Source organism: Coregonus clupeaformis, chromosome 20, assembly GCF_020615455.1.
Source record: "Coregonus clupeaformis isolate EN_2021a chromosome 20, ASM2061545v1, whole genome shotgun sequence".
NCBI lineage: Eukaryota > Metazoa > Chordata > Actinopteri > Salmoniformes > Salmonidae > Coregonus > Coregonus clupeaformis.
In genome coordinates, this window is record NC_059211.1 from 19,165,787 (window position 1) to 19,273,127 (window position 107,341).

General features: G+C 43.8%; 2 protein-coding genes, 1 long non-coding RNA gene and 1 pseudogene across 3 annotated transcripts; 2 read left to right on the forward strand and 2 right to left on the reverse strand.

Moving 5' to 3' along the window:
- Positions 1-27,159: 27,159 nt before the first annotated feature.
- Positions 27,160-32,601, forward strand: LOC121533639 (annotated as a pseudogene).
- A 15,700-nt stretch (positions 32,602-48,301) lies between these two features.
- LOC121532920 (tyrosine-protein kinase JAK2-like) lies at positions 48,302-77,564 on the reverse strand. Its single transcript, XM_041838711.1, has 14 exons — positions 77,559-77,564; positions 77,350-77,495; positions 76,922-77,234; positions 76,697-76,819; positions 69,083-69,221; positions 68,709-68,860; positions 68,213-68,363; positions 67,615-67,748; positions 60,357-60,546; positions 59,638-59,762; positions 59,357-59,529; positions 49,598-49,715; positions 49,244-49,357; positions 48,302-48,683 (listed from the first exon to the last, which is right to left on the reverse strand). The coding sequence occupies exons 1-14, from the start codon at positions 77,562-77,564 to the stop codon at positions 48,564-48,566; spliced, it is 2,004 nt and encodes a 667-aa protein (XP_041694645.1). The 3' UTR covers positions 48,302-48,563.
- A 234-nt stretch (positions 77,565-77,798) lies between these two features.
- LOC121532739 lies at positions 77,799-79,621 on the reverse strand. The gene is made up of 5 exons (XR_005994378.1): positions 79,541-79,621; positions 79,108-79,163; positions 78,725-78,931; positions 78,213-78,330; positions 77,799-77,961 (listed from the first exon to the last, which is right to left on the reverse strand). It is a non-coding gene; the product is annotated as an uncharacterized LOC121532739 (long non-coding RNA).
- Positions 79,622-91,499: 11,878 nt separating this feature from the next.
- Positions 91,500-101,627, forward strand: LOC121533637 (coiled-coil domain-containing protein 124). Its single transcript, XM_041839760.1, has 5 exons — positions 91,500-91,604; positions 96,064-96,247; positions 96,452-96,659; positions 96,764-96,869; positions 100,571-101,627. Exons 2-5 carry the CDS (start codon positions 96,089-96,091, stop codon positions 100,770-100,772), a joined length of 675 nt encoding a protein of 224 aa, XP_041695694.1. The 5' UTR covers positions 91,500-91,604; positions 96,064-96,088; the 3' UTR covers positions 100,773-101,627.
- Positions 101,628-107,341: the final 5,714 nt, after the last annotated feature.

The following is a 107,341-nucleotide window of genomic DNA, read 5'->3' on the forward strand; positions in this document are numbered from 1 at the left end:
GTACATTTGGATGATCCAGAAGAGGATTGGGAGAATGTCATATGGTCAGATGAAACCAAAATAGAACTTTTTGGTAAAAACTCAACTCGTCGTGTTTGGAGGACAAAGAATGCTGAGTTGCATCCAAAGAACACCATACCTACTGTGAAGCATGGGGGTGGAAACATCATGCTTTGGGGCTGTTTTTCTGCAAAGGGACCAGGACGACTGATCCGTGTAAAGGAAAGAATGAATGGGGCCATGTATCGTGAGATTTTGAGTGAAAACCTCCTTCCATCAGCAAGGGCATTGAAGATGAAACGTGGCTGGGTCTTTCAGCATGACAATGATCCCAAACACACCGCCCGGGCAACGAAGGAGTGGCTTCGTAAGAAGCATTTCAAGGTCAAACTGCACCAAATGTCTTAGATGTATAATTGCGCGTCTAAGATCTCCTCAGCAAAAATGTCAAAATTAATGACAGATTTCAGGAGTTATGTTAGATTAACTCTGACTATTTTGAGAAAGTGTATACTGGCTACAGCGTCTCAAAATGGTGGTACTATTGCTGCTTTTTTCTCATTTTTCAAGCGAAGGTCGGTTCGCCTTAGCCGAGTTCGGCTAGTCGCCAGCCGAACTGCAGCATGCTGATGCCTTTAGTGTGTGTGTGTGTTTGTTTGTTGCGCACGTGTCACATGCGTGTGTGAGTGGGTGAGATATCTACCGTGTCTACACTACAGATACACTGTCTTTCAGCTTGCTTGACACGCCCTCGCAGGATTGGACCTCTAGGAAGTGGACAACACATTTGTATCACCTATGATATGTTTATGAATATTCATATGTGGCAGTATAAAAGTCTCAGAGTTAGAGCAGAGAGACTCTGCAGACACAACACTGAGACGCTCATCAGTCAGCTGAGTAAGACAAAGACTTTCTTTGTGTATAGCTTCGGTTTAAAGGTCCTATAGTACGGTGGTGTATTGCTGCCACTCAGATTTTTTTTTAAATATCATTATTACGAGATAAGATCACGTTATTACGAAATAATTAAATAACTCCTTATAACGAAATAATCCATTATCTCGTTATTACGAGAAAGATAATGTTACAACAACGATCACGTTATAACGAGAAAGATATCGCTATAACGAGAAAGATGTCATTACTACGAAGTAATCCAGTTGCGCGTAATTATGAGAAATAGCCTTTATTATGCTGAAACGTGAGCCTACTTGGCAAGCTTGGCTTCCTCTCATGCACAGGTTGACATTATGGCCGGTTTGCTTGAGTTGATCAACTTTTATTTTCTTCTCCATTTGAGGCATTGGGAGATATTAATGTCATTGAGGAATATAGATGGTGTTGTCATTAGTTTACGTACATTGCGTTCTCTATGGCTCTACAGCAGACGGAAAAAACTATTGGACCGCCTTGACATAGCGTTATTCCTTCTTGATCAACTGTGCCGGCATTGGGAAGCTTCATGGATACAAATTAATGCATCTTAAATGCTTCTAATCAGGATATGTGGTGACCCAAAACACAGTCACTTCATATTCTAGACCCCCATGGACTGCGCATTTGGTCGGAAGTCTTTGGGAACGAGATTGGCTAGCTACCTTACCTTCACAACCAAGAGGTCATAGAGGAACAGCTTAGGTAAGTGTCCTTTTCGTCGTGGAATTTCACATTTGGAAGGTGCATTGAAACAATTAACTAGCATTATTATATCACTTCTAGCACAACCAACTAGTTAGCTAGCAAGCTATATCTGAATGATACACTGAAATTAGCTACTCTCGAGGGGATCACTATGGTTGCTAGGTATGGCTATTCTCAAGAACAAGCTAGCCCCTATCTGAGAAGCATGTCCAACTGATTGAGCGTACGCAATGAGCACTGATTTAATCAAAGTGCATTACAGTGGATGGAAATACAACGACATTGCAAAGGAGTCAAATAATTTGTAGGAAAACCTTTAGTCATCATTTTGATGTCACCAGATTGACTTTAGATGCAGTTTAATGTTAGCTAGCTATGATTGAGGCAAGACCAACTCAGATTTTAACTAGCCAGCCAGCCAGCCTGTCTTACTGTCTGTCTTGGAGTTCCAGGTGTGGCTGGAGGAGTGGTGGTGGCCACTGGAGGGCACATGTAGGAGTTCATCATCATGAATTAATCCATAACATCTGATACAAGTATCCTATATTCGGTACTACTGCAGTACTAGGTAGTACATGTACATATGTATTTAATATTTAATTAATGTAAAGAGCCCACTTTGACCCAAGAGAACAATCCAAACTAAGAATTTGCATAAGGTAAGATCATAATGAATACTAGTGTCACGATCGTTAGACGGAGTAGACCAATGCGCAGCGTTAGTTGCAAACATACTTAAACTTTATTATCTTTAGTGATAATATACACAACAAAACAACAAACGAAACGTGCAGTCCTACGGTTTACACATCCAACACGGAAACAAACCAAACGGAAACAAGATCCCACAAACACAAAGGGAAAACAGACTGTTTAAATATGGTTCCCAATCAGAGACAACCAGCCACAGCTGACACTCGTTGCCTCTGATTGAGAACCACACTGGCCAACATAGAAATATAACACATAGACCTACAACACAGAACTAGAACACATAGAATCTACACACCCTGGCTCAACATATAGAGTCCCCAGAGCCAGGGTGTGACAGTACCCCCCCCCAAAGGCGCGGACTGCGACCGCGCCTCAACATAGACAAACCAGGGGAGGGCTGGGTGGGCATTCCTCCTCGGAGGCGGTTCCGGCTCCGGGCTTGACCACCACCCTCCAATAATCCCCCCGTAGCGCCCCTGGTCCGGTCCCGCTGGCTGGAGCTGGACATCGTAGGAGCGGATTGCTTCAGCTCCGGTGTGGAGCAGCTGACCGGTACCTGACCAGGCACCGGTGACCCAGGCATGGGTTGTGCCGGACTGACGACACACACCCCTGGCTTGGTGCGTGGAGCAGGAACGGGCCGGACCGGACTGACGATGCGCACCCCTGGCTTTGTGCGTGGAGCAGCAACGGGCCGGACCGGGCTGACGATGCGCACCCCTGGCTTGGTGCGTGGAGCAGGAACGGGCCGGACCGGGCTGACGATGCGCACCCCTGGCTTGGTGCGTGGAGCAGCAACGGGCCGGACCGGGCTGACGATGCGCACCCCTGGCTTGGTGCGTGGAGCAGGAACGGGCCGGGCCGGGCTGGCGACGCGCACCATTACCTTGGTGCGTGGAGCAGGAACAGGCCAGGCCGGGCTGGCGACGCGCACCGTAGACTTGGTGCGAGTGGCAGGAACATGCCGGGCCGGGCTGGCGACGCGCACCGTAGGCTTGGTGCGTGGAGCAGGAACAGGCCGGGCCGGGCTGGCGACGCGCACCATCCACTTAGTGCGGGAAGCAGGAACGGCCCGGACCGGACTAGTGACGCACACCACTTGCTTGGTGTGAGGAGCGGGACTGGGTTTCGTCATAACCCTCCGCTCCCTCAGCTGCCTACCGAGTTCCTCTCGCCGTGCCTCAATTCTCACCTTCTCCCTTATCGCCTCCAATAGCTCCACCCTCTGCACCACTAACTCCTGCTCCCTCTGCGCCAATAGCCCCCTTAACCTGGTGGCCTCCTCACCTAACCTCCTACTACGCCCTGTAGCTGCCTCCTGCTGCCCCGTCGCCCATGCCGTATGCCCCCCCCTACATTTTTTTTGGGGTTGCCTCTCGTCCGTCCGACGACGACACTGTTGACGCCGTTGCTCCTCTCTCCGTCGCGCCTCTACCGTCTCACTCCATGGACGGCGATCCATCCCGGCCTGGATTTCCTCCCAGGTCCAGGACCCCTGCCCGTCCAATATTTGCTCCCACATCCAGGCTGCCTGCTCCTGGACACGCTGCTTGGTCCTGGTATGGTGGGATCTTCTGTCACGATCGTTAGACGGAGTAGACCAATGCGCAGCGTTAGTTGCAAACATACTTAAACTTTATTATCTTTAGTGATAATATACACAACAAAACAACAAACGAAACGTGCAGTCCTACGGTTTACACATCCAACACGGAAACAAACCAAACGGAAACAAGATCCCACAAACACAAAGGGAAAACAGACTGTTTAAATATGGTTCCCAATCAGAGACAACCAGCCACAGCTGACACTCGTTGCCTCTGATTGAGAACCACACTGGCCAACATAGAAATATAACACATAGACCTACAACACAGAACTAGAACACATAGAATCTACACACCCTGGCTCAACATATAGAGTCCCCAGAGCCAGGGTGTGACAACTAGTATATTAATACTAGGACAGAATGGACCTGAACCTGAACTCCCTCATCCTTTCTACAACTTCAGATTGACCCCCTGGTCTATGATTACTAGATGGGGGTGAGTGGACATACAGATCTGGGACTAGCCTAGCAACAGCAGCTCTTCTCAAGTATTGGCAAGGATTTATTTGACATCCAATCACCATGACATGCTTTATTCTGCATTCACCACTTCTATTGCCCCTTGGTGCAGTCTGCTGTTGACATCAAAACTATGAAATAACACATATGGAATCATGTAATAACCAAAAAAGCCAAGAGTGTGCAAAGCTGTCATCAAGGCAAAGGGTGGCTATTTGAAGAATCTCCAATATAAAATATATTTTGATTTGTTTAACACTTTTTTGGTTACTACATGATTCCATATGTGTTATTTCATAGTTTTGATGTCTTCACTATTATTCTACAATGTAGAAAATAGTAAAAATAAAAAATAAAACTTGAATGAGTAGGTGTTCTAAAACTTTTGACCGGTAGTGTATATTTATAGCCCCCGACTAGGTGGAGTTCCCCTCCTTGCAGTGGCGGCTCCTGAAAAAATTCTCAGGGGGGGCAATTTTTCTGATGATTTAGGTGACCTACACACATTTTTAAAAAGATATGTCCAGCAACAACATGAAGACAGGGGCAGCATATAAGTCAATACCAGAAGCATTTATTGACTGATCTCAAAAGTGTTGGCTTACAAAATCAAAATAAGTTATCACAGTAAAAATAATCAAGGGTGTTCTTTCACATTCCTCAACACTGCATAAACAATATGCATTTCCATAAACAAATGAAATATCAGCTGAAAATACAGCATCTTGGTATTTGTTCAGATTGCAGGATCAACAAGAGCTTTTACCACATTTTTTTGCCTCATGGTTGAATTGGAAATATGTGCACCTGAGCATAATTCACAACAAGCAAGCAGGAGCTTTTGATAGAGGCTACTGAAAACATTGATGCAAGTTATTGGTAATAAGACATTTTTATAGACTTCCATATTCTGCCCTCTTGTATAGATTTGTGAAAATGAACAGTGATAGACATTTTGCCTGAAAACAGAATTTGAAAGTAATTTCTAGAAAAGGTAAACACAGCTATCTGTATGGCTTTGTAAAAATGAACAACCATATTCTGGCCAATTGTATAGATTTGTAAAAATGAACATGAACAGATTATTTTTTAAAAACTTTTTTTAAATGAAAAATAACTATTTTAAACAACATCAACTGTGAACTGATTTGGGCGTGTGTGTGTTAAAGAGACAGACAGGGAGGGACAAAGAGAGAGAGAGGCTACATTACTTGTACTGAAACTGTTCTCTTCTCTGTTTCAATACAGCAAAGCGTTCAATGACTTTCTCATTGAAATCAGGCATGCTGAGGACTAGTTCCCTCTCCATGGAAAGCATGGCCAGTGCATTCAGACGTTCCTGGCCCATTGAATTTCGCAGGAATGTCTTAACTCGTGTCAAAGTTGAGAAACATCTCTCAGCTTCAGCTGTTGTCATGGGAGTAGTTATGAGGATGTTCAACAGAGTCACAGTCTCAGAGAACGTCTCCTAGAGGTTGTAGCTCATGAGAACCTGGTACAGTGCCAGTGCACCACAGCATCCCTTGAATTCAGGATTCTCATAGATCAGAGATAGTTCTGTCTTGAGCTTTGCCTTGCTCAGCATGGGGTATGCATTCACAGTGGCATTCAGAGCCTCATCAGGAAATGAATGGCAGTACCTTTCAAACATGTCTGCTTGCAGTAAGGTAGCACTCACAAGGTGGCCAGAGAAAGAGAACCTTTCTTTGGTGTGATCCAGGATGGTGTTGCAGACCTCTTCAGACAGCCTCTGCTTCTCCTCTTCTCTCAAAGCTGTTCTGGGTCTTTTGGCTCCTGTTGCTTCTTGCAGCTGCTGTTGAGAGGAGTCCCTGAAGGCAAACAGACCAATGTGTTTGTTGGCTTTGTACAGTACTGTTGTCTATGTGATGCACAGGTATATGCAATGTATCCATGTATAGTACAAATACTTCAGTTCCACTTAAAATGGGCAGGGATGCATAAAGTCTTTAGTGTTTAAGTTAGCCTTTGTGTCTCACATAGCCTGGATGTTCAGCACAGTATACAGTGGTGCTCATAAGCTTATGATCCCATGCTAAAGTTGACTAAAAAGAGGAATAAAAAAGAAAAGAAAATTGGTGTCCTTAAAGGTTGGATTTTCCAACTTTTTTAATTAAGTCATTAAGATCAATTTCCAAAAGATGATTTTATTTTATTTTTGTATTCCTCTTTTTAGTCAACTTTAGAATGTGTTCATACACTTATGAGCACCACTGTACAGTACACATAGTATATAAAATAAGCTAGATTACACCACTGGCCATATATAATGAGAATAATGTAATTTCAAACACAAATGCAGTCTCCTTTCATGCATACATTTTCAAATAAAGCTCTGCTTTGAGAAAGATCGAATGATATTGTTTAATCTTACCTTATGGCCTGCACACTGCTTGTGAAGCTGTCGAGGGCACATTTGATAAAGACAGCATCGATGTCCTTCTTCTGTAGCTTCTGGTACAGAATGTCGACGTGGGGCATGATTTTGTGAAAAAGCCGCAGGAAAAAAATAAAATCTTCATCATGTAGCATCCTCACGTAGCCAGATGCCTCTCTTACGGTGGGCTGGTCAAATGAACCCAATGAACCCGTCCGAATGGCTTCAAAACATTCTATGAGGTCGTCTCGATTCTCGTAGACAGTGTTCACGACTCTGCTTAGTAGAAACCTGTTGAATTATTAAATTTGGTCTGGGAGGTCCTAATTGTTTCGTTGCCAATTTATCTTGATTTGTTCGCCGACAAAAAGGAACTTCTTTCAAAGAGACAATCGAGTTGCACTGAAGGCTAGCCATTTTGACAGTAGTAGTGAATTGATTGATGAGGCTACCCGCTCTTTTCTTAGTTACGTTCATGGTTATGTTACGTGTGACGAAAGCGTAAGTGCAAGCCCTCAGAAACCCATAGAGATTGTATTGAAAGCTCTGATATTTGAAAAAAAATTGATTTTACATTAGAGGCTATGAGAGACTTCTGGGCGATTTTCAACCTGACTGAAATCGCCCCAAAACGGGCGGGGACATTTGAAGCACGACTTTAGCCTGATTGGACATTCAGTGGCAGATCAGACGTCTAGATTAGAACACTGATAACTACTGTTGCCGTGATATAATTGATTAGAAAAAAAAACCTTCCTTTTCCCGTTTGGCAGTGCGTCGCCCATATCGCCCTAATGAACACACCGCCCCTGCCTCCTTGTATGTCTAAGATGTTGCTGGACAGAAACTAGGTCTGTTTGTTGGTTATCATGGCCCAGCCTGAGTCCAGAACATTTATGGGCAGGGAGATGTTTGTGTGAGAGATAAGGCTACAGTTAGAAGGTCGTTGGGGTGGGCCCCTCTGGCTCCCTTCCCACATCGATGTTGAGTTCCACCACCACTTCTCCTTACCCGAGTTCCACAGAAACGAACTTGGCTTAACAGAAACCGCGACCCGATTCTTGCTCTTTTGCCTACTTCCTTAAAATCGTAATATACAGCATACACTTCCTGCATTTCCCCTTGTCACTACAAAAAGATACATAAGCTCTTAACTCATAACAAGATTACTACTACTACTGTGCTGATTATTCAATTAAAATGGGCTCAAGTCAAATGGTTTCCATCAAACTCAAACAACATTGAAATTGCATCAATTATATCTTTTTTTTTTAAATCTCCTGTTTGGCATGTCTCTTGTGATGTGGTTCATAGCAGCACTGATGGATGTGTTGACTTGACAACTGCGTTATAGATTTGATTAACCCTTCCCCCCCCCTTTTATTCCATGCTGGCTGAAGACCTAGCTAGCCAGAACTAGCTAACACCAAACACAGATGAAGGGGGAAACATATAAGTACCTTTACCATAGATGAATAGCGTAAACTTCTAATTATATTACAGTCAAATGTTGGCACCAGTAGAGTAGCTATCTTGCTATATACTGTAAACCACACCCAGCTGCAAACACTCCTTCTCCGATATTGGTTACAAGGCAGTACTTATTTAAATTAGGTACGAGAATATCATGTTACCATTGGTGTATTCAAATTATTATTGTTTATTCATTACAAAACCCTTTGATGTTGCCAACTATTTTAATGATTACTTCATTGACAAAGTGGGCAAACTTAGGCAGAAAATGCCAACAACGAACAGTGAGTCGTCGTATTCATGCATAAAAAAACAAATAATGAAAGAAAAGCATTGCAAGTTTGAATTTAGTAAAGTTAATGTGGGAGAGGTGGGGAAATGATTTTTATCGATCAATAATGACAAACCTCATGGCTTTGACAACTTAGATGGAAAGCTACTGAGGATGGTAGCTGACTTTATAGCCACTCCTATCTGTCATATCTTTAATCTGAGCCTAGAGGAAAGTATTTGTCCTCAGGCCTGGAGGGAAGCCAAAGTAATTCCGCTACCCAAGAGTGGTAAAGCGGCCTTTACTGGTTCTAACAGCAGACCTATCAGCTTGCTGCCAGCTCTTAGCAAACTGTTGGAAAAAATTTGTGTTTGACATACAATGCTATTTCTCTGTAAACAAATGAACAACCTACTTTCAGCATGCTTATAGAGAAGGGCACTCAACATGTATTGCACTGACACAAATGACTGATGATTGTTTGAAAGAAATTGATAAGAACAGTGTGGGAGCTGTACTGTTAGATTTCAGTGCAGCCTTTGATATTATTGACCAGGGGCGGTGTGTTCATTAGGGCGATATGGGCGACGCACTGCCAAACGGGAAAAGGAAGTTTTTTTTTTCTAATCAATTATATCACGGCAACAGTAGTTATCAGTGTTCTAATCTAGACGTCTGATCTGCCACTGAATGTCCAATCAGGCTAAAGTCGTGCTTCAAATGTCCCCGCCCGTTTTGGGGCGATTTCAGTCAGGTTGAAAATCGCCCAGAAGTCTCTCATAGCCTCTAATGTCAAATCAATTTTTTTCAAATATCAGAGCTTTCAATACAATCTCTATGGGTTTCTGAGGGCTTGCACTTACGCGCTTTCGTCATACGTAACATAACCATGAACGTAACTAAGAAAAAGAGCGGGTAGCCTCATCAATCAATTCACTACTACTGTCAAAATGGCTAGCCTTCAGTGCAACTTCGATTGTCTCTTTGAAAGAAGTTCCTTTTGTCGGCCGAACAAATCAAGATAAATTGGCAACGAAACAATTAGGACCTCCCAGACCAAATTTAATAATTCAACAGGTTTCTACTAAGCAGAGTCGTGAACACTGTCTACGAGAATCGAGACGACCTCATAGAATGTTTTGAAGCCATTCGGACGGGTTCATTGGGTTCATTTGACCAGCCCACCGTGAGAGAGGCATCTGGCTACGTGAGGATGCTACATGATGAAGATTTTATAATTTTCCTGCGGCTTTTTCACAAAATCATGCCCCACGTCGACATTCTGTACCAGAAGCTACAGAAGAAGGACATCGATGCTGTCTTTATCAAACGTGCCCTCGACAGCTTCACAAGCAGTGTGCAGGCCATAAGGTAAGATTAAACAATATCATTCGATCTTTCTCAAAGCAGAGCTTTATTTGAAAATGTATGCATGAAAGGAGACTGCATTTGTGTTTGAAATTACATTATTCTCATTATATAGGCCAGTGGTGTAATCTAGCTTATTTTATATACTATGTGTACTGTACAGTGGTGCTCATAAGTGTATGAACACATTCTAAAGTTGACTAAAAAGAGGAATACAAAAATAAAATAAAATCATCTTTTGGAAATTGATCTTAATGACTTAATTAAAAAAGTTGGAAAATCCAACCTTTAAGGACACCAATTTTCTTTTTCTTTTTTATTCCTCTTTTAGTCAACTTTAGCATGGGATCATAAGCTTATGAGCACCACTGTATACTGTGCTGAACATCCAGGCTATGTGAGACACAAAGGCTAACTTAAACACTAAAGACTTTATGCATCCCTGCCCATTTTAAGTGGAACTGAAGTATTTGTACTATACATGGATACATTGCATATACCTGTGCATCACATAGACAACAGTACTGTACAAAGCCAACAAACACATTGGTCTGTTTGCCTTCAGGGACTCCTCTCAACAGCAGCTGCAAGAAGCAACAGGAGCCAAAAGACCCAGAACAGCTTTGAGAGAAGAGGAGAAGCAGAGGCTGTCTGAAGAGGTCTGCAACACCATCCTGGATCACACCAAAGAAAGGTTCTCTTTCTCTGGCCACCTTGTGAGTGCTACCTTACTGCAAGCAGACATGTTTGAAAGGTACTGCCATTCATTTCCTGATGAGGCTCTGAATGCCACTGTGAATGCATACCCCATGCTGAGCAAGGCAAAGCTCAAGACAGAACTATCTCTGATCTATGAGAATCCTGAATTCAAGGGATGCTGTGGTGCACTGGCACTGTACCAGGTTCTCATGAGCTACAACCTCTAGGGGAGACGTTCTCTGAGACTGTGACTCCTGTTGAACATCCTCAACTACTCCCATGACAACAGCTGAAGCTGAGAGATGTTTCTCAACTTTGACACGAGTTAAGACATTCCTGCGAAATTCAATGGGCCAGGAACGTCTGAATGCACTGGCCATGCTTTCCATGGAGAGGGAACTAGTCCTCAGCATGCCTGATTTCAATGAGAAAGTCATTGAACGCTTTGCTGTATTGAAACAGAGAAGAGAACAGTTTCAGTACAAGTAATGTAGCCTCTCTCTCTCTTTGTCCCTCCCTGTCTGTCTCTTTAACACACACACGCCCAAATCAGTTCACAGTTGATGTTGTTTAAAATAGTTATTTTTCATTTTAAAAAGTTTTTAAAAAATAATCTGTTCATGTTCATTTTTACAAATCTATACAATTGGCCAGAATATGGTTGTTCATATTTACAAATCTATACAATTGGCCAGAATATGGTTGTTCATTTTTACAAAGCCATACAGATAGCTGTGTTTACCTTTTCTAGAAATTACTTTCAAATTCTGTTTTCAGGCAAAATGTCTATCACTGTTCATTTTCACAAATCTATACAAGAGGGCAGAATATGGAAGTCTATAAAAATGTCTTATTACCAATAACTTGCATCAATGTTTTCAGTAGCCTCTATCAAAAGCTCCTGCTTGCTTGTTGTGAATTATGCTCAGGTGCACATATTTCCAATTCAACCATGAGGCAAAAAAATGTGGTAAAAGCTCTTGTTGATCCTGCAATCTGAACAAATACCAAGATGCTGTATTTTCAGCTGATATTTCATTTGTTTATGGAAATGCATATTGTTTATGCAGTGTTGAGGAATGTGAAAGAACACCCTTGATTATTTTTACTGTGATAACTTATTTTGATTTTGTAAGCCAACACTTTTGAGATCAGTCAATAAATGCTTCTGGTATTGACTTATATGCTGCCCCTGTCTTCATGTTGTTGCTGGACATATCTTTTTAAAAATGTGTGTAGGTCACCTAAATCATCAGAAAAATTGCCCCCCCTGAGAATTTTTTCAGGAGCCGCCACTGTTATTGACCATAACCTGTTGTTGAAAAAACTTACCCTATCGTTCAAAAGAAAAATACATATCTCAGACTGCCCATCTTAATCTTTTATTTTTATTGGAGAGTCTGAGATATGGCTTTTTCTTTGCAACTCTGCCTAGAAGGTCAGCATCCCGGAGTCGTCTCTTCACTGTTGACGTTGAGACTGGTGTTTTGCGGGTACTATTTAATGAAGCTGCCAGTTGAGGACCTGTGAGGTGTCTGTTTCTCAAACTAGACACTCTAATGTATTTGTCCTCTTGCTCAGTTGTGCACTGGGGCCTCCCACTCCTCTTTCTATTCTGGTTAGAGACAGTTTGCGCTGTTCTGTGAAGGAAGTAGTACACAGCGTTGTACGAGATCTTCAGTTTCTTGGCAATTTCTCACATGGAATAGCCTTCATTTCTCAGAACAAGAATAGACTGACGAGTTTCAGAAGAAAGTGCTTTGTTTCTGGCCATTTTGAGCCTGTAATCAAACCCACAATTGCTGATGCTCCAGATACTCAACTAGTCTCAAGAAGGCCAGTTTTACTGCTTCTTTAATCAGCACAACAGTTTTCAGCTGTGCTAACATAATTGCAAAAGGGTTTTCTAATGATCAATTAGCCTTTTAAAAATGATAAACTTGGATTAGCAAACACAACGTGCCATTGGAACACAGGACTGATGGTTGCTGATAATAGGCCTCTGTACGCCTATGTAGATATGCCATTAAAAATCAGCTGTTTCCCGCTACAATAGCCATTTACAACATTAACAATGTCTACACTGTATTTCTGATCAATTTGATGTTATTTTAATGGACAAAAAAAAATTGTTTTCTTTCGAAAACAAGGAAATGTCTAAGTGACCCCAAACTTTTGAACAGTAGTGTATGTGTTATGGCTTTTCAACCTCTGCCATATCGTGGATTCAGAGCTATCTATCTAATAGAACTCAAAGGGTTTTCTTTAATGGAAGCTTCTCTAATGTCAACCATGTAAAGTGTGGTGTACCGCAGGGCAGCTCTCTAGGCCCTCTACTCTTTTCTATTTTTACCAATGACCTGCCACTGGCATTAAACAAAGCATTTGTGTCCATGTATGCTGATGATTCAACCATGTACGCATCAGCAACCACAGCTAATGAAGTCACTGAAACCCTTAACAAAAGAGTTGCAGTCTGTTTTGGAATGGGTGGCCAGTAATAAACTGGTCCTGAACATCTCTAAAACTAAGAGCATTGTATTTGGTACAAATCATTCCCTAAGTTCTAGACAGCTGAATCTGGTAAATATATGGTGTGGCTGTTGAACAAGTTGAGGAGACTAAATTACTTGGTGTTACCTTAGATTGTAAACTGTCATGGTCAAAACATATAGATTCAATGGTTGTAAAGATGGGATAGCAATCTGTCCGTAATAAAGAGATGCTCTGCTTTTTTGACACCACACTCCAAAAAGCAAGTCCTGCAGGCTCTAGTTTTGTCTTATCTTGATTATTGTCCAGTCGTGGTGGACGAGTGCTGCAAGGAAATACCTAGTTAAGCTGCAGCTGGCCCAGAACAGAGCTGCATGTCTTGCTCTTCATTGTAATCAGAGGCTGATTTAAATACTATGCATGCCAGTCTCTCTTGGCTAAGAGTTGAGGAGAGACTGACTGCACTTCTTCTTTTTATAAGAAACGTTAATGTGTTGAAAATCCCAAATTGTTTGCATAGTCAACTTACACACACACACTTACCCCCACCAGACATGCCACCAGGGGTCTTTTAACAGTTCCCAAATCCAGAACAAATTCAAGAAAGTGTAAAGTTTTATATAGGGCCATTATTGCATGGAACTCTGTTCCATTTCATATTGCTCAAATGAACAGCAAACCTGGTTTCACAGATAATGGCACAATGCCTCTCCCCTATTTGACCTAGATCGTTTGTGTGCATGTATTGATATGTAGGCTATGTGTGCCTTTAAAAAAAATTTAGTCCTGTCCTTGAGCTGTTCTTGTCTATTAATGTTCTGTATTATGTCATGTTTCATGTTTTGTGTGGACCCCATGAAGAGTAGCTGCTGCTTTTGCAACAGCTAATGGGGATCCTAATAAAATACAAAATATTAGGCTACAACACATAACACCTTAATTTATAACAAACACAACACAATACATGTTATATTAATAAAACACAAAATGCTTTTATTTATAACAATAAACACAACACAATACAACATTCCCTCACTGAAAATACAAGATATTCAGTGGAATGTTTACATCTTTGTGTATGAACTTCCACTGAAACAAGGAACTTACACAAGTAGGAGTTGGTGTACTACGAGTTGGTGTACTTAATGTTAAATGGGTACACTGCAACAGGTTAACCCATCTCCTAAACAAATGGGTCTTCACATCACATTAGATGTGTTGTACACTAGAGGAACAAAGGCCATCTGCCAGGCTCTCCATATGGAAACAATCATAAGCACCAGCTACAGCCCCTAAGCCAGAGCCAGGTAGGTGTAGTTTACCAGGGGCCTGGTAGGGGTTCCAACACCACGGTTCACCAGTCCCCACGTTGACCGTGGAACTAACCCTTCCTCCCCACTACAGTCACCACCAGCCACAGCGGTGAGTATAACGGTCAGAAAGCCAGGGACAGGGTCACAGGGAGGGACCATTGGTGCTCGCCAAGTTCCTGGGAGCCAGGCCTCAATAACCAAAGAATATTCAAAATCATTTCAGTCACAGCATTTGACTTAAGGATTATTAGGCTAGTAAAACATATTTTGCTGTTGTCCATTTGACTGAAATTCAGGTCCAAACTAATTTGAAGCCTGCTGAAGCTTTAACTACCGTGATTTCAGGTGGGGGCTTGTAATCCTGGGGCACAGTTACTGGTGTTGCTACACTGGTGTTAATACTGAATTATGACTGTATATCCAGTTGTGCTAGGGTGGTGTCCACATAACATAGTATACATCTCTGCTGTGGTATTCCGCAAGGCAGCTGCCTAGACCCACTCCTTTACTTTTGTAATAATGATTTACCATCTGTAATTGAAAAAGCAAACCTGGTTACGTATATTCCACATATTGTATACAGTGCATTCGGAAAGTATTCAGACCCCTTGACTTTTTCCACATTTTGTTACGTTACAGCCCTATGCTAAAATGGATTAAATGAACTTTTATTTTTATTTAAAAAATAAATAAAAATCTCATCAAGCTACACACAATACCCCATAATGACAAAGCAGAAACAGGTTTTTAGAAATTGCTATCCTGGTCTGATCATATCAACATCATTGTTATGAAAATGGGAGAAGGTATTGCTGTGACAAGAAAATACTCAGAGTATGTGACATCCTCCAGTCTTTGTCTGGTGATTCAATCTTTGGTTCTGTCACACCTAAAGTATTGTCCAGTCATATCAGCATCTACAGAAAAAAAAAGATTTAAAAAAAGTTCAGATAGCTCAAAAAACAGAGCTGCCAGACTAGCTCTTCATTGCTCTGCCCGTAGAATTATCAACCAAATGCACCATAACTTCTCATGGCTTTCTGTTGAAAGTAAATTATTTTCCAGTCTTTAAATTTTCTCAGAAAAGGAATCCTGTCCAGGAAAAATAATTAGACATAATCACCAAACCTGACACGCAAGTTTTAAGCGTCTGATACCACCCAGAACTAGGACAAATCAAAAAATCAACAGTTATACAGTGCCTTCGGAAAGTATTCAGACCCCTTGACTTATTCCACATTTTGTTACTTTACAGCCTTATTCTAAAATTGATTAAATAAATAAAAATCCTCAGCAATCTACACACAATACCCCATAATGACAGGCTTTTAGAAATTTTTGCACATTTATTAAAAATTAAAAATCTGAAATACCTTATGTACATAAGTATTCAGACCTTTTGCTTTGAGACTCGAAATTGAGCTCAGGTACATCCTGTTTCCATTTATCATCCTTGAGATATTTCTACAACTTGATTGGAGTCCACCTGTGGTATATTCAATTGATTGGACATGATTTGGAAAGGCACACACCTGTCTATATAAGGTCCCACAGTTGACAGTGCATGTCAGAGCAAAAACCAAGCCATGAGGTCGAAGGAATTGGCCGTAGAACTCTGAGACAGGATTGTGTCGAGGCACAGATCTGAGGAAGGGTACCAAAAAATGTCTGCAGCATTGAAGGTCCCCAAGAACACAGTAGCATCCATCATTCTTAAATGGAAGAAGTTTGGAACCACCAAGACTCTTCCTAGAGCTGGCCGCTCGGCTAAACTAAGCAATCGGGGGAGAAGGGCCTTGGTCAGGAAGGTGACCAAGAACCTGATGGTCAGTCTGACAGAACTCTAGAGTTCCTCTGTGAAGATGGGAGAACCTTCCAGAAGGACAACCATCTCTGCAGCACTCCACCAATCAGGCCTTTATGGTAGAGTGGCCAGACGGAAGCCACTCCTCAGTAAAAGGCACATGACAGCCCGCTTGGAGTTTGCCAAAAGGCACCTAAAGACTCTCAGACCATGAGAAACAAGATTCTCTGGTCTGATGAAACCAAGATTGAACTATTTGGCCTGAATGCCAAGCGTCACTTCTAGAGGAAACCTGGCACCATCCCTACGGTGAAGCATGGTGGTGGCAGCATCATGCTGTGGGGAGGTTTTTCAGCGGCAGGGACTGTGAGACTAGTCAGGATCAAAGGAAAGATGAACGGAGCAAAGTACAGAGAGATCCTTGTTGAAAACCTGATCCAGAGCGTTCAGGACCTCAGACTGGGGCGAAGTTTCACCTTCCAACAGGACAACAACCCTAAGCACACAGCCAAGACAATGCAGGAGTGGTTTTCGGGACAAGTCTCTGAATGTCCTTGAGTGGCCTAGCCAGAGACCGGACTTGAACCTGATCGAACATCTCTGGAGTGACCTGAAAATAGCTGTTCAGCAACACTCCCCATCCAACCTGATAGAGCTTGAGAGGATCTGCAGAGAAGAATAGGAGAAACCCCCCAAATACAGTTGTGCCAAGCTTGTAGCATCATACCCAAGAAGACTCAAGGCTGTAATCGCTGCCAAAGGTGCTTCAACAAAGTACTGAGTAAAGGGTCCAAATACTTATGTAAATGTGATATTTCAGTTTTACATTTTTAATAAATTAGCAAAAAGTTCTAAACTCTTGTTTTTGCTTTATCATTATTGGGTATTGTGTGTAGATTGATGAGAATATATATATATATTGTTTAATCAATTTTAGAATAAGGCTGTAACGTAACAAAATGTGGAAAAAGTCAAGGGGTCTGAATACTTTCCGAAAGCACTGTACAGAGCCATCACTGAATGGAATCTTTACCACCTCATATTTACCAAGTGAAAAGTCAATTCACATTCAAGAAAACATTAAAAGTACATCTAATGAGATTGACCATGTAACTGGACAAATACCAATTCCTGAATATGCTTTTTGACTGTTAAATATTAACTTTCAGAAATGTTTTATGTCTACCTGTTACTGTTGTTTAAATGTAAATTAAAAAGGTTTTTAAAGGTATGGAAATTGTAAAGTCCTTTGGATGTAATGTATTTTTCGTTATGTGTTGGACCCCAGAAAAACTAGCTGTCATGGCATGAGCTAATGGGGATACTACTAAAATCAAAAGACATCATCATCATCTGAGCTGCTGTCATTGGTGCAGATGGGTTGTCTTCTGGGTCCAGGTCCTCTTCCTCCTTTAGGTCCAGGTCCCCCTCCTGTAGGTCGATGTGTCTGAGGTAGGTCTGTCTGACTCTGGACTGGTGACATCTGAGGTCTGCGAGTCTCCTTAGCAACACTGCTTGGAGTCCCTCCCTCCCCTATTCAGAGAGGTTCTATCGTTACCTTTAATTTGGACTATAGCACAATACCTATTGTAAAGGTTTTGAATACACAACATTGGTACCTATATTACTAATGAATGTGTACTGTATTTATATTAATTTAAGACAATGTAGAAGAGGAACTTTTCTGATCTAAGTGAGAAAAGAACCACAATTGTTAATGGTGATAAAATAAAAAGTGATGCTCTGTGAAACTGCCACGTCCTTTTGGGTTATTACAACAACTAAGGAAGGTCAAATGACAAGGAAGACTGTTTATTTGCTTTGACATTACTCCTCAAGCTGTACAGTGGCACTATCTTGCCGATTCTAGACTGCTTTTTTGAAACCTATGTATGCTATGACTATGCTATCAGATTAATGACTATGTTACTAATAAAATGTGAAGAAATATTTTACACCTATGATTGATGTACACTTACAGACCCACTCTTCCAATGTCCTGTGTCATGTCCTTCAACTCTTCTCCACAATGTCTCAGGAACTCCCAGTGTTGCCTCAACTCCTGTATCAGGACGACCTCTTCCTCCTCCGGTCTCCTGATCGCCATGACCTTCTCAAAGTCTTTTTTTTCAACAGGCTCTGAAGCACAAAATGTTCATAACGTTACTGAGGACACTGTTTGAACTTTTATGTGATAATCAAGGGATTGAAAATGTAGTGCAGAAATGTTTTACATACCATGGGTGGTGACTTGCCAAGGGAAAATGTAATCCGGTTGGAAGATGACCTCCACTGAGCCAACCATCTCAGAGGGATGGACGAGGGAGTCATACTTGAGGATATTGTTGCTCAGCTTTGTTTTCTCCTCCCTGATTTTGTTACGGGCCTTGTTGGTGTCTGATTAAATTACCATAACACTTAAAAAAATGTATTCTAAATGTTTAAAAAAAATATATATATATATATATAAAAACAGAGCAGTTTAAAAAATGTTAAACTTTAAATCAGTGATAATATACATGCATGCATACTGGTATTTACAATCGCCATGATGGTGTGTTGTGAAACATCATTTTAAAATGCAAGATACCTGTTGGTCTGTACAGGCGATGTGTTTGCTGTTTTATGCTCGTAGACAGCTCCTCCATTTGGTGTTTCAACAAATGTAGCTCACTGTCTTCCATTGGTTCTGTTAAGGAAAATACTAAACCAAATTGACAGCATTAGAGGTGACGTCCTCACATTTGTCAACGGCAAATCTACAGAGGTTCTACAGAACTAGGATTAATCATCATGCACATTTCATTTGATCCTATATTAGGTCTGTCCGTAATGCCCAGCAATGAAAGTAAATTGTCATAAGTCTGGAGAGCAACACCATTTAACATTTGTATGGAGTTGTAAAAAACATACCACTACTTGCCCACTCCTGGACATCAGTGACTCACTGCTGTACCACGTCATCATTCACAGACAGTTGGTTCTTCAGAACTTCCAGACTCTCCTTCTCATTCTGAAGTTTTTGCTTGGTCTATGAGAAGGACAAACAAAATAAGAAAATAATCTGAGGAAATGTGGTATGATGTGTAATCTTGTTAGCAGACAGTATCTTACAAATTACCATTAAACTCATTGCAAAGCCAACAATACATGTTGTCACTAATTAGACAGCAGTAGTGAAATCACCACTGTTTGCTTAAGCTATCTTTCAAGGTTACCTTGCGGAATCGTTTGCTCAGGTAAGCACTCATATTTTCAACCTTGTTGTTCCAGCCCATGCTGAGGAGCGTGAGTGTGTCTGCTCTAAAATAATAAAATAAGGACATGCACTTGTAGGGCTGGATTCTCAACTGACGCTGAATGGACGTAAGTACAAATGCAGACATTTTGGCAACTTCGGAAACGGTAATGGGTGAAATTCTAACTGCGCTGGTCCAGTGTGCTGCTGAAGAAGTCACATTTACAGAGACAAGTGCAATTTTCAGTAAAACAGAATGCAAACCAGTCATTAATCTGTCATCAAATCCAGCATACATAGCTGACAGAAGTGCTAGGACAGGTTTATTTCAGCTTTAAATGTATCCTATAGCCTTACCGAAAGCCACATACACAAGCACACCCAATCAAACATTAACATTTATTGTGACATATACTGTATTTGGTGCAAATAGCTTTCTTCGAGATGAAGGCATTTGCCTGTTCAACTTCCTCCACAAGTGCACAGGCTGCACTCTTCTGGTTGCCCCCTCCCCATTTTATCTATTTATTGGGTGATCTTCTTACTAAGAAACAATGTACTTATGACACAATGATTACAATGTACTTATGCCACAATGATTCACTACTAACTAATGGGATTGAAAATACTTGTATAATACCTCACACTCCATGAGCTTTGGCATGAAGCACAGAGAGGAAGGGCTTCATCTCTAGTAAGTCCTCCAGCTCAGGTCAGGCTCTGCAGACCTTCTGTAAGGTTTTGTATCTTCAACCTGTTTTTACTTATTTTTACCTCACCCTGTTCTAGTTGGTGGAAGAGACATAACAATAAATAATATACAATGACATCTGTCAATACCATTTCCTCTGTGGTGAAAAGGAATTTAAGACATGAAAGCGTGATGATAATAATTGTGTGTAAATGTTTTACAATAGTGTATGAGAAATTATTTTGCCTTTTTCATATGTAGCAGATATAGACTGAACATGTGTAAAAGGACTTGAACATGAGTTGGAAGGTTATTAAACTGTGACCTGTTCAAGACAAAATGAAAGCTCTTTGAAGCTGTACTGTGGTTTCTTGTAGTGGGTTCTTGTAGTTTCCTGTAGTGAACCAAATGTGCAGTTATGAATATAACTACTGTTCCCTGAAGGAGGGAACGAAGTAGAACATACACATTATTATGAACATGCCAGAGGATATATCCACTGGACTTGGGGCTCTGCTGGGAGTTTACCTCATTTAGATTTTTTGATTCTGCTTTGCCACTAAAATCATAATAAACACTGAGAACAAAAATATTGTGTTATTGTTGTTATTGTTATGCGTATTATTAATAATTTAGTAATAATAATAGGGGAGGGGGGATAGTTCAAAAATTAACCCCAAAAGGTTCTTCAAGGATCCATTAAAAGGGGTTATTTGAAGAACAAACCTCCAAACGAGCTTCAATGCCATACAACACTCCTTCAGTAGCCTCCAACTGCTCTTAAACACTAGTAAAACTAAATGCATGCTTTTCAATCGAACGCTGCTAGCACCCGCCCACCCGACTAGAATCACCACTCTCGACGGGTCTGACCTAGAGTATGTGGACAACTACAAATACCTAGGTGTCTGGTTAGACTGTAAACTCTCCTTCCAGACTCACATAAAGAATCTCCAATCCAAAGTTAAATCTAGAATCGGCTTCCTATTTCGCAACAAAGCCTCCTTCACTCATGCTGCCAAACATGCCCTCGTAAAACTGACTATCCTACCGATCCTTGACTTCGGCGATGTCATTTACAAAATAGCCTCCAACACTCTACTCAGCAAATTGGATGTAGTCTATCACAGTGCCATCCGTTTTGTCTCCAAAGCCCCATACACTACCCACCACTGTGACCTGTACGCTCTTGTTGGCTGGTCCTCACTACATGTTCGTCGTCAAACCCACTGGCTCCAGGCCATCTATAAATCACTGCTAGGCAAATCCCCGCCTTATCTTAGCTCATTGGTCACCATAGCAGTACCCACCCGTAGTCTGCGCTCCAGCAGGTATATCTCACTGGTCATTCCCAAAGCCAACACCTCCTTTGGCCGCCATTCCTTCCAGTTCTCTGCTGCCAATGACTGGAACGAATTGCAAAAATCTCTGAAGCTGGAGACTCTTATCTCCCTCACTAACTTTAAGCATCAGTTGTCAGAGCACCTTACCGATCACTGCACCTGTACACAGCCCATCTGAAATTAGCCCACCCAACTACCTCATCCCTATATTGTAATTATTTTGCACTATAGCCTATTTATTGCCTTACCTCCATAACTTGCTACATTTGCACACACTGTATATATATTTTCTGTTGTATTTTTGACTTTGTTTTTTTACCCCATATGTAACTCTGTGTTGTTTTTATTGCACTGCTTTGCTTTATCCTGGCCAGGTCGCAGTTGTAAATGAGAACCTGTTCTCAACTGGCTTACCTGGTTAAATAAAGGTGAAATAAAATAAAAATAAATTTAAAAAAAGGGTTCTTCGAAGAACTTATAGGGGTTCCCCCCACAGTTTCAATTTGAAGAACCCCCTAAAGGATACTCCAGGAACCTTTTCTTTTTAGAGTGTATGACCGCTATTCCATTGGTAGCCTATGTAATGTAACCGAAGGTAACGTAATATATCATACCAAACAGGTCAAAGCATACTGGTGCAAAGGTGCAATCAAGACGTAGGATACTATACGTCCTACAATTCGTACTATATTGTACGACGCTATTACATTGGGGAGCTTAATGTAATGTAACTAAATCATACATTACATATCATACTAAATTGTCTCGGATTTACGAAAATAATCATACGAAATGCTCTGAGACCAGGTTGCAACCAATCAATGGGTATATACAGCACAGTAGAGGCTGCTGTTTGGAAGAAGGCTCATAATAATGGGTGGAACAGAGCAAATGGAATGGCATCAAACACACGGAAACCATTTGTTTGTATTTGTTACCGTTCCACTTATTCCACTCAGGCCATTACCACGAGCCCATCCTCCCCAATTAAGGTGGCACCAACCTCCTGTGATACAGTACATTTTACATTTACATTTTAGTCATTTAGCAGACGCTCTTATCCAGAGCGACTTACAGGAGCAATTAGGGTTAAGTGCCTTGCTCAAGGGCACATTAACGTCATTTAGCAGACGCTCTTAGCCAGAGCGACTCACAAATTGGTGCGTTCACCCTATAGCCAGTGGGACAACCACTTTACAATTGGGGGGGTAGAAGGATTCCTTTATCCTATCCCAGGTATTCCTTAAAGAGGTGGGGGTTTCAAATGTCTCCGGAAGGTGGTGAGTGACTCCGCTGTCCTGGCGTCGTGAGGGAGCTTGTTCCACCATTGGGGTGCCAGAGCAGCGAACAGTTTTGACTGGGCTGAGCGGGAACTATGCTTCCGCAGAGGAAGGGAGCCAGCAGGCTAGAGGTGGATGAGCGCAATGCCCTCTGTTTGGGTGTAGGGACTGATCAGAGCCTGAAGGTACAGAGGTGCCGCTCCCCTCACTGCTCCATAGGCAAGCACCATGGTCTTGTAGCGGATGCGAGCTTCAACTGGAAGCCAGTGGAGTGTGCGGAGGAGGGGGGTGACGTGGAGAGAACTTGGGAAGGTTGAACACCAGACGGCTGCGGCATTCTGGATGAGTTGTAGGGGTTTAATGGCACAGGCAGGGAGGCCAGCCAACAGCGAGTTGCAGTAGTCCAGACGGAGATGACAAGTGCCTGGATTAGGACCTGTGCCGCTTCCTGTGTAAGGCAGGGTCGTACTCTCCCGAATGTTGTAGAGCATGAACCTGCAGGAGCGGGGTCACCGCCTTGATGTTGGCGGAGAACGACAGGGTGTTGTCCAGGGTCACGCCTAGGCTCTTCGCACTCTGGGAGGAGGACACAGCGGAGTTGTCAACCGTGATGGCGAGATCATGGAACGGGCAGTCCTTCCCCGGGAGGAAGAGCAGCTCCGTCTTGCCAGGGTTCAGCTTGAGGTGGTGATCCGTCATCCATACTGATATGTCTGCCAGACATGCAGAGATGCGATCGCCACCTGGTTATCAGAAGGGGGAAAGGAGAAGATTAGTTGTGTATCGTCAGCGTAGCAATGATAGGAGAGACTCATGTGAGGATATGACAGAGCCAAGTGACTTGGTGTATAGGGAGAAAAGGGAGAGGGCCTAGAACTGAGCCTTGGGGACACCAGTGGTGAGAGCACGTGGTGCGGAGACAGCTTCTCGCCACGCCACCTTGGTAGGAGCGACCGGTCAGGTAGGACGCAATCCAGGAGTGAGCCGCGCCGGAGATGCCCAGCTCGGAGAGGGTGGAGAGGAGGATCTGATGGTTCACAGTATCAAAGGCAGCAGACAGGTCTAGAAGGACAAGAGCAGAGGAGAGAGAGTTAGCTTTAGCAGTGCGGAGAGTCTCCGTGACACAGAGAAGAAAGCAGTCTCAGTTGAATGACCAGTCCTGAAACCTGATTGGTTTGGATCAAGAAGGTCATTCTGAGAGAGATAGCAAGAGAGTTGGCTAAAGACGGGCACGCTCAATAGTTTTGGAAAGAAAGAAAGAAGGGATACTGGTCTGTAGTTGTTGACATCAGTGGGGTCGAGTGTTGGTTTTTTGAGAAGGGGAGCAACTCTCGCTCTCTTGAAGACGGAAGGGACATGGCCAGCGGTCAAGGATGAGTTGATCAAGCGAGGTGAGGTAGGGGAGAAGGTCACCGGAGATGGTCTGGAGAAGGGAGGAGGGGATGGGGTCAAGCGGGAGGGTTGTTGGGCGGCCTGCAGTCACAAGTCGCAGGGATTTTATCTGGAGAGAGAGGGGAGAAAGAAGTCAAAGCATAGGGTAGGGCAGTGTGAGCAGGACCAGCAGTGTCATTAGACTTAACAAACGAGGATCGGATGTCGTCAACCTTCTTTTCAAAGTGGTTGACCGAAGTCATCCACAGAGAGAGAGGGGGGGGGATTCAGGAGGGAGGGAAAATGTGGCAAAGAGCTTCCCTAGGGTTAGAGGCAGATGCTTGGAATTTAGAGTGGTAGAAGGTGGCCTTAGCAGCAGAAACAGATGAAGAAAATGTAGAGAGGAGGGAGTGAAAAGATGCCAGGTCGGCAGGGAGTTTAGTTTTCTTCCATTTCCGCTCCGCTGCCCGGAGCTCTGTTCTGTGAGCTCGCAGTGAGTCATCAAGCCACGGAGCTGGAGGAGAGGACCGAGCCGGCCGGGAGGATAGGGGACACAGAGAGTCAAAGGATGCAGAAAGGGGAGGAGAGGAGGGTTGAGGAGGCAGAATCAGGAGATTGGAGGGAGAAGGATTGAGCAGAGGGAAGAGATGATAGGATGGAAGAGGAGAGAGTAGTGGGAGAGAGAGAGCGAAGGTTGCGGCGATGGCGCATTACCATCTGTGTAGGGGCAGAGTGAGTAGTGGCTGGGAGGAGACGAGAGAGAAAAGGAAACAAAGTAGTGGTCGGAGACATGGAGGGGAGTTGCAGTGAGATTAGTAGAGGAGCAGCATCTAGTGAAGATGAGGTCAAGCGTATTGCCTGCCTTGTGAGTAGGGGGGACGGTGAGAGGGTGAGGTCAAAAGAGGAGAGGAGTGGAAAGAAGGAGGCAGAGAGAAATGAGTCAAATGTGGACATAGGGAGGTTGAAATCCCCCAAAACTGTGAGGGGTGAGCCATCCTCAGGAAAGGAACTTATCAAGGCGTCAAGCTCATTGGATGAACTCTCCAAGGGAACCTGGAGGGCGATAGATGACAAGGATATTAAGCTTAAATGGGCTAGTGACTGTGACAGCATGGAATTCAAATGAGGAGATAGACAGATGGGTTAGGGAAAAATTGAGAATGTCCACTTGGGAGAGATGAGGATTCCTGTACCACCACCCCCTCTGACCAGATGCTCTCGGGGTGTGCGAGAACACATGGTCAGACGAGGAGAGAGCAGTAGGAGTAGCAGTGTTTTCAGTGGTGATCCATGTTTCCCGTCAGCGCCAGGAAGTCGAGGGACTGGAGGTTGGCATAGGCTGGATGAAGTCAGCTTTGTTGGCAGCAGAACGGCAGTTCCAGAGGCTGCCTGCGACCTGAACTCCAGGTGAGGGGTGCGTGCAGGGACCACCAGGTTAAGAGAGGCAGCAGCCGCGGCAGGTGTGGTGCGTTTGTGTAGCCTGTGCAGAGAGGAGAGAACAGGGATAGGCAGAGGCATAGTTGACAGGCTGTAGCAAATGGCTACAAAAATGCAGAGGAGATCGAATGAAATGAGCTAACATCTGGGAGAGGAGAGAGAGCAGGGCCTCCCTCACCAAAAACTTCTACCTCAGAAACTAAAATTGTTTCACTGAACCACCCGAACAAAAAACTCTCCCAACTTCCACCTTTAGAAATCAGAATTGTTGTGAACCACAGCGGTTCAATGTTTAAAGGAATAGACTCAACCCACTTTATTCAGCTAGCTAACTATGACACCATAGCTAACTAGCATGCTAGCATCCAATAACACACAGTTTAACACACAGTTTAGCACCAACACTTGAGTCACAACAAACCACCAATAGTGTGTTAACTCGCTAACTAGCATGCTAGCATCCAGTAACACACAGTTTAGCACAAAACACTTGGTCACAACAAACCACCAATAGTGTGATAACACACTAAACAGATCATTCGTGGTCTGTGTCAAGTTCCTTTCATGACGCAGCAATGATTAAACGTTGGCTAGCTAGGACAAGTATATTGTATTTAGCTACTACAGTACAGTTAGCTGGACGTGTTGGGTAGCTAGCAATGGCCACTGTGTTGACTTTGTTTGAAGAACGGCTAGCTAGCTAGTATAATTAATTTAAAAGTTTTTTAAAAATGTATGTACCAATCGCAGATTGCCCATTAATGAATACATTACATTTCTCTTAGCCTGTGATTCGTGGTAGGTTTGTGGTGACGCAAGGCGATATGCAGGAACATAAAATGTAATAGGTGCGCTGTTCGAGAAGGATGCAACGTTTGCAATGTTCAGATATAAATAAGCTATGTAGAACAAACATGCATCACTGCATTTGCACTGCAAAATTGTCAAAGACTCCAGCCACCCTAGTCATAGACTGTCTCTCTGCTACCCCAACGGCAAGCGGTACCGGAGTGCCAAGTCTAGGTCCAAAAGACTTCTCAACAGCTTCTACCCCCAAGCCATAAGACTCCTGAACAGCTAATCCATGGCCACCTGGACTATTTGCACTGCCCCCCACCCCATCCTTTTACGCTGCTGCTACTCTGTTCAATTATTTATGCATAGTCACTTTAACTCTACCCACATGTACATATTACCTCAACTACCTCCAACTAGCCGGTGCCCCGCACATTGACTCTGTAACGGTACCCCCCTGTATATATAGCCTCCTACTGTCACTTTATTTTACTTCTGCTCTTTTTTTTCTCAACACTTTTTTTGTTGTTGTTTTATTTTTACTTTTTTTGTTAAAAATAAATGCACTGTTGGTTAAGGGCTGTAAGTAAGCATTTCACTGTAATGTCTGCACCTGTTGTATTCGGCGCATGTGACCAATTTTTTTTGATTTGATTTGATTTGATTTGACATGTAGAATAAGGAATCACATCGGCTCTATTTGTGGTATTTCTATCTGCAACGTTCGAGAACGTTTTCATACTGAACATGGCCCTGGTGGGTAACGCCCAGCGCTAAGGCCCAATAGTATTTATAATTTACAGAGGGAGCGAAGGCAACTCCAGACGTTCTGTCAATAGGACGGAGGGGGGAAAAGGTAAGAGACACCGTGCCGTGCATTGTAAATATGGAGACATGCTTTTCTATGGCAATGAATTAGTTGTATAAATTCACCATACTACAAATACATATAGGTTACTATATTGGTTTGTTTGTAGGCATATCCTATATGAATATAATCACTAAAAAGTAATTATTTGTGCCAGCTCAATATTATTCATGCGAACAAACAAAAAACTGCTTTTGGATGATCCAATACAATTAGAATAAAGTCGTGCAGATCGATAGGCTAAGCTACCCAGAGAGAAGTTAAGGAACTATATGCATGCCTAACAGCGCAATACCTGCTAGTATAGAGGATATTTGTTTAATTACTGTGACAGAGGTAAATGTGGTTATTATAATAAATTGTTAGCCTATAAATTCACTGTTGGATAACATTTATTAAAATAGCCAATTCTGTGGTGCTGGTTTTATAACGGGCATACTTTCAGTTTGCACACGACTGACTGGGGGACACGCCTTTCCTCTTATTGTCAATAAATGAAAGAAATTCACCAACACTGGAACACTGTCACACTCAAATTGGTTAGTAGCTTAATATGTATATCTCATCATTGTAATTCTACAAGCACTTGAACAGTGGGTGTGTGGACATAGTTTGTCTGTCAACAGGGGCAGAGTGGGACCAGAAATCTGCTCTGGCATTTCTAACATACCGGCCCATTTCTTTCCTTGAAGCCCCCTCAACAGACAATTTTTTCCCTCAAGGCCCCCACACTGGCCCATTTTATTCCTTGAGGCCCCCATTACTAACCAGATAATTAAAATTTTAGACAGGCCCACTAAGATAAAAATGGACCAGCCCATATGACATTTGCCCGAAAAGCCAGATGGCCAGTCAACCCCTGTTTGTCAACATCTAGTCTTGGAAATCCCAGACCTTATGGGAAACAGCACTATGTAGGCCTATGCATGTATGCAGCACTGTGCATGTCAGAATATTGTTAATGTGGGAGGCAACCCGTCTTCCTAGGAAGACTAGTCAACATCCAGTATTTTCTGTACCCGCACCCCAAATGTAGTGCATTTGGTAAATTTCCTGGTGACACTATAATTTGTATTTGTATTTAATCTTTATGTAACCAGGAAGAAACCCATTGAGACACAGGGTTTATTTTGCAAGGGAGACCTGGCCAAGAAAGCAGCAGCAGTCAATAAACATACAAGTGACTTTTCATAGCAGGTTAGGAATGCATTTTTGCTAACCCTAACCCTATAACACTTTTCCTAACCTTTACCTAATTCTCATAACCTGCTACGTTAATTATCCTAACCTGCTGCATAAGTTCTGCTAACCTGCTCTGAAAAAGTCGTAGCTGTATCGAAGTGGCGTGTTTTTAGGGAATCTCGGTTGTTTTGACAGTGCCGAAGGTGGAACTGTGTTAGAGCTGTCAAATCCACAAGCGGCTCCTGGCATTAGGTCTATACCTAAAGCGGACATTGCCTTTGGCTGCATGGAGTCAAATTAAGAGAAATCCCATTCAACCTTGTTTACAAGTTTCAACACTTGAATGTGAGATGTAATGTAATCTACACCTCGATTAGGCTGACAGAAATCCTAATTATTTCGTTAAACTATTTTCAATTTGAGCGTCATTATTTATAGCCTACACGTTCTCGTGAATGGGACGGGTGTGGCTTTCTGTGACAATGATCAAGAGCAGCCGCTCACCGATTTGACAGCTCCAACGCAGTTAGGTTACACAAACTTCCGACACCGCCAAAATGTCAGCTATGTAGCTGTCGGCTATTGCCGGTTAACACTTGATCTGACTGAATCTAGGCCTAAGGGGCACAAGTACATCTAGGTGAAGCGTATTTTGCAGACTGTTCCATGCTTCCGGTGCCCAATAGGAAAAGGCAGTCTTTCCTCACTCTGTAACACCCCTGGGGACTTTTAGTAGCAACCACCTAGTAGACTGTGTCTAGTAATTACTAGTTGTGAAGGAGAGCAGGCTACCAAGGTAGAGGGGGAGTTTAGTTTACCCAGAAGGGTTTTGTAGATTAACCACAGAGAATGATAGAGGCCTTAGTGGCCAAAAGGCTATTTTAGCATGGGCAGCACCATTGAGGGCTTCACACCATGCTTCCGCTATTTTAAAGTAGTCAACATAGTCAACTGGGTGGGGATTCCTATTGGTTGTAGCCTCAATGGCACTACCCATGCTGTCACAGACGCTATAATAGCACAGATATAAAGATGAGTCCTCTATTGATCTCTATGAGATGAACCACCATTTGATGCAAGGTGCAATGGTAGGTTAGCATTTATAACAAAACGCAAATATACATGATAAACAGTCTCTTTAACACAGAAGAGGCTGCATGCATATACAATAAGTCACCATAATCAATTACAGAAAGAAAAGTGTCTTGAACAAGCTTCTTTCTAGCCTCAAACGGGAAACCTTGTTACGCAAATAAAAACCCAACTATAAGCACCTTTCTGAAATTGCTCTATGGCATTGGCATTGTTAAGTAAAAAAGGTTATCTATTTTCCTTGATGGTTTTTCCAGTTGTTTGAGAAATTGCTCATTCACTTTGTGCAAAGCATGTCTTGATGAATGTCCAGAACTGTTGGCTTGTTCCACTTATTTTCACCAGACATGACACAGTTTGATGAGTTTCCACCCTATTGCCTTGCATTTCCATTACTGCAGTCCAATGATGCAATTGAGAAAACTACTACCTAATACTGATTTTACACTTGATCTCATTTTAGTTGGAATTTCATTATTGTCACACCCCTGCCTAACCCCCGAAGTACGTAATTGTCCAAAGGTTGAAATGATTTGAATCAATGGTACTCTTCTACATCATAGAGATAGATTGTATTGTTTTTATGGTTTACATTTTCAATGGTAATTTCAAAATGTCATTATGATAGCACAATACTGAATTAATGAAGATCTTGTGTTTTTATGGACAAATATGAATGACCCAAGCAAATGTCTTTATTTCAAATTGAATACTATTTTCCTCAGTAATGACTGTCTCAGTCATCTTATGCTTGTCATACTGTAGGAAGCACGTTGTTCAACAATTTTTCTGCAGACATATTTTGGGAATGCAACTGCAACTGAGTTTTTCCACTTTACTAGTGAAATAGTCATTGAAATGATTAGCAATATCGAAAGGTTTTGTTATAAATTACCCATACATTTCAATAAACGATGGACATTAATTGGGTTTGACATAATTTATGGTACTCCAAAGTATTTTTCCAATGTGTGTTATGTTATTTATCTTGGTTTGGTAATATAATTTCTTATTTTTGTTAAGTTCAGTCACAAAATGTCTCAATTTACAGTATGTCAACCAATCAGCTGAGCAGAGGTTAATACTGTGTCATCTAAAATAGTTGTTCTTTGTACGGGGACAGTAAACACATCAGTGTGTCATACACATGTATTTATGGCTCATTTTAAAATAAAGTATTGTTTTTTCTCATTACAGAGCAACAAAGATGGGAAGGTCTTCTTGTTTGCGTGAGGCAACAGCTTTACTTGTGATAGGCATTCTGTGCTTGGTCATAATTTTTAGTAAAGAGGACATTCCTCCTGATGATCCCTCTAACCATGTCCACATAAACAGAATGGAATCAACCTATCAAAACAGACCTCAGAAACCAACCAGTGAGAGCGCAGGTGTTTTCACCTGGGGCCATTGTGAACGGAATGAGTCTGCGGCCAATGTGTCAGGGTTTTCCTCTCTGCCTGGTCACATCCAAGACTTCCTCTTCTATCGTCACTGCCGCCACTTCCCGATGCTGCTGGATGTACCTGATAAATGTGGAGGCCCTCACAAGTCTGCTGATGTCTTCCTTCTGCTTGTCATAAAAAGCTCACCTGTGAATTACGACCACCGTGAGGTACTACGGAAAACCTGGGCCAAGGAGAGACTGCAAAATGGAATGTGGATCCGCAGGATATTTCTCTCTGGAACAACAGGCACAAGCTTTGAGAAGCGCAAACTAAACAAGCTTCTACGACTGGAGAACCGTGAGCATAATGATATCTTGCAGTGGGACTTCAACGACTCCTTCTTCAACCTCACCCTGAAGCAAATCTTGTTCTTAGAGTGGATGGATAAGAACTGGGAGCAAATACTATGTCCCAGTCCAGGTTCAAGAGTCAGACTCATATCCCCCTTACTGTGGTGGAGGGGGCTTCCTGCTCTCTGGATACACAGCTATAGTCATTTACAAAATGTCCCATACCATTCCCATTTTGCCAATTGACGATGTCTACATGGGAATGTGTTTGGAAAAGGCTGGTCTTAGGCCAGAGTCCCATTTTGGTGTCAGAACTGCTGGACTGCATGTCCCCTCCCAGAAAGTGGACGCTTACAACCCTTGTTATTACAGGGAAATCATTTTAGTACACAGATTTCTGCCCCATCAGATATATATTATGTGGCATGGAATACATGAACCTAACTTGAAATGTGGAAATTTGCAAGGTTCACTATAACCCTTGAAATCAGTTCCCTGCTCAGGTTTATTTTTCCAGTCTTTTTTGATAAGCTAATACTGAGGTGTGATCTCTCAAAGCAGGTTTTATTCCTGCTGTATACCTGCAGCTGTTTGGACAATGCCGGATCTATTGACATATGCCAGGTTACTGTGAAATTTGACAGCTGGCATTGTTATTAATGTAAATGATTGACAACACATTATTGATTTATAATTTTCCCCAAAAAAGGGGTAGACGTGTATACCTGTCACGATGCATCCCTTTTATTTATTATACTTTAAAGGGCAATTGATGTCCATTTTGTTTCACTCTTTCTTTCCACTGCCGTCTGCTTTTTTGTTTTTGACCTTTTATCTGAACACTTTGCCTAGTGTAAACCACAGTGCCTCTGGAAGACCTTACCACCCACTAAGCTCAGAACAAATCTGAAGATCAGATAGCAAACTGTTGTGGTTGACTGCAAAATAGCAATATGTTAGACAGGGCATTCTTTGTCTTTAGGCAGTCTCTGTTTGTTCTTTGTAAATGTTTTCTTGAAAATGTTCTCTTTTTAAATTAATAATCAGAGGATGAATACCTGTGTGTCTTTCTGTGAATCTAATGCTGACTGCATGTTTATAGAATATAATTTTATATCCATTTGTGTAACAATGTTGTTGCAAATTGCATGTGTGATTTATTTATTTTTAATCACACACTCACATTCTCTCACACACACACACACACACACACTTTTCAGGCTACTTGATGAGCTTCCCTGGTGTTTTCCAGAACTTTCCAATTATGAAATGATGATGCATTTCAGTCACTTACTGATGCAAATACCCTATAAATTGTTACACCTTTCCCGTTTTTCAAGTCATTTGACATCTTTTCTTATTAGCCTTATAAACATAGAAACAATGTTTAAAAATGCCATAACTGTTTCTGTAGCAATATACTTGATCTTAAACCACTATTGTTTGTTAGTGTCAGAGTAAAATGTCATTTCGGTAATTTGTGTGGTATTAAAAAAGATCTGTCTAATGTCTCCAGTCATGTAAAACTACGTACAATTGCATGAAATAATTTGATAAAAAGGCCATTCTTTCCCAGACCCGCTAATAATAGATGCATGCAATGCTTTATTATAAAGGTGATTTTTGGGGGGTTTCCAGGTTCCCACTTCATTGATATTGCAATCTAACCATGACAGAATCAGATCAGTGATTAAAAGAAGGTAGGCACAGTAGCACAATCATTCATTGATGCTGTTTTGAAAGGACACTAACTATTCAATGACATTGAGTTACCACTGAACATGTATCTAACTTGAATATTTTCCTTATGTTCATTTTCAACAAATTGGTTTATTTGAATGGATTAGGGACGTATACAAATTAACATTCGAAACAGGTATTCAATACAATGCATCATAGTTTAAGCAAGTTTTCAACGCTATTGATAGAGGAATTATGATTATGACTAAAATTGTTACCCCCAATACTGATGATGACTGTGTGAACTGTGTTAGGGTTATCATTATAAACCCACTAACAGAGGGGGGGAGTTAGAAACTGCTGAGACAAACATTCCAGGATGAAGGGGACTGAGAAACTGGTTAAAGGCCTCCTAAAGGTGGGCGGAGCAAAGTGCCTTTGTGTGAAGTGGTATAAAAGCTGTATATGTGTTTTTTGGCGGCAGAGCTCTCCATGATTAAACATACAGATCATTCTTGCTGGTTGTGGACCTTTGTTTAATTCATGATTAAACCAGAGCCTTACACCCTCTGGGAATTATTCAGAGCATTAAGTTTGATTAATTAGAGATAGAAATTCTCGTGACAGCTATTTGTGATACAATTTGCAGATTTTCCATGGCCACCCATGACTGGTTCTTGGTCCTCCCTACACCCCCTCCCCCATTAAAACATTTATAGAAATGCCCCTGCACCTTATCACCTTCTTTATGTATTGAAGTAGAGAGGTATTGTTGTTAAAATAACTGTTTCAAAAGCCACATTTATACAGTGCCTTCGGAAAGTATTCAGACCCCTTGACTTTTTGAACATTTTGTTACGTTACAGCCTTATTCTAAAATTGATTAAATTGTTTTTTTCCCCTCATCAATTTACACATTAGAGGCTGCTGCTGCCTATTGAAATCACTGGCCACTTTAAGAATGTTTACATATCTTACACTACTCATCTCGTATGTATATACTGTATTCTATTCTGTAATATTCTACTGTATCTTAGTCCATGCCGCTCTGTCATTGCTTGTCCATATATGTATATATTCTTAAATTCCATTCCTTACTAGATTTGTGTGTATTGGATGTTGTAAAATTGTTAGACATTACTTGTTAGATATTACTGCACTCACTGTCGGAGCTAGAAGCAAAAGCATTTCGCTACACCCGCAATAACATCTGCTAAACACGTGTATGTGACAAATACAATTTGATTTGATTTGAATACCCCATAATGACAAAGCAAAAACAGTTTTTTTGACATTTTTGCTGAAATATTACATTTACATAAGTATTCAGACCTTTTACTCAGTACTTGAAGCACCTTTGGCAGCAATTACAGCATTGAGTCTTCTTGGGTATGACACTACAAGCTTGGTACACCTGTATTTGGGGAGTTTCTCCCATTCTTCTCTGCAGATCCTCTCAAGCTCTGTAAGGTTGGATGGGGAGCGTTGCAGCACAGCTATTTTCAGGTCTCTCCAGAGATGTTCGATCGGGTTCAAGTCCGGGCTTGTCGGGACTTGTCCCGAAGCCACTCCTGCGTTGTCTTGGCTGTGTGCTTAGGGTTGTTGTCCTGATGGAAGGTGAAACTTGGCCCCAGTCTGAGGTCCTGAGCGCTCTGGAGCAGGTTTTCATCAAGGATCTCTCTGTACTTTGCTCCGTTCATCCTGACTAGTCTCCCAGTCCCTGCCACTGAAAAACATCCCCAAAGCATGATGCTGCCACAACCATGCTTCACCGTAGGGATGGTACCAGGTTTCCTCCATACGTGACGCTTGGCATTCAGGCCAAAGAGTTCAATCTTGGTTTCATCAGACCAGAGAATCTTGTTTCTCATGGTCTGAGAGTCTTTAGGTGCCTTTTGGAAAACTCCAAGTGGGCTGTCATGTGCCTTTTACTGAGGAGTGGCTTCCGTCTGGTCACTCTACCATACAGGCCTGATTGGTGGAGTGCTGCAGAGATGGTTTTCCTTCTGGAAGTTTCTCCCATCTTCACAGAAGCACTCTAGAGCTCTGTCAGAGTGACCATTGGGTTCTTGGTCACCTCCCTGACCAAGGCCCTTCTCCCCCGATTGCTCAGTTTGGCCGGGCGGCCAGCTCTAGGAAGTGTCTTGGTGGTTCCAAACTTCTTCCATTTCAGAATGATGTAGGACACCGTGTTCTTGGGGACCTTCAATGCTGCAGACACAATCCTGTCTCGGAGCTCTACGGACAATTCTTTCAACCTCATGGCTTGGTTTTTGCTCTGACATGCACTGACATGGGACCTTATATAGACAGTTGTGTGCCTTTCCAAATCATGTCCAATCAACTGAATTTATGACAGGTGGACTCCAATCAAGTTGTAGAAACATTTCAAGGAGTATCAATGGAAACAGGATGCACCTGAGCTCAATTTTGAGTCTCATAGCAAAGGGTCTGAATACTTATGTAAATAAGGTATTTCTGTTGTCTATTTTTTATAAATTTGCAGAAAATTATAAAAACCTGTTTTCACTTTGTCATTATGAGGTATTGTGTGTAGATTGCTGAGGAATTGTTTTTATTTAATCCATTTTAGAATAAGGCTGTAACGTAACAAAATGTGGAAAAAGTCAAGGGGTCTGAATACTTTCCGAAGGCACTGTACCTGATGCAAACATGTGTCCTTTGTCCTTATCTTTTCCAAATTCTGTCTAACTTAGGTGTTTTGAGCAAAAGTGTCATTATTTTGCCAATAATGGGGGCCTCGAGGAAAAAATGGTCCGGTGTTGGGCCTCGAGGAAAATCATGGGCCTGTGTCGGGCTTCAAGGAAAAAAATTATCCGTTGTGTTAGAATTGCCAGGGCCGATTTTATGGTCCCAGTCTGCCCCTGGGTCAGGAAGATCAGATCACAATCAGATCACAATGCTATTTTAATCATCTACACCAGTCAAAGAATGTGGGCACAGTCAGAAAATAGACAAGATCAGGACAAAGGATGCATGTTAGCACCAGGTATAAATGGGGCTTAAGTCACCTTAAGTCATAAAATCTTCAGCTACAGATGTAGGATCTTAATTTGATCCAGTTTGCTACAGTAGAAAAATAATCCTGTAGCAACAGGAAATGTGAATTATTATGTGGAGTATAATTAATTGACATTTTTGTAGGGGTTGTTACATTTTTCGTAAGGAAAATCAAGTCTGAAATTTCACAGTGGAAATTACAAACTCCAGGAGCCTTTTTAAACCTCAAATACACTACAAGTTTTAAATTTCCTGCATTGCAGGAAAGTTCTCCTGCAACAGGGTGATCAAATTAAGATCCTACATTTGTACTCTGTCTGTTATACATTTTATTTTATTTACTTGACATAAAGGGCAAAATTGTTGCCTGAGGTGGGGATTCAATCTGAGGCACGTTATAGAGTAGGCCTACTGTCGACAATTAGCCTTTTAAAGGCAATGTTCCCGTGTTTTAATGAAACCAATGAACGTGTTCACAATCACTCTGAGCCAGTTGCACAAAGTACAACTAAGTAATTTGTGTCTATTTCACAATAAGCTGTGATAGTGTGTTGCTCTACTACTAGGATATCTATCCAAATTCTATTTTTGTAACTCTACAGCCTATACCCAGGCTGTGTTTTATGAAGAAATTCTAGCAAGTCCTTTGGTTTAATACCAGAGCATGTCATCATTGGCTAGATTAAATGTATGTTTGTTTAAGGATTAATTAAGTCAGCATGCACTGTAGGTGACGTCATATCTGTCTGCTTTCATCGTGAGCTGTAATGTTGACATATTCAAGGAAGAGGCATTTTCCAGTATAAGGAGTACCCTGCCCATCAAGTCATTCCTGATGAGGCATAGGTTTCTGCTGCTGCGAATGTCTTCGCTGGCACTCCCCTTACACGATTTGCCACCCTGTAAAGTGTAAGGGATCGGGGGTTGGCTGGGTCTAGACAGAGTCTGACACTTCCCCGATCTACAGAGAGGGGGAGTCATCAGACTCGATCTGGTTCACCTGAGTTCTGAGCACACCTGTCCGTAATTAGGGTAGGATATAAGGTGTGCTCAGAGGTTCAGTCGGTGCGAGGTATTGTTCCTTTGTGACTTGCTAAGCGTTTTGTTCCGAGAGAGAGAGAGAGAGAGAGAGAGAGAGAGAGAGAGAGAGAGAGAGAGAGAGAGAGAGAGAGAGAGAGAGAGAGAGAGAGAGAGAGAGAGAGAGAGAGAGAGAGAGAGAGAGAGAGAGAGAGAGAGAGAGAGAGAGAGAGAGAGAGAGAGAGAGAGAGAGAGTTTGTTGTTTTGATTAACCGTGTATCCGACCTGTGCCTTGTTTGACTCCCCGAATTGCTTAATCCTCTGCTTGTCTACCCCAGTGATTACCGTGCTCTGATCCTGTGCCTGTGCCCTCGACTACGACTAAGCCCGCTCCTTTGGTACCTCTGCCTGTCTATGCCTTGCCCGGTTTTGACCACAGCCCGCCCGACCACGATTAAGCTATACACCTGTCTGTACTCTAATAAAGCATCGCTATTCTGCGATTGGATCTTACCACTCTGTCCGAGTATTCATTACAGAATACCTCGCCCTTACCATGGATCCAGCGGAATTACAGAGGCGATGGGAGATACAGGAGAAACGGATGGATGAACTCCTACAGCTACTCCACGCTGGTGCGGCTGAAGGCACCACACCGAGCACGGTCAGTCCTCGTCATGCACCTCCGATTTCTCTACCTACAAGGTACGACGGGGAACCTGGCAAATGTCAGGGGTTTCTACTCCAGATGTCCCTGTATCTGTCATATAATCGTACTATGTTTTTCCGATGACCGTAGCAGGGTGGATTTCATGATTTCTCTGCTAACGGGAAGAGCACTGGATTGGGCTACTGCGCTTTGGGCAGCTGAGGTCCCCGAGCTGAATGCGGAAGTTCAGTTCAAGAGACTGTTTCAAGAGGTGTTCGACCACCCAGTATCTGGGCGTAGTGTGGGAGACCAACTGTGCGAACTTCAGCAGGGCCGTCGCACAGTAGCCGACTACGCTTTAGAGTTCCGTACTATAGCAGCCGGTAGCGGATGGAGCGAGACTGCTTTGCTCACAGTTTTCCGAAGAGGGCTGCGCAAAGACGTACAGACTGAGTTGGCTTGTCGAGGAGATATCACTGCGCTACATGAGTTTATCAAAATAGCCATCGCTATTGATAATCTTATAGTGCAACACAAGGCATCCACTGTTCGGGGAGCCCTCGATCACTGGTCCTATGCAATCGACAGAGCGGAGGAGAGAATCTGAGGAGGAACCTATGCAACTGGGACGGTCACCTCTACAAGGGTCGGTGAGACAACAACGTCGGCAAGACGGACTATGCCTGTATTGTGGTCAGTCGGGTCATTTCGTTCGTCAATGTCCGGTACGACCTAACCATACCCCAGGATATCGCCTCGGAACTGCCAAACCGGTGAGTGAGACTCCCGTTTTGAACATTACATCTAGACAAATGAATGTACCGGTTACCTTATCTGTCGGAGAGAAAGTGCGCAGGTTGGAAGGACTTATTGATTCCGGAGCGGCGGCCAGCTTTCTGGATATGGGTCTTGCTGAGGAGTTGGGGGTTCAACTTATCCCAATTCAACCTCCCCTGCGAGTCAACACGCTAGACGGTGAGCCCATGGGCACTGGGTTCATTACGCACCGTACCGGGGAGATCAAGTTACAAGTGGGCTCTCTGCACCATGAGAACATCATTCTGTTCGTCATCTCCGCTCCACGGGAGCCGCTAGTCCTCGGCCACCCCTGGCTCGTTACCCATGATCCGGTCATCTCCTGGAAATCTGGCGATATCACGGCTTGGAGTGAGGTATGTAGGCTTGGAGTGAGGTATGTAGGGCTGAGTGCCTCATTTTACCTTGCAAAACGTCTACTGTGGAGGATGCGAAGGGTGCGGTGTCTACTGTTGTTCCTACAGAGTACCAGGATTACGCGCCGGTGTTCTCCAAGGAGAGGGCTACCGTGTTACCACCGCATCGGGCCTGGGATTGTGCAATTGATCTGCTATCCGGGGCTACACCTCCTCGCGGACGAATCTACCCTTTGTCACAGCCGGAACGGGAATCAATGAGCAAGTATATTGATGAGGCACTTCAGCAAGGGGCCATTCGCCCATCTACGTCTCCAGCGGCATCCAGTTTTTTCTTTGTTAAGAAAAAGGATGGCGGACTGCGTCCTTGTATAGACTATCGAGGTTTGAACGATATCACCATTAAAAATCGTTACCCCCTTCCTTTGATTCCAGCAGCCCTCGAGCAGGTGGGGCAGGCCTCCATCTACAGTAAACTGGACCTCAGGAGTGCGTACAATCTGGTGCGCATTAGAGAGGGGGATGAATGGAAGACCGCCTTCATCACCCATCGAGGACATTATGAATATTGTGTCATGCCCTATGGACTTACTAACGCGCCCTCGGTGTTCCAGGCGTTCATGAATGACATTTTTATGGACTTGATTGATCGTTTCGTCATAGTGTACATTGATGACATCCTAATTTACTCTAACTCTCTGAGTGAACATGTGTCCCATGTACGACAGGTTCTGGACCGACTCCGCCAACACTCTCTGTTCGTGAAGGCCGAGAAGAGTGAGTTCCATGTCACGACGATTTCCTTCCTTGGGGCCATACTCACTCCCGACGGGGTAAGACTGGATGAATCCAAGGTACAAGCTGTACGAGACTGGCCTCAACCCCAGACGGTGAAAGAGCTTCAGAGATTCTTGGGGTTTGCCAATTACTATAGACGGTTCGTGCGTAATTTCAACACCACCACTGCTCCCCTGTCGGCGATGACCAGCCACAAGGGGCGTGGTCTGAAATGGACGGAGGGGGCAGTGCGGGCTTTTGAGACATTGAAACAACGATTTACCACTGTCCCCATTTTATGTCAGCCGGATCCTACCTTGCCGTTCATCGTGGAGGTGGACGCCTCGGAGGTTGGAGTTGGAGCCGTGCTATCCCAGCACCAAGGTGAGCCTCCCAAATCACGACCCTGTGCTTTTTTTTCGAAGAAGCTGAATCCGGCCGAGCAGAACTACGACGTGGGAAATCGTGAATTACTGGCGGTGAAGTTAGCGCTGGAGGAGTGGAGACATTGGCTGGAGGGAGCAGCTCATCCGTTCCAAGTGCTTACGGACCACCGCAATCTGGAGTATCTTCACAGTGCTAAACGACTGAACTCCCGACAGGCAAGGTGGTCTTTGTTCTTCAACCGTTTTCAATTCACTGTCTCTTATATTCCCAGGTCCAAGAATTGTAAGGCGGACGCGCTTTCCCGACGGTTCGAGCGCGCGGACAGACCGGTTGAACCAGAACCTATCCTCCCCATGAGTTGCCGTGCTGGTCCTGTGAGGTGGGCTATCGATGACACGATTCAGGAGAGCCTACAAGCGGAACCAGCCCCTCCAGAAACCCTGGTGTCGAAGGTGTTTGTACCAGCTCCGCTTCGACCTCAACTGATGGAATGGTGCCACACGTCGCTAGGATCTGGTCATCCCGGAATCACTCGAACTATCCGACTCATCAGTCGAAAATACTGGTGGGATTCCCTCACCGATGACGTCCGAGACTACGTATTATCCTGCCCAGTATGTGCTCAGTCCAAGGCGCCTCGAGCACTACCGGAGGGTAAGCTGATGCCATTGCCAACTCCTCAACGACCCTGGTCGCACATTGCGATGGACTTTGTTACCAACCTACCAGAATCAGAGGGCCATACTGTAATTCTCGTGGTCATCGATCGATTCTCAAAGATGTGTCGGTTAGTACCCATGACCCGTTTACCTAACGCCACTCAGATGGCGGAGACTATATTTAACCAGGTGTTCCGGCAGTTTGGTGTTCCAGAGGATATTGTTTCCGACCGGGGACCCCAGTTCGTATCCCGGGTTTGGAAGGCCTTCTGCGAACGCTTGGGCATCTCGGTGAGCCTCACCTCCGGATATCATCCCCAGGCCAATGGGCAGACAGAACGGCTCAACCAGGAAATTGGGAAGTATCTACGGCAACAATGTTCGCGGCAGCCGCAAGAGTGGAGCCGATTCCTGCCTTGGGTAGAGTATGCTCAGAACTCACTCATTCACACCTCCCTACGTCTAACGCCCTTTCAGTGTGTTCTAGGGTATCAACCACCCCTGTTCCCGTGGGATACCGCACCCGGGATGGTACCGGCGGTGGACGAGTGGTTCCGTCGGAGTGCGCAGGTCTGGGAGACGGCCCATCAACATCTCAGTCAAGCCTCACAGCAGCAAAAGACCTATGCCGACCGACGCCGGAGACCTACTTCCACTTATCAAACCAGGCAACGAGTGTGGCTGTCTACCCGAGACCTGCGGTTCCGACGGAGCTGCAAGAAGCTCCAACCCAGGTACATTGGTCCCTTCAAAGTACAGAGACGTATTAACCCTGTCACCTACCGTCTGTTACTCCCTCGACAATACAGAATAAACCCAACGTTCCACGTCTCCCTGTTGAAACCTGTCCATTATAGCCCGATGTATCCACCCATCGCTCAACAACCTACTACACCACCTTTGGAGGATGAACAGGACACCACCTATACAGTCCATGAGATACTGGAGTCAAGACGGAGACGAGGGGGCATCGAATATCTCGTGGACTGGGAGGGATATGGACCGGAGGAACGGTCCTGGGTTCCTGCTAAGGACATACTAGACCCCGCTCTCAAGGCCACTTTCCACGCTGAACACCCAGATCATCCCGGACCCCTACCCAGAGGAAGACCACCCGGTAGAGGTAGAAGGCCGTCAGGAGCCGGCCCTGGGGAGGGGGATACTGTAAGGGATCGGGGGTTGGCTGGGTCTAGACAGAGTCTGACACTTCCCCGATCTACAGAGAGGGGGAGTCATCAGACTTCGATCTGGTTCACCTGAGTTCTGAGCACACCTGTCCGTAATTAGGGTAGGATATAAGGTGTGCTCAGAGGTTCAGTCGGTCGCAGGTATTGTTCCTTTGTGACTTGCTAAGCGTTTTGTTCCGAGAGAGAGAGAGGTTTGTTGTTTTGATTAACCGTGTATCCGACCTGTGCCTTGTTTGACTCCCCGAATTGCTTAATCCTCTGCTTGTCTACCCCAGTGATTACCGTGCTCTGATCCTGTGCCTGTGCCCTCGACTACGACTAAGCCCGCTCCTTTGGTACCTCTGCCTGTCTATGCCTTGCCCGGTTTTGACCACAGCCCGCCCGACCACGATTAAGCTATACCCTTGTCTGTACTCTAAGAAAGCATCGCTATTCTGCGATTGGATCTTACCACTCTGTCCGAGTATTCATTACATAAAGAAGTGGGTCTTTTTAAAGCTTTGTGTGCTAACAACTGAGATACAGTGGGGAGAACAAGTATTTGATACACTGCCGATTTTGTAGGTTTTCCTACTTACAAAGCATGTAGAGATCTGTAATTTTTATCATAGGTACACTTCAACTGTGAGAGACGGAATCTAAAAAAATCCAGAAAATCACATTGTATGATTTTTAAGTAATTAATTTGCATTTTATTGCATGACATAAGTATTTGATACATCAGAAAAGCAGAACTTAATATTTGGTACAGAAACCTTTGTTTGCAATTACAGAGATCATAAATTTTCTGTAGGTCTTGACCAGGTTTGCACACACTGCAGCAGAGATTTTGGCCCACTCCTCCATACAGACCTTCTCCAGATCCTTCAGGTTTCAGGGCTGTCGCTGGGCAATACGGACTTTCAGCTACCTCCAAAGATTTTCTATTGGGTTCAGGTCTGGAGACTGGCTAGGCCACTCCAGGACCTTGAGATGCTTCTTATGGAGCCACTCCTTAGTTGCCCTGGCTGTGTGTTTCGGGTCGTTGTCATGCCGGAAGACCCAGCCACGACCCATCTTCAATGCTCTTACTGAGGGAAGGAGGTTGTTGGCCAAGTTCTCGCGATACATGGCCCCATCCATCCTCCCCTCAATACGGTGCAGTCGTCCTGTCCCCTTTGCAGAAAAGCATCCCAAAAGAATGATGTTTCCACCTCCATGCTTCACGGTTGGGATGGTGTTCTTGTGGTTGTACTCATCCTTCTTCTTCCTCCAAACACGGTGAGTGGAGTTTAGACCAAAAAGCTATATTTTTGTCTCATCAGACCACATGACCTTCTCCCATTCCTCCTCTGGATCATCCAGATGGTCATTGGCAAACTTCAGACGGGCTTTGACATGCGCTGGCTTGAGCAGGGGGACCTTGCGTGTGCTGCAGGATTTTAATCCATGACGGCGTAGTGTGTTACTAATGGTTTTCTTTGAGACTGTGGTCCCAGCTCTCTTCAGGTCATTGACCAGGTCCTGCTGTGTAGTTCTGGGCTGATCCCTCACCTTCCTCATGATCATTGATGCCCCATGAGGTGAGATCTTGCATGGAGCCCCAGACCAAGGGTGATTGACCGTTATCTTTAAGTTCTTCCATTTTCTAATAATTGCGCCAACAGTTGTTGCCTTCTCACCAAGCTGCTTGCTTGTCCTGTAGCCCATCCCAGCCTTGTGCAGGTCTACAAGTTTATCCCTGATGTCCTTACACAGCTCTCTGGTCTTGGCCATTGTGGAGAGGTTGGAGTCTGTTTGATTGAGTGTGTGGACAGGTGTCTTTTATACAGGTAACGAGTTCAAACAGGTGCAGTTAATACAGGTAATGAGTGGAGAACAGGAGGGCTTCTTAAAGAAAAACGAACAGGTCTGTGAGAGCCGGAATTCTTACTTGTTGGTAGGTGATCAAATACTTATGTCATGCAATAAAATGCAAATTAATTACTTAAAAATCATACAATGTGATTTTCTGGATTTTTGTTTTAGATTCCGTCTCTCACAGTTAAAGTGTACCTATGATAAAAATTACAGACCTCTACATGCTTTGTAAGTAGGAAAACCTGTAAAATCGGCAGTGTATCAAATACTTGTTCTCCCCACTGTATGTCGGCTTAAGCACACATCCTGGTTTGGTGACATTGAAAAGTTGCTACACAAGGTGATAATGCATTGTATTGCCACACTGGGGTAGAGTTCAAATTTTTAATAAATACAATAAACAAAAAGTACTTGTGTACAGTATGTTCATATTTTGATTTGGGAAAGTGGCAGCAAAGAGCAACCTTCCACACCTGTTGTCAACGTTCAGGTTCTTTTTCAGGTATCCAATCAGATTGCCCCGAATCTGCGATTTGGTCAAGACCTCATAAATATCTTGTCACACTATACCCACAAAATTGTTTTGACAACGCTGTTAACAACCTGGAAAAACAGCCCACTGTAAATTGTTACATATCCCTGAAGATCATTAATCTAAACCCTAACAGCTATTCAAAATGTACAGACAGTGTAACTCTGCACCTCTCTAATACCTAACCATTCATGTTTGCTCAAGACAAGGAAAAAAAGTTCACTCTACCTGAAGATGAAAATGGAGCCGGATGGGATGGCTGCTGTTTTATGGACTCTTAACCAACCGCGCTATTTTGTGTTTTTTCGCATTGTTTGTAACTTATTTTGTACATAATGTTGCTGCTACCGTCTCTTATGACCGAAAAGAGCTTCTGGACATCAGAACTGCGATTACTCACCTTGAACTGGACTAATAATTTTTCTTTAATGAGTCGGACGAGATGGATTTCCTCCAGACATCCGACAGGGCCCTCATTCCCGTCATTCGCAGTAGAAAGAAAATGAGATATCGCGGAAGGAGATCGGGGTGCTTGGTAAGGAGTCGGCGACGATTGGCTAATCTGCCTTTGCCATCGATACTATTGGCCAATTTACAATCGCTTGATAATAAAGTGGACGAACTACAGGCACGAATATCCATTAAAGACTGTAATATCTTATGTTTCACTGAGTCGTTGCTGAACGAAGACATTAATAACATACAACTGGTGGGTTATACACTGTATCGGCAGGATAGAGCAGCAGCCTCTGGTAAGACAAGGGGTGGCGGTCTATGTATATTTGTAAACAACAGCTGGTGCACGATATCTAAAGAAGTCTTGAGGTTTTGCTCGCCTGAGGTAGAGTATGTTATGATAAGCTGTAAACCACACTATCTACCAAGAGAGTTTTCATCTATATTCTTCGTAGCTGTCTATTTACCATCACAAACCGATGCTGGCACTAAGACCGCAGTCAATGAACTGTATACGGCCATAAGCAAACAGGAGAACGCTCTTCCAAAGGAGGCGCTCCTAGTGGCCGGGGACTTTAATGCAGGGAAACTTAAATCCGTTTTACCTCATTTCTACCAGCATGTTAAATTTGCAACCAGAGGGAAAAAAAACTCTAGACCACTTTTACTCCATACACAGAGACACGTACAAAGCTCTCTGTCGCCCTCCATTTGGAAAATCTGACCACAATTCTATCCTCCTGATTCCTGCTTACAAGCAAAAACTAAAGCAGGAAGCACCAGTGACTCGGTCAATAAAAAAGTGGTCAGATGAAGCAGATGCTAAGCTACAGGACTGTTTTGCAAGCACAGACTGGAATATGTTCCGGGATTCTTCCGATGGCATTGATGAGTACATCACATCAGTCACTGGCTTCATCAATAAGTGCATCGATGACGTCGTCCCCACAGTGACTGTACGTATATACCCCAACCAGAAGCCATGGATTACAGACAACTTCCGCACTGAGCTAAAGGGTAGAGCTGCCGCTTTCAAGGAGCAGGACTCTAACCCGGAAGCTTATAAGAAATCCCGCTACGCCCCCCGACGAACCATCAAACAGGCAAAGCGTCAATACAGGACTAAGATAGAATCGTACTACACTGGCTCCGACGCTCGTCGGATGTGGCAGGGGTTGCAAACTATTACAGACTACAAAGGGAAGCACAGCCGCGAGCTGCCCAGTGACACGAGCCTACCAGATGTGCTAAATTACTTCTTTGCTCGCTTCGAGGCAAGTAACACTGAAACACGCATGAGACGACTGTGTGATCATGCTCTCCATAGTCAATGTGAGTAAGACCTTTAAACAGGTCAACATTCACAAGGCCGCAGGGCCAGACGGATTACCAGGACGTGTACTTCGAGCATGCGCTGACCAACTGGCAAGTGTCTTCACTGACATTTTCAACCTCTCCCTGTCTGAGTCTGTAATACCAACATGTTTCAAGCAGACCACCATAGTCCCTGTGCCCAAGAACTCTAAAGTAACCTGCCTACATGACTACCGACCCGTAGCACTCACGTCTGTAGCCATGAAGTGCTTTGAAAGGCTGGTCATGGCTCACATCAACACCATTATCCCAGAAACCCTAGACCCACTCCAATTTGCATACCGCCCCAACAGATCCACAGATGATGCAATCCCTATTGCGCTCCACACTGCCCTTTCCCACCTGGACAAAAGGAACACCTATGTGAGAATGCTATTAATTGACTACAGCTCAGCGTTCAACACCATACTACCCTCAAAGCTCATCACTAAGCTAAGGACCCTGGGACTAAACACCTCCCTCTGCAACTGGATCCTGGACTTCCTGACGGGCCGCCCCAGGTGTTAAGGGTAGGTAACAACACATCCGCCACGCTGATCCTCAACACGGTGGCCCCTCAGGGGTGCGTGCTCAGTCCCCTTCTGTACTCCCTATTCACTCATGACTGCATGGCCAGGCACGACTCCAACACCATCATTAAGTTTGCCGATGACACAACAGTGGTAGGCCTGATCACCGACAACGACGAGACAGCCTATAGGGAGGAGGTCAGAGACCTGGCCCTCAACGTGATCAAGACAAAGGAGGTGATTGTGAACTACAGGAAAAAGAAGAGGACCGAGCACGCCCCAATTCTCATCGACGGGGCTGTAGTGGAGCAGGTTGAGAGTTTCAAGTTCCTTGGTGTCCACATCACCAACAAACTAACATGGTCCAAGCACACCAAGACAGTCGTGAAGAGGGCACGACAAAACCTATTCCCCCTAAGGAGACTGAAAAGATTTGGCATGGGTCCTCATATCCTCCAAAGGTTCTACAGCTGCACCATCAAGAGCACCCTGACTGGTTGCATCACTGCCTGGTATGGCAACTGCTCGGCCTCTGACCGCAAGGCACTACAGAGGGTAGTGCGTACGGCCCAGTACATCACTGGGGCCAAGCTTCCTGCCATCCAGGACCTCTATACCAGGTGGTGTCAGAGGAAGGTCCTAAAAATTGTCAAAGACTCCAGCCACCCTAGTCATAGACTGTTCTCTCTGCTACCGCACGGCAAGCGGTACCGGAGCGCCAAGTCTAGGTCCAAGAGGCTTCTAAACAGCTTCTACCCCCAAGCCATAAGACTCCTGAACATTTAATCATATGGCTACCCAGACTATTTGTATTGCCCAATTAGGGGAGGGGTTAGGGGAACGTTTGGACACACCTACTCATTCAAGGGTTTTTCTTCATTTTTTACTATTTTATACATTTTAGAATAATAGTGAAGATATCAAAATGATGAAAAAAAACACATATGGAATCATGTAGTGAACAAAACAGTGTTAAACAAATCAAAATATATTTTATATTTGAGATTCTTCAAAATAACCATCCTTTGCCTTGATGACAGCTTTGCACACTCTTGGCATTCTCTCAACCAGCTTCACCTGGAATGCTTTTCCAACAGATGTGTCTGTTACTTGAACTCTGTGAAGCATTTAGTTGGGCTGCAATCTGAGGTGCAGTTAACTCTAATGAACTTATCCTCTGCAGCAGAGGTAACTCTGGGTCTTCCTTTCCTGTGGCAGCCCTCATGAGAGCCAGTTTCATCATAGCGTTTGATGGTTTTTGCGACTGCACTTGAAGAAACTTTCAAAGTTCTTGAAATGTTCCGTATTGACTGACTTTCTTGTCTTAAAGTAATGATGAACTGTCGTTTCTCTTTGCTTATTTGAGCTGCTCTTGCCATAATATGGACTTGGTCTTTTACCAAATAGGGCTATCTTCTGTATACCACCACTAACTTGTCACAACACAACTGATTGGCTCAAACGCATTAAGAAGGAAAGAAATTCAAATAAACTTTTAAGAAGGCACACCTGTTAATTGAAATGCATTCCAGGTGACTACCTCATGAAGCTGGTTGAGAGAATGCCAAGAATGTGCAAGGCTGTCATCAAGGCAAAGGGTGGCTACTTTGAAGAATCTCAAATATAAAATATATTTTGATTTGTTTAACACTTTTTTGGTTACTACATTCCATATGTGTTATTTGATAGTTTTGATGTCTTCACTATTATTCTACAATGTAGAAAATAGTAAAAAATAAAGAAAAACCCTTGAATGAGTAGTTGTGTCCAAACCTTTGACTGGTACTGTATGTATTTTGTATGTAGGGATTTTGTATGACCGTATGTTGTATGCAGCTCCCACTTGGAAAAGAGACCTGGGCGTAATGTTTAAAAAAGTAAAACTGAAGATGACAAGCTTTTATAAGGTTGAGGATTGTCTATTTGAGGGCCTTTGTGTGCTTAGGCACTCAAATTACATCATGATTGATTCTCAAAAGGTTTCTTTCGTCGAACCCTCCGTTGTCTAATAGGGTTGACCTCAGTTGTTTTCATCCTTTTGAACCTTCTCTCTCATCCTGGATGCTGGTCTCAATCTGATCTCCAAGGGTGGAGAAAGTTGGCCGTTCCTCAGCGCAGTATGCCCAGCACCTCATCATCATACTATAAACCTGACAAATAAAACAAAATAAGGTTACAAAAAAAAGCAAAATAATCACTTTCAAACCTGAGGCATCCCTATGTCTATTCCTGTAAAGATGCATCACAGGATAAATATTCATTTATTTCTCTCAAAGTGTAACTTAGTGCACTCCTCTCCACGTATTTAAAAGCATTGGGTAGTTGTAAGCATGGACTAGTTATAGGGAACACGTGCATACCTTAGTGGTGTGTATTGTTATCATGGAAATAAGAAAACAGCTAATAATTGTACTTTGGTAACAATAAACCATTTATATAGTGTTAACCAGTTTTAGTGCAACTATACACAACATTCGGGAGAAAGGACAGATAATTGGTATGCAGGTAGAAAAGCATTCCTTTTGCATTGTCAGCATGTTCCGTTAATCATGTAATTTGTACTATGTGAAACTGGAGGTGAAATTGGATACTCCGGTTTACATTTTACCTTCTCTCCCACTGTGCAAAAACAATCTTTTCAGTCCTACCCTTGGAAATGGATATTATTTGTGATCGAACTGGCCCTACGGCTGTGGAAGGTGTGTCTTACCCTGGAAAGGCAGTATGGTGGGGCAGGCAATCTCCAGTTGTCCTTCAGGATATCAACCAGATGCATTGAAATGGAGGGACCCTGCATGTCATTGCCAATCTCCTGCATGTATAACTTTAGATGTGGACAAGCGGATGGGAGAAAATATGTCAGAATCAAATTCGGCATTTATGGACAGGTAATGCCTGTTTCCTTCCATCTTAATAATTGAGTTGAAATCATTCACAAAAAAATACATATTTTGTATGAATTTAAAGTAATGTAAATGTGGGTGGACTAGAGAGAGCTCAACCTGACAAACATGTTTAATGAGGCCAGTAAAACAATTTATTAAGGCTTGGTTTAGCCACTTACCCTCTTTGGGTTGCTGTTGTGCTCACAATAGGAGAAGAGCTCATGAAGGACGACTCCAAAACTCCAGACATCTGACTTGTGGGAGAATTTGGACTCTGTGATGGATTCTGGGGCATACCTGGGTGTGAAGAGGACATTGGAGCCTTAGAAGACAACTCGCTTTAGAGCTAATTTCCGTAGAAAATGCAGATGCTATCAGCAACACATCAAAGTGAATTTGCCCTTGATTCTTTTCGAACCAGGTGCGTGAACAGAAATGTGCACATACTAATATCATTTTCACACTACTGTGCTGACCCTAACCATACTGTACTTTCACTTTGTTCCAGCAGCATTGATGGATGTGTATCCTGGCTAGCGCAGTACAGTTCGGCTTGGATCAGTAGTGTGAAAAGGTGACAAGTGTCTCAGGAAGAACACTGAAGTAGATCATGTCATTTCCACACAAGTTCAAAGTAAGGGCTGGATTCTATCAGATTCGGGCTAGGCGACATCCGCATAGCGGTTGTTTTGACGGTGTCGGAGGTGGAACTGTGTTAGAGCTGTCAAATCCACAAGTGGCTCCTCGCGTTACCTTATCGCGGACACTGCCATTGGATGCAACAAAACCACATCCGACTTTATATCCGTCAAATCCCATGCAGCCGGGTTACAAGTTCAAACACTCTAATGTGTGATGTTCAATAGACGGGTTGATTGTTTAGCAACAAAACCGACGCGTGTGCAACTATGGGGCAAACAGACGGGGTTCGCTTAGATTGTTGATAACATGTAAACTATATTCCGTCTCCAATGTTTATTGAAAACAAATAAAGTTGCACAATGAGCACTTGTCTCAAATACTTAATTACAGTTGTTTGTTAGAAAGCTAGCTAGCCACATTTTTTGCCATATTAGCATTGACTTGACATCAGTCAAAACACCGCAAAACAGGACATGGTATCAAGAACAAGATCAAACGAGCTGAAACTAGCCACTTAGGGAGCGGTCGAAATGTATTGTTACATGGAGGAAGATGGAGGAGGGTCTTGCTTTTTCAAATTCAGTCAGGGGGGAGGGTTTAGTATTTTTTTATTTGGTCCAGGGGAGGGTCATGTAATTTCTAATTAGTTGCTTATTTCACTGATTGCACAAAACATTAAGGACACTTGCTCTTTCCATGACATAGACTAACCAGGTGAATCCAGCTGAAAGCTATGATCCCTTATTGATGTAACTTGTTAAATCCACTTCAATCAGTGTAGCTGAAGGGGGGAGACAGGTTAAAACTCCTAGAGTTGATGTCCGCACCCCCGCGAAAATCTAATTTATATAATTTTAAAATCCCCATAAAAATCGGTCAATTTAAGCTAGAGATAGCTGTTGTTTTGCATTGGATGTGTCTCAATGCCCCGAATCCATGCATGATGCACTTCCGCAACTGCTATGAAAGTGACAGAGCTAGAGCGGTATTTGTCAGACCATGAGACATCCCGAAAATCGGTCGTCTCACAAAATTGTCTGTAGCGTCCGAACGGTTTGGCCTACAAACTATTATTACTATTACGATGGCGTTCTCTGTTTTGTCCCCACAAGCGTCTTGGGACTTGTCTGAAGTTGGTACAATCGATCTGCCAACTTCTGTCTGTAGCGTCCGAACAGTTTGGGCTACACACTAATATGACACTATGACACCTCTGTTGAAAGGTGGGACTCTCACGAACACGTACACATTGGTTGTTTTGCTCTAGGACCCCCACAGGCCTCACAAGGCTGAAGGTCCCCCGGTACCAGTTAAAAAAATTAATGGAAGTATATATGGAGACAGTTTAGTGCCAAAAATAGGGGGTTAAATACATGTTTCCTGATCTTTCTTATATCTCTCAGATATAGGACAGACACTTCTGAACAAACTTCCTTTCGATTTTTGGGGGGGACTATCTGTTATTCAATGCGTTTGTATGTGCTAATAGCTGTAAGGCCAAACTTAAAATTCAAAATCAAATGGCCAAATGATCCTTGGTATGGCCTTTTTAAAACAATTCCATATACAGTGGCAAGAAAAAGTATGTGAACCCTTTGGAATTACCTGGATTTCTGCATAAATTGGTAATAAAATGTGATCTGATCTTCATCTAAGTCACAACAATAGACCATCACAGTGTGCTTAAACTAATAACACAAATTGACGTAAATTATTGTATTTTTCTTGTCTATATTGAATACATCATTTAAACATTCACAGTGTAGGTTGGAAAAGGTATGTGAACCCCTAGGCTACTGACTTCTCCAAAAGCTAATTTGAGTCAGGAGTCCGCTAACCTGGAGTCCAATCAATGAGACGGATTGGAGATGTTGGTTAGAGCTGCCCTGCCCTATAAAAAACACTCACAAAATTTGAGTTTGCTATTCACAAGAAGCATTGCCTGATGTGAACCATGCCTACAACAAAAGAGATCTCAGAAGACCTAAGATTAAGAATTGTTGACTTGCATAAAGCTGGAAAGGGTTACAAAAGTATCTCTAAAAGCCTTGATGTTCATCAGTCCACAAATTGTCTATAAATGGAGAAAGTTCAGCACTGTTGCTGCTCTCCCTAGGAGTGGCCATCCTGCAAAGATGACTGCAAGAGCACAGCTCAGAATGCTCAATGAGGTTAAGAAGAATCCTAGCGTGTCAGCTAAAGACTTACAGAAATTTCTGGAACATGCTAACATCTCTGTTGACGAGTCTATGATACATAAAACACTAAACAAGAATGGTGTTCATGGGACGACACCACTGAAGAAGCCACTGCTGTCCAAAAAAAACATTGCTGCAAGTCTGAAGTTCGCAAAAGAGCACCTGGATGTTCTGTGGACAGATTAAACTAAAGTTGAGTTGTTTGGAAGGAACACACAACACTATGTGTGGAGAAAAAAAGGCACAGCACACCAACATCAAAACCTCATCCCAACTGTAAAATATGGTGGAGGGAGCATCATGGTTTGGGGCTGCTTTGCTGCCTCAGGGCCTGGACAGCTTGCGATCATCGACGGAAAAATGAATTCCCAAGTTTATCAAGACATTTTGCAGGAGAATGTAAGGCTATACTGTCTGCCAATTGAAGCTCAACAGAAATTGGGAGATGCAACAGGACAACGACCCAAAACACAGAAGCAAATCAACAACAGAATGGCTTCAACAGAAGAAAATACGCCTTCTGGAGTGGCCCAGTCAGAGTCCTGACCTCAACCCGATTGAGATGCTGTGGCATGACCTCAAGAGAGCGGTTCACACCAGACATCCCAAGAATATTGCTGAACTGAAACAGTTTTGTAAAGAGGAATGGTCCAAAATTCTTCCTGACCGTTGTGCAGGTCTGATCCGCAACTACAGAAAACGTTTGGTTGAGGTTTTTGCTGCCAAAGGAGGGTCAACCAGTTATTAAATCCAAAGGTTCACATACATTTCCCACCCTGCACTGTGAATGTCTACACGGTGTGTTCAATAAAGACATGAAAACGTATAATTGTTTGTGTATTATTAGTTTAAGCAGACTGTGTTTGTCTATTGTTGTGACTTAGATGAAGATCAGATCAAATTTTATGACCAATTTATGCAGAAATCCAGGTAATTCCAAAGGGTTCACATACTTTCTCTTGCCACTGTAGCTTAGTAGAACCCCCCCTCCTCCCCCAGCTTAGACAGGGCTTAGTCTGTAGAGGGTTAAATATGTTTTTTTACTTGAGACAATTGAGACATAGATTGTGTACAGTGGGGGAAAAAAGTATTTAGTCAGCCACCAATTGTGCAAGTTCTCCCACTTAAAAAGATGAGAGAGGCCTGTAATTTTCACCATAGGTACACGTCAACTATGACAGACAAAATGAGATTTTTTTTCTCCAGAAAATCACATTGTAGGATTTTTTATGAATTTATTTGAAAATAAGTATTTGGTCAATAACAAAAGTTTCTCAATACTTTGTTATATACCCTTTGTTGGCAATGACACAGGTCAAACGTTTTCTGTAAGTCTTCACAAGGTTTTCACACACTTTTGCTGGTATTTTGGCCCATTCCTCCATGCAGATCTCCTCTAGAGCAGTGATGTTTTGGGGCTGTCGCTGGGCAACACAGACTTTCAACTCCCTCCAAAGATTTTCTATGGGGTTGAGATCTGGAGACTGGCTAGGCCACTCCAGGACCTTGAAATGCTTCTTACGAAGCCACTCCTTCGTTGCCCGGGCGGTGTGTTTGGGATCATTGTCATGCTGAAAGACCCAGCCACGTTTCATCTTCAATGCCCTTGCTGATGGAAGGAGGTTTTCACTCAAAATCTCACGATACATGGCCCCATTCATTCTTTCCTTTACACGGATCAGTCGTCCTGGTCCCTTTGCAGAAAAACAGCCCCAAAGCATGACGTTTCCACCCCCATGCTTCACAGTAGGTATGGTGTTCTTTGGATGCAACTCAGCATTCTTTGTCCTCCAAACACGAAGAGTTGAGTTTTTACCAAAAAGTTATATTTTGGTTTCATCTGACCATATGACATTCTCCCAATCCTCTTCTGGATCATCCAAATGCACTCTAGCAAACTTCAGACGGGCCTGGACATGTACTGGCTTAAGCAGGGGGGACACGTCTGGCACTGCAGGATTTGAGACCCTGGCGGCGTAGTGTGTTACTGATGGTAGGCTTTGTTACTTTGGTCCCAGCTCTCTGCAGGTCATTCACTAGGTCCCCCCGTGTGGTTCTGGGATTTTTGCTCACCGTTCTTGTGATCATTTTGACCCCACGGGGTGAGATCTTGCGTGGAGCCCCAGATCGAGGGAGATTATCAGTGGTCTTGTATGTCTTCCATTTCCTAATAATTGCTCCCACAGTTGATTTCTTCAAACCAAGCTGCTTACCTATTGCATATTCAGTCTTCCCAGCCTGGTGCAGGTCTACAATTTTGTTTCTGGTGTCCTTTGACAGCTCTTTGGTCTTGGCCATAGTGGAGTTTGGAGTGTGACTGTTTGAGGTTGTGGACAGGTGTCTTTTATACTGATAACAAGTTCAAACAGGTGCCATTAATACAGGTAACGAGTGGAGGACAGAGGAGCCTCTTAAAGAAGAAGTTACAGGTCTGTGAGAGCCAGAAATCTTGCTTGTTTGTAGGTGACCAAATACTTATTTTCCACCATAATTTGAAAATAAATTCATTAAAAATCCTACAATGTGATTTTATGGATTTTATTTCCTCAATTTGTCTGTCATAGTTGACATGTACCTATGAGGAAAATTACAGGCCTCTCTCATATTTTTAAGTGGGAGAACTTGCACAATTGGTGGCTGACTAAATACTTTTTTCCCCCACTGTATGTGTGCCATTCAGAGGGTGAATGGGCAAGACAAAATATTGAAGTGCCTTTGAACGGGGTATGGTAGTAGGTTTGTGTCAAGAACTGCAACGCTGATGGGTTTTTCACACTCAACAGTTTCCCGTGTGTATCAAGAATGGTCCACCACCCAAAGGACATCCAGCCAACTTGACACAACTGTGGGAAGCATTGGAGTCAACATGGGCCAGCATCCCAAAGAATTGAGGCTGTTCTGAGGGCAAAAGGGGGCTGCAACTCAATTTTAGGAAGGTGTCCAATATTAGGAAGGTGTCTCGATGTGTGCCCGATGCTGCCCCTCATCTCTGATTCTCTGCTTGGCGCGCAATATCAAGTGCGCCTAGTTTGGTCTCAATCAAATGATCCATAGCCTATATTATAGGCAATAGGCCTAGGCTATGCGAAGAGCATGCTCATGTAACCGGTGTGAAATGGCTAGCTAGTTAGCGGTGCGCGCTAGTAGCATTTCAATCGGTGACGTCACTCGCTCTGACACCTTGAAGTAGTTGTTTCCCTTGCTCTGCAAGGGCAGCGGCTTTTGTGGAGCGACGGGTAACGGTGCTTCGAGGGTGACTGTTGTCGATGTGTGCAGAGGGTCCCTGGTTCGAGCCCAGGAAGGGGCGAGGAGAGGGACGGAAGCAACATTGTTACATTGATGCTGTTGACCCGGATCACTGGTTGCTGCGGAAAAAGGAGGAGGTCAAAGGGGGGTGAGTGTAACCGGTGTGAAATAATAATAATATGCCATTTAGCAGACGCTTTTATCCAAAGCGACTTACAGTCATGCGTGCATACATTTTTTTTTGTTGTGTATGGGTGGTCCCGGGGATCGAACCCACTACCTTGGCGTTACAAGCGCCGTGCTCTACCAGCTGAGCTACAGAGGACCACAGAAATGGCTAGCTAGTTAGCGGTGCGCGCTAGTAGCATTTCAATCGGTGACGTCACTCGCTCTGAGACCTTGAAGTAGTTGTTTCCCTTGGCTTTTGTGGAGCGACGGGTAACGGTGCTTCGAGGGTGACTGTTGTCGATGTGTGCAGAGGGTCCCTGGTTCAAGCCCAGGTAGGGGCAAGGAGAGGGACGGAAGCAAAACTGTTACACTCAGTGAAGCAAGAAAATTGACTTCCTGTCAAAATGCAATATTTGTGCGCGCGGACTATGCCTACTGATGTTCTGTTCAGTTCGAGAGGGAGAGCGCTGAAACATGAGGAGGACTGGAGGTAAGCTTGCTACTGCTATAATTGATTTTAATAAAAACAATATGTTTCATTGCCCATAATGAAGCTATTTATTATAGAGTTATTGACCTCACATTAAGCCATATTCTAGGAATTTACATAACTTACATTACTATAGACCCTTTTCCAGTACACAACACACTGACTACACCTACAGATGCGCGCAACACTTGTTGGATGTAAGAAAGCCATCGCCATTTGCGCCCATTCAACAGCCTAGATTAAAGTTTTTATTACTTCTAAACCAAATAACTTTTTAGGGTTCTCATACGCTTACAATTATGTTTTGATTCTTGCTTGAACAGTCGCTAAGATTATATTCAGAGGTTGCGCTACAACCATAGCCGAGGAGACAAAAAAAGTACTTAGTTTGGGAAGTATGGTAATGTGTGATTCTGTCACTATCAATTGAAATTCAACATTTCAACAGGCTATTAAACAACATACTAACTCTAAATCCGTCAGGAGCAAGCCAGGTAGCCTAAGAAGGAACCAAAAAATATTATTTAGGCTATATTATTATTATTTCAAGGCTATAGCCTGCCATTTTAAGAAATCAATTGTGAAGCATTTGTAACAGCTACAGGCTGGCAGGAGCGCTCAGCATATCAACAACACATCAACAACAGCACTTCAACAACATGCCTATGCATTTCACATTTAGGCTGTATACATTTTTTAAATATATTATTTACTTAAAATTAAATAATTAAATGAAAAATGCCTTATTAGTCTATACAGTCATTCTACAGTGCCTTTTAATTCATATTTAGAAACATGATTTTGGCCAGTCTTTGGTTTGAGGATCATGCGGTGAGCTATGCCTAGTTTGTTAATTTAGCCTAGCAGATGCTGTTATATTCCCATGCCCTAATCACAGTCAACACAGATCTATTTTGTAACAAAAATATTATGGAATAAAATAGAATAAATTAGAAAATGATAGTTTCCCAAATGAAAAAAGTGCATATAGGCCTAGTTGATGATTTGCGGCTACTGTGTTTCTCGAATTCATTGATGGATCGAAAACATCTCCATTGCTGCAGCATGCGCTCATTTGCTGTCATGCTCTGTTGTGGAAATAAAAAAGATTCTGCTCATCTCCAGTCATCTAAAATGACGTAGAATTCTCGGACCGCAAATAAGATGCTAGATTCATGCAGTGCTTTTATTATAATGGAGATCTTTTCACTCTTGTCCGCGGTGGTCTGTGAATCCACAACCTTCTGGCTACTTTGCCATGCAATGCTAACAAAACAAAGAACAGTTTCTAAAACGGTATATCTAAGGCTCTGGTCTGTCCTAAGAGTAAGGCTAAACGGTAGGCATGTTCTCTGCTATCCACTTTGTTTTAATTATTATTTTGGGTATAGGGTAGCGTCACTTGTTTTTTTTTCAAGTGTTCAGGGAGGGTCAGGTGAAAATATATTTTACTGAAGAGAGGGCCATCCATTTTTATTTCAGAGAGGTCCAATTTTCTCCAGGTATCCCTCATTATAAATAACGAACAGTCCCTTACGATTCACCACATGGCAGTTTCTTGTCATTGTTGCTAGCTATATGGCCATCCAGAACCATAACAACACACAGTGAAAACAGGTTTTTAGACATTTTTGCAAATGTATACAAAATAGAAGACAGAAATACCTTATTTACATAAGTATTCATACCCTTTGCTATGAGACTCGAAATTGAGCTCAGGTCAATCTGGTTTACATTGATCATCCTTGAGATGTTTTTACAACTTGATTGGAGTCCACCTGTGGTATATTAAATTGATTGGACATGATTTGGAAAGGCACACACCTGTCTATATAAGATCCCACGGTTGACAGTGCATGTCAGAGCAAAAACCAAGCCATGCAGTCGAAGGAATTGTCCGTAGAGCTCCTTGACAGGATTGTGTCGAGGCACAGATCTGGGAAGGGTACCAAAACATTTCTGCAGCATTGAAAATCCCCAAGAACACAGTGGCCTCCATCATTCTTAAATAGAAGAAGTTTGGAACCACCAAGACTCTTCCTAGAGCTGGCCGCCCAGCCAAACTGAGCAATCGGGGAAGAAAGGCCTTGGTCAGGGAGGTGACCAAGAACCCAATGGTCACTCTGACAGAGCTCCAGAGTTCCTCTGTGGAGATGGGAGAACCTTCCAGAAGGTCAACCATCTCTGCAGCACTCCACCAATCAGGCCTTTATGGTAGAGTGACCAGATGGAAGACCTCCTCAGTAAAAGGCACATGACAGCCCGCTTGGAGTTTGCCAAAGGCACCTAAAGGACTCTCAGACCATGAGAAACAAGATTATCTGGTCTGATGAAACAAAAATTGAACTCTTTGGCCTGAATGCCAAGCGTCACGTCTGGAAAAAACCTGGCACCATCCCTACAGTGAAGAATGGGGGTGGCAGCATCATGCTGTGGGGATGTTTTTCAGCAGCAGGGACTGGGAGACTTGAGGGAAAGATTGAGGGAAAGATGAACGGAGCAAAGTACAGAGAGATCCTTGATGAAAACCTGCTCCAAAGCGCTCAGGACCTCAGACTGGAGCGAAGGTTCACCTTCCAACAGGACAATGACCCTAAGCACACAGCTAAGACAACGCAGGAGTGGCTTCGGGACAGGTCTCTGAATGTCCTTGAGTGGCCCACCAGAGCCTGGACACCAGAGCCCGCACATCTCTGGAGAGACCTTAAAATAGCTGTGAAGCGACGCTCCCAATCCAACCTGACAAAGCTTGAGAGTTTCTGCAGAGAAGAATGGGAGAAACTCCCCAAATACAGGTGTGCCAAGCTTGTAGCGTCATACTCAAGAAGACTTGAGGCTGTAATCGCTGCCAAAGGTGCTTCAACAAAGTACGGAGTAAAGGGTCTGAATACTTATGTAAATGGGATATTTCAGTGTTTTATTTTTAATACATCTGCAAAAATTTCTAAAAACCTGTTTTTGCTTTTTCATTATGGGGTATTATGTGTAGATTGATGAGGGGGGGGAAACAATTTAATACATTTTTTAATAAGGCTGTAACGTAACAAAATGTGGAAAAAGTCAAGGGGTCTGAATAGTTTCCGAATGCACTGTAAGAGCAGCTGCTCACCGATTTGTCAGATAACACAGTTACACCTCCACCACTGCCGATCGGATTGACTCGAGGCCTAAATTCCAAATGCAGTGGCAGTTACCAGAAAATTGGGCTTTCTCCAGGATGTGTTACTCTGTAGTACTCCTTGTCAAAGGGAATGATCTTGGTCAAGCCAAAATCAGCTATTTTGACCAGTGTGTCACTTGCAACCAGAATGTTCCTCGCAGCTAGATCCCGGTGTACGTAACGCATGCTCTGCAAGTACTCCAATCCCTAAGTGTGCAAAACAACACAAATTAGGTTTTTCCCCTATACAATGTCTAGAGATAGACAATCTTGCATGGAATTGCCAGAATTTTGTGATTAGAATTGGGCTCGTACTTTACAGATTTGAGAGGCAAAGAGCAACATCCGCCTGCTGTTGACGTGCTGCCGGTTCTTCTCCAGGTATCCAATCAGACTGCCATAGGGCAAATACTCCATCACCAGGCTCATGCTTAGGCGACCTACCCGAAATGTGGATGAACATGCAGAGCAGAGAGTTAACACAAACATTCCTTCCTTGAAACAGATATCATTTGCATATAGGCTGAAGGTTCTTCCTTCTACTACAGTACCTAATCATTTACATGTTTGTCCAAGACTATGAAGAGAAAGTCCTTTCTATAAAGAAAGAAGTTCCCTCTGGGAGAAATAAATATTTATATTCTATTCAGTGTGTTGACTAAGTACAAATAACAGAGAGGGTCAATTGAAGAACCTAATAAAGATATGGTTTACAAAGACAGTTTTTAGATGGCCTAAAGCTTTCAAAGGATGGTATTTCAGCTATGATTATGAAGATGACAAAGATTTCAGCCCATTTTATGGTCCACTGACTGTTGTATGGTCCACTGAATATTGCATGGTCCATTGACATTGACTGAAAAGGATACCGGAAAGCCCCAACAAACTTAAAATATCACTTTGTCTGGATACACTTGATGATAGAACGGGTATGTTTGCCATGATATCAACTGTGGTACGGCTGCAAACCACCTCGATTTCATACAGCCTAATAAATGGGGTCATGGTGTAAAAATGAAGTTGTATGTTTTTACCCATGCTGTAGCAGACACCCCTGTATTTGACGATGTAGTCACAATGCAGGGAGCGAATGGTGTTGATCTCCTTTTGAAAATCGTCCAGGTTTGACTGCTTGTTGGGCTGTAGCTTCTTCACAGCAATCAGCTCGCCTGTGTTGTCCCCCAGAGGATCATATCGGCACAGCTCAACACTGCCAAAGTTCCCCTACAAACAATGAGCACAAAACATTATGAACACCTGCTCTTTCCATGACACAGACTGACCAGGTGAATTCAGGTAAAAGCTATGATCCCTTATTGATGTCACTTGTTAAATCCACTTCAATCACTGTAGATGAAGGGGACGATACAGGTTAAAGAAGGATGTTTAAGCCTTGAGACAATTGAGACATGGATTGTGTATGTGTGCCATTCAGAGGGTGAATGGGCAAGACAAAATATTTAAGTGCCTATGGTAGTAGGTGCCAGGCGCACCGGTTTGTGTCAACAACTGCAACGCTGCTGGATTTTTCACGCTCAACAGTTTCCCGTGTGTATCAAGAATGGTCCACCACCCAAAGGACATCCAGCCAAATTGACACAACTGTGGAAAGCATTGGAGTCAACATGGGCCAGCATCCCTGTGGAACGCTTTCGACACCTTGTAGAGACCATGTCCCGACGAATTGAGGCTGAACTGAGGGCAAAATAGGGGGGGTGCAACTCAATATTAGGAAGGTGTTCTTCATGTTTTGTTCACTTACTGTATATTTAACATGTACTGTAATATACAACAGGGTCGGGGTGTTTGCATTTTAACCTAGTCAATTCTGGGATTGAGTTGTAAATTAAATGAATTTGATGTATTGAAAACTGTCAGAATTGAAAGTAATAGACACCTATCCAATTCCTGAATTAAAGTTATGTTGAAATAATATGTCTAAAATGTTTTGTTCAGAATATAGTGTGGATTGCAGTAGGATAGGAGAACACTGCCCAGCTAGGACATAACGTTCTTAGAACCATATGTTTCTTGGAGCTTGATGGAAGCTTGGTTTTCCTATTGTTATTTTGCATACAACATTCCAACAAAGTTCAGGAATGGTGCAGGATACCCAGCTAGCACATAACGTTCTGAAAACCATATGTTTCTTAGGTGGGAATGTCAGTACTTCAGTATATTCTGAAAGTATTCAGACCCCTTGACTTTTTCCACATTTTGTTACGTTACAGCCTTTCTTTTTTATCCCTCATCCATCTACACACCATACCCCATAATGACAACGCAAAAACACATTTTTTGAATTTTTTGAAAGTGTATTAAAAATTAAAAACGGAAATATAACATTTACATAAGTATTCAGACCCTTTACTCAGTACTTAGTTGAAGCATCTTCGGCAGCAATTACAGCCTCGAATCTTCTTGGGTGAGACACTACAAGCATGACACCTGTTGGTATGTAATGGCGCCGGAGGGGATGGCAAATTTTTCTTTAATGAGTCGAACGAGAGGGATTTGCTCCAGACACCCGACAGGGCCCTCATTCCAGTCATTCGCAGTAGAAAGAAAATGAGATATCGCGGAAGGAGATCAAGCTGCCTGGTAAGGAGCCGGCGACGAGTGGCTATTCTGCCTTTACCATCGATACTATTGGCCAACGTACAATCGCTTGATAATAAAGTGGATGAACTACAAGCACGTATGTCCTACCAATGGGACTTTAAAAACTGTAATATCTTATGTTTCAACGAGTCGTGGCTGAACGACGACATGAATAACATACAGCTGGCGGGTTATACACTGTATCAGCAGGATAGAACAGCAGCCTCTGGTAAGACAAGGGGTGGCGGTCTATGTATATTTGTAAACAACAGCTGGTGCACGATATCTAAGGAAGTCTCAAGGTTTTTCTCGCCTGAGGTAGAGTATCTCATGATAAGCTGTAGACCACTCTATCTACCAAGAGAGTTTTCATCTATATTATTCGTAGCTGTCTATTTTCCACCACAAACCAATGCTGGCATTAAGACCGCACTCAATGAACTGTATACGGCCATAAGCAAACAGGAAAACGCTCATCCAGAGGCGGCGCTCGTAGTGGCCGAGGACTTTAATGCAGGGAAACTTAAATCCGTTTTACGTAATTTCTACCAGCATGTTAAATGTGCAATCAGAGGGAAAAAAACTCTAGACCACATTTACTCCACACACAGAGACGCGTACAAAGCTCTCCCTCGTCCTTCATTTGGCAAATCTAACCGTAATTCTATCCTCCTGATTCCTGCTTTCAAGCAAAAACTAAAGCAGGAAGCACCAGTGACTCGGTCAATAAAAACGTGGTCAGATGAAGCAGATGCTAAGCTACAGGACTGGTTTGCTAGCACAGACTGGAATATGTTCCAGGATTCTTCCGATGGCATTGATGAGTACACCACATAAGTTACTGGCTTCATCAATAAGTGCATCAATGACGTCGTCCCCACAGTGACTGTATGTACATACCCCAACCAGAATCCATGGATTACAGGCAACATCCCCACTGAGCTAAAGGGTAGAGCTGCCACTTTCAAGGAGCAGGACTCTAACCCAGAAGTTTATAAGAAATCCCGCTATGCCCTCCGACGAACCATCAAACAGGCAAAGCATCAATACAGGACTAAGAGCGAATCGTACTACACCGGCTCCGAGCTCGTCGGATGTGGCAGGGCTTGCAAACTAATACAGACAACAAAGGGAAGCACAGCCGCGAGCTGCCCAGTGACACGAGCCTACCAGACGAGCTAAATTACTTCTATGCTCGCTTCGAGGCAAGTAACACTGAAACACGCATGAGAGCACCAGCTGTTCTAGACGACTGTGTGATCACGCTCTCCATAGCCGATGTGAGTAAGACCTTTAAACAGGTCAACATTCACAAGGCCGCAGGGCCAGACGGATTACCAGGACGTGTACTCCGAGCATGCGCTGACCAACTGGCAAGTGTCTTCACTGACATTTTCAACCTCTCCCTGTCTGAGTCTGTAATACCAACATGTTTCAAGCAGACCACCATAGTCCCTGTGCCCAAGAACACTAAGGTAACCTCCCTAAATGACTACCGACCCGTAGCACTCACGTCTGTAGCCATGAAGTCCTTTGAAAGGCTGGTCATGGCTCACATCAACACCATTATCCCAGAAATCCTAGACCCACTCCAATTTGCATACCGCCCCAACAGATCCACAGATGATGCAATCTCTATTGCGTTCCACACTGCCCTTTCACACCTGGACAAAAGGAACACCTATGTGAGAATGTTATTCATTGACTACAGCTCAGCGTTCAACACCATAGTGCCTTCAAAGCTTATCACTAAGCTAAGGACCCTGGGACTAAACACCTCCCTCTGCAACTGGATCCTGGACTTCCTGACGGGCCGCCCCCAGATGGTAAGGGGTAGGTAACAACACATCAGCCACACTGATCCTCAACACGGGGACCCCTCAGGGGTGCGTACTCAGTCCCCTCCTGTACTCCCTGTTCCCTCATGACTGCATGGCCAGGCACGATTGCAACACCATCATTATGTTTGCCGATGACACAACAATGGTAGGCCTGATCACTGACAACGACGAGACAGCCTATAGGGAGGAGGTCAGAGACCTGGCCATGTGGTGCCAGGACAACAACCTCTCTCTCAACGTGATCAAGACAAAGGAGATGATTGTGGACTACAGGAAAAAGAACGCCCCCATTCTCATCGACAGGGCTGTAGTGGAGCAGGTTGAGAGCCTCAAGTTCCTTGGTGTCCACTATCATTTGTTTTTCAACAGGACAATGACCCTAAACACACCTCCAGGCTGTGTAAGGGCTATTTGACCAAGAAGGAGAGTGATGGAGTGCTGCATCAGATGACCTGGCCTCCACAATCACCTGTCCTCAACCCAATTGAGATGGTTTGGGATGAGTTGGACCGCAGAGTGAAGGAAAAGCAGCCAACAAGAGCTCAGCATTTGTGGGAACTCCTTCAAGACTGTTGGAAAAGCATTCCTCATGAAGCTGGTTGAGAGAATGCAAAGAGTGTGCAAAGCTGTCATCAAAGCAAAGGGTGGCTATTTTGAAGAATATAAAATATAAAATATATTTTGAATTGTTTAACACTTTTTTGGTTACTACATGATTTCATATGTGTTATTTCATAGTTTCGATGTCTTCACTATTATTCTACAATGTAGAAAATAGTAAAAATAAAGAAAAACCATGGAATGAGTAGGTGTGTCCAAACTTTTGACTGGTATTGTATATATATACAGTGGGGAAAAAAGTATTTAGTCAGCCACCAATTGTGCAAGGTCTCCCACTTAAAAAGAGGAGAGAGGCCTGTAATTTTCATCATAGGTACACGTCAACTATGACAGACAAAATGAGAGAAAAAAATCCAGAAAATCACATTGTAGGATTTTTAATGAATTTATTTGCAAATTATGGTGGAAAATAAGTATTTGGTCAATAACAAAAGTTTCTCAATACTTTGTTATATACCCTTTGTTGGCAATGACACAGGTCAAACGTTTTCTGTAAGTCTTCACAAGGTTTTCACACACTGTTTCTGGTATTTTGGCCCATTCCTCCATGCAGATCTCCTCTAGAGCAGTGATGTTTTGGGGCTGTCGCTGGGCAACACAGACTTTCAACTCCCTCCAAAGATTTTCTATGGGGTTGAGATCTGGAGACTGGCTAGGCCACTCCAGGACCTTGAAATGCTTCTTACGAAGCCACTCCTTCGTTGCCCGGGCGGTGTGTTTGGGATCATTGTCATGCTGAAAGACCCAGCCACATTTCATCTTCAATGCCCTTGCTGATGGAAGGAGGTTTTCACTCAAAATCTCACGATACATGGCCCCATTCATTCTTTCCTTTACACGGATCAGTCGTCCTGGTCCCTTTGCAGAAAAACAGCCCCAAAGCATGATGTTTCCACCCCCATGCTTCACAGTAGGTATGGTGTTCTTTGGATGCAACTCAGCATTCTTTGTCCTCCAAACACAAAGAGTTGAGTTTTTACCAAAAAGTTATATTTTGGTTTCATCTGACCATATGACATTCTCCCAATCCTCTTCTGGATCATCCAAATGCACTCTAGCAAACTTCAGACGGGCCTGGACATGTACTGGCTTAAGCAGGGGGACATGTCTGGCACTGCAGGATTTGAGACCCTGGCGGCGTAGTGTGTTACTGATGGTAGGCTTTGTTACTTTGGTCCCGGCTCTCTGCAGGTCATTCACTAGGTCCCCCCGTGTGGTTCTGGGATTTTTGCTCACCGTTCTTGTGATCATTTTGACCCCACGGGGTGAGATCTTGCGTGGAGCCCCAGATCGAGGGAGATTATCAGTGGTCTTGTATGTCTTCCATTTCCTAATAATTGCTCCCACAGTTGATTTCTTCAAACCAAGCTGCTTACCTATTGCAAATTCAGTCTTCCCAGCCTGGTGCAGGTCTACAATTTTGTTTCTGGTGTCCTTTGACAGCTCTTTGGTCTTGGCCATAGTGGAGTTTGGAGTGTGACTGTTTGAGGTTGTGGACAGGTGTCTTTTATACTGATAACAAGTTCAAACAGGTGCCATTAATACAGGTAACGAGTGGAGGACAGAGGTGCCTCTTAAAGAAGAAGTTACAGGTCTGTGAGAGCCAGAAATCTTGCTTGTTTGTAGGTGACCAAATACTTATTTTCCACCATAATTTGCAAATAAATTCATTAAAAATCCTACAATGTGATTTTCTGGATATTTTTTCTCAATTTGTCTGTCATAGTTGACGTGTACCTATGATGAAAATTACAGGCCTCTCTCATCTTTTTAAGTGGGAGAACTTGCACAATTGGTGGCTGACTAAATACTTTTTTCCCCCACTGTATAATAACCATCATATCGAAGTAAACTTCGAGTCACGTGATGACATGGTGTGTGGTTCTCCCACTACGACTCGGGAAACTATGCAGTTTATTAGGCTACAGATGAAATAAATTATGATGAACTTTACAGGGTGGTGAAAGTGCACGGTATGAGCTTGACGCTCCTTTCCAATAAATGTTGAGGGTCTTATTCTGGTGACATGATGATCGATGCTTGACTGCCTTTGACCCAAAAAAATATTCTCGCTCTTATCCATGATAATCTCATGTAGACTAATTTACCGGCAAGAGCCTACCCGCTCTGTATCTGCGAGCGCACGTGCCAAGACCAGAGTAGGCACATTTTCTATTTAATGCAACAGTTTGTGACCAAACTATCGGTAGAGTTGAAAATCCGTTGGGAACATTTGGTAAATGACAACTTAAGCGAAAAAGTACATTTTGTGTGCATTACTTCATCATGCACTGATTTTTATCTGCAACAAGTCAGTTTGGTGTAATCACACCACTGGTGGGAAAATGCACATATTTTCTTTATGCAGATTTTTGAATTTTCGCATTAAAATCTGTTGCCAATTGGATGGAAACCTAGCTAGCAGTTCGAATCTCACTTACGCTTGTCACAATAAAAAATGTATGTGTTTGCATGATTAATGTCTAAGCAAATTAATTTCCATGTGTCCTATCTGTGCTTGGAGTTCAAAACAGTTAACCCAAACTAAGCTAGCAGTGTTATTTAAAGTCTTATTGAAACATTCATTGAACGTTATAAATAACCTTTACATTTCATTCAAAACATTTAGAGAATGTTCTCAGAACGTTATTTAATTACCTTAAAATAATCTAGAATCTCTGTTCTCAGAACATTAATAAAACCTCCCAGGAAAACATTCAGGGAACCATAGTAAAATTCTCAGAACCTCCCTGCAACTTAAAAATGTACATTCCCAGAACAGGCAAAATGTTCACTTTCATTCTCAGAATGTTTATAAAACCAAAAATATATGTTCCCAAAACTTCCAAGGAACCAGATGTGCTAGTTGCGTGTCCTTTTGTGGTACATGATAAAAAGTGAAGTGATAATTTCTAGGGATTTGTTCCAATACTGTTACATAGCATTTTTTTCTCATTCTCTTCTTTCATTCGCCAAATCTTATCTGAAAACAGATGGTCAGTAATTTCAACCGCTTGACCCTGCCACTGTTTGGTGAGCCAGGGGATGGGGAAATGCAACCACTCTCAAAGTCATAGCTATGGATGCAAGGACTGAAAGTATGAAATTGATCGTCATAGCTTTTTAAAGCTATACTTTGTTAGTTTACAAAGACTCAATTGACAACAAAAGAGACGAGGATAGGAAGCCACAGATTGTAGGAATGCAGCCCATGCAGATGACAGGTTACCTTCCCCAGAGGAGAGATGTAGCGCAGGTGTCTCTCCTCATACACTGATTGGTCTTGCGGGTGGGAGGGGCTTAATGCTCTCCAGAAGCTGTCGCCATCAGGGAGAGCCTCTGCAGCGTGGAGTATCACGTAATCTGCGGAAGAGGATGTCACTACTAATGCCTTTCATAAATCCGCCTTTCAAATAGGGCCAGATCGAAAGGTCTTTGCCTCAGAGCAAAGATATCCTCCAAATTAAAGAAATAAAAGGTTAATCAGCAAGTAGAGGTCAGCTTAAGGTAAAGAGCCAATTTCATGTTTCATAGCTTTGTGTGTTGTGATTTTACTCAGCTCTACAAATCACAAGTGTATTTATGCAAACAGCACTTCTGCAAACAGGACTTGGTTCACTTAAAATTTGAAAGCTTTCCCCTGTTGTATTCAGGGAATAAAGGTAGAGCAAACAGGCCAATAAAAGAAAGGGACTAAAGGACAGTTTTGGGGTTAGCTGTGTTTTACTAAACACATTCCCATCAGAAAAATAACAGGTGGAAACTCTACATCTGGACCACATCAGGTGTTTTAAGTAACATAGTTTGGGTTCAATAGTGAGAAGTACCTGACGTTATCAGACTGTTCAGTTGACGAATGATGCTCCGGCAGGAGGGCCTGAATGCAGGCTTGTAGTTCATACACTGGCTGATGAGATCTGCCAGTTCTGTCCACTCTGAGGAGGGCAACTGCTTGTAGGTCTCGTAAAACTGCAGCTTCTGTTAAAAAAACGCAGAGGTTAATTCAACGTAGTGGGTTTATACAAAAAACCTCAACGCTGTGTGAATTTGAGTGGAATTTGACTACATAAAAATGAAATAAAACACGTACAAATTCATCAGATGGGATTAATGTACATTTAGTACTCAGGATGTTGACAAAGCCAAGGAGAAATAACAGTTGGCAATTTCATGTGGGTTTTATAGAGAAAATAAAAAGCTTTTCCTGAAACTCGGGTGATAATAGGTTTCATGAATAAACTATTTTGGCCCTTAACCACAAGGTAAGCCAATATCAGATACTGTACATGGTTGTGTTTGTGGTAGAAAATGGTAGAACTGTACCCTTTCTAGGTCCAGGCCCTGTAGTGGTGCCTTTCCTCCATTGAATATCTCCCATAGCGTGGCACCAAAGCTCCACTTATCACACTCCAGCTCTAGCCTCTCTGGAGCCTCCAGCACTTCTGGAGCTACCCATGGAATCCTGTCTAGCACTACTGTACGCGCACACACGAGCACGAGCACACACACACATACACACACACACACGCACACACACACACACACACACACACACACACACACACACACACACACGCACACACAGTAGATAAAGAACATAAACAGTTAAAGCATTAGGTTCTTAAATAAATAAAATCACTTTTTGGAGGCCAATTCCAATGCATGTACAATTTCTGTATTACAGTATGACTGTTTACCATCTCTGCCCAACATTGCCACGTTGATGCCCGGGTCACTCAGCTTGATGAAAGGAGAGCTACCTTGGGATGCGTCTCCCTCTCTGGCCAGGAGCAGATTTTTGGCACAAATATTTCCGTGAATAATGTTCTTCTCTTCCTATTTGATGAAGGAACAAAAATTGTAACACTTTATTTTAATAGATTTCAACAACCAATGAGCAAACAGTAGCAGTTTAACTAGTGTAAACACTAGTATTGACACTTAAAGGAAAGATTGCAAGATATACAGTATATTCCACAAATCTAACAACGTAGATTGATTATATTCCAACTAAATGGTCTTTATGCCAAAGCTGATTAAAAAATATATACAGTACCAGTCAAAGGTTTGGACACACCTACTCATTTAAAGGATTTTCTTTATTTTTACTATTTTCTACATTGTAGAATAATAGTGAAGACATCACAACTATGAAATAACACATATTTGAATCATGTAGTAACCCAAAAAGTGTTAAACAAATCAAAATATATTTGAGATTTGAGATTCCTCAAAGTAGCCTTGATGACAGCTTTGCACACTCTTGGCATTCTCTCAACCAGCTTCACCTGGAATGCTTTTCCAACAGTCTTGAAGGAGTTCCCACATATGCTGAGCACTTGTTGGCTGCTTTTCCTTCACTCTGCGGTCCAACTCATCCCAAACCATCTCAATTGGGTTGAGGTCGGGTGATTGTGGAGGCCAGGTCATCTGATGCAGCACTCCATCACTCTCCTTCTTGGTCAAATAGCCCTTACACAGCCTGGAGGTGTGTTGGGTCATTGTCCTGTTGAAAAACAAATGATAGCCCCACTAAGCGCAAACCAGATGGGATGGCGTATCGCTGCAGAATGCTGTGGTAGCCATGCTGGTTAAGTGTGCCTTGAATTCTAAATAAATCACTGACAGTGTCACCAACAAAGCACCCCCACACCATAAACCTCCTCCTCCATGCTTCACGGTGGGAACCACACATGCAGAAATCATCTGTTCACCTACTCTGCGTCTCACAAAGACACGGCGGTTGGAACAAAATATCTCACATTTGGACTCATCAGACCAAAGGACAGATTTCCACCGGTCTAATGTCCATTTCTTGTGTTTCTTGGCCCAAGCAAGTCTCCTCTTCTTATTGGTGTCCTTTAGTAGTGGTTTCTTTGCAGCAATTCGACCATGAAGCCCTGATTCACGCAGTCTCCTCTGAACAGTTGATGTGTTTGTTACTTGAACTCTGTGAAGCATTTATTTGGGCTGCAATTTCTGAGGCTGGTAACTCTAATGAACTTATCCTCTGCAGCAGAGGTAACTCTGGGTCTTCCTTTCCTGTGAAAGTCCTCAGTTTCATCATAGCGCTTTATGGTTTTTGCAACTGCACTTGAAGAAACTTTCAAAGTTCTTGACATTTTCCGGATTTCCTGGACTGTCGTTTCTCTTTGCTTATTTTAGCTGTTCTTGCCATAATATCGACTTGGTCTTTTCACAAATAGGGCTATCTTCTGGATACCACTACTACGTCACAATACAACTGATTGGCTCACACGCATTAAGAAGGAAAGAAATTCCACAAATTAACTTTTAACAAGGCACACCTGTTAATTGAAATGCATTCCAGGTGACTACCTCATGAAGCTCGTTGAGAGAATGCCAAGTGTGCAAAGCTGTCGTACTGGTACTGTATATATATTGTATATTATACACTTCTATTTTTGCCATTTGAATTACATTTATCAAAAACTCATATAGACTCTTAGAAAAAAGTTTGTGTTAGCCATTATACCTGGATTTACTGTTACTGTCAGTAGCTGAGTGTAGATGCGGTGAGGAATCAAGCGCAGGAAACACGGGCGTTCGTCAACAGACTTTAGTCACAAAAATAACAGCACCAAACAGGCGAACAGCCAACCCAACCGGGAGGCAAAATACAAAGTACGCACAACACACACAGTGTGTAAAAATGACGATAGCGCACACAGTGCGGACTCTCGGAAAAACAACAATCCTGAGAGTAATATCAAAGAGCAACAGCTTGACAAATAAACAATACCACATAACACCTGCCCCCACACACGAAAACTAAATAGGCAACCAAATCAAACACTAACAAGGGACAGGTGTACAAACAGACAAAACCAAACAAACATGAAACATCGAACGGTGGCAGCTAGTACTCCGGGGACGACGACCGCCGAAGCCTGCCCGAACAAGGAGGAGGAGCAGCCTCGGCCGAAACCGTGACAGTACCCCCCCCTTGACGCGCGGCTCCAGCCGTGCGCCGATCCCGGCCTCAGGGACGACCAGGACGACGCGGAGCAGGGCGCGTAGGATGACCCCGATGGAACTCGGTCAGCAGGGACAGGTCTAATATGTCCCTCCTCGGCACCCAGCACCGCTCCTCCGGGCCGTACCCCTCCCACTCCACGAGATATTGGAGACCCCCCATCCGGCGTCTCGAATCAAGGATGGACCTCACAGTGTACGCCGGAGCCCCCTCGATGTCCAACAGGGGCGGAGGAGTCTCTTCTATCTCATAGTCCTGGAGTGGACCAGCTACCACCGGCCTGAGGAGAGACACATGGAACGAGGGGTTAATATTCCTGTAATCAATAGGCAGTTCTAACCTGTAACACACCTCGTTCAACCTCCTCAGGACTTTGAATGGCCCCACAAACCACCGACCCAGCTTCCGGCAGGGCAGGCGGAGGGGCAGATTTCTGGTCGAGAGCCATACTCGATCTCCAGGTGCGTATACAGGCCCCTCACTGCGGTGGAGATCGGCGCTCGTCTTATGCCGACGGATGGCCCGCTGCAGATTAACGTGGGCAGCGTTCCATGTCTCTTCCGAGCACCGCACCCACTCATCCACCGCAGGGGCCTCGATCTGGCTCTCGTGCCAAGGTGCCAGAACCGGCTGGTACCCTAACACACACTGGAAAGGGGTTAGTTGGGTGGAGGAGTGGCGGAGAGAGTTCTGCGCCATCTCGGCCCACGGAACGTATCTCGCCCACTCCTCCGGCCGGCCCTGGCAATAAGACCTCAGAAACCTACCCACATCCTGGTTGACACGTTCAACCTGCCCATTACTCTCCGGGTGGTAACCCGAGGTAAGGCTCACCGAAACCCCCAACCGTTCCATAAACGCTCTCCACACTCTGGAGGTGAACTGGGGGCCTCGATCAGACAATATATCCTCGGGTACCCCGTAATGCCGGAAGACATGGGTAAACAGAGCCTCAGCGGTCTGTAGGGCAGTAGGGAGACCCGGCATGGGAAGGAGACGACAGGCCTTCGAGAACCGATCCACAACGACCAGGATGGTAGTATTCCCCTGTGAGGGGGGAAGGTCTGTAACAAAGTCCACTGAGAGGTGGGACCAGGGTCGTTGTGGAACGGGCAGGGGTTGTAGCTTACCCCTGGGCAAATGTCTGGGCGCCTTACACTGGGCACACACCGAACAGGAGGAGACATAAACCCTCACATCCCTGGCTAACGTTGGCCACCAGTACTTAGTGCTAAGGCAGTGAACTGTCCGGCCCGATACCTGGATGTCCAGAGGAGGGGGACGTATGAGCCCAATAAATGAGGCGATCGCGTACCTCGAGCGGAACGTACGTCCGACCCACTGGACACTGTGGAGGACTTGGGTCGGTGCGTAACGCCCGCTCGATCTCTGCATCGACCTCCCATACCACCGGTGCCACCAGACAAGACTTTGGTAGTATGGGAGTGGGCTCAACGGACCTCTCCTCCGTGTCATACCGCCGAGACAGGGCATCTGCCTTCCCGTTCTGGGACCCAGGGATGTAAGTGATTTTAAACACAAACCGGGCTAGAAACATAGTCCAGCGGGCCTGGCGAGGATTCAGTCTCCTAGCTGCCCGGATGTATTCCAGGTTACGGTGGTCAGTCAAAATGAGGAAAGGGTGTTGAGCCCCCTCAAGCCAATGCCTCCACACCTTTAGGGCCTGTACCACGGCTAACAGCTCCCTGTCCCCTACGTCATAATTCCGCTCCGCCGGACGGAGTTTCTTAGAATAAAAAGCACAGGGGCGGAGTTTAGGTGGTGTGCCAGACCGTTGTGAGAGGACGGCCCCAATACCGGCCTCGGACGCGTCTACCTCTACCTGGAATGGTAAAGCGGGATCCGGATGCGCCAACACCGGCGCCGAGGTAAACAGGTCCTTCAGTCTCCCAAAAGCCCTGTCCGCCTCAGCTGACCGCCGCAAGCGCACCGGACTCCCCTTCAACAGAGACGTTATGGGAGCTGCCACCTGTCCAAAACCCCGGATAAACCTCCGGTAGTAATTAGCAAAACCCAAGAACTGTTGCACCTCTTTCACAGTGGTTGGGGTTTGCCAATTACGCACAGCTGACACCCGGTCAACCTCCATCTTCACCCCTGACGCAGACAACTGATAACCCAAAAAGGAGACCGACTTCTGAAAGAACAGACATTTCTCTGCCTTGACATATAGGTCATGCTCCAACAGCCTCCTCAACACTCGGCGCACCAGGGCTACATGCTCTGCTCGGGTAGAACTGTACACCAGAATATCGTCGATGTACACGACTACTCCCTGCCCCTGCATGTCCCGGAAAATCTAATCGACGAAGGATTGGAAGACTGAGGGAGCATTCGTTAACCCATATGGCATGACGAGATACTCGTAATGACCGGAGGTCGTGCTAAACGCTGTCTTCCATTCATCGCCCTCTCTAATGCGCACCAAGTTATATGCGCTCCTGAGATCCAATTTTGTGAAGAACTGAGCACCGTGTAATGATTCCGTCATAGTCGCAATCAGAGGAAGTGGATAGCTGTACTTCACCGTAATCTGATTGAGACCGCGGTAATCAATACACGGGCGCAGACCTCCATCCTTTTCTTCACAAAAAAGAAGCTTGAGGAAGCGGGTGAAGTGGAGGCCCATATGTATCCCTGTCTCAGAGACTCGGCGATGTAAGTTTCCATCGCCTTCCTCTCCTCTTGAGACAAGGGATACACATGGCTCCGCGGGAGGGCTGCTCCTAACTGGAGATCTATCGCACAATCCCCCTGTCTATGAGGCGGCAGCTGCGCCGCCCTAGTCTTACTAAACACCAGTGTCAAATCCTCATACACGGGGGAATGTGCAGTGCAGGCATTAGATTCGGACTTTCCACCGAGGGTCGCCCCTATGGAAACACCCAGACACAGCCCCTCACACTGAGCAGACCACCCTTTAAGAGCTTTCTCTCGCCACGAAATAGTAGGATCATGGGTAATCAACCAGGGAAGCCCCAGCACCACCGGATACGCAGGAGAGTCAATCAGATAGAGCTGAATCGTCTCCTCATGACCCCCCTGCGTCTCCATCTTAAGGGGCGCTGTGACCTCCCTAATCAACCCAGATCCTAACGGACAGCTATCTAGGGCATGTACAGGGAAAGGCTTATCAACGGGAAGGAGAGGAATCCCTAATTCTACACAGAACTGCCGATCTACAAAGTTCCCAGCTGCGCCTGAATCGACTAGCGCCTTATGCTGGGAACGAGGTGCTACCTGTGGAAAACAAACAGGCAAGGTTATGTGAACGACAGAAAGCTCTGGGTAAGTAGGGCGCCTACTCACCTGGGAGGACTCCCCAATGCGTGGCCTGCCTTCACCTCCACCGGGGGACCTTCCCCAACACCTAGCCGCGGTGTGCCCTCCACGGCCACAGTTGGTGCAGGGGACGGCCCCCCTCGGGTTCCTACTCCTCCTTTCTCTAGCGCCAGCACCTCCGAGCTCCATAGGGCTCGGCTCGGAGGTGCTGGAGGGTGAAATGGGCGACCCCCACCCGGGACGCCCACGGGTGGCGAGCAGGGTGTCCAACCGAATGGCCATGTCGACTAGTTGGTCAAACGTCAACATGGTATCCCTGCACGCCAACTCTCTTTGGACGTCCTCCCGGAGGCTACAACGGAAGTGGTCTATGAGGGCCCGCTCATTCCACCCTGCATCTGCCGCTAGAGTCCGGAACTCCAGGGCAAAATCCTGTGCGCTCCTCATCCCCTGTCGGAGGAAGAACAGACGCTCCCCCGCCGCCTTCCCTTCTGGTGGATGGTCGAACACGGCCCGGAAGCGGCGGGAGAACTCCGCATAAGTGATGGTAGCGGCGTCCATTCTCCTCCATTCGGCGTTGGCCCACTCCAACGCCTTGCCGGTGAGACAGGAGATGAGGGTGGAGACGCTCTCGTGTCCCGAGGGCGCCGGGTGTATGGTGGCGAGGTAGAGCTCCACCTGTAGCAGGAAACCTTGACACCCGGCAGCGGAGCCGTCGTACGCCCTCGGGAGCGAGAGCCGAATCCCACTGGGTTCCGGAATGTGGACAGGAGGACTGACCGATGGGGATGGTCCGGTAGGTGGGGGCGTGGGTACCCCGCTGCTTTCCCATCGGTGGAGAGTGTTCATCACCCGATCCAAGGCGTGCCCGATCTGGTTAATCCGGTCCTCCTGTCCACGAAGACGGTCCTCCATGACCTCTGTCGGCGCGGGTGATCCTGCTGACTCCATGGTGAGATGTGGTATTCTGTCAGTAGCTGAGTGTAGATGCGGTGAGGAATCAAGCGCAGGAAACACGGGCGTTCGTCAACAGACTTTAGTCACAAAAATAACAGCACCAAACAGGCGAACAGCCAACCCAACCGGGAGGCAAAATACAAAGTACGCACAACACACACAGTGCGTAAAAATTACGATAGCGCACACAGTGCGGACTCTCGGAAAAACAACAATCCTGAGAGTAATATCAAAGAGCAACAGCTTGACAAATAAACAATACCACATAACACCTGCCCCCACACACGAAAACTAAATAGGCAACCAAATCAAACACTAACAAGGGACAGGTGTACAAACAGACAAAACCAAACAAACATGAAACATCGAACGGTGGCAGCTAGTACTCCGGGGACGACGACCGCCGAAGCCTGCCCGAACAAGGAGGAGGAGCAGCCTCGGCCGAAACCGTGACAGTTACTGCTGCTAATAACATTAGTAACGTTAGCACTCTGGTTAGCATGAGGCTAGCTATAGTTACCATCGGCCAACAACAGAGTTTTAGCCAGTTTGGTTATAAATTTAGATGTTCAATGTCTACTATGATGGTAAAGGTTTATCTTGATTTTGTGTAAGTATGAGAAATGCTGATGTGCTGAACTGCTACTAAGTGATGTGTTTCAAGGCTGCTAGTGGTTAGCTAGTAGGGGTAAGCCAGCAGGGGTGTAAAAGTGGCTATTCTAAAAGCTTTTATTTTTTGCTGATACAGAATAAAGAAATAACAGGATATGGTCAGATGATAAGTTGGCTTTATTCAGAGTGCCAAAATATATTTTTTTAAACAATGAGGACTTGGTATGATGTGGGTCTTTACTGTCTTATGTGGACAATGGCTTCACTCCTGCTGTGTTTGAAACTCAGCCTCCTATATAGAAAAAGAGTGACATGCACACTTTTTCATTAGCTATACACTCTGGAATGGATGTTGCCCAGATGCAATGAGTCAGTATAATTTGTTGTTGATTAAGCATTAATTAAGGATGTACTGAGCATTGATTCAGTGTTTTCAACCAACCAGGCATCTGTCGTCCTGCCGGGTAACAGTAACCACCCTGCTGTCCTGGGGAACCTGCTCATGGCACGCCCTCTTGATGCTGATATCGATGATCTCTGGGAAGTCACAGAACGTCTGCCACTCCTGAAACAGAACATTACACAGTACATGTTTTGTGGTCAGTCAAAGTAGATACGGCGTGACAATCATCATGACCCACAGTAGTGACTTTGCACTTTGTCTCACCAGGACATCGGCAGGGCAGTGACATCCATTGATCTGTATGCCGCTCTCCCCGGCAACCCGCAGAAGGCTGAATGTCGGTTCCTTCTGCTGCAGCTGGGAGCCGGGGTGGTTCACCTGAAAGGTCTCAGTGCCGTGGGAAGGCTCCACCCCTGCCAGCTCCATCAGGTACTTCAGCTTCAGGCTGAGTTCTCCCACCAAGCAGCAGCCCAGCTTCTTCAGGAACCGTTTCAGAGTGTTGCGAATTCTGTAACGCGCCAGTCGGCTCAGTTGCTGGATCTCCTGCCGATGTGTCTCGGGAAGGCATGACTTGTAACTGAAAGTACAGGTCATTGATTTATTGTGTACAGCCAAATAAGGAACCAAGAAACCCGTTTACGTTGACACAAAGAAATTGACACATTTTCATACCCTCTTTTCGGTATTTATACCTGACTGTCTTGCAGACCTCCCTTACGCTCTGGTTGCGTTCCTTTGCCAGTCGGCATAGGTCGAGCACTGCCAAACCAAGACACTCTTCCTGGTAGCTCAACGGAGGTGAGACCCCCGCTTGGCAAGCCACAAAGTCACTTCGGGACTACAGGTCACAAGAAATTATGACTACACACGGAATACAGGAAATAGTCATACTTAAATGTACAGGCATGTGTTCTGCCCTAATCATTCACCACAGTTGGCCCTATGTAGGGTTGGAAAAGCACAATTGTGTGATACTGTAATTTCAATCAATCAATCAAATGTATTTATAAAGCCCTTTTTACATCAGCAGATGTCACAAAGTTCTACACAGAAAACCCCCAAACAGCAAGCAATGCAGACTTATTATTATTATTATTTATTGGCAAATGTTATCATCCAAATACATACTGCATATCTTAATGTGAGTTTTGGCTTATTGCAAAGGTTGGAAGTGTTTTCTATGTACCTGGGCAAAGAGATAATCAATGACACAGTAGTCAAGCACTGAACTGATTCTGCCTCTTGTCAGACTGTAGCGGTATGATGTTTTTGACCCCTGTCCAAACCAGTTGGCAAAGAAAAACCTTTTTAACAACAGGGAAAAAAATATATATATATATTAAATCCATGAGTCATTCAGTTCACATTCCTAGCCAATAAAATCCCTTTGTATGAGAAAACATTATGGTGTTGCACTACACATGACAGACTAAGACCAAATAAAGTGCAACATAACAGTTAATGAGGCAGAAAATGTATATCCAGTCAAATGTTTTCTTTTCTTAAAAAGCAATAGATCCTACACAAAAATCGATCAAGATTTTTTTTAACTCACCTGACTCTGTAGTGAACGCTAATGCTTTCATCAGTGTTGAAAACATGTGTTGGGGGGTAAAAGTAGGTGAGATCATTAAACGTCAAAGCAAATAGGCTGTGGTACACTGGTAGGATTCCTAAGGATAAATAAACGTCATTGTGAGAAATGTTTTTTGCAGGTTTGAACATCCATGTCAATACGCTACTGCAATAAATCAAAGTCTTAATGATAGCAAGGTTCTGAAGAAGGATACACAATGCTCCAATAAATAACCTATAATTCCACAAGAAATGGGTATGCACACTCAAAAGGTGGTGTAGTCAAGGAAATTTTCCAAATTCTTCCCTTAAAGGGGCAATCTGGGATTCAAACAAAAACTAAGTGGTTTTTACCCAGCTTTTTTGGTAAACAGCTGAAGGCGGTTTCTTTCACACCATAATATGATTACTCCTCACACTGTTACAGTATGCTCTTCAACAATGTTAAATACAGAAATTACAACCATTTTCATATAGAAAAACATTTCTTACCACATTTTTTTGCTGCCAGTACACAGACGCTTTCAGCAGAGATGTGGCCAGACGATATGTTGAACGTTGTCCCCGCCTTTGTTGCAGGGAGGAAGTAGAGATGGACTTGTAAACCAGAGCCAGAACCGGATCTTTGGCTGCCCCCTCTCTCCCTATCCACTAGAGGTACTGTCTCCTCCTCAGTGAGATCCATGGGCAAACCTACTCCTGGGAAAAAAATTACCATTTGAGTATGATATTACCAACCAGAATACAATGTATTAGGACAGCATCATGTGCCCTTGGAAGTTATGTCAGACAGCACTGACGCAGTGCAAAAGTATTACTTGCAAAGAAACTGGAAAGTGCGGTAAGCGGAAGGATAGTGAGGCGCTAGATCTTACAAGAAGAGGACGACATCACAACTCTTGTTGTATAATTCATTCTGCAGTCAACACCACTGAAACCAGAAGGGAAAATCAAATGTTATTAAAAACTAGGTGTTTCCAAACAGAGGGACTAACCCATGGGAATCTACACAATACATTTTATTGAGCCTATTTCAACTAGACCAGGTTGAGGCATTTTGGATCACAATAGTGAAAATATATACCATGTTGAGAACAACACTCATTTGAACAAACCTAAAATTCCAACACTCTTTTCAGTCTTAAGACTCAAGCATTTCATCACATAGCCTCAATCACTTAATCAGTGTTATCTTGACACTTGACACTATCTATGTCAGCTTGACAGAAATAAGCAGTAAAAGACATCAATTGAAGTTCAATCTTGACCACTAAATCCACAGAGTAGCATATATACGTACACCATTACCTCAAAATATGATGGGCAGCAAGGTGTCTTCTTTCTGATCAGGCAACCATGTCTTCGATGTCTCTTGTTGATAAGGTTTTGCTTGTATGTTTCATGGTGGCGGGAGGGAGATGGTAATATGGTTTCCTGTTTTAGACAGAGCAATACATCATTTCCCTACAACATTTTTAATCGCAATTTGTATCTTCAACATGTTTTTACTTATTTTTACCTCACCCTGTTCTAGTTGGTGGAAGAGACATAACAATAAATAATATACAATGACATCTGTCAATACCATTTCCTCTGTGGTGAAAAGGAATTTAAGACATGAAAGCATGATGATAATAATTGTGTGTAAATGTTTTACAATAGTATATGAGAAATTATTTTGCCTTTTTCACATGTAGCAGATATAGACTGAACATGTGTAAAAGGACTTGAACATGAGTTGGAAGGTTATTAAACTGTGACCTGTTCAAGACTAAATGAAAGCTCTTTGAAGCTGTACTGTGATTTCCTCTTTCACTGAGAAGCAGTGGGTTCTTGTAGTTTCCTGTAGTGAACCAAACGTGCAGTTATGAATATAACTACTGTTCCCTGAAGGAGGGAACGAAGTTGAACATACTATGGTGAGTCAACAACCAATCCTATTCACCTGAAGCAAACTGAAATCACGCCCAACGGGCTAATGGATACTGAGCCTACCCTCGGAAGCCATGCCTTCCGGGCTATAATACCAGGGTTCGCATCCATTTCCTCAATTCAGTTCCGCTCTTCAGCGAGCCTAAACCCCCTGACGGCGCGGGCCCAAATATGTTATACCTCGTTCCCTCCTTCAGGGAACAGTAGTTATATTCATAACTGTTCGTTCCCTTTCAGTTGGTCACTCTGTATAACATACTATGGGGTCATACAATCACGCCCCAAGCTGGCTCAGACGGTACCAAACTAGGAAGCCCATGGCAGCCCAAGCACACACAGGTTCCAACGGCTCCAAAAAGGGGTTACAGATGCCACCTTTTTCTCTAATACTTCCCTGAGAAGCCTGAACTGTCAGAGCCTCATGAGGCCTGAACTGTCAGAGCCCCCTATAGGGAACCAGAACCTGCTGCAACTTGGCTATGCGCACTGACACGCTGCCACTGCAGCCCAAGTCCATCTACCCCACGGTCGAGGAAGATTGGTGTCAAGTTCAAACAAAGTGAGCTGGACGCCAGTTCGAATTCTGGAGGTGAAATGGAAGAGGTAGAAGGTGTTGTGAGGAGCTCAAAGCAAGAGCCTTGCATTGATGGACATGGTTATAAAGATAGGTTTGGTCCAGTGGGAGAGAGATTTTTGAAGAGGGTGGAACCAGGCCTTTTGGCTGATCCATGGGTGGTTTTAGTTTGGGTGGAAAAGATGGTGGGTGCTGTTGAGTCGGTGAAGGTAACCTGAAATGGACTTGTGATGTTTGTTTGTGGTTCTTCAGATCAGTAGGAGCAGGTGCGCCGTGCGACACAACTTGGGGAAAGACCTGTATCTTGCTTTGCGCTTTAAGTTCAGCACGCCATTGAAGGGAGTGATTTCTGGGGTAGCGTTAAGTGTGGAGGTGGAGCAATTGAAGTTGAAGATTCCTGGTGTTTGTGATGCCCGTCATTTGGTGCGACGCAGATCCGGTGGGAAGCGTGGTGAAACAGAGGTGACACAGTCTGTTCTTCTGAGCTTTGATTCAGAGTCTTTACCTAACAAAGTAATGTTAGGATGTATGCGTTATGCTGTTACAGCTTTTGTGCCGAATACACTGCAGTGTTATAGGTGTCACGTTTATAGTCATGTCGCAGCAGTGTGTAGGAGGGAGATTCCAAAATGTGGGAAGTGTGCAGGAGGACATGGGACAGAGGAATGTGCAGTTTGGGTGGAAAAAGCTGTGTGTCAACTGTAGGGGTGCCCATGTTGCTGGGGATCGGAGGTCCGGTGCGAGAGAGGCAGGTTGAGGTGGCCAGGGTCAGAGGTGTCGTATGCTGAGACAGTAAAGAAAGTAGAGGAGGGTGGATCAAGGGTGAGGAATTCTGAGAGGATCGCTGTGAATAGTAGATCTGTGCCAGAACAGAGGGATAGGCCAATGAGTGATACACTACATGACTAAAAGTATGTGGACACCTGCCCGTCGAACATCTCATTCCAAAATCATGGGCTTAATATGGAGATGGTCCCCCCTTTGCCTCTATAACAGCCTCCACTCTTCTGGGAAGGCTTTCCACTAGATGTTGGAACATTGCTGCGGGGACTTGCTTCCTTTCAGCCACAAGAGCATTAGTGAGGTCGGGCACTGATGTTGGGTGATTAGGCCTGGCTCGCAGTTGGCATTCTAACTCACCCCAAAGGTGTTCGATGGGGTTGAGGTCAGGGCACTGTGCAGGCCAGTCAAATTCTTCCAGACCAATCTCGACAAACCATTTCTGCGGCGAGCTTTACACCACTCCAGCCGACGCTTGGCATATCATTAGGCTCTCGACGAACAGTTCTTGTGCTGACGTTGCTTCCAGAGGTAGTTTGGAACTCTGTTGTGAGTGTTGCAACCGAGGACAGGTGATTTTTACGCACTCGGTGGTCCCGTTCTGTGAGCTTGTGTGGCCTACCACCTCGCGGCTGAGCCGTTGTTGTTCCTAGATGTTTCCACTTCACAATAACAGCACTTACAATTGACCGGGCAGCTCTAGCAGGGCAGAAATTTGACTTGTTGGAAAGGTGGCATCCTATGATAGTGCCACGTTGAAAGTCACTGAGCTCTTTAGTAAGGCCATTCTACTGTCAATGTTTGTCTATGGAGATTGCATGGCTGTGTGCTCGATTTTATACACCTGTCAGCAACGGGTGTTGCTGAAATAGCCGAATCCACTCATTTCAAGGGGTGTTCACATACTTTTGTATATATAGTGTATGTGTTTCAGTAAGCATTCATAGCAATGGTTATCAACTGTACCGCAGAGATGGAACATAAGTCACAGAAAATAGATGTTGTGGTGGCAGCTGCAGAGAAGTACTTGTAGGTACGATATTTGACTTCAGAAGAGTTACAGGGTGTGTTGATTCGTTGTGTCCCGTCCTCTCAGGTCGTTGGCCTTGGGTAGTCTCAGATTAGTAGTGGAATAAGGTGGTGGGTTTTAATGAGTGTAGGGTTAGTTGGTAGGGTAATAAAAAATATATAACAATGTTCCCGTTTCCCCTTTTTCCATTTTGTATCACAAAGTGTAATGGATTTATACTATAGTCCCGTGTAGCTCAGTTGGTAGAGCATGGCGCTTGCAACGCCAGGGTTGTGGGTTCGATTCCCACGGGGGGCCAGTATGAAAAAAGAAATGTATGCACTCACTAACTGTAAGTCGCTCTTGATAAGAGTGTCTGCTAAATGACTAAAATGTAAAATGTAAACGTAGTCCAGTTGGGGGCGGTAATGCAACATATTGGATGCCAACCGCTGTTAAAATCCACCGAAGAAGAAGAAGACTTGGGACTTGACTCAGACTCCAGTTTTAGTGACTTGACTGCATCTCTTGCTAAGAGATATTAAAGAATAAGTTACATATCTGACAAGATGCTCTTCTCATGTGACAACATTTCCACATAACTTTTGATTGAATTAGCCATTGACATAGAATACTTTCAAATGTTACTTAAGTTAATGGAATTGATTTAATGAATTATATTTGCAAGCCTTTGTTATGCTTTTGACTTGGACTGAAATAGGTGCTGGTACTCATTTTAAGTGCCGGTAATGTTTATATATAGGTGCAGGAACTCTGCAATACTTTTTAGCTAACATTCTATGAGAACCCAAGCAGTAGAACATTTGAGATGCTGATATTCAGTTCCAGTGAGCTCCTGCCCAAGTGAAGCACTGTGTACCAGCCATGTAAGTATTTTGACAATATTTGCATTTCTGCTTGAAATACCATTAAACACAAGGTAGGTCACTTTTAAAGTTCGATAATGGTCTGACAGAATGCACTACTATGCGATAAATCAGATTTAAGGCATTTCAATATCATCCATTTGCATTAAAAGGTACTGTAAGTCCTTTATATAGGATGAGATTGGGCTACTGATGAAATATTGCAAAACCTGTATGTCAAAAATAGGCCTACTTTTTTCAAATGTTCTTCCCCACAACAAATTATTCATTCTAAATATTGAAAGCACCAGGTTTTGTGCGTCTAAGACAAGAAACTTGGGCATGCATTGGCATTTTTCTCAACCATCAGACATTACCCAGAATAGATTCCGACCCTAAGCTTGCTTACAGCTGCACTGGGGTCGGACAGACTTCCTGTTTAGATTAAGACACTGCGGAGCCATGCGCGAGATATGGCTCGGAAAACGTACCGCAATCCAGGGAAGAGAAATGTGTTGTACTCCGAATTGTCCCATTATCGCAACTGTTACACAGAGAAGATTGAACACTTGCTAGTTTTCTATCAGTCGTTCAATCTTCTCGGTGATGTGTAGTTTATTATTCAGAATGTGTAGTATTTCAATCACTGAGATCAAAACATACACTACCAGTCAAAAGTTTGGACACACCTACTCATTCAAGGGATTTTCTTTATTTTTACTATTTTTTATATTGTAGAATAATAGTGAAGACATCAAAACTATGAAATAACACATATGGAATCATGTAGTAACCAAAACAGTGTTAATCAAATCAAAATATATTTAATATTTGAGATTCTTCAAATAGTCACCCTTTGCCTTGATGACAGCTTTTCACACTCTTGGCATTCTCTCAACCAGCTTCACGAGGGAGTCTCCTGGAATACATTTCAATTAACAGGTGTGCCTTGGGGGAGTATACAGAAGATAGCCCAATTCGGTAAAAGTCCAAGTAAATATTATGGCTACAACAGCTAAAATAAGCAGAGAAACGACAGTCCATCTTTATTTTAAGACATGAAGGTCAGTCAAAACGGAATTGGAAATTGGAGATTTTTGATTCCAACCGCCGTGTCTTTGTGAGACGCGATGTGGGTGAACGGATGATCTCCACATGTGTAGTTCCCACCGTAAAGCATGGAGGAGGAGGTGTTATGGTGTGGGGGTGCTTTGCTGGTGACACTGTCTGTGATTTATTTAGAATTCAAGGCACACTTAACCAGCATGGCTGCCACAGCATTCTGCAGCGTTATGCCATCCCATCTGGTTTGGGCTTAGTGGGACTATCATTTGTTTTTCAACAGGACAATGACCCAACACCCCTCCAGGCTGTGTAAGGGCTATTTTACCAAGAAGGAGAGTGATGGAGTGCTGCATCAGATGACCTGGCCTCCACAATCCCTCGACCTCAACCCAATTGAGATGGTTTGGGATGAGTCGGACAGCAGAGTGACGGAAAAGCAGCCAACAAGTGCTCAGCATTTGTGGGAACTCCTTCAAGACTGTTGGAAAAGCATTCCAGGTGAAGCTTGTCGAGAGAATGCCAAGAGTGTGCAAAGCTGTCATCAAGGCAAAGGGTGGCTATTTGAAGATTCTCAAATATAAAATATATTTTGATTTGTTTAACACTTTTTTGGTTACTACATGATTCCATATGTGTTATTTCATAGTTTTGATGTCTTCACTATTATTCTACAATGTAGAAAATAGTACAAATAAAGGAAAACCCTTGAATGAGTAGGGGTGTCCAAACTTTTGACTGGTACTGTATATACAAATATAAAGCTGACAAATGTTGTTGAGGATTGAACGTAGGCAGCTATTCTTTGTTTTGTTATATTCAGTCAACTCTTTACATTTGGGACAAACAGCGACCAAGACACGCAATCTTGAACTACACGAGGCTGGTTTTCTGCATAAATCAAATAAAGCCTGAGTTATTGTGGAATGAATGCTGCTGTCCACATTGATAGTCTCAGCTACCGGTGGTCTTTCCTCATGGCAGAGATCTCCCAACTCCATAACCATTCTTCCGCGGCCCGGTTAGAATCCTTGTGTGCGACAGCACAGTCCAGCCGTTAAGTACCAAGAAGAGCCAAGTCTCTTTGATTCAATTTATCGAGAAATTATGAGAAGGGACGCGTATTGGTCGGTAATGGTTATTTTTTCTTTAACTCGTTCGTTTGCAACATTTGCATCAGATTTTTCTAGTGCCTCAGGCCTCAGTTTGGGGGTTTGTGGTGGTAAGGCGCCCCAACTCGTTGCACAACAAGCTGTTCGAATATACTTCCTCCTCAGACTCTTGGCATCTCCTACTCTCAATATCTGAGGATTCCGACTCCATCCGTAGAGATTTCAAGCTTGTTTGCAATGCAGCATTTTCCAGCTCTTTTAATAATTTGCTGTGTGTTGTGCCTGCGTTGGAGCATGTATGACTAGGTTCATTTCCAGACAACTCAACTTTGTTGTTGAGAACTTTTTTAGCTACTTTATGTGAAGTCACGAAAGTAGTCCATAAAATATGCCTGCTCCCCCAATTTGTATTGTTTAAATCAAATCAAAGTTTATTGGTCGCGTACACAGATTTGCAGATGTTATCGCAGGTGCAGCGAAATGCTTGTGTTTCTAGCTCCAACAGTGCAGTAATACAAAACAATACACACATAATCCAAAAGGTTAAAATAAAGAAATTATGAAATATCAGTACGAGCAATGTCAGAGTCCAGAAATATATAGTGTTCAAAACAGTGTCGAAAACATTAGGAACACTTTCCTAATATTGAGTTGTACCCACTTTCTCCATCAGAACAGCCTCAATTAATCGGGGCATGGACAGGTATCGAAAGTGTTCCACAGGGATGCTGGCCAATGTTGACTCCAATGCTTCCCACAGTTGTGTCAAGTTGGCTGGATGTCCTTTGGGCGGTGGACTTTTTTTGATACACACGGGAAACTGTTGAGTGTGAAAAACCCAGCAACGTTGCAGTTCTTGACACACTCAAACTGGTGCGCCTGGCACCTACTGCCATACCCTGTTCAAGGGCACTTAAATATTTTGTCTTGCCCATTCACCCTCTGAATCACACACATAAACAATCCATGTCTCAATTGTCTCAAGGCTTAAAAATCCTTCTTTAACCTGCCTCCTCCCCTTCATCTACACTGGTTGAAGTGGATTTAACAGGTGATATCAATAAGGGATCATAGCTTTCACCTAGATTCATCTGGTCAGTCTATGTCATGGAAAGAGCAGGTGTTCCTAATGTTTTGTACACTGTGTGTATATATAATAGTGTGTATAGACAGTATGGACAGTATATGAATATAAAAGGTGTGTACAGCAGTAGTTATATAGGATGAGCCATGACTAGAATACAGTATATACATATAAAGTGTGTAAAACAGTATGTAAATATTACTAAAGTGACCAGTGTTCAATGACTATGTACTGTACATAGGGCAGCAGTCTCTAAGGTGCAAGGTAGAGTACCGGGTGGTAGCCGGCTAGTAACAGTGACTAAAGTTCAGGGCAGGGTACTGGGCAGAGGCCGGCTAGTGGTGACTGTTTAACAGTATGATGGCCTGGAGATATAAACTGTTTATCAGTCTCTTGGTCCCAGCTTTGATTCACCTGTACTGTCTCCACCTTCTAGATGGTAGCGGGGTGATAAGGCCATGGTTCGGGTGGCTGAGGTCCATGATGATCTTCTTGGCTTTCCTGTGACACTGGGTGCTGTAGATATCCAGGAGGGCAGGCAGTGTGCCCCAGGTGATGCGTTGGGCTTTCCGCACCACCCTCTGGAGAGCCCTGCGGTTGTGGGCGTTGCAATTGCCGTACCAGGCGTTGATACAGTCCGACAGGATGCTCTCAATGGTGCATCTATAAAAGTTAGCTTAGGGGCTAAGCCGAACCTCTTCAGCCTCCTGAGGTTGAAGAGGCGCTGTTGTGCCGTCTTCACCACACTGTCTGTGTGAAGCGACCACTTCAGTTAATCAGAGATGTGCACGCCGAGGAACTTGAAGCTTTTGCCTTCACTGCGGCCCCGGCGATGTGAATGGGGGTGTGTTCTCTCTGCTGTCTCCTGTATTCCACGATCAGCTCCTTCATTTTGTTGACGTTGCGGGAGAGGTTATTTTCCTGGCACTACTGCGCCAGGGCTCTCACCTCCTCCCTGTAGGCTGTCTTGTCGTTGTTGGTAATCAGGCCTACCACTGTTGTGTCATCAGCAAACTTGATGATTGAGTTGGAGACATGTGTGGCCACGCAGTCATGGGTGAATGAAGTACAGGAGGGGGCTGAGCACGCACCCCTGTGGAGTCCAGGTTGCATAGGGAGGGGTTCAGACCCAGGGCCCTGAGCTTAGTGATGAGCTTGGAGGGCACTATGTTGTCCATTTTCTAAATCTCTGTGTAGTGAGTAGGCTAGTGTTCCTGTTTGAAAATAAATGTTGTTTATGTTTATGAGATTCATTCTAATAATATCAAGCTGGTGGGAAACTGGTGGGAAAAGTCCCTCAGGTTTTAAAATGTCAAAACTAGTCTTAGAAACCATAACAAAACAATACTAAATTGTATTAAAAACTATATATAATATTATATATACAGTATCTCACAAAAGTGAGTACACCCCTCACATTTTTGTAAATATTTGAGTATATATTTTCATGTGACAACACTGAAGAAATGACACTTTGCTACAATGTAAAGTAGTGAGTGTACAGCTTGTACAACAGTGTAAATTTGCTGTCCCCTCAAAATAACTCAACACACAGCCATTAATGTCTAAACCGCTGGCAACAAAAGTGAGTACACCCCTGGGCCCAATTAGTGAGTACAAAATTGGGCCCAATTAGCCATTTTCCCTCCCCGGTGTCATGTGACTCGTTAGTGTTACAAGGTCTCAGGTGTGAATGGGGAGCAGGTGTGTTAAATTTGGTGTCATCGCTCTCACACTCCCTCATACTGGTCACTGGAAGTTCAACATGGCACCTCATGGCAAAGAACTCTCTGAGGATCTGAAAAAAAGAATTGTTGCTCTACATAAAGATGGCCTGGGCTATAAGAAGTTTGCCAAGACCCTGTAACTGAGCTGCAGCACAGTGGCCAAGACCATACAGCGTTTTAACAGGACAAGTTCCACTCAGAACAGGCCTCGCCATGGTTGACCAAAGTAGTTTAGTGCACGTGCTCACCGTCATATCCAGAGGTTGTCTTTGGGAAATAGACGTATGAGTGCTGCCAGCATTGCTGCAGAGGTTGAAGGGGTGGGGAGTCAGCCTGTCAGTGCTCAGACCATACGCCGCACACTGCATCAAATTGGTCTGCATGGCTGTCGTCCCAGAAGGAAGCCTCTTCTAAAGATGATGCACAAGAAAGCCCGCAAACAGTTTGCTGAAGACAAGCAGACTAAGGACATGGATTACTGGAACCATGTCCTGTGGTCTGATGAGACCAAGATAAACTTATTTGGTTCAGATGGTGTCAAGCGTGTGTGGCGTGTGTGGCGGCAACCAGGTGAGGAGTACAAAGACATGTGTGTCTTGCCTACAGTCAAGCATGGTGGTGGGAGTGTCATGGTCTGGGGCTGTATGAGTGCTGCCGGCACTGGGGAGCTACAGTTCATTGAGGGAACCATGAATGCCAACATGTACTGTGACATACTGAAGCAGAGCATGATCCCCTCCCTTCGGAGACTGGGCCGCAGGGCAGTATTCCAACATGATAATGACCCCAAACACACCTCCAAGACGACCACTGCCTTGCTAAAAAAGCTGAGGGTAAAGGTGATGGACTGACCAAGCATGTCTCCAGACCTAAACCCTATTGAGCATCTGTGGGGCATCCTCAAACGGAAGGTGGAGGAGTGCAAGGTCTCTAACATCCACCAGCTCCGTGATGTCGTCATGGAGGAGTGGAAGAGGACTCCAGTGGCAACCTGTGAAGCTCTGGTGAACTCCATGCCCAAGAGGGTTAAGGCAGTGCTGGAAAATGATGGTGGCCACACAAAATATTGACACTTTGGGCCCAATTTGGACATTTTCACTTAGGGGTGTACTCACTTTTGTTGCCGGCGGTTTAGACATTAAGTCGGAGTGAGGGTTTTGGATCAATGCTACTTGGGAAATCCGTTCAACGTCTTGAGGAAAATCTGGAATGTTTTGGAGGAAAGTGTGGAGTCGGTGAGAGTCACAAGAAGTGGTCATATTTTGATTTTTTGTGTGTGTGCCAAGCAGAAGAAACGTGTTTTAAGACTCAAAAATATATCGGAGTGGAATGTTTCCTCTATGGATTTTCGTAGCCGGGCGCCTATCAAGGGGGTTATTTCTGGGGTGGAGCAAGAAATAAAGGCAGAGAATATTACTGAAGACATCAATGGAGTGGTTAGTGAATGTCGACTGACCTGTATGGTGGATGGAGAAAATAAATTAACTTAATCCATGCTACTGTTCTTTGATGAAGAGTCTCTCCCTTCTCATATAAAGTTAGGATTCATGAGCTTTTGTGCACAAGCCCCTTCAGTGTCATTAATGTAAAAGATTTGGTCATGTGTCAAGTGTGTGCAGAAGGGAAGAGTATCGAATGCCAGGTGAAGTGAAATGCTGCAACTGTGGAGGTGAACATGGGCCTGAATTCCTGGAGTGCCCTGTTAGGGTGAAGTAGAATGAGGTGGCAAGGGTAATGAGTGTCCAGCGTGTCTCTTATCTGGAGGCGTGAGAAGATTGGAAGGAACGAGTGGCGGGGAAGAAACAATGGTAGTAGAGCCACCATGACCAGTGAAGGGTTCTCATCAACTCAAATCAAATCAAATCAAATCAAGTCAAACCAAACAGTCTATGACTAGGGTGGCTGGAGTCTTTTACAATTTTGAGGGCCTTCCTCTGACACCGCTTGGTATAGAGGTCCTGGATGGCAGGAAGCTTGGCCCCAGTGATGTACTGGGCCGTACGCACTACCCTCTGTAGTGCCTTGCGGTCGGAGGCCGAGCAGTTGCCATACCAGGCGGTGATGCAACCAGTCAGGATGCTCTCGATGGTGCAGCTGTAGAACTTTTTGAGGATCTGAGGACCCATGCCAAATCTTTTCAGTCTCCTGAGGGGGAATAGGCTTTGTCGTGCCCTCTTCACGACTTTCTTGATGTGTTTGGACCATGATAGTTCGTTGGTGATATGGACACCAAGGAACTTGAAGCTCTCAACCTGTTCCACTACAGCCCCGTCAATGAGAATGGGGGCGTGCTCAGTCCTCTTTTTTTTTTCTGTAGTCCACAATCATCTCTTTTGTCTTGGTCACGTTGAGGGAGAGGTTGTTATCCTGGCACCACACGGCCAGGTCTCTGACCTCCTCCCTATAGGCTGTCTCATCGTTGTCGGTGATCAGACCTAACACTGTTGTGTCGTCAGCAAACTTAATGATGGTGTTGGAGTCATGCCTGGCCATGCAGTCATGGGTGAACAGGGAGTACAGGAGGGGACTGAGCATGCACCCCTGAGGGGCCCCCGTGTTGAGGATCAGCGTGGCAGATGTATTGTTACCTACCCTTACCCGTCAGGAAGTCCAGGATCCAGTTGCAGAGGGAGGTGTTTAGTCCCAGGATCCTTAGCTTAGTGATGAGCTTTGAGGGCACTATGGTGTTGAACTCTGAGCTGTAGTCAATGAATAGCATTCTCACTGAGGGATAGTGAAATGCTACATGTTAAAAAGGTGAACTTTGTAATATTTGTATTATTTATTGCAGTGGTCATAAACTGTACAGCACAAGCGGAGAAGACGTTTAAGAAAACTGGAATCATTGTGAACGTTTTGAGGTATTTTGTGATTTCACAGCTGAGGCCGTGCAATAATTCCTGTCAGTGAATGTACCACCATCACAGGCCTCTAAGCCTTTGTAGCGATGTATTTTGGAGTGGACTGTGACTGAAGAAGTGGGATGGGTTTTCTTAGTTGACGTGTTTGATTTTGTATGATGTCGTTTTCCCCTTTTCAGGCAATGGTTGTTAAGTTTCTTATTCAATACCCCGTCCAGCTGGTGACGGTAATGCACCATTAAAGTTGGATGCCAACTGCCGTTAAACCTCATCAAAGAAGAGATACGTCATCGCTGTGCGTCATTGTCACGAAAGGGGGGCTAGCAGATGCCTTTTCGAGACAACAATAGCCTGTTTTCGCTCAGGTGAGACCCTTTTCTTTTCACAAACACATATATTTTTACATTGGTTAATAGAGTAAATTGCCACGAATTGAGACGCTGTGAAATCTTTAATTGGTTCATATTTGCTAGCTAACTTTAGCTTAGTAGCTAGCTAACTTCTATAGCTAACGTTATCGTTAGCTAGCCAGCGTTATGGAAGTTGGCTAGCTACTGCTGTTTGACAGCCGTTTTTATTTATGGTTAGTTGTAATATGTTGGGTAAATACAGAATACAATATCTAACGTTTGTCGAATGTTTTGTTTAGCTTGTCAACGGTACCATGCTAGAGTTACATGGTTGATATGGAGAGCTTCTAGCTATGTCAGCTAGCCAGTGTGTAACATCATGCCATTGTTATCCAAGATAGCTAGCTGCATTCTTGTTAGTTTGCTAGCTAGCTGGTTAAATGGCCGGCCCGCTCATTAGGCAGGAGTAGAGGGCGTATTTTCTGAGTTAAACTGACCAAGAAGCATCTCCAACAACAACACATAAAACCCCACATAATTATGCCACAAAACAATGACAATTTCTCTCAACCAGTGGCATATTGTCTGTTTAGCTGAGCGCTGATGCCGTCCTCTGATAAGCAGTGGCCACTTTGTCAAAGGCAGGGCGCAAAATATTTTGGTTGTCCATTCCCAGCGCGCCTCTCCAGCGTGCTGATGGAGAGACTCATCTGAAGCGCTCCACCAACGTTCAATCAAAAAAAATATTCCAACTTAAATCATGTAGCAAATATATGGTAAAAAGAGTATGTGGCATTTTCTATAGCCTACAGGCTGGAATGTATGACAATACAATGTAATGAGATGGACACTTTTTACATCATGCAGGTTTCTCTGATCAAATAGCCTAACCTAAATGGCGCTCAATCAAATAAAAAATGAGCTGTTATGTTAACAAACAACATATCCTAAAAACAGGACAGGTAAATGTAAAATGGATAATATGGAAAGGGCAATCACAACTGTTGTCCAGGAGTTTCACCCCATTGTCATGATCAGTGGTTTCAAGTTTTTATCAGTCAATTTGACAAGCTGATCATAGCGAAAAAGAAAATACTTCTGCATTTCCCGCTGTGTAAACACATTGCAAATAGGCTCGTGATAACTCCAACTGGCAAGTGTCTTCAGACTTTTTCAACCTCTCCCTAGCCGAGTCTGTAATACCTACATGTTTCAAGCAGACCACCATAGTCCCTGTACCCAAGAAAGTGAAGGCAACCTGCCTAAATGACTACCGCCCCGTAGCACTCACGTCGGTAGCCATGAAGTGCTTTGAAAGGCTGGTCTGGCTCACATCAACACCGTCATCCCAGAAACTCTAGACCCACTCCAATTCGCATACCGCCCCAACAGATCCACAGATGACGCAATCTCAATCGCACTCCACACGGCCCTTTCCTACCTGGACAAAAGGAACACCTATGTGAGAATGCTGTACATTGACTACAGCTCAGTGTTCCAACCCCATAGTGCCCACAAAGCTCATCACTAAGCTAAGGACCCTGGGACATCACTAAGCTAAGGACCCTGGGACATCACTAAGCTAAGGACCCTGGAACTAAACACCTCCCTCTGCAACTGGATCCTGGACTTCCTGACGGGCCGCCCCCAGGTGGTAAGGGTAGGCAACAACACATATGCCATGCTGATCCTCACCACGGGGGCCCCTCAGTGGTGCGTGCTTAGTCCCCTCCTGTACTCCCTGTTCACCCACGACTGCATGGCCTAGCACGACTCCAACACCATCATTAAGTTTGCTGAGGACACAACAGTGGTAGGCCTGATCACGACAACGATGAGACAGCCTATAGGGAGGAGGTCAGAGACCTGGCAGTGTGGTGCTAGGACAACAACCTCTCCCTCAACGTGAGCAAGACAAATGAGCTGAACGTGGACTACAGGAAAAGGATGGCCGAACACGCCCCCATTCACATCGACGGGGCTGTAGTGGAGCGGGTCGAGAGTTTCAAGTTCCTTGGTGTCCACATCACCAACAAACTATCATGGTCCAAACACACCAAGACAGGCGAAGAGGGCACGACAACACCTTTTCCCCCTCAGGAGACTGAAAAGATTTGACATGGGTCCCCAGATCCTCAAAGTTATACAGCTGCACCATCGAGAGCATCCTGACCGGTTGCATCACCGCCTGGTATGGCAACTGCTCGGCATCCGACTGTAAGGCGCTACAGAGGGTAGTGCATACGGCCCAGTACATCACTGGCGCCAAGCTTCCTACCATCCAGGACCTATATACTAGGCTGTGTCAGAGGAAGGAACAAAAAATGGTCACCGACTCCAGTCACCCAAGTCATAGACTGTTCTCTCTACTACTGCACGGCAAGCGGTACCGGAGCGCCAAGTCTAGGTCCAAAAGGCTCCTTAACAGCTTCTACCCCCAAGCCATAAGACTGCTGAATAATTAATCAAATGGCCACCCGGACTATTTACATTGAACCCCCACCCCCCTTTGTTTTTACACTGCTGCTACTCACTGTTTATCTATGCACTGTTTATCACTTTACCCCTACCTACATGTACAAATTACCTCGACTAACCTGTACCCCCCCGCACATTGACTCGGTACCGGTACCCCCTGTATATAGCCTCGGTATTGTTATTTTATTGTTATTTTTTATTTAGTAAATATTTTCTTAACTCAATTTCTTGAACTGCATTGTTGGTTAAGGTCTTGCGAGTAAACATTTCACGGTAAGGTCTACAACTGTTGTATTCTGCGCATGTGACAAATAAAATTTGATTTGATAAAGTTGGGTAGCTGATATTCAGAGCTTAAATAGCCAAATTGATTAGTCCCAGGAATCAGGACTATTAAAGCCAATGCAATGGCCTGTTTTACAAACGGGGGTCTACCACATGGATGGGCATTAATACAATTCCATTGCGGGCGACATGGTAGGCTACACCCTATGTCTTTTTTTGGTCCTGTCCGGACATAGTTTTTTTTGTTTTACATTTAAGTCATTTAGCAGACGCTCTTATCCAGAGCGACTTACAGTTAGTGAGTACATACATCATTTTTTTTATACTGGCCCCCCGTGGGAATCGAACCCACAACCCTGGCATTGCAAACGCCATGCTCTACCAATTGAGCTACATCCCTGCCGGTCATTCCCTCCCCTACCCTGGACGACGCTGAGCCAATTGTGCGCCGCCCCGACAGAGCCTGGATTCGAACCAGGATCTCTAGGGGCACAGCTAGCACTGCGATGCAGTGCCTTAGACCACTGCGCCACTCGGGAGTTTTACAAACGGTAGGCTTACCACAGATGGGCATTCATAAAATTCAATTTCAGGTAACACTGTAGGCTACACCTCAGTAAGCGCAGACCGACGCTGATGCCTTTTGTACGTATTTTTTTGGTGCAGTTCTGGACCTGCCTTGATCTCCACATCTACGGCCATAGATTTTTGGTCCAATCCAGACGTCTATGTTTGGTTCAGATTTTGTTCGGTCTGGACCAGCCTCAATTTGGCCCAAACATAGACGTCTATAAATTACTTATTTTCAACTTTCATTCAGAACAAAAATAATTGCTTGATTTCAACATCCGGAAAATACATATTTTCAACGTCTGTAAAATACGTATTTTCAACATCAGGAAAATAAGTATTTTCAGCTTTCATTCAGAACCGAAAATGAACCTGATTTCAACGTCCGGAAAATACGTATTTTTCAACTTCCTGGAAAATATGTATTTTAAACATACAGAAAATACCTTTTCACTTTTCATTACATTTACATTTTAGTCATTTAGCAGACGCTCTTATCCAGAGTGACTTAAGGAGGGTTAAGTGCCTTGCTCAAGGGCACATCGACAGATTTGTTTTACCTATTCGGCTCGGGGATTAGAACCAGCGACCTTTCGGTTACTGGCACAACGCTCCTAACCACTGTATATCTTTTGTATTTCCGGTATTTATTTTCAATACTGATGCAGTTCCCAGTGACAAACCCTTGCACAATATAGAAGAGCCTAACCGAACTACAAATAGTTCCAGCTGATTGCGAGGAAACGTGCTTAGGTTGACTACTTTCGGCAATTGTTTAGTTTATATATTGTGCATCACGTGCAATGCATCATATCTCCACCACCCACTTACTGCCAAAAGGACCAACAGCATGTACAACCGTTAGTGTAAATATAATTTTATTCCACATTCTGCCTTGTAGAGACTATTGCATCTTTTTTACAGCGACTTCTTTCAGACTGATATTCATGGAGTAACCATGGTAACAGTCTGTTTAGGCAGCTAGCTAGCTATTTAATTTGCCAATGTTATTTTTGGGCCATGGCTCAATTCGTGGGTGAGTAAGCTTGCCACCTAGTTTGGTTTATGATAGAATGGCTATATGTATAGCAAGGTTGTTCGTCGAAAACATAATGTCAAAATAATACTTTAATTCTGTCAGCTGAGGAATAGGCCTAGTCTTAGGGATGCCGAAGAAGTTCCAGGGTGAGAACTCCAAGGCGGTCACTGCCAAGGCCCGCAAAGCAGAGGCCAAAGCAGTGGAAGACGCCCGCAAGAAGAAGGAGCTGGAGGATGCACTATGGCAGGAGAATGACAAACATGTCCTGAAGAAAGAACAGAGGAAGGTGAGACCTTTCGCACTCTGTTTCCTATTCTCACACAGGGTCAAATAGACTGCAGCAGTATTACATTGGGCTATATCACGATCCAGTATCTTGCTATGTATGTACAGACACCAGACTCTAGAATCTACAAATTAATTCCCTGATATGTTGAAGTGGGTCTGATCATTTAGACTGACTTTAAATGTCCCCTCTCTGAACCTGCAGGATGACAAGGAGAAGAAGCGCCTTGAGGCCCTGGAGAGAAAGAAGGAGAACCAGCGGCTCTTAGATGAGGAGGCTGCAAAGATTAAGGGCAAGGCCAAGGAGGCGGCTGCTGCTGCTGTGGTGGCGGGCAAAGTGACCCGGGCCCAGATTGAGGAGACGCTGCGTGTCGAGCAGCAACTCCAACAGCAGGAGCAACCCAAAGAGAAAGGCAATGACCTCACCAATATACCTTCAATCATTAACCAGGCTCTCTTTCCTCTCCGGGTTCTGTTGTATTCTTATGGTCTCCCTCTCCTATGTTTGTGTCCACAGAGAAGAGTCACCTGGAGACGCCCCTGGAGGAGAATGTGAATCGCATCATCCCCGAGGAAGGTGCTGTGGATGCTAGAACCGTAGAGGATGCCATTGCCGTGCTCAGGTACAGAATACTGAATAGGCATAACCTCTCAATGTTGCTTTTGTAGGGGGTAACAATGTTGAGATTACAGGAGAGAACTAGGGGAGCCTTTCCATTGGTGTACCATACCGTTATCAACAAAGTGGGTTTGTTGTGACCTACAATATACACATACAGTGCCTTCAGAAAGTATTCACAATCCTATACTTTTTTCACATATTGTTGTTACAGACTGAATTTAAAATGTATTAAATTGAGATTTTGTGTCACTGATCTACACACAATACCGCATAATGTCAAAGTGGAATTGTGTTTTTAGAAATGTTTAGAAATTATTTTAAAAAATGTTGTAAGGTCCCTCAGTCGAGCAGTGAATTTCAAGCACAGATTCAACCACAAAGACCAGGGAGGTTTTCCAATGGTTCGCAAAAAAGGGCACCTATTGGTAGATGGGTAAAAATTAAATGCCGACATTGAATATCCCTTTGAGCATGGTGCAGTTATTAATTACACTTTGGATGGTGTATCAATACACCCCGTCACTACAAAGATACAGGCACCGTTCCTAACTCGGTTGCCGGAGAGGAAGGAAACCGCTCAGGGATTTCACCGAGGCCAATGGTGATTTTAAAACAGTTAGTTTAATGGCTGTGATAGGAGATAACTGAGGATGAATCAACAACATTGTAGTTACTCCACAATTCAAACCTAAATGACAGAGTGAAAAGAAGGAAGCCTGTTCAGAATACAAAATATTCTAAAACATGTACTAAAGTAATACTGCAAAAAATGTGGCAAAGAAATGCACTTTTTGTCCTGAAAATAAAGTGTTATGTTTGGGGCAAATCCATATTTTGGTGGTGGCTGCATCATATTATGGGTATACTTGTCATCGGCAAGGACTATGGAGTTTTTCAGGATAACAAATAAATGCAATAGAGCTAAGCACAGGCAAAATCCTAGAGGAAAATCTGGTGGTCTGCTTTCCTGGGAGACAAATTCACCTTTTCAGCAGGACAATAACCTAAAACACAAGGCCAAATATACACTGCAGTTGCTTACCAAGACAACATTGAATGTTCCTAAGTGGCCTAGTAACAGTTTTGACTTAAATTGGCTTGGAAATCTATGGCAAGACTTGAAAATGGCTGTCTAGCAATGATCAACAACCAACTTGACAGAGCTTGAATAATTTTTTTAAGAATATGAATAAATGTTTTACAATCCAGCTGTGCAAAGCTCTTAGCCAGAAAAACTCACAGCTGTAATCGCTGCCAAAGGTGATTCTAACATGTATTGACTTAGGGGGTTGAATACTTATCTAATTGTGATATATACTGTGTGCACAATTATTAGGCAAGTCAGTATTTTGACCATATCATCATTATTATGCATATTTCCCAACTCCAAGCTGTATAAACTGGAATGCTTATTGGATTTAAGCATATCAGGTGATGTGTATTTGTGTAATGAGGGAGGGTGTGGCCTAAGGAGATCAACACCCTATATCAAGGTGTGTATAATTATTAGGCAGCTTCTTTCCCTCAGACAAAATGGGCCAGAAAAGAGATTTAACTGACTCTGAAAAGTCAAAAATTGTAAAAAGTATTTGAGGGATGCAGCACTCTTTAAATTGCTAAGATATTGGGGCGTGATCACAGAACCATCAAATGTTTTGTTGCAAATAGTCAACAGGGTCGCAAGAACCATGTTGAGAAAAAAAGACACAAATTAACTCTAAAGATTTTAGAAGAATCAAACGTGAAGCTACGAGGAACCCATTATCCTCCAGTGCTGTCATATTCCAGAACTGCAACCTACCTGGAGTGCCCAGAAGTACAAGGTGTTCAGTGCTCAGAGACATGGCCAAGGTAAGGAAGGCTGAAACCCGACCACCACTGAACAAGACACATAAGTTGAAACGTCAAGACTGGGCCAAGAAATATCTGAAGACAGATTTTACAAAGGTTTTATGGACTGATGAGATGAGAGTGACTCTTGACGGACCAGATGGATGGGCCCGTGGCTGGATCAGTAACGGGCACGGAGCTCCACTTCAACTCAGACGCCAGCAAGGTGGAGGTGGGGTACTGGTATGGGCTGGTATTATTAAAGATGAGCTAGTTGAACCTTTTCGGGTTGAAGATGGACTCAAACTCAACTCCCAAACCTACTGCAAGTTTTTAGAAGACACTTTCTTCAAGCAGTGGTACAGGAAAAAGTCTGCATCTTTCAAGAAGACCATGATTTTTATGCAGGACAATGCTCCATTGCATGCATCAAAGTACTCCACTGCGTGGCTAGCCAGTAAAGGCCTTAAAGATGAAAGAATAATGACATGGCCCCCTTCCTCACCTGACCTAAACCCTATTGAGAACTTGTGGTCCCTTCTTAAACGGTCGATTTACGGTGAAGGAAAAAATTACACCTCTCTGACCCGTGTCTGGGAGGCTGTGGTTGCTGCTGCACAAAACGTTGATCGTCAACAGATCAAGAAACTGACAGACTCCATGGATGGAAGGCTCTCAGAATTGTCAAAGACTCCAGCCACCCTAGTCATAGACTGTTCTCTCTGCTACCGCACGGCAAGCGGTACCGGAGTGCCAAGTCTAGGTCCAAAAGACTTCTCAACAGCTTCTACCCCCAAGCCATAAGACTCCTGAACAGCTAATCATGGCTACCCGGACTATTTGCACTGCCCCCCCCACCCCATCTTTTTACGCTGCTGCTACTCTGTTAATTATTTATGCATAGTCACTTTAACTCTACCCACATGTACATATTACCTCAACTAGCCGGTGCCCCCGCACATTGACTCTGCACTGGTACCCCCTGTATATATAGCCTCCCTACTGTTATTTTATTTTACTTCTGCTCTTTTTTTCTCAACACTTTGTTGTTTTTATTTTACTTTTTTATAAAAAATAAATGCACTGTTGATTAAGGGCTGTAAGTAAGCATTTCACTGTAATGTCTGCACCTGTTGTATTCGGCGCATGTGGCCAATAAAATTTGATTTGATATGACTGTTATTGAAAAGAAGGGTGGCTATATTGGTCACAAATGTTTATTTTAAAATGTTGAGTTTGTTTATTATTCTCACTTTAACAGATGAAAATAAACAAGTGAGATGGGGAACTTTTCGTTTCTCATTTAGTTGCATAATAATTCTGCACACTAATAGTTGCATAATAATTCTGCACACATAGATATTCTCCAAAGAAAGCCAAAACCTCACTTTTACTTTATTAAATATTCAGGTTTGAGGTTTATTAACATTTTGGATTGATCCGAGAGCACTGTAGTTGTTCAATAATAAAATTAATCCTCAAACATACAACTTGCCTAATAATTGTGCACACAGTGTATTAGTGTTTTATTTTCCATAAATTAGGAGAAGAAGAAACAGGTTAGATTTTTCTTCCACTTTGACATTTAGAGTATTTTGTGTGGATTGTTAATACATACAACAACAAAAAAAAATTGAATCCATTTTAATCCCATTTTGAAACACAACCAAATGTGGAAAAAGTCAAGGGGTGTGAATACTTTCTGAAGGCACTGTATAACATCAGTTACTTTTCATACTCCAGGCTATATAAAAGAAGACAAAGCAGGCATGGCAGGTATCATAACAAGTATGAGGTTCCATAGGGTAGCTAAAGTGAGAGAGGTCAAGATGGCAAAGTTTCAACCCTCTCCTCTTGTTTGTTCTTTCCCAGCACGGCTGAAGAGCTCGACCGCCACCCCGAGCGCAGGGTGAAGGCAGCGTTCGCTGCGTACGAGGAGCTGAACATGCCCCTCCTTAAAAAAGAGAACCCCAACATGCGGCTGTCGCAGCTCAAGCAACAGCTGAAAAAGGAATGGATGAAGTCGCCAGAGAACCCCCTGAACCAGCGCTTTGCCAACTACAACACAAAGTGAACCAACTCCAGCAGCAGCTAATACAAAACTGTCTACTTATGCACATTGGACCTTACAATGGAAGATGCCCCAACCTATAATTATTCCCTCATTATGAATGTGTTGCTGGAAAAGCTGCACTCATTCCCTAGGAAGGACCTCCGATGCAAGGAATCACCTTAGGACTTCTGCTTGTTCATTCAGATTTGACAAGGAAAAGCCCCCCCCCCCCAAACCAATGTTCCTGCTGATTTTATTTTACTGTGCATGCCCACTTATGAAGCATCTCAGCAGTTTATGGATTTTATTCCCACTATCAGTTTTTGGCACTTATGTTGAAAAGGGATTAAAGTAATTTATTTCAGTTCACAATACACTAACATATCCAATTGTTTCTGAGAATGAGACTACAGGTATGTGGTCTGCACTCTTGCCTATCGTAATCGCCTCCATTAACCTCTAATAATGATGATGATGATGATGAACCACATAAGAAAATATCATGACCAGAGCCAGTTGTGGACTTGTTGTAAGAACACTGGCTTGTTATAAACTCTGCCATTTTGAGCACCATTGGAAAGGACAACCCCTTTCCCTATGATAATGTGTCTTGTGGCACCTGTTCCCCATCCTAACAGGGCCTTATTAGGTGTACCTACTCAATACATCAATACTGTTGTTGCTAATCCTGGGATCATGCAATATTAGGTCTGAATCCTGCATCTGCTTTCAGGTTACATTTATACATTGAATTGTATGGAGATTGTTATTGCTTTTTTATAAGTTAAATTTGAAAAGACTACAAAAAGTTATTTAAAATCTCAAATTCATGTAAATCTAAATACCCCCCCAAAAATTAAATGCAGGTTTACGTTACCCTTTTCTCACCTGTTTTCGAGAGATTTGTGTATGGAGTTTCTATGTAGAAAGGCCATCTCATTTATGGAAAGCATACAGCTCACCACATCTCGTCAATTGTGTTTTAGGAGCTGCAGGTAAGAAGTGTCTCTTAATACCCACCACTTCTGTATCAACAGCACAATCATTTAGCACAAATGAGTTTTTAAAATTCATTGCATTTTGATCTACACTCATTTCACCACTTACATAGACTTTCAGCCGTGTGCATGCCTTACATTAGTGGTTGTTTTCAGCCAGGTTTCCATCTGAAGAGGATACTGAAGGTTTTTAGCCGTGCTCTGATTCTCTGTCCTTCACCCCCAAGTGCAGACAGGCATTTACAGCACTGCTGGAGCTAGAAATAAGTAATCTGTGTACGCGACTAAACTTTGATTTGAAGTGCACACTTGTTCACTCCCTTTCATAGATTTAAAATTAATAGACTAGTGTAAGGAATACTTGCACCAATCCAGTGCTTTTACATCCATGGTGGAGTCAACAAGTGCACACTTACAGTAAAAAGGAAGGGAATTGGAATTCATCCATGTGACTCTTCATCTTTGGTTCCCAGTGGCTCCTGAATTTGACTCATGCTCTGACACTGGATGACACTCAGCAGACTACACTCACATCCTCTTCCATTTAATTAATTAATTGCTGATCTATAAGATATCTTATCAATTGTATATTTATAAGGTGGAATCGTCTGTTGGCATTTATACAAGAAAACAGTATTGTGTAGCCATGCATTTTACTCTGCTACAATACTGTTATAGATGCCAATACCATACAGGTGTAAGAAAATACTGTTACTGTGGAATATATATATTTATATAAACTCAGCAAATGGCAGAACACTGACATTCCTGTCTTGCAGGAAATCACGCACAGAATGAGCAGTATGGCTGGTGGCATTGTCATGCTGGAGGGTCATGTCAGGATGAGCCTGCAGGAAGGGTACCACATGAGGGAGGAGGATGTCTTCCCTGTAACGCACGGTGTTGAGATTGGCTGCAATGACAACAAGCTCAGTCCGATGATGCTGTGACACACCGGCCCAGACCATGACGGACCCTCCACCTCCAAATCGATCCCGCTGCAGAGTACAGGCCTCGGTGTAACGCTCATTCCTTCGATGTTAAACGCGAAACCGACCATCACCCCTGGTGAGACAAAATCGCGACTCGTTAGTGAAGAGTACTTTTTGCCAGTCCTGTCTGGTCCAGCGACGGTGGGTTTGTGCCCATAGGCGACGTTGTTGCCGGTGATGTCTAGTGAGGACCTACCTTACAACAGGCCTACAAGCCCTCAGTCCAGCCTCTCTCAGCCTATTGCGGACAGTCTGAGCACTGATGGAGGGATTGTGCGTTCCTGGTGTAATTCGAGCAGTTGTTGTTGCCATCCTATACCTGTCCCGCAGGTGTGATGTTCGGCTGTACCGATCCTGTGCAGGTGTTATTACACGTGGTCTGCCACTGCGAGGATGATCAGCTGTCCGTCCTGTCTCCCTGTAGCGCTGTCTTAGGTGTCTCACAGTACGGACATTTTAATTTATTGCCCTGGCCACATCTGCAGTCCTCATGCCTCCTTGCAGCATGCCTAAGGCACGTTCACGCAGATGAGCAGGGACCCTGGGCATCTTTCTTTTGGTGTTTTTCAGAGTCAGTAGAAAGGCCTCTTTAGAGTCCTAAGTTTTCATAACTGTGACCTTAATTGCCTACCGTCTGTAAGCTGTTAGTGTCTTAACAACCATTCCACAGGTGCATGTTCATTAATTGTTTATGGTTAATTGAACAAGCATGGGAAACAGTGTTTAAACCCTTTACAAGTTATTTAGATTTTTACTAATCTTTGAAAGACAGGGTCCTGAAAAAGGGACGTTTATTTTTTTGCTGAGTTTATATACAGTACCAGTCAAAAGTTGACACAGCTACTAATTCAGTTGTGTTGTGACAAGGTAGGGGTGGTATACAGAAGATAGCCCTATTTGGTAAAATACCAAGTCCATATTATGGCAAGAACAGCTCAAATAAGCAAAGAGAAACTACAGTCCATCATTACTTTAAGACATGAAGGTCAGTCAATACGGAACATTTCAAGAAATTTGAAAGTTTCTTCAAGTGAAGTCGCAGAAACCATCAAGCGCTATGGTGAAACTGGCTCTCATGAGGATCGCCACAGGAAAGGAAGACCCAGAGTTACCTCTGCTGCAGAGGATAAGTTCATTAGAGTTACCAGCCTCAGAAATTGCAGCCCAAATAAATGCTTCAGAGCTCAAGTAACAGACACATCTCAACATCAACTGTTCAGAGGAGACTGTGTGAATCAGGCCTTCATGGTCGAATTGCTGCAAAGAAACCACTACTAAAGGACACCAATAATAAGAGACTTGCTTGGGCCAAGAAACACGAGCAATGGACATCAGACCGATGGAAATCTGTCCTTTGGTCTGATGAGTCCAGATTTCTGGTTTCAACCACCATGTCTTTGTGAGACGCAAAGTAGGTGTATGGATGATCTCCGCATGTGTGGTTCCCACCGTGAAGCATGGAGGAGGAGGTGTGGGGGTGCTTTGCAGGTGACACTGTCAGTGATTTATTTAGAATTCAAGGCACACTTAACCAGCAAGGCTATTACAGCATTCTGCAGCGATACACCATCCCATCTGGTTTGCGCTTACTGGGACTATCATTTGTTTTTCAACAGCACAATGACCCAACACACCTCCAGGCTGTGTAAGGGCTACTTGACCAAGAAGGAGAGTGATGGAGTGCTGCATCAGATGACCTGGCCTCCACAATCACCCGACCTCAACCCAATTGAGATGGTTTGGGATGAGTTGACTGTTAATTTAAATGCATTCCAGGTGACTACCTCATGAAGCTGGATGAGAGAATGCCAAGAGTGTGCTTAGCTATCAAGGCAAAGGGTGGCTACTTTGAAGAATCTACAGTGAGCACCATAATTCATTGGACAGTGACCATTTATTTTGAAATTTTGGTTCTGTACTCTAGCACTTTGAGCTTGAAAGGATACAATGACAATGAGGGTGAAGTGCAGACTGTCAGCTTTAATTTGAGGGTATTTTCATACATTTCGGATTAACCGTTAAGAAATTATATAAGTTTTTGTACATGGTCCCCCCCATTGGACAGTTTAACATAATGTAGAATAAAGTAATCATTGTTCATATTTGGTCGCATATCCTTTGCATGCAATGACTGCTTGAAGTCTGCGATGCATCGACATCACCAGACGCTGGGTATCTTCCCTGGTGATGCTCTGCCAGGCCTGTACTGCAGCCATCTTCAGTTCCTGCTTGTTTCGGGGACTTATTGCCTTCAGTCTCTTCTTCAGCATGTAAAATGCATGTTCAATTGGATTCAGATCCGGTGATTGACTCGGCCAGTCAAGGATTTTCCACTTTTTGGCCATCAAAAACTCCTTTGTTGCTCTAGCAGTATGTTTAGGGTCATTGTCTTGTTGCATGATGAAGTGCCGTCCAATGAGTTTGGAGGCATTTGGTTTTATCTGAGCAGATAAAATATTTCTGTAGACTTCAGAATTCATTGTTCTACTTCTGTCTGCAGTCACATCATCGATGAAGACAAGTGAGCCTGTTCCACTGGCAGCCATACAGGCCCAAGCCATAACACCCCCTCCACCATGTTTCACGGATGAGGTGGTATGCTTTGGATCATGGGCATTTCTTTTTTTTCTCCACACTTTCCTCTTTCCATCACTCTGGTACATGTTAATCTTTGTCTCATCTGTCCACAATACTTTTTTCCAAAACTCTTGGGGCTCTTTTTAGGTGCTTTTTAACTGTAATCTCGCCTTTCTGTTCTTCAGGCTTATCAGTGGTTTGCATCTTGTAGTGTACCCTCTGTAGTCCTGCTGGTGTAGTCTTCTACGTATGGTAGACTTTAACACATCTACACCTGCATCCAGGAGAGTGTTTTTGATCTGTTGGGCTGTTGTCAGGGGGGTTTTCTTCACCATAGAGTGTATTCTCCAGTCATCCACTACAGTGGTCTTCCTCGGTCTACCGGGTCTTTTGACATAATTGAGTTCACCGGTTGTTTTTTTCTTGTTAATGATGAACCAAACTGTTGACTTGGGCATGGCCAGGGTTTTTGCAATGTTCCTGATTGATTGATTTTCATTTCTGAGCCTTATGACGGCCAGCTTCATTTGCATCAACACTGCTGTCTTCCTCATGTACAAAATGTACAATGTACAAAAGGTGCTGTCATTTCTAAACGGTTCATCCGATATGTATGAAAATACCCACAAATTAAAGCTGACAGTCTGCACTTCACCCTCATTGTCATTGTATCCTTTCAAACTCAAAGTGCTAGAGTACAGAACCAAAATAACAAAAACATGGGTGACATGTCTGGTGACTTGTGTACAGGAATTGTGTACAGATCCTTGCGACATGGAGCCGTGCATTATCATGCTGAAACATGAGGTGATGGCGGCGGATGAATGGCACGAAATCTGTGCATTCAAATTGCCATTGATAAAATGCAATGGTGTTCGTTGTCCGTAGCTTATGCCTGCCCATACCATAACCACACCGCCACCATGGGGCACTCTGTTCACAACATTGACATCATCAAACCGCTTGCCCACACAACGCCATACAAGTGGTCTGCGGTTGTGAGGCCGGTTGGACGTACTGCCAAATTCTCAACGTTGGTGGCGGCTTATGGTAGAGAAATGACCATTCAATTCTCTGACAACAGCTCTGGTGGACATTCCTACAGTCAGCATGCCAATTGCACACTCCCTCAACTTGAGACCTCTGTGGCATTGTGTTGTGTGACAAAAGTGCACATTTTAGAGTGGCGTTGCCACACCTGTCAAGTAGATGGATTATCTTGGCAAAGGAGAAATGCTCACTAACAGGGATGTAAACAAATTTGTGAACAACATTTGAGAGAAATAAGCTTTTTGTGCTTATGGAAATGTAATTTTTTATTTCAGCTCATGAAACATGGGATCAACACTTTACATGTTGCATTTATATTTTTGTTCAGTGTATATATAATTGTTCATTCAAATGTCATAACTCCATGTTTTTGAACATTCAGAGTCGCTCTTGGTTGGTGAGAGACAATCCCTGGTATCCAACGTGATAAAGCCCTCAACTATAGTAAATCACTACATCAAGCGTAATATAAAACTTTTATTAAGCCTATAGGTTTAATTATGTATACATAAGTAAATGGCCTAATGACCACATTAAGCACTGTGTATGTTGTCAAATGCATTATCAAATCCAATGTTTTATGATTACTTGCTATGGCAAAAGCCTGTGTCACTTTTAGACATTAGGCTGATGCAAGTGCTATCATTTATGACAACTGTATATACGATAGACACATAAGGAAGTAATAGCTGTATATAGGCTACTCTTCTCTAAAACGATGCCAGGTAGGGAGTGCTGGGTATGGGAACCTTTTCCCAAGTGGCCAAACCACACCATAAATGAGGAAGTTGGTTTGGAGCAGAAAGCTTGGATTGCTATTACAAACCTAAAGACTTCCCCTGTTTATGATTCAAGAATGAATGACAACCTGTGTGTCAGGAGGATATATAATATACATTGATCGGGTGGTCTCATTCATGTGCAGATTAAAGACACTTTGGCCCCTTCTCAATTTGTCTCTACGATTCCTTGC

Bases quoted from the DNA above. Each gene is read 5' to 3' on its own strand.
- LOC121532920 (XM_041838711.1), bottom strand. The intron at 76,820-76,921 runs GTGAGACAAAGT...GTTCTGTTTCAG, and splicing joins ACTGCCCTGCCGATGTCCTG to GAGTGGCAGACGTTCTGTGA. The intron at 48,684-49,243 runs GTAAGACACACC...TTTATTTGTCAG, and splicing joins CACCATACTGCCTTTCCAGG to GTTTATAGTATGATGATGAG.
- LOC121533637 (XM_041839760.1), top strand. From the start codon at position 96,089: ATGCCGAAGAAGTTCCAGGGTGAGAACTCCAAGGCGGTCACTGCCAAG. The intron at 96,660-96,763 runs GCAATGACCTCA...TTGTGTCCACAG, and splicing joins GGAGCAACCCAAAGAGAAAG to AGAAGAGTCACCTGGAGACG. The intron at 96,870-100,570 runs GTACAGAATACT...GTTCTTTCCCAG, and splicing joins GATGCCATTGCCGTGCTCAG to CACGGCTGAAGAGCTCGACC.